Source organism: Pongo abelii, chromosome 6, assembly GCF_028885655.2.
Source record: "Pongo abelii isolate AG06213 chromosome 6, NHGRI_mPonAbe1-v2.0_pri, whole genome shotgun sequence".
Classification (NCBI taxonomy): domain Eukaryota; kingdom Metazoa; phylum Chordata; class Mammalia; order Primates; family Hominidae; genus Pongo; species Pongo abelii.
The window spans coordinates 58788528-58932706 of record NC_071991.2 but is presented as its reverse complement, the minus strand read 5'-3'; the positions used below and the strand labels follow the sequence as shown (position 1 = coordinate 58932706).

The 144179-nt window shown below is 42.7% G+C and overlaps 1 protein-coding gene, 1 long non-coding RNA gene and 1 pseudogene across 6 annotated transcripts; 2 read left to right on the top strand and 1 right to left on the bottom strand.

Annotated features, from left to right (window-relative positions):
* Nucleotides 1-33876: 33876 nt before the first annotated feature.
* Nucleotides 33877-34494, top strand: LOC112134382 (large ribosomal subunit protein uL14-like; annotated as a pseudogene).
* Nucleotides 34495-48903: 14409 nt separating this feature from the next.
* SNX10 (sorting nexin 10) lies at nucleotides 48904-132279 on the top strand. Of its 5 annotated transcripts, XM_054559362.2 has the most exons (8): nucleotides 49009-49125; nucleotides 103875-103991; nucleotides 104511-104557; nucleotides 118969-119055; nucleotides 122462-122562; nucleotides 122973-123071; nucleotides 129768-129980; nucleotides 130439-132279. In XM_054559362.2, the coding sequence occupies exons 3-8, from the start codon at nucleotides 104534-104536 to the stop codon at nucleotides 130518-130520; spliced, it is 606 nt and encodes a 201-aa protein (XP_054415337.1). In that variant the 5' UTR covers nucleotides 49009-49125; nucleotides 103875-103991; nucleotides 104511-104533; the 3' UTR covers nucleotides 130521-132279. The 5 variants fall into 5 exon arrangements, with proteins under 5 accessions (XP_009241210.1, XP_054415338.1, XP_054415337.1 ...); XM_009242935.3 differs by lacking the exon at nucleotides 103875-103991 and having other exon boundaries at nucleotides 48904-49125; XM_054559363.1 differs by lacking the exon at nucleotides 103875-103991 and having other exon boundaries at nucleotides 48938-49172.
* Nucleotides 129727-136469, bottom strand: LOC129060352 (uncharacterized). Its single transcript, XR_008526973.1, has 2 exons — nucleotides 134411-136469; nucleotides 129727-130516 (listed from the first exon to the last, which is right to left on the bottom strand). It is a non-coding gene; the product is annotated as an uncharacterized LOC129060352 (long non-coding RNA).
* Nucleotides 136470-144179: the final 7710 nt, after the last annotated feature.

Sequence of the window (144179 nt, the reverse complement as noted above, 5' to 3'; positions counted from 1 at the left end):
TGAGCCAAGAGCACACCATTGCACTCCAGCCTAGGCAACAAGAGTGAAACTCCATCTCAAAAAAAAAAAAAAAAAAAGCGGTGTATGTGTCTTGAGAGAGAGAATAATAAGACAAATATGATAGAACGTCAATAATTGGGTCATCTGAATGAAAGTTTTATGGGAGTTCTTTGTAGTGTACTTGTAAGTTTTCTATAAGCTGAAATTATTTAAAAATAAAAAATTAAGATAGTGTTTAAAAATAAATCACCATGCCTACAAGAAAATTTTCTAACCTTTCAAGGAACAGATAATTCCAATTTAATACAAGGCTTCCAAAGGATATAAAAAGAAGAAACATTCCTCAATTTAGTCTATGAAGCTAGTGTGATCTTGATAGCTAAACTAGATATGGATAATATAAAACATGAAAATTACAGACTAATCCCACTCATAAACACAGGTGTAAAACTAAACAAAATATTAGTTTTTGTTTAGTTTCAAAACTGAATGCAACAAAATGTAGAAAAGATACTACAACTTAAGTTCACTTTATCCCTGAAATATATTTCATCTAACAGTAAAAATTTTTGTAAATGTAATTTATTACATTAATAGGTTAAAGAAACAAAACACATATTCTCAATAGTTGTAGGAAAAGTATTTATGGAAAAACCCTTAGCAAACCAAGACTAGAGAGCAATTCTTGTTAGCCAAATAAAGACTATCTACAAAAACCTATAGTAAACATCATTATTAGTAAAACATTAGAAACTTTCTCTTTAAAAACCAGGATCAAGAAGAGGATGCTCACTGTTCTCATTTCTAGAGCTTGTAACCAATGCAGTAAGACAAGAAAGGGAGGGAGGAAGGAAAGGAGAGGAAAAAGAGAAGGAAAGAAGGGAGGTGCGTAGGTATTAGGAGTGAAAAGGAAGAAACAAAACTGGTTTTATTCAGAGATGATATAAATGTTTACATGGAAAACTCAAAATCCTTTAGACAAATTATTATAATTAATAAGCTTAGTAAGATAGCTGGATATAAAGTCAATATACAAAATTCAATTACATTTAGATTCATCAGCCTCAAATAAAATATAATATCCCAAATGATACCAGTAACAATAGCAAAATAGAGAACCTACTAATAATAAAAGATGTGCAAGAAATTAAAGGAGACCTAAATAAATGCAGAGTAAGTCATGAGCCAGGTTCCTGGATAGGGAGATATAATCTCTAAAAATATGGTTTAAGAGCATAAACTTGATGGTTGACAAGTTATTTATCTGATTTATCTGCAAAATGGAGGTAATAATAGCACTTACCTCACAGGGATGTTATGAGTATTACAAGAAAAATGCATACAAGAGGGATTAGAACGATGCCTGCCATGTAAGAAAGTTGTCTTGCACCATGCAGTGATCTTGGAATCAGAAGCCACACACAGCAGAGCAAAAAAATCAAAGCCTGGTTCCCTGAACAACACTGCAGTGACCACCTGTCAGTTTTTATGTGAGAGTGAAATACACTTTTTTTTTTTTTAAATGCAGGGTCTTTCTCTGTTGCCCAGACTAGAGCACAGTGGTATGATCACTGCAGTCTCAAACTCCTTGGCTCAAGGGATCCTCCCACCTAAGCCTTCCAAGTAGCTGGGATTACCTGCATGCACCATGCTGCCTGGCTAAATTTTATATTTTCTCATAGTGATGGAGTCTCCTTATGTTGCCTGGTCTTGAGCTCCTGGGCTCCAGTGATCTTCTCGCCTTGGCCTCCCAAAATGCTGGGATTATAGGCATGAGCCACCACGCCCAGCCCGGCCCAAATGCTTTTTTTTTTTTTCTTTCAAGATGGAGTCTTGCTTTGTTGCCCAGGTTGGAGTGCAGTGGCACAATCTTGGACAGAGATTGCAACCTCCACCCCCCGGGTTCAAGCAATTCTCCCACCTCAGCCTCCCCAGTAGCTGGGATTACAGGCACCCACCACCATGCATGGCTAATTTTTGTATTTTTAATAGAGACAGTGTTTCAACATGTTGGCCAGGCTGGTCTTGAACTCCTAACCTCAAGTGATCTGCCTGCCTTGGCCTGCTAAAGTGTTGGGATTACAGGCGTGAGCCAACACACCTGGCCTCCAAATGCATTCTTTTTTTTTTTTTTTTTTTTTTTTTGAGACGGACTCTCACTCTGTCACCCAGGCTGGAGTGCAATGGCGTGGTGTCAGCTCACTGCAAACTCCGCCTCCTGGGTTCAAGCTATTCTCCTGCCTCAGCCTCCCGAGTAGCTGGGGCCACAGGCGTGTGCCACCACACCCAGCTAATTTTTGTATTTTTAGTAGAGATGGGGTTTCACTATGTTGGCCAGGCTGGTCTCAAACTCCTGACTTTGTGATCCTCACACCTTGGCCTCCCAAAGTGCTGGGATTACAGGCATGAGCCACTGTGCCTGGCCCCAAATGCATTCTTAAGGGTCATACTTCCTCTTGATGTTTCACACCTACCTTAATCTCAATGGAGGGTTTTGGAAGCCAAAGCTAGGAGATGCAATATTTCTGATTTTTGCTTGAATGGGAGAAAAAGGAGGGGGAGAAAAAGACAAAGGGGAAGGAAAAAAGAATATGAATTGATCCTTTAAAAAATTATCCTCAATCCACAGTGGTTCATTCTGCCTCAAACTTAGAGTAGGGTGGCAAGTTCCTGCCTCTAAATGAATTCACCAGCCCTAGCTCTCACTTTGGTGTGTGGTCCTTCTCAACGAAAAGAGTCAAACTCTGTAAAATATTTTAAGAGACTTATTCTGAGTCAAATATGAATGACATGGCCTGTGACACAACCCTCAACAGGTCCTGAGAACATGTTCCCAACGTGGTCGGGCACAGCTTGGTTTTATATATTTCAGGGAGGCGTGAGACATCAACCAAATACTCAAGAAATACATTGGTTTCGTTCACAAAGGTGGGACAACTCAAAGCAGGGGGCTTCCAGGCTATAGCTAAATTTAAACATTTTCTGGTTGACAATTGCTTGAGTTTGTCCGAAGACCTGGGATTGATAGAAAGGAATGTTCAGGTTAAGATATTGTGGAGACCAAGTTTTATTGTGCAGAGGAAGCTCTCAGATAGCAGACTTCAGAAAAAGAGCAGGTTGTAAAATGTTTTTTTTTTTTTTTTTCTGAGACGGAGTCTTGCTCTGTCACCCAGGCTGGAGTGCAGTGGTGCCATCTTGGCTCACTGAAACCTCTGCCTCCCAGGTTCAAGTGATTCTCCTGTCTCAGCCTCCCGAGTAGCTGGTATTACAGGCGCACACTGCCATGCCCGGCTAATTTTTTGTATTTTAGTAGAGATGGGGTTTCATCATGTTGCCCAGGTTGATCTCAAACTCTTGAGCTCAGGCAATCTGCCCGCCTCAACCTCCCAAAGTGCTGGGATTACAGGTGGTGCCCAGCCATAAAATGTTTCTTATTGGACTTAAAAGGGTCCCTGGCTCTTAGTTGATTCTCTCCTGGATCTGGGAAGGAAGAAAGGAAAACAAAGGGGAAAGAGGATTCTCTATTGAATATGGATTTTTCCCACAAGAGACTTTGCAAGGCAATTTCAAGGTATGGCAAGGAAATATATTTTGGGGTTAAACATTTTCATTTTCTTCCTTGTCTCATAATGTTATGCCAGAGTCAGATTGGAAAGTAAGCCATGACATATAGGATTAAATAAAACCCATCTGATGGGAATTTATGGTTTGTAGGGCATGACTCCCCAGACCCTTAGATAGGAATTTGGGCAAGATTAAAAGATCAGAGCTTGGGCCTCAGTCCCCGCGCTTGGCCAAAAAGCTTTCCATAGAATGCATGTGCAGGCCAACGAAACAGCAGCAGGTCCCACAGCGCTAGGAAGGTTCATTCCTAGAGTTGTCTGATTTGGCAATCTGGCAGGGACCCACGGTGCTACAAAGGCTTGTTCCTAGAGTTCTCTGACTTGATGGTAATAGTTTTCAATATTAGTGATTTGGATCATGGTGGGAGGATATGGCCTAACCCGATGTAATAGCCAATTGTTTAAGGGGTGAGATGGAGTCAGGCTTAGGGTTTAGTCTAAAAAAATTCTGGATCAGATCTATTTTCTTAGTGATCATGATTCAGGTCTTTAAATTTGCCTTTTCCTTCTGCTGTATCTGCCATAACATTTACAAGAAATGTCTAATGTTAATACAGTAACAAATATCATAAAAATAGTGAAGATTTGGACATTCAAGGTTATAGGTAGAATCAGAGGGCAGTAAACAATCCAGTCAGCCAGAAGAAAACCCCTGTGCATCATCATATTCTTTGATCAGACTCACAATGTGTTTACTGTCCTTATCAAGGGTTATTTAGAACTTGTGATAAATCTTACTTGAAAATTGTGGGACCAAAATTAAATTATAATTTAATAAATTTAATCTCTCTTCCAGCCAATTTATCTCCATAGGTATAGCATCCTAAGAAGGGTATAAATTAAATGCAAAAAATGCCTGGTCCTTGGTGTCTAAATTGTTATAGACTTGTTAACAGTAGACAAATCTCTTTTTCCCACCACTTTTGTATTGCACCATATACTGGTATTTGGGAGAGAAAAGGTTTTGTCATAGGAGAAGTCATATAATTCCACAGTGTCAGTTTTTCCTCTGCAGGATTCCCTATGGCTGAGGGCTTTAAGAGTCAAAAGACTAAAAAAAAAAAAAAAAAAGAGTCGAAAGACTTACAGCCAATTAATTGTTCCAGGCCAGATAGGAATGAATGTGGACAGGCTTTCATTACTTCCTAATATTATTTTAAGTTAAAAAATCCCAGTACTTTGGGAGGCCGAGGTGGCTGGATCACGAGGTCAGGAGTTTGTAGACCAGCCTGGCCAAGATGGTGAAACCCCGTCTCTATTAAAAATACAAAAATCAGGCCGGGTGCGGTGGCTCACGCCTATAATCCCAGCATTTTGGGAGGCCAAGGCGGGCAGATCACAAGGTCAGGAGATCAAGACCATCCTGGCTAACATGGTGAAACCCCGTCTCTACTAAAAATACAAAAAATTAGCCAGGTGTAGTGGTGGGCACCTGTAGTCCCAGCTACTCAGGCAGCTGAGGCAGGAGAATGGCGTGAACCCAGGTGAGCTTGCAGTGAGTCGAGATTGTGCCACTGCACTCCAGCCTGGGCAACAGAGCGAGACTCGGTCTCAAAAAAAAAAAAAAAAAAATTAGCCAGGTGTGATAGCAGGCGCCTGTAATCCCAGCTACTCAGGAGGCCGAGGCAAGAGAATCACTTGAACCCAGGAGGTGGAGGTTGCAGTGAGCCGAGATCGTGCCATTGCACTCCAGCCTGGGTGACAGAACGAGACTCCATCCCCCCCCCAAAAAAAAGCCAGCAATAAAACCAAAATGCAAAGTTAGAAGACTAACTTATTTTTAACTTCTATGTGTTGAGCTACTGTAAGCTTGGTTTCTGTTACAGACTTATAGCAATTAGCAATACAAAATATAAGCATTGTTCTGAAAAATTGTTAAAAATGTGTATATATGTATAGATATATTTATCTTCACAACTTATAATTGGGAGTATTATGACCAGGAGGCTTTGTTAAAAGGTATTTTACCCCATTAATATATTTTTAAAATTTTATAGTAAGCAGAAAATTTTTGTGTGGTAGGGGTGTATGCAAAAGTGACACATAACAGTTTAGAAGGCAACTAAACTTGTTTTACCAGCTGTTTAGACATTTTTTGTACCCCCTTCTTGATTTGGAAGTTTGATCTTCTCCTAATTTTATCCCTCAAAACTGGCTCTTACGATCTTAAGTGCCCACCTCTTCCGCGATAGTCCTGGGCCTGGAGGGAGGCAGCTTGTATAGTTTTAGCAGCGGAGAATTGGGAGCGAAACAGATCAGGGGCCAGTGGGATGACAAATAAGGGAGATTCACATCTCTGGTCTTCAGAATACCATGAGTTTGGTTTCCTTGGAAGTAAAACAAGCAGAGATAAATAACATTTATAGTTTTGATAGTTATGAGAGTAATTCGCATGTTAAAACAGAAAAAGGAACCTATTCCATTAGGGAACCAACTAAAAATGTGAAGAAAAAATTATAATTTGGTACTTTCTAAAGGGTTATTGTATCCAAGAAATAATGATTTAACCTACACTTAAAAAGTTAGGGCTGAAATCTAGTATTAAGTATTACACTTTTCCCTTAAAACAATTATTAACTATTATTGAACTCATGCAGACAGCTATACTGTTATAAAATTACAATCTGAATTTTGGAGAACTCAGAAAGGTAAATTTGCTTACCTAAACATACTTTACCCAAATAACTTAAAAGGAAAAGATGTTCCTGATCCTCCTTTAACTAGAGCATCAGCTTTTAAAACAAGATGTTTGTTTACCTTGGAAATGCCATTTTCAAACGAACACTCACAGGAGCTATTTGGCACTATAGAATTTAGCAGCTTCTCACAATTAGTCCTTAGGACAAAGGCTCTTGGCTTATTAGGTAGCAAAATTTCATGTAAACCATTTTTATCCCCTCTCCCTCTCCCTCTCCCTCTCCCCCTCCCCCTCCCCCTCCCCCTCCCCCTCCCCCTCCCCCTCCCCCTCCCCCTCCCCCTCCCCCTCCCCCTCCCCCTCCCCCTCCCCCTCCCCCTCCCCCTCCCCCTCCCCCTCCCCCTCCCCCTCCCCCTCCCCCTCCCCCTCCCCCTCCCTCTCCCTCTCCCTCTCCCTCTCCCTCTCCTTTTTTCGGTCTCCCTCTCCTTCTTTTTTCGGTCTCCCTCTGTTGCCGAAGCTGGACTGTACTGCCGGGATCTCGGCTTGCTGCAACCTCCCTGCCTCGGGCTCCTGTGACTCTCCTGCCTTGGCCTGCCGAGTGCCTGGGATTGCAGGCGCGCGCCGCCACGCCTGAATGGTTTTTGTATTTTTGGTGGAGACGGGGTTTCGCCGTGTTGACCGGGCTGGTCTCCAGCTCCTGGCCTCGAGTGATCTGCCTGCCTCGGCCTCCCGAGGTGCTGGGATTGCAGACGGAGTCTCGCTAACTCAATGCTCAATGGTGCTCAGGCTGGAGTGCAGTGGTGTGATCTCGGCTCTCTGCAACCTCCACCTACCAGCCTCCTGCCTTGGCCTCTTAAAGTGTTAAGATTACAGCCTCTGCCCCACCGCCACCCCGTCTAGGAAGTGAGGAGCGTCTCTGCCTGGCCGCCCATCGTCTGGGATGTGAGGAGCCCCTCTGCCCGGCCGCCCTATCTGGGAAGTGAGGAGCGCCTCTGCCCGGCCGCCCATCATCTGGGATGTGAGGAGCGCCTCTGCCCGGCTGCCACCCCGTCTGGGAGGAAGTGAGGAGCGCCTCTGCCCGGCTGCCCCGTCTGGGAGATGAGGAGCACCTCTGCCCGGCCGCCCCGTCTGGGAGGAAGTGAGGAGCGCCTCTGCCCTGTTGCCCTATCTGGGAAGTGAGGAGCGCCTCTGCCTGGCCGCCACCCCGTCTGGGAAGTGAGGAGCGCCTCTGCCCGGCTGCCACCCCATATGGGAAGTGAGGAGCGCCTCTGCCCAGCCGCCCCTTCTGGGAGGTGAGGAGCGCCTCTGCCCAGCCGCCCCGTCTGGGAGGTGAGGAGTGCCTCTGCCCGGCCGCCCCGTCTGGGAGGTGAGGAGCGCCTCTGCCTGGCCGCCACCCCGTCTGGGAGGAAGTGAGGAGCACCTCTGCCCAGCTGCCCCATCTGGGAAGTGAGGAGCGCCTCTGCCCGGCTGCCACCCCCTATGGGAAGTGAGGAGCGCCTCTGCCCGGCCGCCCACTCTGGGAAGTGAGGAGCGCCTCTGCCCGGCCGCCCACTCTGGGAGGTGAGGAGTGCCTCTGCCCGGCCGCCCCGTCTGGGAGGTGAGGAGCGCCTCTGCCTGGCCGCCACCCCGTCTGGGAGGAAGTGAGGAGCACCTCTGCCCGGCCGCCCACTCTGGGAGGTGAGGAGCGCCTCTGCCTGGCCACTCCGTCTGGGAAGGGAGGAGCGCCTCTGCCCGGCCACCCCGTCTGGGAGGTGAGGAGCGCCTCTGCCCGGCTGCCACCCCGTCTGGGAGGAAGTGAGGAGCACCTCTGCCCGGCTGCCCCATCTGGGAAGTGAGGAGCGCCTCTGCCCGGCCGCCACCCCATATGGGAAGTGAGGAGCGCCTCTGCCTGACCACTCCGTCTGGGAGGTGAGGAGCGCCTCTGCCCGGCCGCCCCGTCTGGGAGGTGAGGAGTGCCTCTGCCCGGCCGTCACCCCGTCTGGGAGGAAGTGAGGAGCACCTCTGCCCGGCTGCCCCGTCTGGGAGATGAGGAGCACCTCTGCCCGGCCGCCCCGTCTGGGAGATGAGGAGCACCTCTGCCCGGCCGCCCCGTCTGGGAGGTGAGGAGTGCCTCTGCCCGGCTGCCACCCCGTCTGGGAGGAAGTGAGGAGCACCTCTGCCCGGCCGCCCCCTCTGGGAAGTGAGGAGCGCCTCTGCCTGGCTGCCCCATCTGGGAAGGGAGGAGCACCTCTGCCCGGCCGCCACACCGTCTGGGAAGTGAGGAGCGCCTCTGCCTGGCTGCCCCATCTGGGAAGGGAGGAGCACCTCTGCCCAGCCGCCACACCGTCTGGGAAGTGAGGAGCGCCTCTGCCTGGTCGCCCCGTCTAGGAGGTGAGGAGCGCCTCTGCCCGGCCGCCCAGTCTGGGAAGTGAGGAGCGCCTCTGCCCGGCCGCCCTGTCTGGGAGGTGAGGAGCGCCTCTGCCTGGCCGCCACCCCATCTGGGAGGAAGTGAGGAGCGTCTCTGCCCGGCCGCCCCGTCTGGGAAGTGAGGAGCGCCTCTGCCCGGCCGCCCCCTCTGGGAAGTGAGGAGCGCCTCTGCTCGGCCGCCCCCTCTGGGAAGTGAGGAGCGCCTCTGCTCGGCCGCCCCGTCGGGGAAGTGAGGAGCGCCTCTGCCCGGCCGCCCCGTCTGGGAGGTGGGGAGCGCCTCTGCCCGGCTGCCACCCGGTCTGGGAGGAACTGAGGAGCGCCTCTGCCCGGGCGGCCCCGTCTGGGAAGCGAGGAGCGCCTCTGCCCGGGCGGCCCCGTCGGGGAAGTGAGGAGCGCCTCTGCCCGGCCGCCCCGTCTGGGAGGAGAGGAGCGCCTCTGCCCGGGCGGCCCCGTCTGGGAAGCGAGGGGCGCCTCTGCCCAGCCGCCCTGTCTGGGAGGTGAGGAGCGCCTCTGCCCGGCTGCCCTGTCTGGGAGGTGTACCCAACAGCTCCGAAGAGACAGCGACCATCGGGAGCGGGCCATGAGGACGATGGCGGTTTTGTTGAAGAGAAGGGGAGGAAGTGTGGGGAAAGGAAGGAGAGATCAGATTGTTGCTGTGTCTGTGTAGAAAGGGGTGGGCATAGGAGACTCCATTTTGTTCTAACTAGGAGAAATTCTTCTGCCTTGGGATGCTGTTGATCTATGGCCTTTCCCCCAGTCCCCTGCTCTCTGAAACATGTGCTGTGTCAACTCAGGGTTAAATGGATTAAGGGTGGTGCAAGATGTGCTTTGTTAAACAGATGCTTGAAGGCAGCATGCTCTTTAAGAGTCATCACCACTCCCTAATCTCAAGTACTCAGGGGCACAAACACTGCAGAAGGCCGCAGGGTCCTCTGCCTAGGAAAACCAGAGACCTTTGTTCATGTGTTTATCTCCTGACCTTCTCTCCACTATTATCCTATGACCCTGCCATATCCCCCTCTCCGAGAAACACCCAAGAATGATCAATAAATACTTCAGAAATTAAAAAAAAAAAAAGAAAAAAAAAAAAAAAAAGATTAGCAGGAAAGATGCCAAAATGCTAATACTAGTTTTAGCCCCACATGCTAAGATTAAGGGCAAGTTTTATTTTCTTTTGCTTACTAATTCTATTTTCTAAATGTTTGCATTGCAATTATGTATCACTTCTGTAATAATAAAAAAATTAAAATAAAATAAAAAATAAAAAAAAAAAAAGAAAAAAAAAAAAAAAAAAACCATTTTTATTTATCATGGAACTTGTTGGGAAACATTACTTCTATTAGTACAGGGGCAGCTTCAGTTAACATTCCATAGCAAGGCAGCAAATGCCCCATCAAGTAGAACTTCTCCAGCTCAGTTGTTGTTATTGAAAAGTACTCACAGTTTTTGACATGAGTCCTAATAAATGCTCCACACAAAAGCCTATGCAGTGGATAATTTACACAAGCAGATTTACATGTCTTCAGTTTTGTTTTTTTGTTTGTTTTTTGAGATGGATTCTCGCTCTGTCGCCCAGGCTAGAGTGCAGTGATGCAATCTCGGCTCACTGCAACCTCCACCTTCCAGGTTCAAACGATTCTCCTGCCTCAGCCTCTCAGTAGCTGGGATTACAGGTGTGTGCCGCCACGCCTGGCTAATTTTTTGTATTTTTATTAGAGACAGGGTTTCGCTGTGTTAGCCAGGATGGTATCTATCTGCTGACCTTGTGATCTGCCCGCCTCAGCCTCCCAAAGTGCTGGGATTACAGGTGTGAGCCACCGCGCCTGGCTGTCTTCAGTTTTATAATACTAGAAAGGAGAACATCCCTCAGTTACATATAGCACCCACTTTCATAAGACATTTAGGTAAAAGGGGTTACAACTACCTTACATAAAGCTTGTTTAAACATCTTACATCTTACATTTTATAATTCTATTAACCTGTATGTGCTTATGTTCTGGTCCCAGGAAGCCTTTTTTAATCCCCAGACCATTTTACCTTTTCTAGTGAAAAGGGTTTGGTTTCCCAGCAGGGAGTTGCATCTGTAAGACCTGTGAGGGCAGCAGATTTGATAAGGCAAACAGACCTATGATTCTGTGGGAGAGGCACCATGAAAAAGGGCTCCTTAACCTCCAAATTTACCATGACCTGGATAATAGACATATTAGGTGGGAGGATATCCCAGTTATCATAAAGCTAGTCCAACAAAGCTTGCATAAGAAACATATTAGCTGCTTCATCTGGGGTACTTCACTTGGTATTTTATTAGGGAGAGTTATGCAGTCCCCTTCTCAGGGCAAAACAGACCTTATCATGGCATTATCTGGCCCACTAGGCTGATTGCTTTTTCAGGAATAACTCCTGTGCATTTGGATCACAAATACTCAGTGATTGTTCAGCAATGAGCTGTGGGTTCTGCATTAATCCAAACAAGTTCTTAAATTCTGCAGCATTTAAAATTAAGAATTTTGTGGCCTGGCGGGGTGGCTCGCACCTGTAATCCCAGCACTTTGGGAGGCCGAGGTGGGCAGACCATGAGGTCAGGAGTTCCAGACCAGCCTGGCCGACATGGTGAAACCCCATCTCTACTAAAAATACAAAAATTAGCTGGACATGGTGGCGCATGCCTGTAATCCCAGCTACTCCGGAGGCTGAGGCAGTAGACTCGCATGAACCTGGGAGGCAGAGGTTGCAGTGAGCCGAGATTGTGCCATTGCATTCCAGCCTGGGTGACAAAAGCAAGACTCCGTCTCAAAATAAATAAATAACATAACATAACATAAAATTAAGAATTTTGTCCCTAAAGTGTTTTGTTTTTTTTTTAAGATGGAGTCTCCCTCTGTCACCCAGGCTGGAGTGCACTGGCACGATCTCGGCTCACTGCAAGCTCTGCCTCCCGGGTTCACACCATTCTCCTGCCTCAGCCTCCCGAGTAGCTGGGACTACAGGCGCCCACCACCACGCCCAGCTAATTTTTTGTATTTTTAGTAGAGACGGGGTTTCACCGTGTTAGCCAGGACGGTCTCGATCTCTTGACCTTGTGACCCGCCCACCTTGGCCTCCCAAAGTGCTGGGATTACAGGCGTAAGCCACCGTGCCTGGCCCCCTAAAGTGGTTATTTTTACAATCCACTGTAGTAAAGATTTTTTAAAGAAGCTGAATGATACCAATCTACAAAATGGAACAATTCCTTTACATTACACCCTTTGGTTTTAAAGTTTCTGGTTTTGCCCTTCCCCCATATCAACTATTTTCTTGGATAACCATAGAGCTCAGAGTTTTGTTGCCTTGGCTTTTTAAAAAATTTACTTGAATTTATTTAGTTTATCTGTATAATTTTCTTCATTAGAAAGCAACTAAACAACTTTTTTTTTTTCCCCAAGACGGAGTTTCGCTCTTGTTGCCCAGGCTGGAGTGCAATGGCGCAATCTTGGCTCACTGCAACCTCTATTTCCCAGGTTCAAGTGGTTCTCCTGCCTCAGCCTCTCCGAGTAGCTGGAACTACAGGCATGCGCCACCACGCCTGACTAATTTTTTGTATATTTAGCTGAGACAGGGTTTTGCTATGTTGGCCAGGCTGGTCTCAAATTCCTGACCTCAGGTGATCCGCCTGCCTCGGCTTCCCAAAGTGCTGGGATTACAGACGTATAAAGCAACTCTTAAGTAGTTTTCTTTTTCTTCTTTTTTTTTGAGACGGAGTCTCGCTCTGTCACCCAGTCTAGAGAGCAGTGGGGCGATCTCGGCTCACTGCAAGCTCCACCTCCCGGGTTCACGCCATTCTCCTGCCTCAGCCTCCCGAGTAATGGGGACTACAGGCGCCCGCCACAACGCCCAGCTAATTTTTTTTTTTTTTTTTTTTTTTTTAGTAGAGACGGGTTTTCACCGTGTTAGCCAGGATGGTCTCGATCTCCTGACCTTGTGATCCGTTCGCCTCGGCCTCCCAAAGTGCTGAGATTACAGGCGTGAGCCACCGCACCCGGCCTTTAAGTAGTTTTCTTAACCAAAAAGAAACTTACATTTTTTTTTTTGAGAATTAACATCCTTGGGTTTATAAAATTTTAACAAAAGCATATTTTATGCTCCACTACTTTAACTTTTAGTAACCCAAATTTCTAGTAGGGAAAAAAGTCTTAACATGACTTTAAGATGTTAAATGGAGAGTTCTGATATTAAGCTTACCAAATTTATTTTACCAACGATTACCAAGGTTATGTAAATTAAAAGGCATCTGAGCTAGCTTTTACCAATCTGATATGCACTTACATTTTTTAAGTTACTTGATTAGATCTCTTTCATGTAGTTGGGAAGTGAAACATCACTTCCACATGACACATACAAAGATAGAGATAGGCATGCAGAATAAAAGGCATGTTCAAAAGATACTTTATTGCCTGTTTTCAAAGCAATTTTTCTCCCTTACTTTAGATAATTAGTAAAAGTTACAGGAGCCAACAAAAGGTGAAGGAGACAGCAAAAGTGAAAGAGTAGCACTTTAAAAATACCAATCTGAAGAATGTTAAAGAAATAGATTATAGGCTGGGCGCGGTGGCTCACGCCTGTAATCCCAGCACTTTGGGAGGCTGAGGCAGGCGGATCACGAGGTCAGGAGATCGAGACCATCCTGGCTAACACGGTGAAACCCCGTCTCTACTAAAAATACAAAAATTTAGCCAGGCGTGGTGGCGGGCACCTGTAGTCCCAACTACTCAGGAGGCTAAGGCAGGAGAATGGCGTGAACTCGGGAGGCGGAGCTTGCAGTGAGCCGAGATGGTGCCACTGTCCTCCAGCCTGGGCAACAGAGCGAGACTCCGTCTTAAAAAAAAAAAAAAAAACAGAAACAGATTATAGAATTTAAAATTTTAAATACTTCTAGCTTTAAAAATAAGTCAATATTTGTAATAAAAGCTTTTTTTACCAATTATTTATTTTTGTGTTAGTGCATTTTTTAATATTAAAGACCCATTTCTAGAAAGATTATTATGGTTTCTTTTTAATTAAAGCCAACTGAATTATACAACCCCTTTAAAAAATTCATTTTACTAACCTTATTATGACTTACATAGTTCATTCACAACATGTTTAGACTGTTTTGTCATATATAGCCCTCTTTCTTGTCCAACCCCATCATTTTTATTTTAGGACAAAAATTTACCACACAAGATATAAAGTAACTTTCCTTTTTTTTTAATACCAAAAATACGTCTTTATATCTTTAACTTTCTTTATCTCTTATTTCCTGATTCCTTTACCTTGTTTTATACATAACCTTAAACAAGCCTTGAATTAGACAGTTATTTTACCTTTAATAAAAACATTTTTTAAAAGTTTTCCTGTAATTCTTAAATTGGAATTGCCCAGATACTTAATATCAATTAATAACCTTAGATCCTAAATTATGACGAGTTTGTTCCATTACATTTTCCTGATTAGTAATTTAGCTAGATGATTTTCAAAAAACCTTGATAGCAAATATTTAAAGTTATTTTTCTATTAACCATTTTTATAGCTGTGAATTTCAGGCATTTACTTAAGTAATAAAACTTATAATTAGTTTTAAGAGTATTTATACCAATAAGTCAGTATTCAGCTGTTTTCATTTAAGCCAACAATCATAAGCATATACAGGCAAAGATCATTCTGTCTTGGGCTGGGTTTTACAGTTTATAACCCTTATGGCAAATCTTATAGTATTCTGCAGGAATAAACATGAAACTACTTGATCAATAAATGCAAACAAAATGCTAACAATTCTAAAGACATTGCTGATATTATTTTACCAATAATTTTAAAGCCGCCTTATTTGGTAAAGGTTTCACTTATGTCACGTGAACTTGAAAAAGCATTTGACTAGTCTCTTTTTTTGTGTGTCTGATTTAAGAACTTTTTTTTTGAGACGGAGTCTTGTTCTGTCGCCCAGGTTGGAGTGCAATGGCGCAATCTCGGCTCACTGCATTAAGCGCTTTTTTTAAAAGCCAATTAATTAGAGCTCTTTATGTATTTTTAGTAGTGAAAATATTGTGTACACACATAGATACATAGACGTATTAGGCGTGCCAATAGAAGCACATCGTATAGACTCATAAAAACCTCTTTTTTTTCCGTTTTTAAAAATCTTACCCCAGGCAATTGTCAGCTAAGTAGCCTTAGATTTGCATATTAAGGGCAACTCAGGTGAAAACCAGATAGCAACATTTACATCATAAGGTACAAACAGAAAGTCTGGAAAGTCTGGTGCATTACCACCCTATTCGCAGCAATCTGCGCCCTCACACAAAATGACATTAAGAAAATCGTAGCCTTCTCCACCTCAAGCCAGCTAGGACTTATAGTAGTCACAATTGGTATCAACCAACCATACCTAGCATTCCTCCATATCTGCACCCACGCTTTCTTTAAAGCCCTCTTATTTTGGCAGTTAGGCGTACGGCTAAAGCTAATGGTTGAATAAAAAGGCTGATAGTTTCGATAATAATTAGTATAGGGATAAGGGGTGTGGGTGTACCTTGCGGTAAGAGATGGGTTAGGGTGATTTTGGCTTTGAAGCGGAGGCCTATAATTACCGTGCTTGCTCATAAAGGGATCGCTATAGCTAGATTCATAGATAATTGGGTAGTTGGTGTAAATGAGTAGGGGAGGGGTCCCAGGAGGTTGGTTGAGGCAATGAAAATAATTAGGGATGTTAGTATGAGGGATCAGTTTCGTCCTTTAATATTATGGGTAGTTATTATTTGCTTTAAGGTGAGTCGGATTAGTCATTGTTGAATGGTGATTAGTCGGTTGTGCTAGAGGGAAATTGAAACGGATTTAGGCCGGGCGCGGTGGTTCACGCCTGTAATCCCAACACTTTGGGAGGCCGAGGTGGGTGGATCACCTGAGGTCGGGAGTTTGAGACCAGCCTGGCCAATATGGTGAAACTCCATATCGTCTAAAAATACAGAAATTAGCTGGGCGTGGTGGCAGGCGCCTGTAGTCCCAGCTACTAAGGAGGCTGAGGGACAAGAATTGTTTGAACCCAGGAGGTGGAGGTTGCAGTGAGCCAAGATCACACCACTGCACACTCCAGCCTGGGCAGACTTGGTCTCAAAAAAATAAAAACAAAAAACACAACAGGTTCAATTGCCAATTGAACATAAAATTATAGAAGTCTATTATAAAGACCTTTAAATATATACACACACGTACACACGCAAAGTTCCCATAGCTATTACTTCAGTACTTTAGCCATGAGATAAATACAACTTAGCTTGCAAAATACACTGTTAAATCCAAACAGTGGTTTTTATCTCAGTAGAAAATAGCAGATTAAAGCAGGCAGAAAAGAAAATAGAAGAGAACTTAAATACTCTATAGCTTGCAGGCGGACCTTAGGACTCTTTCTCCTTAATGTAAATGTGCACAAAGACCATATTACTTCTATTTTAAATAAACTCTGGCAAGTTGTGGTGCCATAAAATCTACAGAGTGCCCAGAAGGGAGTCATTCTTGTTTTCTCCTTATCCTTAGATATGTTTCCTGATTTTTTTTTCCTTTTTTCTTAAAAGGAGGAACTGAGCAATAGCCTAGGGTTTTTGTGTGGTGGATTGATGCGTCCTGCTTGTGGGCAGGACTCCACAGTGTGTCACCACTGAGTCGTTTCCACCTTCTTAAGGGTCTCAGTTTCTCTCTCCAGTGGTCTATGACCTCTGAGAGGGCTCAAAACGCTGGGTGATCAGCCCTTATATGCATTTCCTGGATGCGCCATTTTAAAATTAATTTTTGGGGGGATTTCCCTGCAGGGTCGCCGAATGTCGCAGGGGTCAATCTCCCAGGCACTCCCACGAGGCCCCCAATCACCCAGGGGATCCTTTTGGCTGGGAGGAGCAAGTGCCCTTTCTCTTCGGAGCTGAAAAACTCAGTCTCTCATTTATCTATGAAAACAACAGTTCAGTTCCTCACAGAAATGTGCATAGGAAAACCGAATCAGGATAAATTTTAGGAGAAAAAGCAATAGAGAATTCCCTTTAGAGTGCATCTCCAAACTAGAATTAGATCCTTAAACAACAACTTCCTAGGAGAAAACCAGCTCAGAATAAATCAAGGACCACCAACCAAAGGGAGGACTCCTGTCTGGGGCTCAGGAGGACTCACCAGTTCCACCGGAGGAGAAGCTCGATCTCAGGGGGGCTTCAATGGACCTCTGCTGGTATATTAGCTCCGGTTTCGGGCAACTCCTTCAGGGTCCTGAGTCTTCTCTGAGGCCCTACGTATTTAGACGCCAAAATACTGTCAACAAAAAGAGTCAAACTCTGTAAAATATTTTAAGAGATTTATTCTGAGCCAAATATGAGTGACCATGGCCCGTGACACAGCCCTCAGGAGGTCCTGAGTACATGTGCCCAAGGTGGTCGGGGCACAGCTTGGTTTTATGTATTTCTGGGAGGCATGAGCCATCAATCAAATACATTTAAGAAATACATTGGTTTTGTTCAGAAAGGTGGGACAACTCAAAGTCGGGGGCTTCCACGCTATAGGTAAATTTAAACATTTTCTGGTTGACAATTGGTTGAGTTTGTCTAAAGACCTGGGATCAATAGAAAGGAATGTTCAGGTTAAGATAAAGAATTGTGGAGACCAAGTTTTATTGTGCAGAAGTTCTCAGATAGCAGACTTCAGAGAGAGAGCAGGTTGTAAACTGTTTCTTATCAGACCTAAAAGGGTGCCTGGCTCTTAGTTGATTATCTCCTGGATCTGGGAAGGGAAGAAGGAAAACAAAGGGGAAAGAAGGTTCTCTATAGAATGTGGATTTTTCCCACAAGAGACTTTGCAGGGCAATTTCAAGGTATGGCAAGGAAATATATTTTGGGGTTAAGTATTTTGATTTTCTTCCTTGTCTCATAATGTTATGCCAGAGTCAGATTGGAAAGTAAGCCATGATATATAGGATTAAATAAAACCCATCTGATGAGAATTTATGGTTTGTAGGACATGACTCCCTAGACCCCTTGGAGAGGAATTTGGGCAAGATTAAAAAATCAGAGTGGCCGGGCGTGGTGGCTCACGCCTGTAATCCCAATACTTTGGCAGGCTGAGGCGGGTAGATCACTTGAGGTCAGGAGTTCGAGACGAGCCTGACCAACATGGTGAAACCCCGTCTCTGCTAAAAATACAGAAATTAGCCAGGTGTGGTGGTGCTCGCCTATAATTCCCAGCTACTTGGGAGGTGGAGGCAGGAGAATCACTTGAACCCGGGAGGCGGAGGTTGCAGTGAGCCAAGATCACCCCACTGCACTCCAGCCTGGGTGACAAGAGCGAAACTCCGTCTCAAAAAAAAAAGAAAAAAAGAATCAGAGCTTAGTCCTCATCCTCTTGGCCCTTGCAGTTCTCCCTCTACCTCCCTGGTAGAGAACTGAGAACCCACCAGAACATCAAAACGAGCCTGAAAACGCCTGAGAACAACTTAAGGATATAATTTTCTTCCCTGAGTACATGTGTTGGGTTTAAACTGCCGTGGAGAAAAACCTGACCAGATGTTGGAATGTGGAAAGAGACACAAAGAGGGACACAAGCAAAGAGTGACACTGGGGGAAAAGACACAGTTGCCCACCTTTCCTTTCTTCCCTAGCCTACTGTCACTCCTGTGTTTCCATGTCAGGATCAACCCCACGTTTACCCTGACTCGGTGCCTACTGCCCTTCCTTTTTCAACAGCTTCTCCTTCTCGGACTAGTAGAAATGAACCTCAGCCTTGAAAGAGTCTGTCAGCTTGGTTCTTAGTGTTCTGTCCCACGATACCATGTCCATGTGGCCACTGTGCTGGGCTTAGAACCAACAGCAGAGTTCTGAGGTTGGAAAGGTTGTTACTTCCTTCTGCCCTTCCAAATGCCATCTTCAGGACATGGTTCTATCTTGAACTTTTTTTCTTTCTGTTTCTCAAATGTATCACCTTTCCAGGATCTTAAGGGAAGGAGGATGACAACGTATCAGACTTTTAGCTAGATTTACTCATGTTATCCTCCCAAGCATCCCCAAAAGAGGGTGTTGTTCTACCCACTGTGAAATCATTAATAGAAACATTTGAGGTGTCCAGGAGGTAGTGAGTGAAGAGGGTGCCTCTGAAAGGACATGTGATGGAAATGAAAGATTCCCTGTGTCAGAGGCCTGTGAACCAGAGCAACTCCATCTTAAACAGGAGCTGGGTAAAATGAGGCTGAAACCTACTGGGCTGCATTCCCAGACTGGTAAGGCATTCTAAGTCACAGGATGAGATAAAAGGTCAGCACAAAATACAGGTCATAAAGACTTTGCTGATAAAACAGTTTGCAGTAAAGGAGCCAGCCAAACCCACCAAAACCAAAATGGCCATGAGAGTGACCTTTGATGGTCCTCACTGCTACACTCCCAGCAGCATCATGACAGTTTACAAATGCCATGGCAGCGTCAGGAAGTTGTTACCCTACATTGTCTAAAAAGGGGAGGCATAAATAATCCACCCTTTGTTTAGCATATAATCAAAAAATTACCAAAAAAATGGGGTTATAGACCAGCAACCCTTGGGGCTGCTCTGTTATAGAGTAGCCATTCTTTTAATATTTCTTTACTTTCTTTTTTTGAGACGGAGTCTTGCTCTGTCGCCCAGGCTGGAGTGCAGTGGCGCGATTTCGGCTCACTGCAACCTCTGCCTCCCGGGTTCAAGTGATTCTCCGGCCTCAGCCTCCCAAGTCGCTGGGATTACAGGCGACTGCCACCACGCCTGGCTAATTTTTTTGTATTTTTTTAGTAGAGACGGGGTTTCACCATGTTGGCTGGGTTGGTCTCGATATCTTGACCTCATTATCCACCTGCCTCAGCCTCCCAAAGTGCTGGGATTACAGGCGTGAGCAACCTCACCTGGCCGTTTTTTTTTTTTTTTTTTTTTGAAATGGAGTCACATTCTTACTGTGTCTATAGAGTAGCCATTCTTTTATTTGTTTACTTTCATTTTTTTTTTTTCTTCTTGAAATGGAGTCTCACTCTGTCACCCAGGCTGGAGTGCAGTGGCACGATCTTGGCTCACTGCAACCTCCGCCTCCCGGGTTCAAGCGATTCTCCTGTCTTAGCCCCTGAGTAGCCGGGATTACAGGCATGCGACACTATACCTGGCTAATTTTTATATTTTTAGTAGAGATGTAGTTTCACCATGTTGGCCAGGCTGGTCTGGAACTCCTGACCTCAAGTGATCCACCCGCCTCAGCCTCCCAAAGTGCTGGGCTTATAGGTGTGAGCCAACACGCTCAGCTAAAAGCTAGTTTGTTGACTTTTTTTAAAGTCAAGATATTTCTTGCACATGTGAGTTTATAGAGTGACATTAACATGGGTTACTTATAAATAAATTAAAGATCAGAGAAGTTAAATAACAAGTCCAAGACTACACAGCTAACAAGGAGCAGAGATGAAAATTGAATATACTTTTGCGTGTACCACCCGGGCTTTTCCCATTCTAACTTGCTACCTCTTATGCATTATGAGAATAATCTCCTTCTTCTCTGAAATTACTGCCAATTCACTATGAGCACCTGATGGAGGAAATAAATAAATAAATAAAATTACTGCCAAGTAAACCACTTACAGGTAACCACAACCATCAATTTTGCCTTCTAAATACTTCTTGAAAGTTTCAGTGTTCTTCATACTCAACGCCAACACCCTAGGCCAATTATGCTCATCTCTCACTCAAATATTTGTTATTGCTCTCTAGTCTCTTTGTATTCATTCTTCTAAATCTTATTCAAGGCTGAGCGCAGTGGCTCAGTGTAATCCCAGCACTTTGGGAGGTAGAGGCAGGAGGATTGATTGAGCCCAGGAGTCAAGACCAGTCTGGGCAATATAGGGAGACCCTGTAACAACTACTCTTCTGAGTGATCTTCTCAAAATGGAAATCTGATCACATTCCTGTTCTATCTAAAACTCCTTACCGGTTTCATAATGTTTTAGGATTTAGTCCAAAATCCCTAACCTGGCTATAAGTCCTTGTGAACATTTTTGCAGCTTCATCTCTTATAACTACCTTTGCAATTTTATCCCCAGTGGTCCTCCTGGGCGCTGTGCTTCAGCCACAGGGCCTCTGAACATGTGATTCCAAATGCCAGAAACATCAGATGTCATGTCAAATTTCTTTTCTCAGTGAAACCTTTCCTGATTCCTCTAGATGAGGTCGGTTCTGTCAGTTTTTACTTTTATAACACTTAGTACTTTTTCTTCATAGCACTTAAAGCAGATTATACTTAATTATTTTTGTGGTTGCTGGATTAAAATTCATCTTTCCTAATAGATTGTTAGCTTCATGAGGACAGGGATAATGTCTATTGAAAAAGCTGGCTTATGGGCTGACACAAAATAGATGCTCAGTAAGTACCTGTTGAATGAATGAACAAAACTTAAGAAGATAAACATAAATGAAAGCAGGGGCTAAGGAGAGATTGTGATGGTCTATGGTTCTGGATTTACTTTTGTGAACCTCAGAAAATCTGAGATAGGTCTCAGTTAATTTAGAAAGTTTATTTTGCCAAGGTTGAGGATGCGCCTGTGACACAGCCTCAGGAGGTCCTGACGACATGTGCCCAGGGTGTTTGGGGTGCAGCTTGTTTTATACATTTTTGGGAGACATGAGTCATCAATCAAGTACATTTAAGAAATACATTGGTTTGGTCCAGAAAGGCGGGACAACTCAAAGTGGGATGGGGGGCTTCCAGGCTATAGGTGAATTTCAACATTTTCTGGTTGACAATTAGTTGAGTTTGTCTAAAGACCTGGGATCAATGGACATTAGACCTGGGATCAATAGAAAGAAATGTTTAGGTTACGACAAGAAGTTGTGGAGACGGAAGTTTTATCATGCAGATGAAGCTTTTAGCTAGCAGGCTTCAGAGAGAACAGGCTATAAAATGCTTCTTATCAGACTGAAAGTCTGTGTTGATGTTAATGGCAGAGAGGTATAATAAGGCACGTTCAACCCCCACTTTCCTTCATGGCCTGAACCAGTCCTTCATGTTACACTTTAACAGCCCTGGCTGAGGAGCAAGTTCGTTTAGATGGTTGGGGGGGCCTTAGAATTTTATTTTTGGTTTATGCTTTGATGGCTTTTCTTACACAGAAATAATTGTGGAGAAAAAATAAGAAGCCATTTCAATATTGATTTAAAAACAAGTAGGTATGGATGCTTTAAAAACAAGTAGGTTTTGTTATGCAGCTGAAGTACATTAATTTCTGTACAGGAAACATACTCCAGGGCAGCTCATGACTGGCTTCTTCGTTTAGTTCACACTAACTTCCAAGAAAACTGAATCACAGACAGTGAGACTGTCCAGATGAGCCACGGGAACAGGACAGACTGTAATTCACTTTGTCTTATTGTTGCCTCACACAATTAAATGCTACTTGGTATTGATTACAAAGGAATGGAATATTTCCTTTTTGTTGTTATTATTGTTGTTTTTGTTTTTGTTTTTGAGACAGGGTCTCCCTTTGTCACCCAGATTGGAATGCAGTGGTGTGAACATGGCTCACTGCAGCCTTGAGCCCCTCCTTGGCCCAAGTGATCCTCCCACCCCTCCCACCTCAGTCTCCTGAGTAGCTGGAATTACAAGCACACGACACCACACCCAACTCATTTTTGTATTTTTTGTAGAGATGGGGTTTTGCCATGTTGCCCAGACTGGTCTCTGCAAGGGTTAAAGAAAGAGGAAAGAAACATGAAAAGCAGCTCAGCAGTCAAAGACAGGTTTATTTTGGAGGATAAACCTGAGAGGGGTTTCTGGCCGATTTTAGTCCAGAGCACTCTCTCTTACAGATTAAGAGTATTTAAGGGTTTTAGGGTGAGAGAGCTTATTACAGGCTTGGAATGTTTCTGTGTGGAGGAGAAGTTTATTGCGGGATTGGAATGTCTCTGGTCGGAGGGGAGGTTTTCTCAGGGCTGGCATGTCTCTGGTTGGGGAGGGGTTTATCTTAGGGTTGGAAGGTTTCTGGTCAGAGATGTCATTTGTGGTTTATGCTCATGCTGATATTAGCTATTCGTTAGGCTGATACCCTCTGGATTTAGGCAGTTTTTGATCAAGGGGAACTTTAAAATGGCGGTGCTTGTCCAAAATGGCAATGCTCCTGCTCTGTCACTCTCAAACTCCTGGGCTCAACTGATCCATCTGCCTCACCCTCCCAAAGTGCTGGGATTGCAGGTGTAAGCCACCACATCTAGCCTAGGAATGGAATGTTTCTATTGTTAATTTCATTGTCAACTAGAAACTGAAACAGTCTCTCTTGATAGTAATATTTAAAAACATTTCAGAATCAAGGTATAATCTCTTTAGGGCTTCACCAAGGTGTACCTGGGGAAGAAAAGAAGAGATACCTCTATCTGAATGCTTGAAGCAAAGTTATGGGCTGTTTTCTTCTTCTAATATTTGTCTTTTTCTTTGCAAGTTTCCTTTTGCTTTATGAAATAGATATTACAGGGGAAATCTACATATCCTCTTTCTCTTCTCCACACAATTTTGTTATTTAGTTGGGGATTTATTTCTACAGAAAAAAAGTTGGAGCTAGGTGTGGTGGCTCACACTTACAATCCCAGCACTTTGGGAGGCTGAGGCAGGCAGATTGCTTGAGCCCAGGAGTTGGAGATCAGCCTGGGCAACATGGTGAAACTCTGTCTCTACAAAAATATGAAAATTAGCTGGATGTGGCGGCATGTACCTGTAGTCCCAGCTACTAGCAAGGCTGAGGTGGGAGAATTGCTTGAGCCCAGGAGGTCAAGGCTTTGATGAGCTGTGATTGGGCCACACTGCACTCCAGCCTAGGCAACAGGGCAAGACCCTGTCTTAAAAAAAAAGAAAGAACAAGAAAAAAAGTTGCCCTTAGGATTAGCCAATAGGTGCATTTTTAGCAAGGTTTTTTTTTTGTTTTTTTTTTGTGTGTGTGACAGAGTCTCACTCTGTTGCCCAGGCTGGAGTGCAGTCGGCTCATTGCAAGCTCTGCCTCCCCGGTTCAGGCCATTCTCCTGCCTCAGCCTCCTGAGTAGCTGGGACTGCAGGCGCCCACCATCACACCCTCTAAGTTTTTGTATTTTTAGTAGAGACAGGGTTTCACCATGTTAGCCAGGATGATCTCGATCTCCTGACCTCATGATCTGCCCGCCTTCGCCTCCCAAAGTGCTGGGATCACAGGCGTGAGCCACCGCACTGGCCGGGTTTTTTCTCAAGAATGTTCTTTTCAGTTTGCTTTCTGCTTGCTTTCCTTCCCCTCCCATCCTTATGACTTTATTCAGGACCTAGAGCCTGTGTTCGGGTCTGTATCTGGAACTTCTGGAGTCTACAGGCAGCACAGTTTCTGCCTTCAGGAAGCCCATAGTCTGATGAGGAAGATGCACATCAGCCTTGCAGTGGTGTTGGGATTTAGGGGATCTTTTCAGACTTGCTTTTCAAAAAGTTTTTCTCTTTCCTTTCTGATATCATGATGCCTACCCTGAACATTTCCTGTCCCCTTCTATTTTATGGGCTATCAGAGAGTCCAGAATTGCAGTAAATAAGAGGAAAAGAGGTCTAACGATGAGTTTTAAGGGTCTTCCTACATATGAAATGTTGGGTTTTAGTAATGGGTTTTAGTGTTGGGTCTTATAATAATCATGACTATGAACTTCGTTGCAGACAGTCATATTGGCCAGAATCCTCTAGGTGAGCAGGAGTGTTATTCTTTTTTTTTTTAATCTTATCTAAAAATGTGTAACATTTTATTCTCCAACAATGTCAAACAAATGGGTTATTGCAGGGGTAAGGTAACGTATAACAAGGAATGCCTATATTTTCCTCTATTAAATATTTTGTACTTTGGCCACTTGCATGGCAGGGGTATTGAAGGATTAAGTAAGATGATAACAAGAGTGCCTGCGACATGGAGCACCGATTCATGGCAGCTATTATCAGAACTGATGCATTTTCTCAGCAACACCTGCTCTCACTGTGGGCCAGACCTGTGGCTACCTGAAGAATCCTCTGAGGCTGGGTGCGGTGGCTCATGCCTGTAATCCCAACACTCTGGGAGGCTGAGGTGGGAGGATTGCTTGAGCCCAGGTTTTTGAGGTCAGTTTGGGCAACATAGTGAGACCCCGTCTCTACCAAAAAAAAAAAAAAAAGATACAAATTTAGCTGGGCATAGTGGCACACACCTGTGGTCCCAGCTACTTGGGAGGCTGAGGTAGGAGGATTGCTTGAGCCCAGGAATTTGAGGCTGCAGTGAGCTATGATTGTGCCACTGCCCTCCAACCTAGGCAAAAAAGCGAGATTCTGTCTCTAAATAATTAAATAAGTAAGTGGAATCCTTTGAGAGGAACTTGTTGCTTCCAGTTTTCAGATTTTTATGGTTCCTGCTTTACCAGATTTCTGGGTTCGTTTGCTTGTCTGTTTGTTTGTAGAGACTGGGTCTGGCTGTGTCCCCAGGCTGGAGTGCAGTGGCCATCAGAGCTTACTTCAGCCTCAAACTCCTGGGCTCAAATGATCCTTCTGTCTCAGCCTCCTGAGTAGCTGGGACTACAGGCACGCAACACCACACTTGGCTAATTTTTAAAATATTTTGTAGGGACAGAGTCTCACTATGGTGCCCACACTGGCAGATTTCTGGTTTTTATCGTTTGAATATACATGCTACACAAATTCAACTAATGTCATTGTGAAAAACATGGGAAGAAAAGCTTTGCACCTGATAATATCTCTATGCATTTGCCTTTTCTAGACATTTTATATAGATGGAATCATATAATATGTGGTCTTTGTGACTGACTTCTTTCATTTAGCATAATGTTTTAAAGGTTTGTTCATGTTTTAACATATTCAGTACTTAATTCTCCTGTATTGTTGAATAATATTCCATTGTATAGATATACCACATATTGTTTATTCGTTCATCAGCTGATGGACATTTGGGTTGTTTTTACTTTTTGGCTATTACAAGTAATGCTGCTGTGAACAAGTTTTTGTGTAGACATATGTTTTTATTTCTCTTTGGTATATACCCAAGGGGTCATGTGGTAACTCTAAGTTTACCCTTTTGAGGAACTGCCAGACTACGCCATTTTACATTCCCACCAGCAGTGTAGGAAACTTCCGGTTTCTTCACCTAACCAATACTTGTTATTATGTGTCATTTTAATTTTAGCCACGCTATTGGGTTTGAAGTGGCTCTTTGTGGCTTTTTGCATTTCCCTAATAACTACTTTTGCATATCTTTTCATACGTTTATTGGCCATTTGTATACAGGCATACGTTGGAGATATTGGAGGTTTGGTTTTAGACCACTGCAATAAAGCTAATATCACAATAAAGTAAGTCACACAATTTTTTTGGTTTCCCAGTACAGATAAAAGTTATGTTTATATAATACTGCAGTCTATTAAGTGTGCAAATGGCATTATATCTAAGAAAACAATGTGTATACCTTAATTTTAAAATGCTTTATTGGCTGGGCATGGTGGCTCATGCCTGTAATCCCAGCACTTTGGGAGGCTGAGGCAGGCAGATCACTTGAGGTCAGGAGTTCGAGACCAGCCTGGCCAACATGGTGAAATCCCGTCTCTACTAAAAATACAAAAAATTAACTGGGCGTAGTGGCACGCGCCTGTAGTCCCAGCTACTCAGGAGGCTGAGGCAGGAGAATCGCTTGAACCCAGGAGGCGGAGGTTGCAGTGAGCCATGATCGTGCCACTGTACTCCAGCCTGGGCGACAGAGCGAGACTCCATCTCAAAAATAAATAAATAAATAAATAAATATTTAAAAAATTAGCCAGGTGTGGTGGCATGTGCCTGTAGTCCTAGCTACTTCAGAGGCTGAGGCAAGAAAATTGCTTGAACCTAGGAGGTAGAGCTTGCAGTGAGCCGAGATCACACCACGGCACTCCAGCCTGGGTGACAGAGTGAGACTCCATCTCAAATAAATAAATAAATAAATACATACATACATACATAAAATGCTTTATGGCCTAAAATGCTAATAATGATCACCTGAGACTTCAGTGATTCTTAATCTTATTGCTGATGGAGGGTCTTGCCTTGATGTTGAAGGCTGTTGACTGATCAGGGTGATGGTTGCTAAAGGCTGGGGTGGCTGTGGAAATTTCTTAAAATAAGACAACAATGAAGTTTACCACATTGACTCTTTTATGGAAGACTTATCTGTAGCATGCAATGCCATGTGTTAGCATATTACCACAATAGAATTTTTTCTTTTTTAACTATATTTTAATAACTTTTTGTTCATATTTTTCTTTTAATTTTTTTTCATACCAGTTCAAAATCCTCAAGAAGGAATAATTTTTTTTTAATTGGCGTCAATTCTTTCAAACCTTGCCACTGCTTTATCACGTTGATGGAATATTCTAAATCCTTTGTTGTCATTTCAGCAATATTCACAGCACCTTCACCAGGAGTACATTCCTGGTTTCTCAAAACACCGCTTTCTTTGCTCATCCATAAGAAGGAACTGCACATCCGTTCAAGTTTGATCATGAGATTGCAGCAATTCAATCACATCTCCAGGCTCCACTTCTAGTTCTAGTTCTCTTGCTATTTGCACCACATCTGCAGTGACTTCCTCACTGAAGTCTTGAGCCCTTCCAAGTCATCCATGAGCATTGGAATCAACTTATTCCAAACTCCTGTGAATGTTGTCATTTTTACTTCCTCCCACAAATGTTCTTAATGGCATCCAGAATGGTGGATCCTTTCCAGAAGGTTTTCAACGTATTTTGCCCAGATCCATCAGAGGAACCATCTACAGCAGCTACAGCTTTACAAAGTGTATTTCTCTTTCTTTTCTTTTTTTTGAGACAGTGTTGCCCTGTTGCCCAGGCTAGAGTGCAGTGGCACGATCTAGGCAAACTGCAACCTCCGCTTCCCAGGTTCAAGCAATTTTCTTGCCTCAGCCTCCCAAGTAGCTGGGATTACAGGTGCGTACCACCATGCCAGGCTAATTTTTTTTTGTATTTTTAATAGAGACGTGGTTGCACCTTGTTGGCCAGGCTGGTTTCAGGCTCCTGACCTCAGGTGATCTGCCCGCCTCGGCCTCCCAAAGTGCTAGGATTATAGGCATGAGCCACTGTGCCCGGCCAGTATTTCTTTTTCTTTTTCTTTTTCTTTTTTTTGAGACAGTTTCACTCTTGTCACCCAGGCTGGGGTGCAATGGCGTGATCTTGGCTCACTGCAACCTCCACCTCCTGGGTTCAAGCAATTCTCCTGCCTCAGCCTTCTGAGCAGCTGGTATTAGAAGCACCCACCACCATGCCCAACCAATTTTTGTATTTTTAGTAGAGATGGGGTTTCACCATGTTGGCCAGGCTGGTCTCGATCTTCTGACCTCAGGTAATCCACCCTCCTCGGCCTCCTAAAGTGCTGGAATTACAGGGGTGAGCCACCACGCCCGGCCAGTATTTCTTAAATAGTAAGACTTGAAAGTCAGAATGACTCCTTGATCCATGGGCTGCAGAATGGGTGTTGGGTTCATAAACATAAGACAACATTAACCTCCTTGTACAGCTCCTGTCAGGCCTCTGAGCCCAAGCTAAGCCATCATATCCCCTGTGACCTGCACATATACATCCAGATCACCGGAAGCAACTGAAGATCCACAAAAGAAGTGAAAATAGCCTTAACTGATGACATTCCACCATTGTAATTTGTTTCTGCCCCACCCTAACTGATCAATGTACTTTGTAATCTCCCCTACCCTTAAGAAGGTTCTTTGTAATTCTCCCCACCCTTGAGAATGTACTTTGTGAGATCCACCCCTGCCGACAAAACATTGCTTCTAGCTCCACCGCCTATCCCAAAACCTATAAGAACTAATGATAGGCCGGGCGCGGTGGCTCATACCTGTAATCCCAGCACTTTGAGAGGCCGAGGCGGGCGGATCACGACCTCAGGAGATCGAGACCATCCTGGCTAACACGGTGAAACCCTGTCTCTACTAAAAATACAAAAAATTAGCTGGGGGAGGTGGCAGGCACCTGTAGTCCCAGCTACTCGGGAGGCTGAGGCAGGAGAACGGCCTGAACCCGGGAGGCGGAGCTTGCGGTGAGCGGAGACCGCGCCACTGCACTCCAGCCTGGGCGACAGAGCGAGACTCTGTCTCAAAAAAAAAAAGAATACAAAAATTAGCTGGACGTGGTGGCAGGCGCCTGTAATCACAGCTACTTGGAAGGCTGAGGCAGGATAATCGCTTGAACCCGGGAAGTGGAGGTTGCAGTGAGCCGAGATCCTGCCACTGCACTCCAGCCTAGGCAAGAGAGTGAGACTCTTTCCAAAACAACAACAACAACAACAAACGTGAATGGGATGTTGAGGCAGAAAATGCCACACACACCCTACAAGGGCATGAAAAGGTTTATTATTTATATAATGAGACTTTCTGTGGAGAGTAGGGTGGCTCCCAAGCAGGTCCAAAAATAGCTTGAGAGAGGAGCAAAAAGAGACTGGCCTGGGAGTATTAGGATATTTGGAGGTAGGGCCAGGTGAGGGTTCCATGTGTGTTTGGACTTCCTGATGGTGCCAAAGGGTGGAGAACTAGCTTTTATCAGCTTGCCCAGGTGTGAGACAGAGGGGAAGAGGAAGGTGTGAGACTTAAAAGCTATCAGCAGCCAAACATGAAAAAAAGACTATACGTGACCTGTTATTATAGTATGTGACCCAAAGATGACAATTTTTTTGATCCCAGCTAGTTGCAGCTGATACTGAGGTTTCAACGTGACATATTTTTATACAGACAAAATATCAAACTATTACATTTGAATTTCCTTTTTTTAAAAAGGACTGAGTCATATACACAAAAGACATTCTCACTATATCCCACCCAATTCCCAAGTCTTGTTACATCCTACATTATTTTCCTTTTGACCAGTTTCAAAAAGGTGCTCCCACTGCTGCCGCTAGTAATAATAAATGAATAATAATGATGATGACTCCATAACCCACAGTAGGGTATCATCAATTGTATCTCTGGATCAGAGGCCAGGGTGGCTTGGCAGGAGCTCAAGAAACTGCATACGAGATGGTGTTCAGTGAGAAAAATGCACTGTGCAGTAATTAACGTAACAGTCGCATCTAGTTGGGATGGCAGAAAATTTGCTCATGAAGGCCATTTGTTCCACTTTGATGGAGTCAGTCAAATAAAATCATTTATTATTGGCTCAAGTATGCTTTACAGGGCTGTAAAGTCAGTTCATGCTGGCCCAAGGAAAAGTCCACCTGCGGTGAATGAAGATCCTCATGGAAGTCATGTTGCTCAAATTTTTGCTGTAGTTCATACTGATGTAAATATTGAGCAGGGAAATCCTTGAAGCTCCATGTGTATTTTCCAGTGATACTTGAGAGGCAGTGAAAAGAAATTTGCCAAACAGTTGCAGGGACCAGCCCCACAGGGTCGGTGGGCTTCTCCCTGTGTGCGGCGACGAGAGAGTGTAGAAATAAAGACACAAGACAAAGAGATAAAAGAAAAGACAGTTGGGCCCAGGGGACCACTACCACCAATGCGCGGAGACCGGTAGTGGCCCCCAATGTCTGGCTGTGCTGTTATTTATTGGATACAAAGCAAAAGGGGCAGGGTAAAGAGTGTGAGTCATCTCCAATGATAGGTAAGGTCACGTGGGTCACGTGTCCACTGGACAGGGGGCCCTTCCCTGCCTGGCAGCCGAGGCAGACAGGGAGAGGAGACAGAGAGAAAGACAGCTTATGCCATTATTTCTGCATATCAGAGACTTTTAGTACTTTCACTAATTTTTTACTGCTATCTAGAAGGCAGAGCCAGGTGTACAGGATGGAACATGAAGGCGGACTAGGAGTGTGACCACTGAAGCACAGCATCACAGGGAGACGGTTAGGCCTCCGGATAACTGCGGGCAAGCCTGACTGATGTCAGGCCCTCCACAAGAGGTGGAGGAGCAGAGTCTTCTCTAAACTCCCCCAGGGAAAGGGAGACTCCATTTCCCGGTCTGCTAAGTAGCGGGTGTTGTTCCTTGACACTTTTCGCTACCACTAGACCACGGTCTGCCTGGCAACGGGCGTCTTCCCAGACTCTGGCATCACCGCTAGACCAAGGAGCCCTTCTGGTGGCCCTGTCTGGGCATAACAGAAGGCTCGCACTCTTTTCTTCTGGTCACGTCTCACTGTGTCCCCTCATCTCCTATCTCTGTATGGCCTGGTTTTTCCTAGGTTATGATTATAGAGCGAGGATTATTATAATATTGGAATAAAGAGTAATTGCTACAAACTAATGGTTAATGATATTAATATATAATCATATCTAAGATCTATATCTTGTATAACTATTCTTGTTTTATGTTTTATTATACTGGAACAGCTCGTGTCCTCGGTCTCTTGCCTCGGCACCTGGGTGGCTTGCCGCCCACAAACAGTGAAGCAATGAAAGCATAATCTCACACGGGGAGGCCAAGACCATCGTCAGGTCCAGCAGAACCACAGACTGAACCTCAGTGGTGATTCTAGGGCATTCTGCCTGTTTTGTATTTTCTATGCTCTTTGGTGTTTGGCTTCTTTCACTAAACATCATGCTTATGAGTCATCCATATTGTTGTGTACAGCAATTGGTGTAAGTTCGCTCCTAGTGTTGTGTGAATATTCCATAGTTTACTTATCTCTCCTGATGTTGATTGTCATTTGCGTCATTGATAGTTTGGGGATATTATGCATATTGTTGCTAGGAACATTCTTATATATGCTATTTAGAAATATATGAGTGCAGGTGCATTTCTCCTGGTTATACATCCAGAAGTGCATTCACTGGCCCATAGGGGATGTGTATGTTCAACTGTAGTAAATAATACCAAATGATTTTCCAAAGTGAATTATGAGGCCGGGCACGGTGGCTCATGCCTGTAATCCCAGCACTTTGGGAGGCCGAGGCAGGTGGATCACCTGAGATCAGGAGTTCAAGACTAGCCTGGCCAACGTGATGAAACCCCATTTCTACTAAAATACAAAAAATTAGCCAGGCGTGGTGGCAGGCAGCTGTAATCCCAGCTACTCAGGAGGCTGAGACAGGAGAATTGCTTGAACCTGGGAGGTGGAGGTTGCAGTGAGCCCGGATCACGCCACTGCACTCCAGCCTGGGCAGAAAGAGCAAAACTCTGTCTCAAAAACAAAACAAAACAAAACAAATAAATAAACAAAAAACCCAAAAGTGCATTATGAGAGTTCTAGTTGCTCCACATCCTCAGCAAAATTTAGTATTACTAGTCTTATTTTGGTCAGTGTTTTTTGTTTGTTTTTTGTTTCTCGAGACAGTTTCTTTGTCACCGTGGCTGGAGTGCAGTGGTGCGAATACAGCTCACTGCTGTCTTGGCCCCTGGGCTCAAACAATCCTCCCACGTCAACTTCTTGAGTAGCTGGGATCATAGGTGTGCACCACCATGCCCAGCTAATTTTTTAACTTTTTTGTAGAGAGGGAGGTCTCTTCATGTTGGCCAGGTTGGTCTCAAAATCCTGGGCTTAAGTAATCTCGCTTCAGCCTCCCGAAGTGCTGAGATTATAGGTGTGAGCCACAGTGCCCGGCTGTGTTAGTGGTTTTAATGTATATTTCACTGATAACTAACAAGACTGAACATTGTTTTATATGTTTATATATTTCTTGTTCATTTGGATATCTTATGGGAAATTCAAGACTTGGCCCGTTTTTCTATTGAGTTTTCTGGCTTTTTAAAAAAATTGATTTTAAGGAGTTGTTTATATGTTCTAGATACAGGTAGTTTGTCAGATGTATATATTGAAAATATTTCTCCTACTCTTAATTTTTTCACTCTCTTAATGTGTCCTGATGAACAGAACTACTTACTTTTAATGTAGTCCTATTTATCAAATTTTCCTGATGTTTAATGCTTTGTATGCCGTTTTAAAAACTTTTTGCCTATATTCAGCAAACAGCATTCTAATTTCTCAACTAAAAGTTTTACCTTTCATATTTAGATCTATGATGTATATTGAAATGATATTTATCATGTGATATTAAAAAATACATATGTATATATTCATAAATGTGCCCCTAACATTTATAGGTCCTGGGCCAAATGTAAAATGGAGAGATGCATTTCTTTTTCTTTTCCTTTTTTTTTTTTGAGATGGAGTCTCGATCTGTCGCCCAGGCTGGAGTGCAGTGGCACCATCTTGGCTTGCTGCAACCTCCGCCTCCCGGGTTCAAGCAATTCTCCTGCTTCAGTCTCCTGAGTAGGTGGGACTACAGGCACATGCCATCACACTGGGCTAATTTTTTGATTTTTCATAGAGACAGGGTTTTGCCATGTTGGCGAGGCTGGTCTCCAACTCCTGGCCTCAAGTGACCCACCTACCTCAGCCTCCCCAAGTGCTGGGATTATAGGCATGAGCCACTACACCTGGCATGAGAGTTGTATTTCAAATGACTAAATATTTACAAGATATAAATCAAACTGACAAACTGTGAAGTGAAATATATTTTATTCCCCTACTTTGACAGATCTACCTTCACAATGTCAAAATTGAAAAATACAATCATAGTCATGTTTTTATGTGATTGACATTTGGAAAAATATCAAAGATTACAGAATTTCTTTATTATTGGACATGTCTGGGTGTTCTGTTGATGGACTGGTGTTTTCACATGAGTGGTAAATTCATTCGTAATTCAAAATTATTATATATTTATTCCATAAAGTTATTTTTCTTAATTTTATCTAAATCATTAATTTTGTTATCATCAAGATTTTGACGTAATTTGTCTTCTATTAACAGTAAATATCTAAAGAAAAATAAGATGTAGCTATAGTCAAATGAACAAAATTTGAATATATTTTAATCAAAAGTTCAATATGTGTTATCCAAGTTATTCATCTTCTAACACATTCAATATCACCTATCAAAATTAAAAAGCTAGGTTGAGCACGGAGTCTCACACCTGTAATCCCAGTGCTTCGGGAAGTCGAAGTGGGAAGATTGCATGAGCCCAGGAGTTTGAGACCAGCCTGGCAACATGGTGATACCTTCATCTCTATAAAAAAAAAAAAAAAAAAAAAAAAATTTAAATTAGTCTGGTGCGGTGGTGCATGTCTGTGGTCCCAGCTACTCAAGAGGCTGAGGTGGAAGGACTGCTTGAGCCCAGGAGGTGAAGGCTGCAGTGAACTGTGTTTGAGCTACTGCATTCCAGCCTGGGCAACAAAGCAAGACCCTGTTTCTAAAAAAATAAGTCAATTGCCTTTTTCCTTCTTTCTGGCGTTCAAGATGTTGAAGCAAGGACGTGGTGAGTCCTCTGGTGCAAAATTCTGGATTTCCTTGGGTCTTCTGGTAGGATCCCTGATCAACTATGCTGACAATACAGGAGCCAAAAATCTGTATATCATCTCCGTGAAGAGGATCAGGGACGGCTGAACAGACTTCCCTGCCAGTGTGGGTGACATGGGGATGGCCACAGTCAAGAAAGACAAACCAGAGCTCAGAAAAAAGGTACCTCCAGCAGTGGTCACTTGACAACGAAAGTTATATGGAGAAAAGATGGTGTGTTTCTTTATTTTGAAGGTAATGCAGGGGTCATAATAAAAAACAAAGACGAGATGAAAGGTTCTGCCATTACAGGACCAGTAGCAAAGGAGTGTGCAGACTCGTGGCCCCGGATTGCGTTCAATACTGGCAGCATTGCATGATTGTCTGGTGTATTTGTAAAAAAAAATCCTAAAACCCATTAAAAAGTATTTGTCCTCTGCCTCCTCAAAAATAAATAAATAAATAAATTTAATTAAAACATTAAGCAGAGGTGTGTTTCTTGAGAAAAAATTAAAAAGCAAAAATAAATCTTATTTTATAGACTTTTTTCCTTTCTGTTTTTTTTTTTTTTTTTTTTTTTTTTTCTTTGTGAGACGGAGTCTTGCTCTGTCGCCTAGGCTGGAGTGCAGTGGTGTGCTCTCGGCTCACTGCAACATCTGCCTCCTGGATTCAAGCGATTCTCCTGCCTCAGCCTCCCGAGTAGCTGGGATTAGAGGCACCCGCCATCATGCCCGGCTAATTTTTGTATTTTTGTAGAGACGGGGTTTCATCATGTTGGTCAGGCTAGTCTTGAACTCCTTACCTCAGGTGATCCACCAGCCTCAGCCTCCCAAAGTGCTGGGATTACAGGAGTGACCCACCACGCCCAGCCAGATTTCTTTTTTCTTTTTTTTTTTTGAGACGAAGTTTTGCTCTTGTAGCCCAGGCTGGAGTGCAGTGGTGAGATCCCGGCTCATTGCAACCTCCGCCTCCCAGGTTCAAGCGATTCTTCTGTCTCAGCCTCCCGAGTAGCTGGAACTACAGGCACGCACCACCAACCCGGCTAATTTTTTGTATTTTTAGTAGAGATGGGGTTTCATCATGTTGGCCAGGCCAGTCTCAAACTACTGACTTCAGGTGATCCGCCCACCTCGGCTTCCCAAAGTGCTGGGATTACAGGCACAAGCCACCAAGCCCAGCCTAAACATGAAATATTGAAAATAAATTATTTAGGGCCGGGCACAGTGGCTCACGCCTTTAACTACTCATACACTGTTGAGTGTTCAAACTGTGTTCACATAAGGCAAACGCCAAGCTGTAACCAATTCAGCTGTTTCTTTTTCTTTTTTTTTGAGGCGGGGTCTCACTCTGTCGCCCAGGCTGGAGTGCAATGGCGCAATCTCGGCTCATTGCAAGCTCCGCCTCCCAGGTTCACGCCATTCTCCTGCCTCAGCCTCCTGAGCCGATGGGACTACAGGCGCCCGCCACCAGGCCCAGCTAATTTTTTTTATATGTTTAGTGGAGACGGGGTTTCACCATGTTAGCCAGGATGGTCTCGATCTCCTGATCTCGTGATCCACCCGCCTTAGCCTCCCAAAGTGCTGGGATTACAGGCGTGAGCCACCACGCCCAGCCAATTCAGCTGTTTCTGTACGATTGCTTGAACCTGGGAGGTGGAGGTTGCAGTGAGCTGAGATCGCACCACTGCACTCCAGCCTGGGTGAGAAGAGCAAAACTCTTGGGTCACTGCTCCAGCTACTCCTACCCTCTCTCAAAAAATTTTTTTGTGTCTCGAAAAAAAAAAAAAAAAAAGAAGTACAGAGTCCTTCTCAGGCCATGTTTAGTTTGCTTTAACAATATAAAAATCAATATCATGTTTCACTGGTGTTATGTCTAAACTCACACATATAGAAATTTAATGGTAATTTGAATTGCTTAATATTGCAAAAATACTGTAAACTGCCAGAAGCAATTGCTGCAACTACTTTACGAATTCTTCCTGCCTCCAAAACATGATTTGAAACATGAAGGGAAGAAAATGGACACCTGGTACTGAGAAATACTTTATTATGCAAGAATATACTGCATTCCTACTATTCGAAAGGAAGGACCTGAGAGGTAACTTGTCTTGTTTAGTACCCAGTTGCTGCTGCTCAAATCCTCCCTGCACTTGGAAGCAGTGAGTCTCTGATTTTGTCAGTGACATAACCCACAGTTTAACCCACGAACCTCACCTCTCCAAAACTTAGGTGCTTTTGTACATAGAAATGTTACAAAATAAATTTTAACACATTGAAAGCTAGTGTTTATCCATGTGGTCAAATTGACTTATTTTGTATAGACCTCAGAATAAAACTTGATCTCAGTCTCAAGGAATGTCCTCTAAGGCCACAGACTATGTGCAAGTTGTGCCATGAGCAACCCTAGGGGTCACTATTCACAGGGTAGTATATGTGACATTTTTAAAAGATAATTTTCCAGCAGATGGCAGTAAATTGTCTGGAAGAAAGGTAATCTTTAAAAAAATTCTCACAAAGGTATTACATAGGCTAGCCGCTATGTTGGATCATTCCTCTCCCCAGAGGTAATCTCTTATAAAAGTTTGAATTTGTCCTTCTAGACCATATATTCACATACATAAATATATGTACATAGAAAAATAGAAGTTTTATTATTTTAAAACTTTTTGAGAGGCTTTGGCAGGAAGATCACGAGGCCAGGAGTTCGAGACCAGCCAGGGCAATGTAGTGAGATGCCACCGTCTCTACCAAAAAAAAAAAAAAAAATTAAAAACAAAATAAAATAATAAGTAAATAAATAAATGAAAAAACTTTTAAAATATAAACAGTAGTGAGGCAGAATAGGGTCTGGAGGCAGGGAACCTAAGGCCGATTCATACTGACTTCCTAGAACTAAATCAAAAGGAAAACCCCAACTTTCAACACCTAAGTATCAAAATTGCCAAACGCTACTCCCTTTGCAAACCGCCCCTGCCCCCCACTTTCTGCTTGGCAGATGGAAAATTGAAAGTACCTCTGATTGGTTGCTTTGAGCAACCAATCAGATGTTTGCACAGGAGTATAACTTTGTAATTTCACTTTAGCCTCTGATTGAATCAGACTGATTGTGGGCCACTACTTTATTTGCATGAGGTATCCACCAAATGGCCAACGGAAAACCTCTAGAGGATATTTGGACCCCAGAAGATCCTGCAATCAGGGCCCTTGAGTCACTGCTCCAGGTACTCCTACCCTGTGGAGTGTACTTTCATTTCCAATAAATCTCTGCTTTCCTTGCTTAATTCTTTCCTTGCTTTGCTGTGCATTTTGTCTAGTTCTCTGTTCAAAACGCCAAGAACCTGACAATTTGCAGTCAAGACCCTGCACCTTTAACAAGTAGCACACTATATTTTCTATCTTGCTTTTCTCAGTATGCCTTAAAGGTCTTTCAATGTAACCACATGTAGCCCTGGAACTAGACCAATCTGGTTCAACTTTGTCAGCAACAAAATGTAACAAAATGATTAGTTGTTTCTCAGCTCCTAAGGACACCCAGGTTGCAAGTCACCTAACCTGAGTATGGCCAGAAGAATCAAGCAGGCCCAGGTCCTGACCTCAGAGCCAGCTGGAGTGAAAAAACCAACCACAGGCAGAATCTAAGTGCTTTGGACCAAGCAACAGAGACCACATTAAAAAGCAAGGGTTGCCCTGTTTTGTTGGAGTATGGACTTTTCTAAAAGCTGAGGACCCAACATGACCTCATTGCATGATCTCATCAGATCACTGCTTCTTTGCATGAACCTAATCAAGTCACACCTTATCTCATCTTCCTATATCCTCCATTGTTCCCCTTTGCCCATAAAACCTGCCCCAGATCCCTGCTTGAGAGACAGATTTGAGAATTGCCTCCTGTCTCCTTGCTAGTCAAGTTGCAATGAAGCTTTTCCTTTTCTCAAAAGTCAATGCCATATCGGCTTCTATGTGTGTTGAGCAGCTAGCCCTTGCTAATTTTAAAATCTGATGTATAATATTCCACACTATGAATATACTATGGATTATTTAAACATTTCTGTATTGGTGAACATTTAACTTGCTTCCAGTTTTTTGCTGTTACCAACCATGCTGCAGTGTCCACCCTTGTACATATCTTCTCAGGCACATGCATGAGGGCTTCTGTAGGAGAGATACTGAGAGGTAGTATTGCCGGGCCATAAGGCATATATGAGTTTAGTTTTGATAGTGAGGTAGGAGGTGGGACTCAACTCTGGAGGAAGGGCTTGGACACCAGACCAAATTGAGGACTAGCTTAAACAGGGCCAGGGTGGAAGCAGCTTTCCATAAGACATGCCCACCAGTGTGCCATTGCAGTTTACCATTGCTATGGCAACACTCAGAAGTTACCATCCCTTTCCATAGCAATGACTCAATGACCTGGAAGTTACCATGCTTTTCCTAGAAGTTTCTGCATCAACTCCCCCTTAATTTGCATGTAATTAAAAGTGGGTATAACTATGACTGCTGAACTACCTCTGAGCTGCTATTCTGTGCACACTGCCTATGGGGTAGCCCTGCTCCACAGTTGCTGTTGTACACTGCTGCTTCTATAAAAGTTGCTGTTTAACACTACCAGCTCACCCTTGAATTCTTTCCTGGGTGAAGCCAAGAACCCTCCCAGGCTAAGCCCCAATTTTGAGGCTTGCCTGTCCTTTCAATAGGACATTGCTAAATTGCTCTCTAAAATTGCTTTTCCAGGCTGGGTACAGTGGCTCACAGCTGAAATCCCAGCACTTTGGGAGGCTGAGGCAGGCAGATCACCTGAGGTCAGGTGTTCAAGACCAGCCTGGCCTACATGGCAAATCCCTGTCTTTACTAAAAATACAAAAATTAGCTGGGCATGGTGGCCCATGTCTGTAATCCCAGCTACTTGGGTGGCTGAGGCAGGAGAATTGCTTGAACCTGGAAGGTGGAGGTTGCAGTGAGCTGAGATCGTGCCACTGCACTCCAGCCTGGGTGACAGAGTGAGACTTTGTCTCAAAAATAAAATAATAATAAATAAATTTTAAAAATTGCTTTTCCAATCTATACTCTCACAAGCAAAGCATGAAACTATCTGTTGTCAATATGTGATATTCTCAATGCAAAAATTTTTTGACTTGGCTGGGTGTGTTGGCTCATGCCTGTAATGCCAGTGCTTTGGGAGGCTGAAGTGGGAGGATTGCTTAAAGCCAGGGGTTCGAGACCAGCCTGGGCAACATAGTGAGACCTTATCTCTATAAAAAAATAAAAAATAAAAGTTAAAAAAATTTTTGGGCTGGAGTCAATGGCTCACACTGTAATACTGGCATTTTGGAAGGCTGAAGTGAGTAGATTGCTTGAGCCCAGGAGTTTGAGATCAGCCTCTGCAACGTGGTAAAACCCCATCTCTATGAAAAATCCAAAAAATTAGCCAAGTGTAGTGGTGTGCACCTGTAGTTCCAGCTACCCAGGAAACACATGGGAGAGTCACCTGAACCTGGGAGGTTGAGGTTGCAGTGAGCCATCATCACACCACTGTGCTACAGCCTGGGCAACAGAGACAGAGTGAGACCCCGTCTCAAATATTTTTTTTACTAAACTATTGAGAAATGGATTCTCCTTTTGTGAGCTGTCTGTTTATATTGAATGGGTTAAGAATATGACACCCCTGGCTGGGCATGGTGGCTCATGAAAATCCAAGCACTTTGGGAGGCTGAGACTGGAGGATCATTTGAACTCAGGAGTTCAAGACCAGCCTGGGCAACATGGCAAGACCCTATCTCTACAAAAAAAAAAAAAAGGCTGGGCGTGGTGGCATACACCTTTAATCCCAGCACTTTGGGAGGCCAAGGCGGCATGATCACCTGAGGTCAGGAGTTCAAGACCAGCCTGGCCAACATGGTGAAACCCCATCTCTACTAAAAATAGAAAAATTAACCAGGTGTGGTGGCGGGAGCCTGTAATCCCAGCTACTCAGGAGGCTGAGCCAGGAGAATCGCTTGAACCTGGGAGGCGGAGGTTGCAGTGAACTGAGATTACACCATTGCACTCCAGCCTGGGCAACAGATCAAGACTCTGTCTCAAAACAAAACAAACAAACAAACAAAAATTATCCAGGCATGGTGGTTTGTTCCTGTAGTCCCAGCAACTTGGGAGGCTAAGGTGGGAGGATCACTTGAGCCTGGGAGGTCAAGGTTGCAGTGAGCCGTAATTCTGCCACTGCACTGTAGTCTGAGTGACAGAGAAAGACCCTGTCTCAAAGAAAAAAAAAAAAAAAGAATATGAACTTCATTCTGTTTCTTAAAAGCAGGAGATGAAATTCTCATGTGAAAGATGCAGCATTTTTTTGGGAGGCTGAGGTGAGAGGATCGTTTGAGTGCAGCCTGGGGAACATAGCAAGATCTTGTCTCTAAACAAACAAACAAACAAACAAACAACCCCCCCTCAAACCCCCACAGCATTCTTTTTTTTTTTGAGACAGTCTCCCTCTGTCACCCAGGCTGGAGTGCAGTGGTGTGATCTCGGCTCACTGCAAGTTCTGCCTCCCAGGTTCACGCCATTCTCCTGCCTCAGCCCCCCAAGCAGCTGGGACTACAGGTGCACGCCACCACGCCTGGCTAATTTTTCTTTGTATTTTTTAGTAGAGATGAGGTTTCACCGTGTTAGCCAGGATGGTCTTGATCTCCTGACCTCATGATCCTCCTGCCTCGGCTGGGACCTCCCAAAGTGCTGGGACCACAGGCATGAGCCACTGTGCCTGGCCACCCCCACAGCATTCTTATCAAGGATGGAAAGTTGAGACTGAGAAACTTCTGTACAGACCTTATTAAAATAACTCTAACTGCTTCTGGGTCTTCATTTCCTTATGGGGGCTCCCATGCCATGTAAAACTTGTATTAAATAAACTTGCATGCTTTTGTCCTGTTAATCTGTCTTATGTCAATTTAATTCTCCAGCCCAACCTAAAAGAGGACAGAGGTGGAGTTTTGCTGCCCCTACAATACCTTCAGTGCTTGTCTCTTTGTGTATCTAGATATATATATTTGTGTATATAAATAAAATATTTATAAATATTTATTTATGCACTATACTCTATTTTCTGTATAAATATATAGAAAATATATAAATATGTCTTATAAATATACACATAAATGTATTTATACATCTTACAAATATACACATAAATGTATTTGTACGTCTTACAAATATACACATAAATGTATTTGTACGTCTTACAAATATACACATAAATGTATTTGTACGTCTTACAAATATACACATAAATGTATTTGTACGTCTTACAAATATACACATAAATGTATTTGTACGTCTTACAAATATACACATAAATGTATTTGTACGTCTTACAAATATACACATAAATGTATTTGTACGTCTTACAAATATACACATAAATGTATTTGTACGTCTTACAAATATACACATAAATGTATTTGTACGTCTTACAAATATACACATAAATGTATTTGTACGTCTTACAAATATACACATAAATGTATTTGTACGTCTTACAAATATACACATAAATGTATTTGTACGTCTTACAAATATACACATAAATGTATTTGTACGTCTTACAAATATACACATAAATGTATTTGTACGTCTTACAAATATACACATAAATGTATTTATATATCTTACAAATATATACATAAATGTATTTATATATAGTGTATATATATAAATATATATACTATATATAAAAATATATATAGTATATATATAAATATATATATAGTGTGTGTGTGTATATATATATATATTTTTTTTTTTGACAGGGTCTTACTCTGTCACCCAGGCTGGAGTTCAGTGGCATGATCACAGCTTACTGCAGCCTCCACCTCCTGGGTTCAAGCAGTCCTCTCAACTCAGCCTCCTGAGAAGCTAGGACCACAGGTGTGCACCACTGTGCTTGGATATTTTTTTTTAAATTTATTTTTTGCAGAGATAAGGTCTCACTATGTTGCCCAAGCTAGTCTTGAATTCCTGGGTTCAGGCCTCTGGCCTTGGCCTCCCAAAATGCTGGGATTACAGGCATGAGTCACCGCTCCTGGCCTGTTTATACATGGTTGAATGCACTCTACATAACATTTGAATGGTTCAAAAGGATATACATTAAAAAGCAATCTTTCCTCTCATGTTTGCCCCTACCTCCTTATTTCTTCTCACCAAAGTTTATCCTTTCAGAGGAATTTCATACATATACATAGGTTGGTTGTTAAAAAAAAACTTAGTCTTGTGTATGTCCATTCACAGAAAATTGTATAAATGAGTATAAGTATACTTTCTTCTGCAAAAGTTGTCATAAAGAGATTTGGATATTATGCGACCATTTATTTAGGAAAGATGAGATGTGCACTAAAAACAACAACATCAAAATCATGTTTATGAAGCTCTTTCCTACTCTGTTGCAGTCCTGGGCTTAGTAATTTATATCTATTATTTCCTAATGACAACCCTGTTGGATAGGTACTATTTCACAGATAAGAAAACTGAGGCTTAGAGACATGAAGTGACTTGCCTAAAGAATTTGGGGATTAGACAGAAGCTTTTCAGCGCTGGAGCCTGAGCCTTAACCACTGTACTCTACTACCTCCACATGGTTATAGACTATAATGCACCCAATATCCAGAACTAGTACCACGTGTACAGGTACTAAAGGCTATAGGCAGAGCACTAAAGAAAACCAAACCCACCCAACCAAAAAAACCTGGCTCCTCCGTGCAAGAAGATGGCTTCTCTACTGGTCTCTTGTTCTTTGGTTGAGTGTTGGTGCCAATTATACCATACTGCAATTTATATCAAAGGCTTAGAAATTAAATGATTGGGAACGGGTTTATGTTTGATATGCTCAGTAATGGCTAAGGTTTGTTTTGTTTTTGTCAGTTTTAATCAACCAATTTATTTTTAGTTTATAATAATAAAATAAAATTCACCATTGAAACCAATGCTTTTAAAATGCAGCCTTTTTTTCTTTTTCTTTTTTCTTTCTTTCTTTTTTTTTTTTTTTGAGACAGAGTCTCACTATGTCATCCAGGCTGGAATGCAGTGGCCGATCTCAGCTCACTGCAACCTCTGCCTCCCAGGTTCAAGTGAGTCTGTTCCCTCAGCTGCCCCAGTAGCTGGGACTACAAGTGTGCGCCACCACACCTGGCTAATTTTTGTATTTTTTAGTAAAGATGGGGTTTCACCATGTTGGCCAGGCTGGTCTTGAACTCCTGACCTCAAGTGATCTGCCTGCCTCGGACTCCCAAAGTGCTGGGATTACAGGCATGAGCCACCATGTCAGGCCTTAAAATGTAGCTTTTGATAATGCAAGGGCTTTTTTGTTTTTGTTTTCTCTTTCCCAGGAATGTAGTTACTTTGGTAGAGCAGAATGAGCAGGCATCACTGCAGAGCATCCCTTGGTGGTCCTGGGGAATATTGGGCAAGGTGCCTACCTCTGCTTGGGTGTGTGCTCCTGTCAGTCGTGTAAAGCCAAATGAACATGTAGCAAGTCGTGTGGTGATAATTCCCATAATAGACACTTTAGCATTTACAGTGAGGATTGGTCTTCTTACTTGCAACTTCTGTAAGTGATAAAATGTGAGGATGTGAGATGCCCTTAGTGCTTCAACTTTGAAACAAAAATTTCAACTACTCCTTTTTCAAATGTCTGAATTGTTACCATTTGCAAATATTTCTCGGAGTAGATTGGAGTTTTGTTAATATTGAGCAATCAAATAGAGGGAAAAAAATGGGATGTTGACACTGATAGGAGATTCCAACAATCTTTCACAAATCCCTGATTTCAAATCTTGGTGTTCAACACAACAGTTTCCAATGGTCATTGATTTCTCTATAATCAGCAAATGCCACAAAATTGAATTCATCAAATAAATGTATAGTAATGGAATTGTGTTTTTCTTTGTTTTATAAATGGGGTTCATTTGAAGAAAGGGTTCTGATGCTAAAGGCGTTTGAAAAACCAGTAAATTGGATCACTGTAGAGAGGCCTCTGTAGGATTCTGAGAGTTGAGAGTGTCTGGAGAATAGAACACAGAAGGTGAGTTCCACCATGATCTGGCCAAGATGAAATGTATGGATCTTGGACCTGAGTGGATCAAAGGAAGGGACTGGGTCAAAGGAAGTGCCAAAGTTAGCGTGTTTGGAGTGTTAACTGGGAGAACAGTAGTCCACTAACAAGAATAACGAGGTGGGTGGATGGATGAGAAGTTAAACCCTTTCGTCTTACCAATAGGTAAGGTCGCTCAAAACGTTTTTCTAGTCTTTTTTGGAGAGGTGTGCATAGGTTAAATATTTTGAAAAACTATATAAGATTGATATTCAAGAGTGGTTATTTTATTCACCATTAATCTATATTTCATTCTTTTGAAAAAACAGTAATTATAATCACAAGATCAGAAATCAAAATCCAAATTGTCATTTGTTTAAATTTTTTCTTACATCCCATTATTAGTTGTTTGATGAAAGATAAAAACTATCTTCCCGACATTGCAAATATTTCCTGTGACAGGTTTCCCAAGAAGGCAGAACCATTCATGTAAATGTAAAGGTAAAGTGTTTTTGAATACAATGTTATGTATATTATCAGTTAATTATAATTTCTGAACATCAAGTCCAGGCAACTTCCATTTTCACTCTCTGTGGATTTTGCAATTTTCCCAAGAGATGGAGGAAGGACAGGGGGTGGAGGTGGCTTTCCCTAATGTATGTAACTAAGTGCACTTAGCTTTGAGACAGGAGAGATTGGAGAAAAGGATCAAGTTATAATAATAGCTAAAATTTACTGAACACTTACTGTTTACCCAGCACAAGAGCTTTACCTGAGTTATTTCATTTAAACTCCACAACAGCCCTATGAAGCTGGTGTAGTAGTACATCTACCACAAATACAAGAAAGTAAAATGTTTCTCAAATGCTCCCATTATAGCCCTAAATACAAAGAACTGAGAAGACAGTCCATGAGATACAGAATAAAATATCTTTCCCCAGCATAAGGACATTATACCAAGAGAGGCAGAAATGGTTATAATTTTTTTTTTTTTTTTGAGATGGAGTCTTGCTCTGTTGCCCAGGCTGGAGTGCAGTGGCGCAATCTCGGCTCACTGCAACATCCCCCTCTAGGTTCAAGCAATTCTCCTGCCTCAGCCTCTCGAGTAGCTGGGATTACAGGTATGTGCCACCATGCCTGGCTAATTTTTTGTATTTGTAGTAGAGATGGGTTTTCACCATGTTGGCCAGGTTGGTCTCGGGACTCCTGACCTCAGGTGATCTGCCCGCCTTGGCCTCCCAAAGTGCTGGGATTACAGGGGTGAGCCACCATGCCTGGCCTGGTCATAATTGTTTATGTGTTTTTGTGTGTGTGTGTGTGCCTCCAAGAGTAGTTCTTGTGCACAGAAAATATTGTTTTGATGCTATTTTTAGAATATTTGATTTGTTAAAGTTACAAGTTTAAGAATATAATTTTTCCTTAGTTTTTAAAGTTTTCCTAACTCTGTGGAAAAAATTTTTCCTCTGCTCTCACTCCACAGTCAACATGGAAGTCTTCTGTGACCAAAGGTGTGGAGGTTTCTCCCCACATACCAAGCAACCAGTTAATTCTGCAGCCGTCACCAGCTGGGTGTTCTCCACCACAGTTCAATTCCTCTTTTTTTTTTTTTTTTTTGAGATGGAGTCTCACTGTCGCCCAGGCTGGAGTGCAGTGGCACAATCTTGGCTCACTGCCACCTCTGCCTCCCGAGTAGCTGAGATTACAGGCATGGGCCACCACACCCAGCTAATTTTTGTATTTTTAGTAGAGACAGGGTTTCACCATGTTGGCCAGATTGGTCTCGAACTCCTGACCTCAAGTGATCCAACCTCCTTGGCCTCCCAAAGTGCTGGGATCACAGGCATGAGCCACTGCGCCCGGCCCCAGTTCAATTCTGGCACCACCTACCTGGAGACAGTGTCAGATCCAACAGGTTGAGGGCTCAATCCCACAAGATTGCCTCCTCCCACTTCTGATGACAATTGCAAGCTCTGCCCAGGCTGTTTTACCTGTATTTCTGACTGATCAGCTATAAATTGGGGATCCCATGACCCCCTCCTTAGGTTCAAATAATTTGCTAGAGTGGCTCACAGAACTGTGGGAAACACATACATTTATCAGAAAGATGGTACAAAGGATACAGATGAAGTGATGCATAGAGCGAGGCATGGGGGAAGGGGCATGGAGCTTCCATGCCCTTCTCAGGTGGACCACCCTCCATACACCTGTACATGTTCAGCTATCCCAAAGCTCTCTGAACCCTGTCCTCTTGTGTGTTTATGGAAGCTTCATTATGTGGGCATGATTGATGAAACCATTGTTCATTGGTGATCAACTCAATCTTCAGCCCTTCCCCACCCCACAGAAATTGGGGAATGGGGCTGGAAGTACTGACCCTCTAATCAGGGTGTGGTCTTTCCAGTGACTAGCCCCTTCCTGAAGCTACCTAGGGGCTGCCAGCCACCAGTCAACTCATTAGCATACAAAAAAAATCACTTTGGAGATTCTAAGGATTTTAAGAGTTTTATACCAGGAAATGGGGATGATGACCAAATATATATTTCACAATATCACACTTGATCTTGTTCCATTTATAACTCTAGCAAACTTTAACAACCAAAAAGGCATTTGATTATGTTTGATCCCATTAACTTAATCACCTCTAAACATTTTAAACTTTATTCATGAATTTAATATATTTGTTTCTCTCGTAAAGGTCTTTAATTTTCTGATTAACAAGTAACTCAACATCTAATAAATTAAATTTATAAATGTGGTAAATCTTAAATTGTAGTGAGTGTTCCAACACTTTATTAAGTTAATAAGACTATCTTCAACTCATTAGTATCCAGCTATTAAATTACACGTTTTAAAACTTAAAGTACAAGGCAAATGGTTACTCTAGTAGGCCAAGTTGTCTTACGCATTAACATGTACATAGAATTCCAAATGTGCCCAGATTCCTTAAAACAAAATATTAATATTTCAGGCTTGAATATTTTACACATCTCATACTCAATTTTCAGTCTTCCCAGGGTTAAAATGCTTATCTATTAAGAATTTTGATGTTTGTTTTTAAAAGCAATGTTTATGGTGATCTTCTCAGTAGGCAGGGTTTCTTTCTTTTTTTGAGAGAGAGAGTCTCACTCTGTCACCCAGGCTGGAGTGCAGTAGCGCGATCCTGGCTCACTGCAACTTCCACCTCCCAGTGCAAGTGATTCTCCTGTCTCAGCCTCCCAAGAAGCTGGGATTACAGGCATGCACCACCATGCCCAGCTAATTTTTGTATTTTAGTAGAGATGGGGGTTTCGCCATGTTGGCCAGGCTGGTCTCAAGCTCCTGATGATCCACCTGCCTCGTCCTCCCAAAGTGCTGGGATTACAGGCATGAGCCACCAGCCCGGCCGGTAGGCAAGGTTTCTTAACCACTGTAGAGTCCCAGTTTTTACCCAATCCCACTGATGGTATAACAAAAATGCCACAACCTAAAAAAGGTGACCATCACTTAAGTTTCCCGGATTCAGGTTGCAAATTACCAGTCTTAATAGGGTCATAATTCTAACAGATATTCAAATGACTTTCAGTAGACTCTCCAAGGGTTTATTGCTGCTTTGTCGACAGCTGTAAAGTCATGCTCTTGACAATAAGTTCAGAAAGATTTTAGTTTTACAGAATCTCTTAGGATCTTAGATACATGCTGCATTTTGTTTTCTACTCAATGTTTTTCTTTGCGGAGCATAGGGACAAGAATATAAAAAATACACTTTGATTTTCTTTCTTTTTTTTTTCGAGACAGAATCTCACTCTGTCGCCCAGGCTGGAGTGCAATGGCATGATCTCGGCTCACTGCAACCTCCGCCTCCCGGGTTCAAGCGATTCTCCTGCCTCAGCCTCCCGAATAGCTGGAATTACAGGTGCGTGCCACCACACCCAGCTAAGTTTTTGTATTTTTAGTAGAGACGGCGTTTCACCATGTCAGCCAGGATGGTCTCCATCTCCTGACCTTGTGATCCACCCGCCTCGGCCTCCCAGAGTGCTGGGATTACAAGTGTGAGCCACCACACCAGCTTAATTTGATTTTCAAAAGTGATCATGGTTGCATTCACTTGTGTGTCATGACTCGGGTGCAATTTTAGGAAATTAAATACCAACGATTGAGGGTTCAGCAATACAACTTCAAGATCCAAGATGTTAAGACACAACATTGTATATTTTTACACGTTTTGTTAGGGAGTTAATGTAGGTATGGTGAACAGATGCATTTTCAGGTGGGCCTGGAATGGTCCCTGGAGGATGATCAGCGACAAGCTTTGTCTAATGGGAAAATTCATGCTTGAAAAATGAAATATTAGGCTATGTTTATTATTCTGTGTCATTCAGTCACTTATTAGCAGTTTAAATGATGATTGTGGTTTCCCATGCAAACAGGTGTGGAGACCCAGCCTCAGGTGCCGTTTGGGAAATGCTTTCCTCAGTCAGGTCCCTTGGCAGATCTCATTAGCTTTCCCCCCAAATGTTTTATTAAGAGACATTTCAAACATAGACAAAAATTGAAATAATTTTATATAAACACCCATAAGCCCACCACCTAGATGCTATGAACATTCTGCCATTCTTGTTTATCACGTTATTTATCCGTCCTCCTCCCCATCGGCAATCCTCCCCATAACTGTGGGGTCGGGGTTAGGAAGCTTAAGGTGACTCAGGTGGCGAATTCCGAAGGGTGCTGCTGGATCACCTCCAGCCTCAGCGTCCGGACTAATGGGGGCATTTCCTCCCTAACTCAATTTCAGGAAGCAGGAGGCTAGCACGGCAGGGTGGGGGCGCACCTGGGCTGGGCTGCGCGGAGGCGGCGGAAGCACTAGGCGTGGCGGCCACAGGCGGACGCCTGGCTCTGAGCGCGGGCGCGGGGCCGCTACGTGCGCGGGGAGCGCGGCGCTGCGTTCGTGTGCGCTCCTGGGCGCTCGCCGCCGCCGCTGCTGCCGCCGCTGCCGCTGCCGCGCGCCTTTGAGTCAGCAAACTCCGCGGTCCGCAAGCCCGGCCCGGCCCGGCCCTGCTCTGCTCTGCCCGGAGGAGCCGCCCGTAAGTGACAAGAGACCCGCTGAGGGGGCCTCCCCTGCACCGCCCAGGTGGGGACGGCGGTCCTTTTTTCCAGAGGCGCGGGCCCTTCCCGCTGTTCCCAGGTGCCCGCACCCTTGCGGGCTGGAAAGAGGTTTGGGTCCCTTGGGCTTGGAGCAGAGGAGCCGCCTCCTTTTCAGCCGAGGTGTGCCGGGCGGGGAGAAATGATCAGCTGGCGCGGTGGAGCGGGGAGATGGAGCGTGTCGATCCAGGGATTCTTGGCTAAAAAGACACCCCGGGGAGAAGGTGGGGCAGAGGTGGATTCTAGATTACGGAAGAAGTGCTGTGGCACCTTACACCAGGCCTGGTAGAAGGGGGTGGGGAGGCGGGTTTTTTTTTTTTTTTTTTTTATTCATTCATTAACGGGTAGCCTTGAGTTGAGGAATTGGGAGGGGTAGGCAGGTTTATTCGTGGGATTGTGGGATTGAGGGAGAAGGCCCAAGGGAAAATCCATATAATTGACTGATTATCAGATTTGGTGACCAGGAAAGCAACAGCCTGTTTTTCAGTTCCGATGCATCATACTTTTCTCAAATTACACGGATTATTGAGGGGGATCGTCACGGAATGGGGAGCAACATGTCCTGCTGAAAGGAAGGGCTTCTATCTCTACAAGACACGTTAAAAATGATGGTATCAGAAAATTAGAACGGGGACGAGGCTTGCACATGATCTCCATCAAACCTTTCATTTTACAGACAGGGAGGCAAAGGCCGAGGGAGGCCGAGTGTTGTGACCAGGATCATTCAGCCAGAGGGGAGCAGAACCAGGCCTACAACTGGCGGGCTTCTGACTTCCACCCCGGAGTTACTCCACCTCTGGGGCCTGGGAACTGGGTTTGGATTGCATAAGCTCCCCCTCCTCTCCCGGGAGGGGGCTGGGCCGGAGGCTGAGGCCTTCACCAGGAAGAAGCAGGGACTGCTTGGATAGTTGACTAGCTTCTGCAGGGGCTCCTCAGTGAGAGAGTGGAGGTGAGATCAGGGACTCCTGCCTTGCCTCTGCCGTCACTTCCAGTGATGCCTATTCCTATACATAGCTGGACCTTCATTATTCTTAATATTATTTACTTTTTTCTTTTTCTTTTGAGACAAGGTCTTATTCTGTCACCCAGGCTGGATTGCAGTGGTGCGATCTTGGCTCACTGCAAACTCCGCCTCCCAGGCTTCAGTGATCTCCCACCTGAGCCTCCCGAGTAGCTGAGACCACAGGTGCGGGCCACCACACCCCTGGCTAACTTCGGTATTTTTTTTGTAGAGGCAGGGTTTTGCCATGTTGCCCCAGGCAGGTCTGGAACTCCTGAGCTCAAGCAATCCACCTACCTCGGCCTCCCAAAGTGCTAGGATTACAGGGGTGAGCCACCGCACTCGGCCTTTTATTACTATTTTTTAAAGGAAGGGTAGACTTGAGATTGACCGATAGGGCAGTTTTTAATAAAAATACAAAAATAAAATACATCTAGAAGAAACTGTGTAAAGATGTGAAATATCAGTGATTAGCATGGACTCAACTGGTCGTCCTGTTTCTGCTGCCAGTTCGTTTCATTCTCACTTTTGATTACCATTTAACTGGGGAGGACATCAGTGTTGACAGTGGGACTTGCTCAGGCTGACACTGTGCCCCACCAGGGAGTCTCCCCTCCAGGCTGGTACACACTTCCTCTTATTTTACTAATGGGAAGGATCCCTGAGTTAGGTAACCTAAAATAATAGAAATAAGCACGTTCATTAAAAAAAATAAAAGTATGTTAATCAAAGAGTAACGTTAGTGTTCTACAGCAATTCTGCTGGGCTTTGGAGCAGTGGATGTCTTTTCTCAGCCCTAGGATCACTACTTTCATTTTAAGGCTTCATTTTGCTCGTTAAGTTACTGGGGAAAATGACTTCTTTTTTCCGTTTTTAGTGACAGGGCTGTGGTTTCACAACCACTTGGTTGAGAACAGGCACCAGTCTATGCAGATTTTCATTTCCTAGCATGGCGGAGAAGGGCTTTTGGCCAAGCTCGTGGCTGACTCTGTGGGGAATCCCCCAAATTTGGCATTGTTATCTCCAAACATCTTTTTCTTAGTAATCTAGTAGGTATGAATTAGCTCTTCTGTTCTCTAAGCCCTGTTCAAAGAGGAAGGTATATAGTGTAGTGGTTAGAACTTGTGATTCCAGACCCATCTGAGTTGAAATCTTGGTATAATAATTTTCTAAGTATAGTTTTGTTGGCAGGGCACTTAACACTCTCTGAGTTGTCTATTATTCAGAAATAAAAAAGGGCGTTTGTAATCTTTGCCTCCCAGAACTGTTAATACAACAGCTGACATTTATCGAGCACTTATTATATTCCAGGCATCGTGACATTATCGAGCACTTAATTATGGGCCAGGCATTGTGAAAGAGTTTTTATGTGGCAGTCTCATTAAGCATCACAACAGACTTATAAAGCAGATTCTGTTATTGTCTTCAGTTTACCTCTGGGGAAACTAAGGCATCAAAGTATTTATGATTTCTCTAAACTCAGCTTACAGTTTTAACTACCCAACCAATGTGTGTCAGATTTCTTATTTCTGTTATAAGCTAATAGTTATCTAGGGCTTACTGTGTGGCAGGCCCCATTACAAGTGTCCTAAGTACGTTAACAACCCTTGAGATAGGTATTTTTCTCCCCTTCTTCTTTCTTTTTACAGATGTGGAAACTGAGGCACAAAGCCCAAGGTCAAACAACTAGTAATGTGAGAGCCAAAATTTGAACTAGGAGCCTGGGTCTGGAATCAGTAGTAACTCTCAGCCACCCACTTGCGAATGTAAAGGGCTTAGCCAGGCTTCAATCAAGGGCAACTCCTATTGGTACTTATATTTATTTTTCCCTAAGTAACTACTCCTTGCTCCCAGTTTCTGCAGAAGAGATGCTTTTAGTTCTATAAGTGATTCAACTTTACTCAAGGCTTTGTGATTCTGTATATATTTCTATTGTAGTCTCTGTTACTTTTAAAAGCTTGTGCTAGGCCTCAGTGATCTTGCCTCTGGGGATAGGGAAATAGTGTTTATCAGATCTGTGAACCCCTTTCAAATATATGATTTCATTTTTACTTTTTTTTTTGATACTTTTGTAGAGATGGGGTTTTGCCATGTTGCCCAGGCTGGTTTTGAACTCCTGAGCTCAAGTGATCCACCCACCTCAGCCTCCCAAAGTGCTGGGATTACAGGTGTGAGCTACTGTGGCTAGCCTGATTTCATATTCATTTGCAAAAGTGCGTTATTCTGGGGGAGAGAATCTGTAGCTTTCTTCAGATTCTTACGTGGTCATCCATGGTGGAAAGAAAATCATTACTCACCATTGTATTCTAATAATCTCATTTTACAAATGAGGCTACCAAGGCCCAATGGAGAGGCAGAATAACTTAATCTGAACTACACAGCTAATTAGAGGTAAAAAGGGGACTCAAACTCAGGTGCCTGAACTTCCAGTCTCATATTCTTTCCATTATAGCCTGATAGTTCCCTGTGGATTAAGTGGTGCCAGATCAATAAATTATGATTTGCTAGAGACCCCCAGCTCTCTCACCAAGCTGTCCGATGCATGAGGCCAGCAAAGCTGCCTGGAAGTGCCTGTCAAAATATGACATCGTTTAGCATGTGATCCTGTTAGCTGAGCCACTTTACTCTGATTTGGTATGGGAATCTACAACTCGGAGAGATGTGAGCCAGGAAAAGAAAAGCTGTTTGGGGAGAAGAAGAGGAATGTTGCAGACATGCATTGGTTGAGGCACAGGCAGCCATTCAGACCTCTTGGTAGAATTGTCGTATTGGAAAGTTTTTGCTAAGAGATTTAGAAATTCAAACAAAATTCCCTGGGCCGGGTGTGGTGGCACATGCCTGTAGTCTCAGCTACTTAAGAAGCTGAGGTGGGAGGATCGCTTGAGCCCAGGAGGTTGAGCCTGCAGTGAGCTGTGATTGCACCATTGTACTGCAGCTTGCACAACAGAATTAGACTGTCTCATAAATCAATCAATCAATCAATAAATAAATAAATACAAATAACCCCCAAATTCCCTAAAGTCTGAGATTTTTGCATAGTATGTGGCTCACTGGAAAGTAAGCCATCTCCTGGCTGAAGGTTGATGCTCCAATGACAAAAGAAGACTAAAAGAGTTGGGTTGTGGTGGCTCACACCTGTAATCTCAGTGACTGAGGAGGCTGAGGTGGGAGGATTGCTTGAGGTCAGGACTTCGAGACCAGCTTGGGCAAAAGCTGGGTGTGGTGGCACACCTGTAGTCCTAGCTTCTTGGGAGGTCGAGGTAGGAGGATCACTTGGGCCTAGGAGCTGGAGGCTGCAGTGAGCCATGATCTCACCACTATACTCCAGCCTGGGTGACAGAGTGAGACCCCAACTCTAAAAAGAAATAATAATGATAAGAAAAATAAGAAAAGCCTAAGAGGTAATGAGACCTTTAATAGTTTAGGCCAGACTTTTAACACGACTTAAATTTTACAAACTGATAATAATAAAGCTTACCTGGAAAATAGATTTGTACTAGTAGGCAATACATTTTTGAAAAAGAATATTGAGGAGAGGCTTGTTCAGCCAGCTATCAAAATATATCACCTGGAGGTAGGACGAGGTGGCTCACGCCTGTAATCTTAGTGCTTTGGGAGGCTGAAGCCGAGGATTGCTTGAGGCCAGGAGTTCAAGACAAGCCTGGGCAACATAGACCCCATGTCTAAAAAAAATTTTAAAAAGTATATATCATCTGGGACTACAAATAGAAAGTCGAGAAATGGTTCCATTGTAAAGACAGGAATTGAGTGTATGATAAAATGGACTGTTATTAAGTCTGTTGGGAAAATTGCCTCTCAATTTGGAAAAGATTAGATCCCTGATTCATACCATTCACAAAAGTAAATTCCATTTAAAGATTAAATGTCAAAACCAAAATTATAAATATTAAAATATATGTAAATATAGAAGATGGTTTTAAAGAGCTGTTTGTTGTTTTGAGACAGAGTCTCGCTCTGTAGCCCAAGCTGGAGTGCAGTGGCACAATCTCAGATCACTGCAACGTCTGCCTCCTGGGTTCAGGAAGTTCTCTGCATCAGCCTCCCAAGTAGCTGGGGTTATAGGCACCCACCACCACACCTGGCTAGTTTTTTTACTTTTAGTAGAGACAGGGTTTCATCATCTTGGCCAGGCTGGTCTTGAACTCCTGACCTCGTGATCCGCCCGTCTCGGCCTCCCAAAGTGCTGGGATTACAGGAATAAGGCACCGCGGCTGGCCAGGAGATGGTTTCTAGAAATAACTTTGACATAGGAAAGACCTCAAGTTTAATAAAATTCAGAAACCATAAAGGAAAATATTGATAGACTTAATTTCATGAAAGATTATACTTCTTGTCTAGTAGTTTATTTGAACATGACCTTTGGCTACATTTCCCATCTTCACAGCTCAGGCACCCCCAATCTGTCCTTCCCCACTGCAGACTGGCAGGTGGGATTTCCCCCAGGTCACCCTCCTTCCTTCTTTCCTCACATCTTTCTTCCTCTGCAGGAAACAGATTTTTCAGGGCCTTCCATACCTGCCCCTTCGTTTGTCTCTCCTTAGTTATAAGTAATTTTTTAGAAATACATGTAAAATATCAAGAAATAATGGCTGCACCTCTGCCACCTCTCTCTCACCTCTTATTTCATAAAGCTGGCTCTATATGTTGCTTTACATGCCTTAGTATATGTTTATGGATATTATACATATTATAGCTATATATGTAACACATTTTTTAAAAAGGAAGAATATATTAATACCATAAACAAAGTTAAAAGGCAGATGACAGGGCTGGGCGCGGTGGCTCATGCCTGTGATCCCAGCACTTTGGGAGGCTGAGGCAGGTGGATACTTGAGGTCAGGAGTTCGAGACCAGCCTGGCCAACATAGTGAAAGCCCATCTCTACTGAAAATACAAAAATTAGCCGGGCATGGTGGCAGGTGCCTGTAATCCGAGTTACTGAGGCAGGAGAATCACTTGAACTCGGGAGGTGGAGGTTGCAGTGAGCCGAGATCGTGCCATTGCACTCCAGCTTGGGCAACAGAGCAAGACTCAGTCTCAAAAAAAAAAAAAAAAAAAAAAGGCAGATGACAAAGGAGTAAAGCAAATAGTTGCAATATCTATAACAGGCATGAACTCTTAGAAATCAATAGGAAAAACAATCCAGTAGGAATATGGGCAAAGGCTATTAATAGATAATTCACATATATATGTAAAAATGCTTAATCTCATTAATAATCAGATAAGTGTGGATTAAAAACCATGAAACCATTTTTGCTTAGGTTTGTAACATCCAGTGTTGATGAAGGTGTGGGAAAATAGATTGTCACTATATCTGGCGGAGAGTGTAAATTGGTACCATCTCTTGGAAAGGCACGTTAGCAGTATCCATACCATTTTAAAGTTTGCATACTTTCTGATGAGTACTTCCACTTCTAGGACCTTATCCCTCTGAAATACTTGCCTACTTGAAAAAAGGAAGTTGCTCCAAATGAGCCAAAATGGAAAATGTTCATTATGCATTATATTAGTCAGTTTGGGCTGCCATAACAAAATGCCATAGGCTGGGTGGCTTAAACAACAGAAGTTTATTTCTTAGGGTTTTGGAGGCTGGGAAATGCAGGCTGATTTGTTTCCTACTGAGAGTTCTCTCCCTGGCTTGCAGACAGCCGCCTTCCTGCTACGTCCTCACATGGTGGAAAAGGAGAGAAAGAGAACAAGCTCTTGGTGTCTCTGCTTGGTGTCTCACCAGTCCCATCACGAGGGCCCCACCCTTTTAACCTCATCTAAACCTAATCACCCCTCAGAGGCCCTGTTTCCAAATACCAACACACTGGGGGCTAGGGCTTTACTATATGCATTTTGGCAGGACACAATTCAACCTATACTGTATATTAAGTAATGAAAGCAAAGTGGAAGAACAGTGGGAGAAATATAATCTTATTTTTTGAAAAAATCTGGAAGGATGATATGTCCCTAATTGTAGATAGTCATTACCTATGGAGAGTGAGATTAGAAAGGGAAAGGGAATGGCATTATGGAGGATTTCAGCAATTTTTTTTTTTTTTTGAGATGGAGTCTCGCTCTGTTGCCCAGGCTGGAGTGCGGTGGTGCGATCTCGGCTCACTGCAACTTCTGCCTCCCGGGTTCAAGCGATTCTTCTGCCTCAGCCTCCTGAGTAGCTGGCATTACAGGCATGCACCACCACACTCAGCTAATTTTTGTATTTTTAGTAGAGACGGGGTTTCACCATGTTGGTCAGGCTGGTGGACCTTGTGATCCACCTGCTTCGGCCTCCCAAAGTGCTGGGATTACAGGTGTGAGCCACTGTGCCTGGCCTCCAGTTTTTTTTTCCAGCTTACTACAACCTCTGCCTCCCAAGTTCAAGCAGTTCTTCTGCCTTAGCCTCCCCAGTAGCTGGGATTACAGGTGAGCACCACCATACCCAGATAATTTTTGTATTTTTAGTAGAGACAGGGTTTCACCGTGTTGGCTGGTCTCGAACTCCTGACCTCGTGATCTGCCTGACTTGGCCTCCCAAACTGCTGGGATTACAGGTATGAGCCACCACATCTGGCCTATATTTCTATTTTTTTCCCCCAAACTTTGAAATAATTTTAATGTATAAAAAGTGCAGGCTGTGTGCAGTGGCTCACACCTGTAATCCCAGCCCTTTGGGAGGCTGAGGTGGGAGGATTGCTTGAGCCCGGGAATTTGAGATCAGCCTGGGCAACATAGTGAGACCCTGTCTCTGTTTTCAAAAAAACTTTTAAGAATAGAAAAGCTGGGCATGGTGGCTCACGCCTGTAATCCCAGCACTTTGGGAGGCTGAGGCGAGTGGATCTCCTGAGGTCAGGAGTTCAAGACCAGGCTGGCCGACATGGTGAAACCCTATCTCTACTAAAAATACAAAAATTAGCTGGGCATGGTGGTGCATGTCTGTAATCCCAGCCACTCGGGAGGCTGAGGCAGGAGAATTGCTTAAACCCAGGAGGTGGAGGTTGCAGCGAGCAGGGATTATGCCACTGCACTCCAGCCTGGGCAACAGAGCGAGACTCTGTCTCAAAAATAAATAAATAAAAATAAAACAAAGTGCCAAAATAATATATATTTATATTTTTTGGCTCAGGGGAGTAGAGACTGTGTCTTGCTGTGTTGCCCAGGCTTGGTCTCAAATTCCTGGCCTCAAGTGATCCTCCTGCCTTGGCTCCCAAAGGATTTAGGATTACAGGCATGAGCCACTATATCTAGCCCTAAATCTCTTATTTTTAAAGATAATAAGTCTGTTATCCTGAAATAAAATAATACTTAAAACCTGTGGAAAAAAATAACAAAATGATTTGAAGTATTAACAGGGCCCTCCTGCCTAGAGCCTCCCAGCTGAACTGCCTGGGGAGGGGTTGGTCTCTGCTAGAGTGGAAGACCTGGTCCTCTGAATTTCCAGGTGAGTGTTCCCAGTTGCCTTTTCTGCTACTTATTTTAAAAGGTTTATCCCAGCCTCCACCTCTGAAGGCAGGAGTTGTGTGCAGCAAGAGTATCGCTTAATTCAGAAGGGTGATTTACCCTGGATTTTGTGGTCTTTAAGTGCTTTAGAAGAATTAGGCTGAGCGCCGTGTCTCTCACTGTAATCTCAGCACTTTGGGGTGCTAAGGTGGGTGAATCACTTGAGCTCAGGAGTTCGAGACCAGCCTGGCCAACATGGCGAAACCCCATCTCTACTAAAAATACAAAAATTAGCCAGGTGTGGTGGTGAGCACCTGTAGTCCCAGCTACTCGGGAGGCTGCGATGGGAGAATCACTTGAGCCTGGGAGGTGGAGGTGGCAGTGAGCCGAGATTGTACCACTGTACTCTAGCCTGGGTGACAGAGTGATACTCTGTCTCAAAAAAAAAAAAAAAAAAAAAAAAAAAAAAGCCGTCATCTCTCAGTTTAGTTGTGTTTTCTGAGTATAGCTTAAAACTAGTTATGTTACTTTGTTACTTCATCATTGGTATTCATTGGTGTTTTCTCAGCATCACTATCCCTTCCCAGATCCCCCCAAAAACCACACACAGAGTGTATGTCTAACCAGGCTTTCTGGCATTAACAAGGCCAGATCTTATGTTATTCATTTATATAGTTAAATGTGTATATTCTCTTGTGCTCAAGAAAGCTGGCTGGTAAGGCAGAATTTATAATGAACTACAAATGTCATGTCCTTGATTTTTTCTTTTCCCTATGCGGTCTGAATCCCTTAGGAAGATACGAAAGGGAAGTCTTGAGCCCGTTTTTAGATTCAGGATGGAAAGGCCTAATAAATTCCTAATATCTTCCAAGGTGCTGTGCCTTAAGAAGCTTTGGATTCCTGGGGATGGGAGAACAAAAAAGAGGGTGAGGGGGAACCAAAGGGGGCACCAAAGGCCAAAGACAGATTTCACCCAGGACAAGTCCTGTGTCCAAGGAATGTGACAAGGCTTTCTGACATGCTTCCAGGAACATTTTGTGTTTATTTGGCATGGCATGTTTTAGGAAGGAGATGGAAACATTTATTCAATACTCACCATGTACCACACACTGTCCTGGGTACTTCAGTTTACATTATCTCATTATTCCTGTGATATAGGAGATACTACAGCCATTTTCGACAATTCAGAGATATTTCATGACTTGAACAAGTGGAGGAGACAGGATTTGAGCCAACAGCTGTTCCCATACCCATTTTTTTTCCAGTACTTTATTTTAAGAGTCCCACCATTGGGTTTGCTTTTAGAGCCAAGATGCTCTCTCTCTGATTTAAAAGTTTTTTATTAAGGGAAAAATTTAAAAGTCATACTGGGTACATCATTAGGCACAGGACTGAGGTTTCCACTTCTGATCCTCAAACATAATCCATGTAGATTATAAAAGGCTGTAACTTGGGGACTGGGTCATACATTTTTTCCCTTATACCATAGACAACCAGGGCTTTGTAAAATACCTCAGAGCATTTTAACTTTGACATCAGTGGTGTGAGGTTATTTTCATCTCCTTTTTTTCCAATCTCCTTTCCCATTTTCCATCTCAGGTGTGCATTTTCCTTCTTTGTGCCTTTTTATGCTTCCTTGATTCTGCAAAGGTCCCTTTAGCATGTGGCCAAAGTTCTCTGGGTATCAGAGAAACAGAAAGACCCATCTCAAGCTGTGTAGGCCCAGAATCTTATACAGCTCTCATCAGTGTAGGGCACTTGCCCTGATGTGACCTTGAGAGCCAACTCCTTTGCAGGCAGGAGATGGACTCTACCCAGGCTGGCACCAGCAGTGACAATGGGGGCCACCTCTGCAGCCCCAAGACAACCCCACCTCAGCACTGTGTTTCCATTCACATGGTCTCCTTCTGTGTGCAGCAAGCCTCCTCTTTCACATTTTTGTACAGCTTCTCTCTTAAGCACAGTACGCCTCAGCCTGGCCTACGTATAGCCCAGGACCCTTGGGTAATACCTTACTCGTCTTGTGTGTTGTGCACTCTTATCCTTTGTTTTCACCAGCATGGCTGCTTTCTGCAGGGTGCACCCTCGGTTTCTGTTACTCCCTGCTCCCTGGTGACCACTTTTGCTGCATACCCACAAAGGCTGGGCTTGGAGTTCTGACCCCAGTTTTGCCATCTCTAGGCAAAATCTATTTCTGGCCTGGCAGGGTGGTTCCCAGCACTTTGGGAGGCCGAGGCGGGTGGATCACCTGAGGCCAGGAGTTTGAGACCAGCATGGCCAACATGGTGGGAGGGCGACGGAGGTTGCAGTGAGCCGAAATCACACTGCACTCCAGCCTGGGTGACAGAGTGAGACTCCGTCTCAAAAAAAAAAAAAAAAAAAATCCCAAAAAACCTGTTTCTGATAGTCTCAGAAATGAGAGAGAGAGAGAGAGGACCCTAAAGGAAGGGAGATCAGAGGTAACACATTGATTAAGAATCCTCCTCAGCTAAAATCAGCTACTAAGAATTAGAATGCATTAGCTTCAACTCTGTTGGTGGCAGATCCCCTAAAGTCTTTGAAAGGCTTTGTCATGATTCTTTCAAGCTTTACAGTATTCTTGCAAATTCATCCCTTTGTGCTTCAGCTGTTGCTGGTTTTAAAGAAGAGAAACTTTCCTAAGTTAGCATTGGAGTTGGGGGCTTAATGTGAGGATACTACAGACAACTCAAAGGCAACTGCTTGGAACTGCTTTGCACTTTCATTCCTCTCCCAAGGCCCAAGGCCTCTAACTCCCCCTCGCTGTTTCTCTGGCTGGGGCTTCTCTACTTGCACATGGTTCAGTGTGGCCTGCCTGGCCCTGCCTGCACATGGCTTCCCATCCAAGGGCTCGTTGCCCTCTGATGCAGTCTTTCAGGCTCCCCCGACCCTCTTGGTACATTTTTGTCTTCATCATGCCGAACTCCTCAGCTTTCCTCTACTCATCTGGCCACTCTGCTCCATTCCCTTACTTGTTCCTCTGGTTTCTCTGATTCCTCCAATTGACAGCTCCTTGGGGCCTGTTCTGAGCCCTCTTCTTTTCTGTATGTTTTCTCCCTAGATCTGTGGTTTTCCAACATTTTTGTGCATAGGAATTATCTGGAAAACTTGTTAAGGCAGATTTCTGGGTCTCAGTATTCCAATTCAGTAGTTCTAGGATGAGACCTAGGAACTTGTATCTTATTCCTGGGTGATCCAGAGGCTATGACACACTCAGGACAAGCTGGTTTCATTCTATGACTTTAGGTGTTGTTAATAAACTACTAATTCCCTGGTGGGGATATCTAGCTCTCTTGAGAGCTCCAGGTTTAGATATTTAACATTGAATTTGACTGTGGCTTCTTGGGTTTGTCACAGACATTTCATATTAACTTGCCCAGTACTTGATCCTCTCCCCAGTTTTGTAAGGGCCTAACACTTACATAGTTTCGGGTCCTCTGTAAGAAAAGGAACATAGAATTGAGAATACAAAGCGAGATGTGAGAACGTGGTGGTGCACTGTGCAGATTAGGGCTTGGAAACTTGGCTTCTGTAGCCTTGGGTCATTCCTCCTCGGCTTGCCTACTCATCCCAACACCGTCTTCTCCAGCCTTCCCCATCTGAATGAAGGCCTATGCCTTCCATTTGTTTGTTTAGACCAGAAACCTAGGAGCCATTTCTCATCTTCAGCCCACTTCTGAGCCCTCTGAAGGTCTTGCTTGATTCTCCAATTCAGTACCCCCTTGCCCCGAATCTCAGATTGCCATTGTTACTTTCCTATTAGCTTCTGATCGAGTCTCTCTGGTTCCACTTTGTTCCCCTCCAATCTAATTTCCAGAGGCAGACAGAGCAATCTTTTAAAGTACATCAGAACCTGTCACTCCCGTCCTGCCATGTGTCCATAGAAATGGCTGAGCCTGGTGGCAGGGCCAGGGGTGTGGGCAGATGGGAGAGGGTCAGGGTTGGGATTACACCGCACAAGCTTGACCGTCCTGGAACCTTGAAAGAAGTGGGGGTGTGCCTGGGGAGGTATACAAGAATTATCAACTGCACTTGTTTGTTTCAGTCCCACTTTACCACATTTCATTGGAAGAACTTGAGCTGTGTAAGGCTTGTGAACACAAATGGGGATGGGTACTCCCTAATTCTTTGCTTTTCAGTGCATTCCTGTGGCATTTGATGCTAAATAGTGCAATCAAACTGTTTAATTACTTTTGGGGAAGAATCACACATTCTCTTTTAACCCCGGTGTCATCTTTTAACGCCGGGTTCCTTAATCTCCTTAGAGAGCTGATTAAGCTTGGTGAGAACCCACAGGTCCATGGCCCAGGGAAATCCAAAGCCCTGCCCAGGTTTTCTGCGAATTCTCTGGAGGAGGGGGTGGATGGGGGAGGCCTCATGTGCTTTCTTTTTTACCTTGGTGTCTGCCCCGACACAAACTCAGCCCCTTCCCTCATGGATGCAGAAATCCACCACCACTACTACCATGTGTTTTGTTAGTTGAGTGGACTTCACTGGGTTAGTGGAGAAGTCACCCTGTGGGGCTCCTGACCTTGCATAGTCTCCTGGGTCCCTCTTTCCTCCTCTCATCCCTACCCCTCACTCCATCCCCCTCACTTGTCCATGAGCTCCAGTCTTCTTCCTCTGTAACTATGGATACTCCCCAGTTCCCTCTTCAACTTACAAACCCAAGTCAAAGTACAGGGCAGAACAAAGGGCTTTATATGTAGGGAACCAACACTCCTTAGAAGTTATAAATACAAACACACACAAAAGAGTTTTCTATCACACTGTAATTATCTTCCCCTTTCTCACTGATGTAGCAGCTCTTACTGTAGAGTGGCGTTTGGAAGAGCTGGGGAGAAGATGTGCTCTTCCTGCTGCCCCCGAAGGTCACTGTCTGGGTTAGGGGGCAGGCAGTGTTACTGTAGCTCTGGGCTCTGGAATCTCACAGCAAACAACTTGGGGTCTCTTCATCAGCTTGTCTGCAGATGATCAGACCCTGAGAAACTGAGCTCTTTCTGTCTAAACACACAGGAAACTTCCTATGTTGGGAAATCAGCTTAAAGATTTACAACCAGGCGCAGACCGGATGCTGCGATTTGCTAGTCACCTTGCTTTGCTAGTGGTTGGGAAACCTTGAAAAATGGTGGCGTCTATTTTGAGGACTTTGCCAAACTGAGTCTGTAGACAGACACATGTCAAATGCCCTTGGATTACAGTCATTATTGCCAGCAAGTAAGAGTTTAAGAATAATAACTTTGGCATTTCACCCACTTCTGTTATTTTAAAAATTATTTATTTATTTTAGACAGTCTCTCTCTGTCGCCCAGGCTGGAGTGCAGTGGCGCAATCGTGGGTCACTGCAGCCTCTGCCTCCCAAGGTTAAACGATTCTCGTGTCTCAGCCTCCTGAGTAGTTGGGACTACAGGCATGAGCCACCACACCTGGCTAATTTTTTTGTATTTTTTTTTTTTGTAGAGACGGGGTTTCGCCAGGTTGGCCAGGCTGGTCTCGAACTCCTGAGCTGAAGCGATCCGCCTACCTTGGCCTCCCAAAGTGCTGGGATTGCAGACGTGACCCACTGCACCCGGCCACATTTCACCCACTTTTTAAAAGGACTTTCTTGTGTTACTTATCTTAGGCTTCTTAGATCAAGGCCAGGCATTGGACATCCGTGAGTAAATGATCCAACTCTTGCAGGGAATGGCCACAGTGTGGCTGAGTTTCAGAACATTTAGATTTAAAATATTCTGCTCCCTAAATATTATTATCCTATCTGACAAAAAAGATGCTTGAAGAGAATTTTTTTTTTTTTTTTTTTTTTGAAACAGGGTCTTGTTTTGTCACTCAGGCTGGAGTGTAGTGATATGATCATGGCTCACTGCAGCTTCCTGAGCTCAGGTGATCTCCTACCTCAGCCTCCTGAGTGGCTGAGACTACAGGCACGCACCACCACGCCTGGCTAATGTTTTTGTATTTTTGTAGAAATGGGTTTCGTCATGTTACCCAGGTCTTGAACTCTTGGGCTCAAGTGATCCACCCACCTCAGCCTCCCAAAGCACTGGGATTACAGGCATGAGCCAGCGTGCCCAGACAGAAAATTTTTGTAAAGGAACAAATGCTCTGTGATCATGAGGAAGGCACCTCAGCGTTTTTCATGTTGGGGGTCCTGGGAAAGTCTGACAATGAACAGTGACTGCAGCTGGCACAGTCGGAGCCAGGCACAGGCCTCCATGCTTGCTCATTTGATCTTTACAGCAGATCATGAAGCAGGCAGTTATCTCCTCTTACAAATGAGAACACTGAAGCACAGAGATGAAGTAATTTGGGAAAGGGCAGAATGTGAATTCACAACCAGGTGGTCTGGAGTCAAATGCCTCACACTACTTTTACCACTCACTGTGCTCATCCTGCTCACTTTAGGGGGGCATTCCCCTCTAAACTGCTCCTCAGCAGTGGATCTTCATGACAGAGGCACCGTGAAGGAAAGAGGGTTATTTCCAGTGAGTTGCAATGCTTTTCCTTTAGAAAAGAGAATTTCTCTCTCTGTTTAAAAGCAGAACATTAAATGTTGAATTTTTTTCTCTCATCTGTATCCCTGTATCCTTTCCTTATCTCAGCCCCAAGCTGCTCTCCAGATGCCTAAAGACTGTCTCTCCCGTCTGGATGTCCCCAACACCCTAACATGTTCCAGTTTCTTTCTTACCTCTCAAAACAGCCCCCCTTTTCCAACTTCCCCATTCTGGGAACACCAGTCTTCTTCCAGTCACCCGGCCTGTGAGTCATCCTTGACTCCCTTTTCTCCATCATGCCCTGTGTCCAAGTTTTTCTTGTTGTTTATTCATTTATTTGTATTCTTTGAGATAGGATCTCACTCTGTCACCCAGACTGGAGTGCAGTGGCACGATCTCAGCTCGCTGCAACCTCTGCCTCCCAGGCTCAAGCCATCCTCCAACCTCAGCCTCCTGAGTAGCTGGGACTATGGGTGCGTGCCATGAAACCCAGCTAATTTTTGCATTTTTTTTTGTTTTTGTTCCAGAGATGGGGTTTTGCCATGTTGCCCAGGCTAGCATTCTTTTTTTTTTTTAATAGTCTTTATTTTTTAGAGCAGTTTTAGGTTCACAGCAAAAATGAAAGTACAGAGCTTCCCTGCTCCCCATAACCCACCTCTCCCATTACCAACATCAGCACCGCGGGGGTACGTTGGTAACAGTTGATGAACCTGCACTGATACATTATCATCACCCAAAGTGGACAGTCTGTAGTTTACCTTAGGCTTCGTTCTTGGTGTTGTATGTTCTATGGGTTTTGACAAATGTGCAATGCCATGTATCCACCATTATAGTATCACATCGAATTACTTCACTGCCCAGAAAACCTCGGCTCTGCTTCTTGTTGTTTTCCAGTGAGCTTCTCCATTTTTCCTGCCCACCTGAGTCCATGAGCTCTTCCTCTGGCTGGCGCATTCCATCAGTCTTTTGATGAAGCTCATGGCTTGTAATTTCTCTCCCTGGCAATCCTTCCAACACCCATCCCAGATGAATCACTGCCATCATGTCAAGCTTCCACTTCATCCCTGCCTTCCAACAGGATAGAAGTCCAAATTCCTCCTTTTGTTCTTCAGGGACTTCCCAATCCTAAAATGCTTACCACAGCCTGTGATATTATGATATATATGTTGGTTTTGCCCACAGTTCTTGGCCCATAAATCCCATAGCCCTTGTTACAGTGTTTGGGTGTTTTAGGCCTCAGAAGCAGGCCTCAGAAAACAGTACCTCTCCTGACTTTCTCCTGTTGTCCCTTCAACCTGCTCCTTTTTCTCCCCAAGGCTAATCTTCCCCTGTGTTTCCATAAAGAAATTCTCAGACTTACCTTGTCTGATTGTAGATCATAAGACCCTCATTTCAGGAGGGGTCCTGCCCTTTACCCTGGAGGAAGCAATGTTGCACCAAGTGGCCCAGAAGAATCTGAACAGACAGGACTTTCTGGGTTCCCCACTCAGTCTGTTAGTATTGGGTCATGCCCTTTTTGTCCAATCACATTTCTGCGTGGTTGCCTCTGCTTCAGTCATCCCTGTTCAATGAAGTCTGTGTAAAAGGCCCAAGAGGACAGGGTTTGGAGGGCTTCTGGAACGCTGAACACGTGGAGGTTCCTGGGGGGTGGTGCACCCGGGGAGGTATGGGAGCTCCATACCCATACCTTGTCCTGTGCGTCTCCATCTGTGTCCTTTGTACTATCCTTTATAATAAACCAGTAGTGAGTTTTGTGAGCCGCTCTAGCAAATTAATCAAACCCAAGGAGGAGGTCATGGGATCCCCACTTTATAGCCAGTGAGTCAGAAGCACAAGCGAAACAGCCTGGGGCTTGAGATGGGCACTTTAAGTGGGGGCAGTCATTTGGGTCTGAGCCTCAACCTCTGGGATCTGATAACGTCCCCAGGTAGGTAGGGTCAGAATTGAACTGGGTTGGAGGACACCCAGCTGGTATCTACTGCAGAGTTGATTGCTTGCTTGTTGGTGGGAAGAAGTCCCCACACACTTGGTCACAGCAATCTTCTATGTTGATTGATTGTCTTTGAGTAAGAGAATTAAAAAAAATGCTTTGAGTTTGAGTTTCTCAGACAGCTCTTCAGACAAACCTCCTTGTGATATTCTGCCAGCACAGCCCTCCATTCATGCGGGACTGGGCCCCTCACTTCTCCCAAACTCATTACTGCCTCTTAATCACCACAGGCTGGTTCTGTTTTCTCTGCCTGTCCTAATGCGAGCATCAAGACCTAGTCAAGCCCTGCCTTCTCCATGAAGCCTCCCCCTCCATTCTTCCCGTTAGCCCTGCTATCAGTGCAGTTCTTCTGGCACATCACAGTGAGCATTGCGTTAGAAGTGGCCTGTTTCATATCTGAGTCTTGACATCTTTAGGTATTAGAACTCAAGGAGTGTTACTTAATCATCCAAAAAAAAAAAAAAATCCCTCCCCAGGACCAAACCTTTCACGCTCACCCAGTCGGTTCTCAGTGATTATGTATTGGACTGACTTGCCACTGTCCTCTGCTTAGCCTTAGGTGGCCCTTCATAGCTAGTGACCCTAACCAGGTCTGCCGAGTGAATGCACTGCACTTTTCTCAGTATTACCTCTTTTCGGAAGATAAGTATTACGTCTTTTCAGGTATCCGGCTGTTGGCTTCTCCCAGGTTCATGTGTATGGGAAGAACTCTACCCCCAACCTTCATCCCTAAAGCATTTGAGCTGTTAATAACTCAGTTTGGGTTGGTATTTTTCACTCACTGCTGTCTTTTAAGCATTTATTTCTAAGGGGGATGCTTGGGTGCCCTGTTGGATGTAGGGGTACCTTGTGGTGAGGGTGAGGGCTCCTCTGAGTCTGGCTGCCTGGGCTGCGATCCTGGCTTCTTCACTTGATCAGCTGCACAGCCTTAGGTGCCTTTTCCTTATTTGCAAAATTGAAGTAGTAATGATACCTAGCTTCTGGGGCCCTTACCAGGATTAGATGAGATAATTCATGTTGCAAGCTTTGCATGGTGTCTGGGACATAGTAAACAATTTTTTTTGGTCTTGTTGCTGTTTTGGATTTTTAATGGCATAATTTTAACATTATTCCCCAGTCTCATCCTCCACAGTCCAGTGGAGTTAGTTTAGGAGGAAAGATAGAAAACAGAGGCCACTTCACTCTGAGCTGTTGCTGGCTAAATGCTTTCTTTCCTTACAAGACGAATGATTAACCATGAGTGGGCTCACAGGTGGCCTGGCGGGAGAGGCGGGCGGCTGTCAACCCATCTTCCCTTCCCAGGTGGTTGGGCTGCTTAGAAACTTGATGGAGATGCAGAAATGGAGAAAACCAGCTGGAACTCGTTCAATCAAATTTAATTTACTGCATATTTTCTGGGCACTGACAATATGCCAGGCACTGTGCTAAGTGCTAAAGTTATAAAGCGTAAATAATTTGGGCAAGGTCCCTGCCCTCAAGGGACTTCTCAGAGGACATATAATCCTCAAGAAAATAGATTAATAGATAAATAATAAATTAATATGGACTGCGACAAAGTCCGAGGAGAAAATGAAAGGATAGAGTTCCTAAGGGAGTCTGCTTTAGTGGGTGGTTAGGGAACCCTCTTTGGGGAGGTGGCCTTTAAACCAAGATCTGAAGCTGGGAAGAAGCCACCTTGGTGAGTTGGGGGTCGGGAGGTGGAAAGGGAAGAATGTGGAGAGAGCAGCAGCACGAGGGGCCTGAGGAAGGATCTGGCGAGGAACATTTTTTTTTTTTTTTTTTTTTTTTTTTGAGACAGAGTCTCGCTCTGTCGCCCAGGCTGGAGTGCAGTGGCACTATCTCGGCTCACTGCAAGCTCCGCCTCCTGGGGTTCATGCCATTCTCCTGTGTCAGCCTCCCGAGTAGCTGGAACTGCAGGCGCCCGCCACCACTCCTGGCTAATTTTTTGTATTTTTAGTAGAAATGGGGTTTCACCGTGTTAGCCAGGATGGTCTTGATCTCCGGACCTCGTGATCCGCCCACCTTGGCCTCCCAAAGTGCTGGGATTACAGGCGTGAGCCACCGCGCCCGGCCAAGCCGAGGAACTATTAATAGTCTGGTCACTGTGAAAAGACACTTGGAGTGTGCAGAAGAGCTTGGCTGAGGGGGTGTCCAGGGAACCGAAGGGGCGAGGCTTATAGGGATTGTGTAAGTGCATACCCCGTTATCTGGAACAGTGGTTAACATTTTTAAATTAAATTATTTTTCTTTATATTTTTGAGACAGGGTCTCGCTCTGTCGCCCAGGCTGGAATGCAATGGCACGATCTCAGCTCAGTACAACCTCCGCCTCTCGGGTTCAAGGATTCTCATGCCTCAGCCTCCCAAGTAGATGGGACTACAGGCATGCGCCACTAGGCCTGGCTAATTGTTATATTTTTAGTAGAGAGGGGTTTCACTGTATTGCCCAGGCTGGTCTGGAACCCCTGGGCTCAAGCGATTCTCCCACCTCGGCCTCCAAAAGTGCCTCTGCACCTGGCCAGTGGCTTAAAATTTTTTTCTATCATTGACATACTTGAGAAGGCATAAGATACTCTTGTAGTGTGGGGCTGTTGCACTGGGGGGAGGGAATTGTCAGGGTGAGTAGGGTTGAAAAGAGCCCCTGGTGATTTGGACATACCTTGCCTTCCATCTCTTCAAATTGAGAAACACAGCTCTTCACAGAATCCTTGGGCATCTGGGAACATTTACATATCTTACTTTTCAATTAAATTTTGAAGGGTTATAGAGGCACACTATAGGAACATGGAATTCTGTCAATTGATGAGAACATTGGCTCAGACCTCTGAGGCTGAGTCACTGTTTAATTGGATTACTGTGTGGCCCACTTAAATAAATACTGTCTTTGAATAGAAAAGTAATTTTATTTTGAAATTGTATGAACAAGACTTTGGAGACATCCTTTAAGATTTTCACGTATGTGGATGTTGCCCTTTTGTTGAGAGAGGCAGTGTCGAGGAGATAAGAGAACAGCTGGCATTGCGTTTGTGTCTGCACCAGGCTCTGTGGCTTTGGGCAGTGATTTAACTTCTCTGGTAAAATAGGACAAATAAGTCTTGCACTGCCTGCCTCATCAGCTGTCATGGAACAGTGCTTTATAAATTACACAATATCAGAAAACAAAAGTTACTTCAAAAAAATTAAATTTAGTTTCTGTACATTATGGCCCATAGCACATTACAGCCATAAATTACACAATATCAGAAGACAAAGGTTACTTCAAAAAATTAAATTTAGTTTCTGTACATTATGGCCCATAGCACATTATGGCAAGGATGTAATTCATGACCATGGAACAGAACTTTTCACTGTTCACAGATGACTGGTCTCTAGAAAAATCTAAAGGAGAATATTTTTATAACTTTGGAGTAGGAGTGGTCTTTGTAAGGATGGTGCAAAGCCTGGAAGCCATAAGGAAAACCTTCATGAAATTCATTATCTAATAAAAAGTATTGGCATAGCAACCACCATAAGCAAAACAAACAGATTACAAACCAGAAAAATATACTTGAACTTTATGTTACGTATTAAGGATTAAATACGAAAAGAACTCCTATGAACCAATAAGGAAAAGAACAGGAACTCTGTAAGAAAATGATTGAAAGACATAAACAATTTGTATAAAAGAAAATAGTGGCGCCGGGCGCGGTGGCTCAAGCCTGTAATCCCAGCACTTTGGGAGGCCGAGGCTGGCGGATCACAAGGTCGGGCGTTTGAGACCAGCCTGGCCAACATGGTGAAACCCCGTCTCTACTAAAAATACAAAAGTTAGCTGGGCATGGTGGCGCTTGCCTGTAATCCCAGCTACTCAAGAAGCTGAGGCAAGAGAATCGCTTGAACCTGGGAGGCGGAGGTTGCAGTGAGCCGAGATCATGCCACTGCACTCCAGCCTGGGCGACAGAGTGAGACTCCATCTCAAAAAAAAGAAAACAGTGGCACCTAAACACATGAAAAATGCTTGCTCTTATGCATAATTGAAAAAATACTAATTAAATCACATTGAAATAAGCCATTTTTTGCCTATCTAGGATTGACAAAGATAAAACATTTTGCAAACGGATCATGTTAGGGAAGATACAGGAAAACAACCCACTCACTTGTAAATACATTGCTTTGCCAATATGTTAATGATTCAGATGATCTGGCTTGATCCAGCAATTCCACTTACAGAAATTTATCCTTAGCTGTACTCACGCAGGTATTCACTGTGTACTGTTCATAGCAGCATGAGAATGTCTTATCAGTGGGTGCTGGTGAAATGAAGTGTGTTGCATTCACATCATGGAATAGTACACAGCCACAAAAAGAGAACGAGGCTAACTAAAAACCTTTAGCAGATACCTGCCCCCGCTTTTTTAAAAAAGAACATTTTATTGCGATTAGAATACTCACCAGGAGACCTACCCTCTTAACAAACTTTCCAGTGTATAATACAGTATTGTTAGCCATAGGTGCAATGTTGTACAGCAGATCTTTAGAGCTGCTTAATTAATCTAGTGGACTCCTGATCTTGTTAGAACCTGTAAACTGAAGTCTTTCTTCCCAATGCTATTGCTTCACTACCTGATGCACCTTTTTTGGCTGAGTTTGCTTAACTGAGCTTTTTGTGATTGTTTTGCCAGCATGGGAGGACCTGCTATATCTGGGACTCTATGCAAAGAATATTCAGAGGAATTATATGCCTTTAAAGGCTGCCTGTTAACAAAGGGTTAAATAATTTAGGCATTAGACGAATTGGAGGCCCTGCCAAACGAGTGTGGCTAAAGTCTGTCCTTTTCCTGAACATTCATGTAAGAAAACCCCACCCCCTGTTTGTCCCCACATTCTCTCTCCTCCTAAGGATCATTGTTCCCTTGTGGCATAATAATTTAAAAAAAAATGTGAAATTGAGCCGTCATCAGACTGGTAATGAAATCCTGAGTGCTGAAGAACCTGAATTTCTTTTTTCTTTTTCTTTTTTTTTCTGAGACGGAGCCTCACTCTATTGCCAGGCTGGAGTGCAGTGGAGGCACGATCTCGGCTCACTGCAACCTCCGCCTCCTGGGTTCAAGTGATTCTCCTGTCTCAGCCTCCCGAGTAGCTGGGGAGGCTACAGGCACATGCCACCACCCCACCTAATTTTTGTATTTTTAGTAGAGACGGGGTTTCCCCATGTTGGCCAGGCTGATCTCGAACTCCTGACCTCAGGTGATCCTCCCACCTCGGTCTCCTTTCAAAGTGCTGGGATTGCAGGTGTGAGCTGCCACGCCTGGCCCAAGAACCTGAATTTCTGACAGGTAACAAATACCATTTTCTTTTTTAAAAAGTTATTCCTTTTTAATTTTGTTAGACTGAAATGGCTTGTCTGTCAATATATTTTCAAAGGGTAGTCCATTCTTGTAAAGGACATAATGTGTCTACTGTTCATTTTTTTTTTTGAGATGGAGTCTCACTCTGTCGCCCCGGCTGGAGTGCAGTGGTGGTATCTCAGCTCACTGCAACCTCCGCCTCTGTTCAAACGATTCTCCTGCCTCAGCCTCCCGAGTAGCTGGGATTACAGGCATGTGTCACCATGCCTGGCTAATTTTTTGTATTTTTAGTAGATGGAGTTTTACCATGTTAGCCAGGCTGGCGATATTTTTATATTATGACTAAGTATAATATGGGTCCTGTGTGGCTTGTTTAAAATACATTGCTCTGAAACCCTTGGGCTTTTAATTGTTATATTGACTTGTGAATTTGCTGAGATTTAGCAACTATTTCCGTAGTATATGCAGTTCCCTTTTTTTCTAGTGGCTTTCAGTTTCATAGTTGAGTATCAAGAACATAGCCTGTGAACTGCATGGGATTCTGCATAAAGTATTTTAAGAAAAAAGAACAGGCCAGGCGTGGTGGCTCGTGCCTGTAATCCCAGCACTTTGGGAGGCTGAGGCGGGCCGATCACTTGAGGTCAGAGTTTGAGACCAGCCTGGCCAACAGGTGAAACCCTGTCTTTACTGAAAATACAAAGATTAGCTGTGTGTAGTGGCACACTCCTGTAGTCCCAGCTACTCAGGAGGCTGAGGCATAAGAATCACTTGAACCCGAAAGGCGGAGGTTGCAGTGAACTGAGATTGCGCCACTGTACTCCAGCCTGGGTGACCAAGTGAGACTCTGTCTCAAAAAAAAAAAAAAAACAAAAAACAACCAAGAAAGGGACTAGAAAGCAGATTAAAATAGCAGGAAAAAGAATCAAAATAGAAGCCATATGTAGTGAAAAGAGTCCACCAAAATGAATCAGAAAAGCAATTTAAACAAAATGTATTAATTGGATTGGTCAGGAGTAAATAATGAATTTGTATGTTTGGGTGCACAGAAAACCCTATAGATGTGATCATAGGAATATTTGTTTACAAGAGTTGAACCTAGGAACAAAGGCATTTTTCTAGATAACTATAATGCCATTATCATACTCTGGAAATTTAACTTTATACAATACATTATCTAATAAACAGGGTCACATTAATCTATGCCCATTTGTCCCAAAAGTGTCATAGCTTTTTAAAAATCACAAAATATGGCTGGGTGCGGTGGCTCATGCCTGTAATCCCAGCACTTTGGAAGGCTGAGGTGCGCAGATCACGAGGTCAGGAGATCGAGACCATCCTGGCTAACATGGTGAAACCCCGTCTCTACTAAAAATACAAAAAATTAGTCGGGCGTGGTGGCGGGTGCCTATAATCCCAGCTACTCGGGAGGCTGAGGCAGGAGAATGGCACGAACCCGGGAGGCGGAGGTTGCAGTGAGCTGAGGTTGCACCACTGCACTTCCAGCCTGGGCGACAGAGTGAGACTCCATCTCAAAAAAAAAAAAAAAAAAATTGCAAAATATTTGATAGGGTTTTAAAACTGCAAGATAGCTAATATAATACAAAATGAAGAGAATTTATATTTTCTATTAGAAAAGCAGTTTTAAAGGGGGTGCTTTCTTTTATGTAAATAAAATTGAAGCTGACAAATTTGAGATTTTATATTTTTATCAAATTTATATTTAGAAAGTATCTTTTGCAACTTATTTGCTTAAAATTATACCTAGAGTTGGCTGGGCGCGATGGCTCACTCCTGTAATCCCAGTACTTTGGGAGGCTGAGGCGGGTGGATCACAAGGTCAGGAGATCGAGACCATCCTGGCTAACAGGGTGAAACCCCGTCTCTACTAAACAAAATACAAAAACTAGCCAGGCGTGGTGGCAGGCACCTGTAGTCCCAGCTACTTTAGAGGCCGAGGCAGGAGAATGGCGTGAACCCTGGAGGCGGAGCTTGCAGTGAGCCGAGATCGCGCCACTGCCCTCGAGCCTGGGAGACAGAGCGAGACTCTGTCTCAAAAAAAAAAAAAAACAAAACCCTAGAGTAAAAAAAATGGGATCTCATTTCATTGCAGCAGATGACAACTTTGGATTCTTGGTCTAGCTTAATTAGTAAATTGGCTTAGAATCACATGATTTCAGACCTGACAGCAACCCAGGATTTTCCAGAAACCCAAGGTTATGGATGGGAACAATGAATCATTGGTGTGATTACATTATCCTTTAACCGTAATGGGTTTGCCTTGCATTAAGGGACCAGAGGGAAAGAAAGCATCTGTTCCTTAACTCTTGTGGCATTTCCACACTCAACTTCACTGGGCTTGTGCTAGTGGGGAAAAGAAATGACAAACTGTAGTTCTGTTTTTTGGTTTTAAGCCTAATAATAATAATTAATGGCAGCAATTACTATGTGCTTGTTATGAGCCAGGCTTTAGGCCAGGTGTTTTATACACATTAACTTCTTTGTACCTTGTAATAATTATATAGAATTAGGTTCTGTTGTTGATCACTGTTTTATAGATGAGGATACCGAGGCGCACAGAGGGTAAGCAGGTGGAGCAGGGTCACTTAGCCAGATTTGAGCCCAGAGTGGATGAACACTGGGCAGCCCATGCTTCATCAGTGCAGTGCCCTAAGCTGCTGAGTATTTCTGGGCGCTTCTTTTCTCCATTTATTCATGATGTCTGTGCGAATGTTTATGGAAAACCGATTACATACCTGATACTACTAAGATCAAGGCCGGAGATGCTAAATAAACAAGAATAGTGAGGAGCCATGCCATTTGTAATTTACGGTTTGGTGGGGCACAGACATTAATTCGGCATTTACCTGAATAAGGGTAATGATATTTTTATTCTCAGAATAATCTTTTATTCTTATGATAAGAGTTACAGAGGAAGATGATGGTACAAGGGAAGCTACTTAGGGAGAGCTGACCTTGTCGGAGGGAGTGAGAGCAACCGCCCTGGGTAGTGAGATTGTAACCAAGATTTGAAAAGTGAGTAGGGTTAACTAGTGACAGATGGATTTGAATTCCAGCATTGCCCTTGAGCACATTGGTCACTTTGTGGTGATGACCTTGAACAAGTTACTTTACCTCTCTAAGCCTTAGTATCTTCATCTGTGAAATGGGTGATTGTGAGAATTAACAACATACAACATACTCAGCACAAGGCCGATACATAGTCATCAGTAGTGGCAGTTTTTATTACTGTTGGCGTTTTCTGTTCGTTTTACTGGGAACTTAGAAGAGACACTTATTTAAGTCTCTTACTCTGTAGCAAGGACCACTAAATACCTGGGAATAATTAACTTGGAAAAATGGAAGCCTGAATGAATATTTAATGGTGATCTTCTTTGATCTTCTTTTTTTTTTTTTGAGACAGAGTCTCACTCTGTTGCCCAGGCTGGAGTGCAGTGGCACAATCTCGGCTCACTGGAACCTCTGCCTCTCGGGTTCAAGCGATTCTCCTGCCTCAGCCTCCTGCATAGCTGAGATTAAAGGTGCACACTACCACACCCAGCTAATTTTTGTGTTTATAGTAGAGACGGGGTTTCACCATATTGGCCAGACTGGTCTTGAACTCCTGACTTCATAATCTGCCTGCCTCGGCCTCTCAAAGTGCTGGGATTACAGGCGTGAGCCACCACGCCCGGCTTTCATGGTGATCTTCTAATAGGCCAAATGTCCTCGGCATCTAGGATATGGGAAAGGCCTTTATGGGACTGTTGGTTTGAAGACACATTCAGAGTGGAGCTTCCTTGAAAGCAATTGGAGTATGCCCAGAATATACTAGAATTTTAAGACGCAAATGTTAGATCACATCGCCTACATTTCTGATGGTAGTCAATCTTGAATAGCCAGGCTAACGCATATTTCCTGTACCAATAGCCGTACACTATTTGCCCAGTGATTTTTTTTTTCCACAATGTTTGCAGGTATATGTGGTTATTTCTTATAGCTAAGTGTGCAGGGATCCTTGTGCATCCTTTGAGAAAGGCGAGTCTTGCTTTTGTCTCTCTGGTCTGTGAAGATGTACGTGTATATGCAGATATCCAGTCCAGCTTTTTTATTGGAATAATATCGTTTTTTACTCCTTCCATTGTTCTTATATTTTGAAGAAAAAAGTACCAATGATTCAGCCAGTGGTCATACTTATTTATTATTGTTATTATTATTATTTGAGACAGGGTTTCATTCTGTTGCCCAGGTTGGAGTGCAATGGCGAGATCATGGCTCACTGCAATCTCTGCCTCCTGGGCTCAAGCAGTCTTCCCATCTTAGCCTACCGGGTAGCTGGGACTACAGGTGCCTGCCAAAAAAATGCTTGGCTAATTTTTGTGTTTTTTGTAGACATGGGGTTTTGCCATGTTGCCCAGGCTGGTTTCGAACTTCAGACTCAAGTGATCTGTTCGCCTTGGCCTCCCAAAGTGCTGGGATTACAGGCATGAGCCACTACACCCAGCCCATACTTAATTTTTCTTGTATACTTCCTAAGTGCTTTAAGTACATTATCTGATTTAATCCTTCTAGTAGCCATATGAAAGAGGCACTTTTTCTCCACATGAGATCCCTTTTTCTCCAAGAGAATATTGAGGCTTTCTTAGAGAGGTTAAGTAACTTGTTCAAGTTCACACAGCCATGAGTGGCATAGTTGGGGGTTCGAACCCAGATATGAATGACTTCAAACCTGAACTCTAAACTTTGATGCTGCCTTTCAAGCTAGTTATTGAAGATGATCAAACCCCTGTGTCAGTGGAGGAAGGGAGGTCTGTGTCAAGAGATTTATTATACTTCTGTGGTCATAAGAGTGGCTTATGAACAATGTCATGTCTGAAAAGCATTGGGAAGCTTGTTGAATTTAGATTTATTCACTGAATCAGTAGACGTAGATATTGTAGCAGTATCTTTCTAGGCTATTATCTCCTCCTTGAGGAACTCTGGTATATAACAACTGAAAATTAAATATACTTATGAAATGTTAGGAGTTTATGTTTAAAATAGCATTTTTACTTCTTCCTCATTCTTGCCATTTCTGTTCTTCAGTTTCTATGTTAACTGCTTTGCCATTTTCAGGTCAACTACTGTTTGTTGCCTTAAATCTATCTGGGAGCTGCTTCAAATCCATTTGGAAGCAAGGGGAGGATACATTATAAGTAAAAGATATGTTCAGAGATGGGTGGAGTTGGAAAGACATATCAGTGAGACCGAAGGCCAGTAAAGCTTTTGTCTGTCAGCATCTGATATCACTACAAACATATTGGTCTGGGCTTAGCTTGCTTCTAGACCATCTGGATTTATCTTCAGCTGAGCTAAACCTAGGAAAAAAGAAAAAAAAAACTCATTTGGATTTGCTCTGCAGTTCTTATTTTGTTTTCCTTCTAATGCAAACCCTGCTTCAAAAATTAAGTGTTGATTTTGACTGATGATAACAAAACAAAAATACAACCTGATGTGCTAGCTAAGGCAGGGGGAAATGACAAAAGCCTCAGAGAGCAGGAGCCAAGTGTTCACTTCTCCAGGACGTTTCCTTCCCTAGTACTGGTTTTTCCTAATTCAGCAAAAGAGGAAGAAAGAAGTGTGGGGCTCTTCTTTATTTTATATATCTATATGTATATATATGTTACTTGTATTTATATATTTGTTTATATTTTTAATACATTAATTAATTTATTTTGAGACAGAGTCTCACTCTGTTGCCCAGGCCAGAGTGCAGTGGCGCAATCTCGGCTCACTGCAACCTCCACCTCCCAGGTTCAAGCGATTGTTCTGCCTCAGCCTCTCCAGTAGCTGGGTTTACAGGTGCCCACCAGCACAACGGCTAGTTTTCATATTTTTAGTAGAGACAGGGTTTCACCTTGTTGGCCAGGCTGGTCCCCAACTCTTGACCTCAAGTGATCTGCCTGCCTCGCCCTCCCAAAGTATTGAGATTACAGGTGTGAGCCCCTGCTCCCGGCCTGTATTTTTAAATCACAAAAATAATATATACAAAAAAGTTGTTAATCCTGGAATGTACAAAGTAAAAAAATGAAAGCCCCCTCCCCCATCCCACTTCTGTTTACCTTGGCATATATTTTCTGGAATCTTCTTCTTTTTTTAATTTATTTTATTTTATTTTTATTTTTTGAGATGGAGTCTCACTCTGTTGCCTGGGCTGGAGTGCAGTGGTGCGATCTTGGCTCACTGCAATCTCTGCTTCCCGAGTCCAAGTGATTTCTCCTGCCTCAGCCTCCCGAGTAGCTGGGACTACAGGTGCCCGCCACCACGCCTAGCTAATTTTTGTATTTTTACTAGAGATGGGGATTTCATCATATTGGCCAGACTGGTCTTGAACTCCTGACCTTTTGATCCGCCTGTCTAGGCCTCCCAAAGTGCTGGGATTACAGGCATGAGCCACCGCGCCCAGCCTGGAATCATCTTCTATGCATACAAGCATGTATACACATATGTATACACTTAATGGAATCATGCTGCATATTCAGCCATTTGCTGTTTCCTGTTTGTGCAGCATGGACATTTCTCTATCCCAGGATTTACAGATTCACCTCTTTCCTTTGAATTACAAGGTATTCCATGACTACATCCTGCTTTATTTAATCGTTTCCTTACCAAGGGACATTTGGGTTATCTTAACTCTTCCAGTTATAAACATGGCTCAATGAGCAGCTGACGCATGTGGCTTTACCTCTGGGTGCTGATCTTTCTGAAGGATACCTGCCTAGAGGTAGGGATGCTGAGCCAAAGGTTCTGTGAACTCTGGACTTGTCAGTAGCCCTGCGTTCGGATCAGGGTGAAAGTGTGAACATTGGCCTGTTTCAGATAGAGCCATTTCTTCTTGTGGCCATTTTCTGTTTTCACAAGGCAGGCAGAGTAGCATGGAGCTCACAGCTCCGTGTGTAGGCAGAGTTATTTGATGGGGATGACAATTTCTGCCTATTTCATCCTTTTGAAATTTAGGAAGGTAAAAGCTTTTTCCTCTTGAATCTTGCTTCATTCCAGATGTACTCACAGAGAACTCTAATATGTTAAGTCTGCTTCTGGAATAAAGCCAGTCTTGGTTTTCTTTCCCACTCCCCAAGTGCATTTGTTTTCCTTCTGGATATTTTGTTCATCTTTGGACTTTGATTTACTGACAGGATCACAAGATTAGCTTTCTTTGAAGAAGACTCCGCTGGCTTAGTTTAATTTGGTCAGTGTTGAGCCCTTCACACTGAGCTCTTTACTGGCCTGCCTGCCTTGGCCACGTGTTCCTTTCTGGGTCAGGTGCACTGCAGACTCTGGATGTAATGGCTTGAGTACTGACAGCTTCCCAAGGTTTTGTTCAGGTAGGAAATGAATCACATACCAGGAGGGAGTGAGTGAACCCTGCTGAGTGCTGGACACCCTCCTTACTTCATTATCTTCTCTATCAGGGGCTGAGCAAATCATTAAATTTTTTCACTTTACCAGTTTTTTTTTTTTTTTCCCTAAGAGATGGGGTCTTGCTGTGTTGCCCAGGGTGGCCTCGAACTCCTGGCCTCAAGATATCTCAGCATCCTGAGTAGCTGGAACTACAGGCACATGCCACTGTGCCTGGCTCCCAAATGGTTTTAATATTGAGCTATGATACATATTAGGCCACAGCTTACCTTTGTCAGCTGCATTGCTCATGCCACTCTCCCATGCCTTTATTCCCCAAGTCCTTATTATCCTCCTTCCCATGATGGCAGACATCACTAATTGATCCTGTTCTTTTGAACATGATCCAGTGAGCCAGACAAGCCCTTGGGATCTTTCTTGATACCCCAGGTTGCCCGTCCTACCAGACTGGAGTTGGTACAACTAAGGGCCCGGGAAAACCCTTCCAGGATTCATACTTGAGAGGGGTTTTGGGGAATGCTGAGTGGTACCCAGATTTGTGGAATTCTTGGATTACTAAAATGTAAAAAAGAACACTGGGAATCTTGCACAGGATTGCTAACTTTTTGCTCTTTGTATGAAAGGCATTAACACCTCCCAAAACCTATCAGATCTACTCTCTGCCATTTTATAAAAGTAAGAATATTTTGTCACCCTCCCAAAATAAGAAAGACATAATCTCAAAATAAAGGGGAGTCCTTTAAATTGAGAGATTCTAGCTACATAAAAAGTCCAGTGCATTGTCTTTCTTTTCTCCAATTTGTTATTAAAAACTTGGTCATAGACGTAAGTACTGTTTAGGAACCCATGTTGTAAGTTTCAGACTGCCAGAGATTTTTTTCTTTATATTTTTACAAAGCCAAAATTTAATTCCTTGAATCCAGGTGATACTGCTTGTTGGTGTTGATGTTGTGTACTCAGATGAACATTTTATTTTATTATTTCCACTTAATAGTACAAAATGGTCATTTTGCAGAATAAACAAAAAAGGTTTTGTATTCTTGGAGGATGGAATAAAGATCTGTTCTCTTAGTGGCTCTCTTGTCCAGTGTTGACTCATTCATTCTGCAGTTATTTATTGCCCACCTGCGATTATGTGCAGAGCACTGGGGCACTGCAGTGAAAAGCAAATGTCTCTACCCTCTTGGAGCTCACAATACAGGAAAAATAATTAAAAACAAATAAATAGTATAGATTCAGGTTGTGTTAAGTGCTGCTAAGAAGATAAAATAGTGGACTGGGTACGGTGGCTCATGACTGTAATCTCAGCACTTTGGGAGTTCGAGGCAGAAGGATCACTTGGGCCCAGGAGTTCAAGACTAGCCTGGGCAACATAGTGAGATATTGTCTCTACAAAAAAATAACAAAAATTAGCCAAGTGTGGTGGTGTGAGCCTGTAGTCCCAGCTACTTGGGAGGCTGAGGTTGGAGGATCACTTGAGCCTGGGAGGTGGAGGTTGCAGTGAGCCAGGATCACGCCACTGCACTCCAGCCTGGGTGACAGAGTGAGATCCTGTCTCAAAACCAAACCAAACAAAACAAAAATAAATAAAATAGTGTAATTGGAAAGAGAGTGACTTAGGGGAAAAACGAGTTATGGTATTGCAGCAAACATGAGCTTTGGAAACATGAGCTGAGGACACAGCCAAAAAAACAGTCTAGGGAAAAAGCATTCCAAGAAGAGGGCATAGTAGATGCGAAGGCCCTGGGATGAGATGCACTTGGCGTGTGGGACAGCTTTTTACTCTTTATATAAAAAGGGACAGAGAGGAGAGGAAGAGAGTGGGAGGAGGTGCCCAGGAGGCAGCAGGGGTGGCTGGGGAAGAGGGGCCTTGTTAGTCATGGCAAGGGATTTACCGTTTATTTCTTTTGCAGTGGGAAGCCATTGGAGGGCTTTACGTAGAAAAGGGGTTTGATCTGAATTTTACCTTGAGAAGATCACTCTGAGTGCATGGAGAATGGATTGTGTGGGGCAAGACTGCAGAGTCATTAGGAGACTATCTTAGCAGTCTGGCTGATGGATGGTGGTAACCATGAGTAGGGTTTCAGCAATAAAGTTGGCGATGAGATTTAGCATACATTTGGAAGTAGTGCCAACAGGACATGTATCTCCAGATAGCACCTGCCATAGTGCCTGAAGCAAATGAGTGCTCCATAAATAAGGGCTGAATGAGGGAATCCAGTTGGTTTAGAATGCAACAGAGGACTGCCGTGTTCATGGAAGGAATTTGTAAAATTTCCTCCTAATAGTAATTATATTTTTGTCACACCCTCACTTAGGTTGAAATTTCTCTTGAAGTTTATATACTGGTCGTGTACGTACCTCACAAATACACTTTCTTTAAAATGATCCTGAAGCAACCTGAATGCTCAGCAATACAGGTAACATCCACTCAGTTGAATAAGATAACCCCTTATCCAGAAACATGGATATTTTTGTTGTAATGCGATTGAAGAAGAGAAAATGTAGGCTTGTGAAAACACTTATGATTATATCAATAAAAAAAATATGTGTGTGAGAAAAAAACTGTAAGGAAGTAAAATTGTCATAATGATTGTTTATTGTGGTGGTTTATGGTTAAGGTTACCAGGAATAATTTATTATGGAAATAATGACACTTTGTTTGTTTCTGAGGCAGGGTCTTGCACTGTCACCCAGGCTGGAATGCAGTGGTGTGATCATGGCTCACTGTAGCCTCAATCATTCTGTCTCATGTGATCTTCCCACCTCAGCCTCCCAAGTAACTGGGACTACAGGTGCACATACCACACCTGGATAATTTTTAAATTGTTTTTGTAGAGATGAGGCCTCACTATGTTGCCCAGGCTGGTCTTGAACTCCTGGCCTCAAGTAATCCTCCTGTCTCGGCCTCCCAACATCCTGGGATTACAGGTGTGAGCCACCGTGCCTGGCTTCAATCATAGCACTTCCGAGCATAGTTCAAATGACTGAGTGGGGAATGAAGGTGCTATGAATAATTATACATACTGTGATGACAAGAGAAAACCAAGACTGTCCTGAACAACACGGGCCATGTGGTCACCCTAGTTATGGGCAATATTTTACTTCTCTGTTTTTCAAATTTCCTGAATTATATTATTTAAACATTAATTTAAATTTAAAAATACGTAAAAAGAATGATCTTGCTTTAGAATATTTGCTTTCAGAGGTCACAGAACATTTCTTTGGCTCTTTCACCAAGCACTTAAAGTGCTCTTTGGCTCTTTCACCAAGCCTTTTAAAGTGGTAGGGATACCGTGGAGACATTGGTCTCAGAGGATGGGTGGTCTCAGAGGATGGGGATAATCCAGCTGGGAGGCTTTGAAGCTGTGATCATTCCCCTCTGCCCTCCACCATTCTCATGAAAGAAGGGACTAGCATAGCACCTACAGACTCCAAGATGACTAATAAGATTAGGATCCTAGTAGGTTCAAAATATCCTAAGGATTTGCTTAGATCACTTGACAGCCCTGTTCTCCTTTGCCTTTCCCAAAGCAATGTTACAGTTAAAGGTTAGTTTGTGGGATCTGGATTTGAATTTTTTTCCACTGAAGTTTGCCAAATATAATTTTTTTTTTTTTGAGATGGAGTCTCACTGTGTTGCCCAGGCTGGAGTGCAGTGGTACGATCTCAGCTCACTGCAACCTCCGCCTCCCGGGTTCAAGCAATTCTCCTGTCTCAGCCTACTGAGTAGCTGGGACTACAGGTGCACACCACCACACCCGCTAATTTTTTATGTTTTTGGTAGAGACGGGGTTTCACCATGTTGGCCAGACTGGTCTCGAACTCCTGACTTCAAGTGATTCGTCTGCCTCGGCCTTCCAAAGTGCTGGGATTATAGGCGTGAGCCACTGCGCCCAGCCATCAAATATAAATTTATGTTTGACGGATTTGTGTGTAGCTTCATGGTAATGGGGCATATAAGTAACAGTTTCATCGGCTCACATTTGAAGTATACGAAACAAAATTAGAGATTTTTTTTTTTTTTTTGAGATGGAGTCTCACTCTGTTGCCCAGGCTGGAGTGCAGTGGTGCAATCTCAGCTCACTGCAACCTCTGCCTCCTGGGTTCCAGCGATTCTCCTGCCTCAGCCTCCCGAGTAGCTGGTACTACAGGTGTGCACCACCACACCTGGCTAATTTTTGTATTTTTAGTAGAGACAGGGTTTTGCCATGTTGGCCAGGCTGGTCTCGAACTCCTGACATCAGGTGATCCGCCAGCCCTGGTGCTCCAAAGTGATGAGATTGCAGGCATGAGCCACCGTGCCTGGCCAAAATTAGAGATTTTAAAAATATGTTATGAATAGTCTTTTACAACTAAAACTGTATTAAAAGTAAATACCAAGGGGTCAGGGTGCCGATATTTATCTCCATGGACTGTGGGGGAGGTTATGCCATTTTGTTAATGATAAAACATTGAACAAATTAGTTCTTCCCTTGCTTTTTTAGTTTTTCTACCTACAAAAAGGAGATAACTAAATACCTTGGCTAAGAAAACAGCGAACACTTCCTTTTAACTGTTCACTACGTTGTGAAAGATAGAGGCACTTTAAATCTCAAATAAGACAATCATGTGGTCTTGGACTAGGTGTAGGAAGCCTCATGTCTGAGTCTATCGTTTCTCTGCAGCCTCATTTTCCTCTACCCTCCCCATCTGAGTCCAGTGAATCACTTCCTGATCCCACACATGGCTTGCACCTTCTTGCCTCCCTACATGGATCATATTGTACTCTGCACCTGGAACCCATGCCTCCCATATTACCTCCTTCATTAATGCAATGAAAGGTTTTAGTGATGGCCAACTGGGACACCAGAGCAAGACTGCCTGGGTTCAAGTCCCAATTCTGTCGCTTAAAGCTATATGACCTTTGACACATTACCTGTTAACTTTTCCATTTCTCTGTTTGCTTCACTGTGAAATGGGGATAATATTAGTACCTATCATTTTTTATTTTTGTTTTTTAAATTTAATTTTATTTTTGCATATTTTTTGAAAGAGATGGGGTCTCGCTATGTTACCCAGGCTGGTCTTGAACTCTTTGGTTTAAGTGATCCTCCTGCCTCAGCCTCCCAAAGTTCTGGGATTACAGGTGTGAGCCACTGCGCCAAGATGAACTGACCATTTTTATGAGGATATATGTAAAGTGCTTAGAACAGCGATTATCCTTTAGAAGCACTGTCTGTGTGTTAATTATCTTTTTTTTTTTTTTTTTTTTTTTAAGACGGAGTCTCGCTCTGTCACCCAGGCTGGGGTGCAAAGGTGTGATCTCAGCTCACTGCAACCTCTGCCTCCTGGGTTCAAGTGGTTCTTGTGCCTCAACCTCCAGAGCAGCTGGGATTACAGGTATGCGCCACTATCCCTGGCTAATTTTTGTATTTTTAGTAGAGATGGGGTTTTACCATGTTGGCTAGGCTTGTCTCAAACTCCTTACCTCAGATGATCCACCTGCCTTAGCTTCCCAAAGTGCTGGGATTACGGGTGTGAATCACCGCGCCTGGCTCCTGTTAATTATCTTTTGAAGTACAGCCCTTCCAGTAAGCATATGTCCACTAGCCAACACAGGATTTGTGGCCTACTGACCTAGGTTTGAGTCTGAACCCTGCTACTTTGTGTTGGATGACGTGGGACAGTTATTCAACTTCTTTGAATGTTAGTGTCTTCATCTGGAGTGCAATATATCACCTGGTTGCTGGGCATGTCATTTGTGATACTGTGTGAAGTGCACTGTTTATGAGGTGCCTGGTTTAGCACTTGACAACTGGTAGATGCTCAGCAAATGTTAGTTTCTTTGGTTTGCATTTGCCTCCCTTTGTAACACTGTGTTTGTTGCCTGATGCTTGTACCTGCTTGGTTGCATCTCCTCTATTAGGCTGAATATGTTTTAATTTTCTTTGTCTCTGCACATAAAAATTTTTTTCGTTTATTCATTGATTTCATCACTCATTTGTTCATTGTATTAATTCATGCATTCTTTTTTTTTTTTTGAGATGGAGTCTCGCTCTATCCCCCAGGCTGGAGTACAGTGGTGCAATCTCTGCTCACTGCAAGCTCCGCCTCCCGGGTTCACGCCATTCTCCTGCCTCAGCCTCCTGAGTAGCTGGGACTACAGGCACCTGCCATTACACCCAGCTAATTTTTTGTGTTTTTAGTAGAGACGGGGTTTCACTGTGTTAGCCAGGATGGTTTAGATCTCTTGACTTTCATGATCCACCCACCTCGGCCTCCCAAAGTGCTGGGATTACAGGCGTGAAGCACCCGGCCACGTTCTTTTTCTTGTTTATTCAGAAATCATTTACTGAGCCACTTGCTAAGTATGTTGGGCCCTACCAATGGCATGTACCCTTCTTCCAGCTAGAGTCAAGGGTAGAACTGATGAGAGCTTGAACTAGGCCAGTGACACTGGAGGCTGAGAGACAGGAATGGACTTAGGAGGTGTTTAGAGAGAGGACTGTAAGGGCTGGCTGACCAGTTGGGTTTGGAAAGGAATCAATGACAGTTTCCAGGATTCTCGCTTGAGCCTCTGTGTGGATGCTGACATCATTAATTAAAGTGGGCAACATAGAAGATGGTAGAATTGTCTAGGGTGTGGAAGGGCAGGGAGAAGGTATCATGTGTCCACCAGCCTGGTTTGGACACAGTAAGTTTGAGGTGTGTGCAGAATGTCCGCATGAAGAGACCACTAGGAGGTGGCCAGTTGACCCTCAAAGGCAGTTCTGATTCTGGACACCTTTGCACGTGATATGGGAGTGGAAGTAGCCAAACCAGAGACTGAGTGTAGAGTGGAAGGGAAGAGGGCTGCCAGTGGCCCACTGGGGAAGTGCCCTGATTAAAGTGGAAGGCGACAGGGAGTCTGTGGCTTCTGCTAGGAAGCATAGTGTGATGCCTCACCACTGAAACTGCCCATGTGCCCCACCAAGAATATGCCACTGTCTGTGCACTTGAAGGCCAGCCCTTGGGTAGGCAGTACAGAAGTGAGGAGAATGCCTTCTTTCCCATCATGGGCCTCGCTGCAGGCCCCAGGCTGCATGGAATGTCTGTCTCCTTCTCCTGCAACATGTCTCACAAAGAATTCTTCTTGAATGCATGCTATGGTTCCTCTCTCCTTGTAGCTGCCCATCCTCATTTTTCTTCCCTCCACTGGATAAGCATAAGTAAGGAAACACGCCAATACCTCCCTCCCCTTGTACACACCTCCACTGCTGCTTCTCTGTCTGGACCACCATCACCTCTGGCCTGCACCATTAGTCATCTCCAAACAGGTCTCCCTGCTTCTGCTTTGGCCCCCTACAGTCTGTTCCACACCCAGCAGCCAGAGGGATCCTGTTAAAACATTAAGTCAGGTTAGGTCATGCACCTGCTGAAAGTGCCCCAGTGGCTTCCAGATTCCTCACTGTGGTCCACAGGCCCAGCGTGACCAGGCCCACATCTGTCTCTCTGAGATCCTCTCCCTCATCCCCCACACTCCAGCACACTGGCTTCCTTCTGTTTCCAGATATGCCAGGCTCTTTTGGCCTTGGCTTTGGCACACGCTGCCCACTCTTCCTGCAGTGTTCCTTTCCCAGACTGTTTTGTCCCTGGTTTCCTTTCTTCTGTCAGGTTTCAGCTCATATGTCACCTCCTCTGAGAAGCCTTTCCTGACCACCCACATATGAAGTAGTCCTCACCAAGTCCTGGTAGTCACTCTCAAAAACATCACCCAGTTTTGTTTTTCTCATTAAGCTTGTTCATTATCTTGTTCATTTATTGGCTTACATGTTTACTTTGTGTTCTCTCACTATTATGTAAATGATGAGTCTGCTGGGATCTTATCTCCTGAACCCTGGATTCCCACTCAACAAGTGTTAGTTTGCTTAGTTTGCATCCTCCTCCCTTTGTAACGTGGTGTTTGTTGCCGATACCTTGTACCTGCTTGAGGAACCTGCTTGAAGGAACAAGGCATCAGGCAATAATCACAGCATTACAAAGGGAGGAGGATGCAAACTAGAAACCTGGTCATGGAGCCAGTCACAGATGTGGCGGGATTTTTCTTCAGTGGTGGGCGGCACAGGAGACAAAATAGGGGAGATAAATGTTAGGTTGATCCAGGTTCAGGGCCCTGAGATACAAGTGGCCGGTGTGGCAGTGGGACAGGGAGCTGAGGGTGCAGAGGGAGGGCGTGTGACACAGTGGAAGGACGGGAGGTCCACAGGGAGATGGGAAGGGTCGGTCAGGGCTCTAGTGGTTTCATTCACGTGGAACAGCAGATTGGGTGAGAATGAGGAAGTGCAATCAGGAAGGGCGGGCCCTGGTGGTCAGAGGGAACTTTTAGCCTTACATTTCATGGCCAGGGCTGTGGCCACATGGGGGTTGGTAAGCAGAGGGTTAGGTAACAGGAATGAATGAGGTAGGCTAAGGCAAGAGCCCGGAATGTTAGGGCTTTACTCATGATCAAGGCCCTCCTTGTAGGAGGTTAGGAAAAAGTGGGGAAGTCAGTGTGGAGGGGTCGGCAAAGCCACAGGCATGAGGAGCAGGAAGCTGGAGAGAAGCAGGTCTTGCTAGGAAATGAGGGGGAGGAGGTTGGTCACATTCCTAGGTTCTGGGTACTTCTTGGTAGGTTATTGTCTGGAGATAACAGTGACCAGGACAATTTGGGTTCTCCTGATCCTGGGATAGAGGGGAGCACATGAGGATTGAGCAGCCGGTACTTGGGAGAGTTACCAGGGAGGGGCGGGTGGAGAAGCCGGGGTGCAGCTAAGATGAAGTTGCTGAGATGGGTGTGAATTGGGGCATTTGCAGCCCTGGCAAGAGTTCCCGAGGCATATTGGAAGGAAGGGTTAGAAGAGGAGAGGGCGGAGGAAGGACGGAGTCAGATCCAGGTAGAGATGAGAGAACCCCAGAGGATGGATGTTGCTTGGAGGCCCTTCAGCTTGGGCAGACATTGTGGCTCATAGGAGGAGGGTGTTTTGGCCATGAGGGTTGTGAATGAAATGGGTTAGGCCAGGCATAGTGGCATGCACCTGTAGTTGCAACTACTTGGGAGGCTGAGGCAGGAGAATCGCTCGAGCCCTGGAGTTCGAGACCAGGCTGGGCAACATAGCAAGACCTTTCTCTAAAAAACAGAACTAAGCTGAGCGCGGTAGCTCACGCCTATAATCCCGATACTTTGGTAGGTCAAGGCAGGAGGATCACTTGAGCCCTGGAATTCAAGATCAGCCTGGACAACATGGCAAAACCTCATCTCTACAAAAAAACTTAAGAATTATCTGGTCATGGTGGCATGCACTTGTAGTCCCAGCTACTTGGAAGGCTGAGGTGGGAGGATTGCTTGAGCCTGGGAGGTTGAGGCTGCAGTGAGCTGTGATCACACCACTGCACTCCAGCCTGGGTGGCAGAGTAAGACCTGTCTCTAATAAAAAAAGAGAACTAAAAAAAAAAAAAAAAAAGTAGATGTATTAACATAAAGAAATGGGTTAGGCTTCGGGTTTCAGGTAGCATGTTTTTAAAACAGCTTTATTGATATATGATCCACATATAGTACATTCACCCATTTAAAATGTGCATACAGGCCGGGTGCAGTGGCTCAGTCCTGTAATCCCAGCTCTTCACGAGGCCAAGGCAGATGCATCAGTTAAGCCCAGGAGTTCCAGACCAGTGTGGGCAACATGGTGAAACCCTGTCTCTACAAAAAATATAAAAATTAGCTGGGCATGGTGGCCCATGCCTGTAGTCCCTGCAACTTGAGGGGCTGTGGTAAGTGGATCACTTGGGCCTGGGAGGTCGAGGCTGCTGTGAGCTGTGTTCGTGTCACTGCACTCTAGCCTGGGTGACAAAGCTAGACCCTGTCTCAAAAAAATAAATAAATAAATAAATAAAATATAAATAAAATGCATACAACTCACTGGTGTTTGGTATATTCACAGATACGTGCACTTATCACCACAGTCACTTTTAGAGTATTTTCATGACCTCAAAAAGCAACAACTTTGTGCTTTTTGGCTGTCTCTCCCCTACCCACTAAGTTCTTCTCCCAGTCCCAGTCCCAGTCCCAGCTGCAAGCAACCAGTAGTCTATGTTCCATCTCTGTAGAAGTTTCTATTCTGGACTTTCATGTGAATGGAGTCATATGATATGTAGACTCTTGTGACTGGTTTCTTTCACTTATTGTAATGTTTTCAGGGTTTATCCAAGTTGTAACATGTATCAGAACTTCATTCCTTTATATTGTTGAATAATACTCCATTGAGTAGATATACCACATTTTGTTTGCCTGTTGATAGGCATTTAGATTGTTTCTACTTTTCACTGTTATTAATTATGCTGCTGTGAATAGTCATGTACAAGTTTTTATTTCTCTTGGATATATATACCCCAGAGTAGAATTGCCAAGTCAAATGGTGACTGTATATTTAATTGTTTGAGAAGCTGCCAGACTTTTCCCAAGGGGCTGCACAATTTTTTATTTCCACCAGTAGTGTATGAAGGTTCTGATTTCTTTACCTCCTTGCCAGCATTTGTTACTATTTGACTTTTTAATTCTAACCAGACTAGTAGGAGTAGAGTGGTATCTTACCATGGTTTAGATTTGCATTTCTCTGGTAACTAATGATATCAAGCATCTTTTCATTTGCTTATTCACCATTTGTATATCTTCCTTGGAGAAATTGTTCAGGATCCTTTGCTTGTTATTGAGTGGGGTAATTTGTGTTTTTCTTATTAAGTTGTAAGAGTTCTTGATATAGTTTAGACACAGTCCCTTAGATATATGATATGCAAATATTTTCTCATTCTGTGGGTTGTCTCTGATTGGTGGCATTTGAAGCACAAAAGTTTTACATTTTTATGAAGTCTAATTTACCTATTTTTTTGTTGTTGTTGCTCATGCTTTTGGTGCCATATCAAAGAATCCTTTGCCAAATCCAAGGCCATGGAGACTAACTGCTGTGTTTTCTTCTATGAGTTTTATAGTTTTTTGCTCTTACAAAATGGTATTTGATCCATTTTCAGTCAATTTTTGTATGTGGTATAAGGTAGGAGCTCAACTTCATTCTTTTGCGTGTGGCTATCTACTTGTCCCAGCACCATTTGTTGAAAGGATGATTCTTTCCCCATTGAGTGGTTTCGGTGCCCTTGTTGGGGAAATCAATTGACTAGACAGAAATAAACCTATGGGTTTATTTCTCAGTTCTGTTCCTTTGATCTATTTGTTTGTACTTGTGCCAATACCACAATGCAGTGAGTGCTGTTGCTTTGTAGTAAGTCGAAATTGGGAAGTGGGAATCCTCCTACTTTATTCTTCTTTTTCAGGATTGTTTTGGCTATTTGGAGTCTCTTGCAATTCCTATGAATTTTAAAGTCAGCTTGTCAGTTTGTACAAAGAAGACATCTGGGATTCTGATAGTGATCATGCTTGAATCCATAGATCACTTTGGGCAGTATTGCCATTTTAAGATGTTAAATTGTCTTCCAGTTCATGAACATGGTATGTTTTTCCATTTATTTTGATCTCTTAATTTTTCCCAACAATGTTTTGTGGTTTTCAGAGTATACATTTTGTACTTCTTTTGTTAAATGTAATCCTAGGTATTTTATTCTTTTTTTTTTTTTTTTTTTGAGACGGAGTCTCGCTCTGTCACCCAGGCTGGAGTGCAGTGGCGCGATCTCCACTCACTGCAAGCTCCACCTCCCGGGTTCACACCATTCTCCTGCCTCAGCCTCCCGAGTAGCTGGGACTACAGGGGCCCGCCACCGCGCCCAGCTAATTTTTTTGTATTTTTAGTAGAGACGGGCTTTCACCTTGTTAGCCAGGATGGTCTCGATCTCCTGACCTTGTGATCCGCCCGTCTCAGCCTCCCAAAGTGCTGGGATTACAGACGTGAGCCACCACGCCTGACTATTTTATTCTTTTGATGCTATATTTAGGTAGTACTTTGATGGGAAGTTGTGATAGTACTTCTTACTCTTACCAGGTGAAGGGGTAGAGTGAGTAGAATTGAAAAAATGTTTTGTTGGCAGGAGAGAGGGCAGGGCATTTTCTGCTGTTCTTCAGGAGGTTGTGTTCTCAGGTTTTTCACAATCCTGGGGCAAGGCATCGAGGAATACATCAGCCTTCAAAGAATTTCATGCACCCAGCTACCAATGATTTCCCCCTTTTCCCATCCTAATCAAAACCCTGTGTGGTGGGAAGGGATGACTGATGAGTGAGTAGCTGAAGATAGCTCTTGGTTAATACAAAGGCAATCTGATTGGACTAATTAACACTAATATTTAAATCACTAATACCACTCCCCCAGCTTCTGAGATTTATCCGCTGTTCCAAAAGATGAAAATTATTAGCACAAACAAATCACTAATTAAAAGAACCTTGGTAGCATAAGCAAAGTGGGAGGTGGGAAAAATGCTTTTGGATTTGGCCTGGGAGGTCAAGGTAGTTTTTTGTTTTTTGTCTTTTTAAACTTGCTATATCATAGTTATATGTATTTTTGAGGTACATGTGACATTTTGATACGTATGTACAATGTGTAATGATCAGATCAGGGCAACTGGGATATCCATCACCTCAAACATTTAAGGACAGTTTTTGAAGAGAGAGAATGTCACAATACGAGTTAGGAAGCACCTGTGCCAGTGGTCATTTCCCCTCTCTCATATGTAATTTTTCACAGCTGCTTTCCTTTTGTTCTGTTTAGTAACTGGGTTGCTTCTTAGTGTAAGTGAGTACAAAGGGAGGTGGAGGTCAGGGCCAACATGCACATACAGGTATGTTCTCAGTGTCTGCATCTCAGGTAGCACTTTTTCAAAATGACATTCAAATAATTGTGAGGTTAAAATTCTATAATTTTTTTTGTTTCTTGGATTTTAAACCCTAAATTTGGCCTACTATCAAGTTCATGACCATAAATGGAACTTGTATGTCGTAGAGATTAGCAAGTTAGTGGTTTCTTTGATTTATGTCCTATGAACCAGTATTTTTTTAGATTGCTAATAAACTTTAAAAAAAGATGTGCTGTCATATCCTCTTTTTTTCTTTTGTGATGAATGGTGGAAAAACTTAAATGCAATTTTATTTGTGTTTCTAACTTTAACTGAATATCAGAGTTCTGCTGTTTTTCCATCTTGGTTTGCCTTTTCTAGTTCTAATCTGGGACTGAGGGAGACAATTTGGGCCTGGTTTGCAGATGGTTCTGCTTGCACTGCGGGCCCTCCGCAAAAGTGTATGGCTGCCTGCCTTCAGCCCAGCTTTCGTGTTTTGGTGCAGCTCTAATTTCTTTTTCTTTTTGTTTGAGTTCCTTTGATTGCCCAAACTGGGGTCACCTCCAAGCCACCTTGAGTAAAGGGGTGCTTATGTTAAGGACACTGTGCACAGGGAACCTCAGAGATGCTGGACACTGAAGCCACTCGGAAAGTGGCCCCAGGCAGGCCTGCACACTTCAGCAGCCAAAGCTGGCTCCTGTGATTCAGCTTGTCTGGTGGCCAATTTCTGTGGCCTTTAGTATCTTTTATCTACATCATGGCTCATACATACTTGTGTTATACGAGTATAACACAAGAACCTCTGGTCCCTCAGAACCCCAGCTGTGATGTCATTATCTCTCCAGTTTCTCTTTCATCACTTTCCAGCCTCCATTCTTAAAGAACCACCAAATGTAGTAATATTTCCTAGGTTCAAGTACCAGGAGGGAGCCATTGCCCAGCCCTTTCTTCTTTTTGTGCCAGGCTGTGCCCTAGGTACCCTCTAGCCTGTGGACTGACTTCTTTCGAGTCAGACGTCCATCCCTGATCCCTCCCTACTGTGTCTGGGGAGGCTCATGAGAGCCAGCTGCCTGTAGATCTGCTCTAGGAGCAGGACCTTGGTAGGCTCTTCCCCAGCGAATCTGGAAGGGCCCTGGCACCACCACAGATGTGTCCAGTGCAGAGCCAAGGGCATAGGTAGTACTGACAGCAGATATGGGAAAACTTGGCACAGAACTAAACATTGAATTTAAAATAACCTCGCAGATGGAATATTCTTAAGAGATGAAAGTAAGGAGTCAGTGATTTTTTTATTTAAATAGAAAAATAGCTGAACATTGTGGGAGGAAATGAAACACAGAGTGAAATTAACTTGATTGCTGTTTGTTTTTTTGTGGGGAGGGAATAATAAAAGTAATTGAGCACATTAGGTTTTACTTTCTTTTAAAAAACATGTTTTGTTCTTAAACTTTAAAAGTAACAAATGCACTGTAATCTTTTGGGGAAATACAGAAAAAAAGGAAGTAAAAATCAGTCATAATCCTACCACTCAGAAATGACTACTGTTAATTTTTAACTTTGTTGTGCATAAGCTCCAGTTCTTAAATAAATAAGTAAAAAAAAAAATAATGTGCTTTTAAAAAATCACTTAATAATACTATTTGAGGCCAGGCATAGTGGCTCACACCTGTAATCCCAGCACTTTGAGAGGCTAAAGTGGGTGGATGACTTGAGGTCAGAAGTTCAAGACCAGCCTGGCCAACATGGTGAAACCCTGTCTCTACTAAAAATACAAAAATATTAGCCGGGCTTGGTGTGCACGCCTGTAGTCCCACCTACCGGGGAGGCTGAGGCACGAAAATCCCTTGAACCCAGGAGGCGGAGGTTGCAGTGAGCTGAGATTGTGCCACTGCACTCCAGCCTGGGTGACAGAGCAAGACTGTCTCAAAAAATAACAACAAAAAATCAACAATACTGTTTGAACAGCCCTGATCATTTAATATTCTTTTATAACAATTTATAATGGCTATGAGGTAGTCTGTTATGCAAATGGAACATAATTCATTTTTTTTCTACTCTGCTTATGGACGTTTAGGTTTCCATTTTCTTTGATTGTTTCTTAAAAACACTACATTTTGAACATTCTTTCCTGTACAAATATTTTGCACATGTAGCACTGATATTATTTTAGATTGAGTTCCCAGAGGTCAAATTATTGAGTTAAAGAATATAAACAATTTATATTGTTGCTTTTGAAATATATGGCCAAATTATCTTTCAGAAACACTGAAACAGCTCACATTCCTACCAACAGTATTTAGTTCCCGTTTCTCATGATCCTTGCCAGCAGTGGATATTATTACAGAAATTTCTAATTTTAAAGAAAAAAATATGGTACTTGTTTTTATTTGCATTTCTGTTAATAGCAAGATTAAACATTTAAGTAGATTATTGACCTTCTTTCAAAAACTTTATTTTTATTTGTGGTAAGAAACACATGAAATTTGCAATCTTACCCATTTTTATTATTTTTTTCACATGGTACTAGTGTATAGATCTTACCACTTTTTAAATATACACTTCAGTAGTGTTGTGTATTCACATTGTTGTACAATAGATCTCTAGATCTTTTTCATTCACAAAGCTGAAACTCTGTATCAGTAAACAAGAATTTCCATTTCCCCCTTAAATGCTCCATTTACCCTTTCCTCTAGCCCTTGGCAACCACCATTCTACTTTGTGTCTATGAATTTAATTTCCTTGAAAACCTCATGTAAGTGGAATAATAAAGGATTTGTCTTTTTATTATTGGATTATTTCATTTAGCATAATGTCCTTAAGGTTCATCCTCCTTTGTAGCATGTGGCAGAATTTCCTTCCTTTTTAAGGTTGAATGGTACCCATTGTATGGAGAGACCACATTTTGCTCATCCATTACATTTCATTGATGGACACTTAGGTTACTTCCACCTCTTGGCTATTGTGAATAATACTGCTGTGGATGTGGACCCACAAATAGCTCTTTGAGAGCCTGCTTTCACCTCTTTTGGATGGATATCTGGAAGTGGGATTCCTGGATCATGTGGTAGTTTTCTGTAATTTTTTGAGGAACTGCTATACTGTTTTCTATAGCAGCTGCACCATTTTACATTGCTGCCAACAGAAGGGTTCCGACTTCTCCATATCCTCATCAATGCTTTTTTGTTTTTGTGTTTCTTGGATCTATCCTAATGTAGCTATCCTAATGGGTGTGAGTTGATTTCTCATTGTGGATTAGTGATGTTGAGCATGTTTTCATATGTTTATTGGCCATTTGCACGTCATCTTTGGAGAAATGTCTATCAATTCCTTTGTACTTTTTTTTTTTTTTTTTTTTTGTGAAACAGAGTCTCACTCTGTCACCCAGGCTGGAGTGCAGTGGCATGATCTTGGCTCACTGCAACCTCTGCATCCTTGGCTCAAGCAGCCCTACCACACCAGCCTCCCGAGTGGCCGGGACTTCAGGCATGTGCCACCATGTCTGGCTAATTTTTGTGTATTTCGTAGAGGTGGGATAGTAACTTCCCAATGAGTTCACCTTGCCCACTGCCTAGACAGAGCCAATTTATAAAGATGGGAATTGCAATGGCGAAAGAGTAATTTACGCAGACCCCGCTGTGTGGGAGACCAGAGTTGTTGTTGTTGTTGTTGTTGTTTTTTTTTTTTTTGAGACAGCATCTCGCTCTGTTGCCCAGGCCTGGAGTGCAGTGGCGTGATCTTGGTTCATGCCATTCTCCTGCCTCAGCCTCCCGAGTAGCTGGGACTACAGGCGCCTGCCACCACACCTGGCTAATTTTTTGTATTTTCAGTAGAGACGGGGTTTCACCGTGTTAGCCAGGATGGTCTCGATCTCCTGACCTCGTGATCCGCCCGCCTCGGCTTCCCAAAGTGCTGAGATTACAGGTGTGAGCCACTGGGCCCGGCCGGTTCAGAGTTTTTAAAGACAATTTGGTGGGTAGAGCTTAGGAAGTAGGGAGTGCTTTTGCTGTGCAGAAGCTCTTTAGTTTAGTTAGATCCCATTTGTCAATTTTGGCTTTTGTTGCCATTGCTTTTGGTGTTTTAGACATGAAGTCCTTGCCCATGCCTATGTCCTGAATGGTAATGCCTAGGTTTTCTTCTAGGGTTTTTATGGTTTTAGGTCTAACGTTTAAGTCTTTAATCCATCTTGAATTAATTTTTGTAAATAGGAGAAAATTTTCGCAACCTACTCATCTGACAAAGGGCTAATATCCAGAATCTACAATGAACTCAAACAAATTTACAAGAAAAAAACAAACAACCCCATCAAAAAATGGGTAAAGGATATGAACAGACACTTCTCAAAAGAAGACATTTATGCAGCCAAAAGACACATGAAAAAATGCTCATCATCACTGGCCATCAGAGAAATGCAAATCAAAACCACAATGAGATACCATCTCACACCAGTTAGAATGGCGATCATTAAAAAGTCAGGAAACAACAGGTGCTGGAGAGGATGTGGAGAAATAGGAACACTTTTACACTGTTGGTGGGAGTGTAAACTCGTTCAACCATTGTGGAAGTCAGTGTGGCGATTCTTCAGGGATCTAGAACTAGAAATACCATTTGACCCAGCCATCCCATTACTGGGTATATACCCAAAGGACTATAAATCATGCTGCTATAAAGACACATGCACACGTATGTTCATTGCGGCACTATTCACAATAGCAAAGACTTGGAACCAACCCAAATGTCCAACAATGATAGACTGGATTTAGACTGGATTAAGAAAATGTGGCACATATACACCATGGAATACTATGCAGCCATAAAAAATGATGAGTTCATGTCCTTTGTAGGGACATGGATGAAATTGGAAATCATCATTCTCAGTAAACTATTGCAAGGACAAAAAACCAAACACTGCATGTTCCACTTATAGATAGGAATTGAACAATGAGAACACATGGACACAGGAAGGGGAACATCACACTCTGGGGACTGTTGTAGGGTGGGGGGAGGGGGGAGGGATAGCATTAGGAGATATACCTAATGCTAAATGGCGAGTTAATGGGTGCAACACACCAGCATGGCACATGTATACATATGTAACTAACCTGCACATTGTGCACATGTACCCTAAACCTTAAAGTATAATAATAATAAAATAAAATACTGTAAAAAAAAAAAAAAGAAAGTAGGGAGTGCTGATTGGTCAGGTTGGAGATGGAATCATAGCGGGGTCAAAATGAGGTTTTCTTGCTGTCTTCTGTGCCTGGGTGGGATGGCAGAACTGGTTGAGCCAGATTACCACTCTGGATGATATCAGCTGATCCTTCCAGTGCAGTTGCAGGGTCTGCAAAATATCTAAAGCATGGATCTTGGGTTTTACAATAACGATGTTATCCCCAGGAGCAATTTAGGAAGGTTCAGACCCTTGGAGCCAGAGACGACATGGCCCCTAAATTGTAATTTCTAATCTTGTAGCTAATTTGTTAGTCCTGCAAAGGCAGACTGGACCCCAGGCAAGAAAGGGGTCTTTTCGGGAAAGGGCTGTTATCAGTTTTGTTTCAGAGTCAAACCATGAACTGAATTCTTTCCCAAAGTTAGTTCGGCTCATACCCAGGAATGAATAAGGACATCTTAAGGGTTAGAAGCAAGATGGAGTCGGTTAGGTCTGATTTCTTTTACTGTCATAATTTTCTCAGTTATAATTTTGCAAAGGTGGTTTCAGAATTTCGCCATGCTGCCCAGACTGGTCTCAAACTTTGAGCTCAAGTGATCCTCCCACCTCAGCATCCCAAAGTGCTGGGATTACAGGCATGTGCCCGGTCTTGCATATTTTTTAAATCGGATTTTTTATTTGTATAAATTTATGGGGTTCAATTTTCTTACATGCCAGGTTGCACAGTGGTGAAATCAGGCATTTAGGGTAAAGGTAGTTTTCTTTGTTGTTGAGTTTGATCTTTTTTTTTTTTTTGACAGAGTCTCACCCTGTCACCCAGGTTGGAGTGCAGTGGCACAATCTCGGCTCACTGTAACCTCTGCCCCCCAGGTTTAAGCGATTCTCCTGCCTCAGCCTCCCGAGTAGCTGGGATTACAGGGTAGCTGGGATTACAGGTGCCTGCCACCACGCCTGGCTAATTTTTCTATTTTTAGTAGAGATGGGGTTTCACCATATTGGCCAGGCTGGGGTCTCGAACTCCTGACCTTGTGATCCACCTGCCTTGGCCTCCCAAAGTGCTGGGATTACAGGCATGAGCCACCCCACCTGGCCGATCTTTTTTTTTTTTTTTTTTTTTTTAATAGTTGGTTCTGAGACTTTGATCTTGTCAAAAGAAAAAGTTACAAAAAATTTTGTTTAAAAATTAAATTGGCTTTTATTAGTGATTCATGAATCAGGGAGCACCTGACCTAAAGATTTAGAAAAAGTCTTTGCCGTTTTTATTTTAAATAATTGTATAAACCGTACTTGTTATTCCTTATTTCATCATTTGAAAAAATATGTGATCCTTTCTCACTCCTCGCATATATCGTCCACAAACTTTTGGTCAGTAGTTTACTTGTCAGTGAGATCTCACATAGGCATATAGACCAAGCCTTGCATTGCAAATGTTTTGGCCTGTTGACCTCAGAAAGGTATTATTAAGGTATAGTATATAAGTATTGAAGGCACAGTAATGGCTTGCTCTGTAGTAGGGGTCTGCAAACTACTGCCACCAGTTTTTGTAGATAAAGTTTAACTGGAACCCAACCATGTTCATTCAGTTAGGCATCGGTGAGTGCCTTTTCACTATGCACTGCAGACTTGAGTAGGAGGTGCAGAGACCCTGTGGCCTACAAAACCTCAAATATTTACTATCTGACCCTCTACAGAAAAAGAGGGTGCTTTATAGAATTATTTATATTGCTTTATATTGCCGAGTGGTGCTTTATAGAATTTTATCTTTGCTTCATAGATATTTTGCATTTTATAGAAAAAGTATTCCAAGGTAGAAAATAGAGGAAGCTTTCTCCTCGAGTTTTTGGTTTGGGCAGATCTGTGTACCATGCTCTCAGGGCAGTGGGGTTGTGAAGAGATACACGAGTCTCTCAGATGAGTCTTCAGGACTGCCACGTTTCCCAGGAAGGGGATAACCCATGTGTCTGCTGCCTGTGTGTATCCAGCTGTAATGTCGCCAGCAGGTTTGAGAAATCATTCCTGTTGTTTGATATGGTTGTGAGATTTTATCTTTTTTCGTTTGTTTATTTTAGAGACAGTCTCGCTCTGTTGTCTAGAATGGAGTGTAGTGGTGCAAATAGCTCACTGCAGCCTAACCCCCTGGGCTGAAGGGATCCTCCCACCTCAGCCTCCTGAATAGTTAGGACTACAGGTGTGCACCACCATCCCTGGCTGATTTTTTGTTTTAAAATGAAAAATTCAAACAATGTGGAAACCAAGCCACGCCCAGCTTGATTGTGAGATTTAATAATTCTTGGAATGGGCTGGGTGCAATGACTCACACCTGTTATCGAGCACTTTGGGAGGCTGAGGCAGGAGGATGGCTTGAGGTCAGGAGTTTGAGACCAGGCTGGGCAACATAGGGATATCCCATCTCTACAAAAATTTAAAAAATTAGTCAGGCATGGTGGCTTGTTCCTGTAGTCTTGGCTGCTAGGGAGGCTGAGGTGGGAGGATCACTTGAGCCTAGGAATCTGAGGCAACAGTGAGCTATAATTGTGCCACTGCATTCTAGCCTGGGTGACAATGAGACCCTGTCTCTAAAAAAATGAAATAAAATAAAAATAATAATTCTTACAATGAAGGTAAGAGAGAAGGAGAATGGGTAGCCATCCAGGTGTGATGGGGGTTCTTCATTGGTGGAAGAGAGAGAGAATACTCTAGAGACAGCCTAGCAGAGGTCACTGGGAGGCAGATATCCATACTTGGCATAACAATCTTTCAGTGAGACAAGAATTCTCTATGTGCATTTTTTTTTTTTGAGATGGAGTCTCGCTCTGTTGTCCAGGCTGGAGTGCAGTGGTGTGATCTTGGCTCACTGCAACCTTGGCTTCCCGGGTTCAAGCATTTCTCCTGTCTCAGCCTCCCAAGTAGCTGTGTATGCCACCATGCCCGGCTAATTTTTGTATTTTCAGTAGAGACAGGGTTTCACCATATTGGTCAGGCTGGTCTTGAACTCCTGACCTCAAATGATCTACCTGCTTCAGCCTCCCAAAGTGATTGGATTACAGGCGTGAGCCACCACACCCAGCCCTCTATGTGCATTATTATGACAGACACATAAGGTGGCCTGGAGAGTTTGGAAATCATACAAATCTAAACTTTTCCAACTCACCTAAAGGGCATAGATTTGTCAGGGAGCAATTCCTTTTTCTCTTTCTCCCTTCTTTCCTTCCTTCCTTCCTTCCTTCCTTCCTTCCTTCCTTCCTTCCTTCCTTCCTTTCCTCTCTTTCTCTGTTTCTCTTCTTTCTTTCCTTCTTTCCTTTCTTCTTTTTTTTTTTTTAGATGCAGTCTTGCTCTTGTTGCCCAGGCTGGAGTGCAGTGGCACGATCTTGGCTCACTGCAACCTGCACCTCCCAAGTTCAAGTGATTCTCCTGCCTCAGCCTCCCAAGTAGCCGGGATTACAGGCATGTGCCACCATACCCGGCTGATTTTTGTATTTTTAGTAGAGACAGGGTTTCACCATGTTTGCCAGGCTGGTCTCAAACTCCTGACCTCAGGTGATCTGGCTGCCTAGGCCTCCCAAAGTGTTCGGATTACAGGCGTGAGCCACTGTGCCTGGCCTCAGGGAGCAATTTCTGATTGGCAGCTTTGGTTTACTAAATTATAGACAGTTGACCTTTTATCTCAAACCATACAATTGTGCTGTCATTGAATTTCCTTCTCTCCACCAGTAAATGCCATGGCAAGGTCTAGTACCAAATGATACTTTCTCTTGTGTAATAAAGGTAGCATCTCTTAATACATTTGAATTTGCTATTTATTTTACATGAAATAAAAATAATTTATGTTAAAATTACTATTTATTCTGAGAGCATTATGCTATTTACTGTATTTAAAATAATTATTACTTTAAAAAGTTTAAAATTAACGTGTTACTAGAAAAATTCAGACAATATGGAAGTGTATAGAGCTTAGAAAATGAAATGATCGCCCTCTGCCCACCACCATCGTCACTGTACAGATTTACAGTATTAGAGGTTGACCATGATAGTTCACTGTGATGTTTTGGAACAACTGGTTGAAACTGCTTTCGACTTTCCCAAGTTTCCTATTTTCTTTTTTATTTTCTTTTACTTTTATATTTTGAGACAGGGTCTCACTGTAACCGAGGCTGGAGTGCAGTGGCATGATCATGGCTCACTGCAGCCTTGACCTCCCAGGCTCAAGCTGTCCTCCCACCTCAGCCTCCCAAGTAGCTGGGACCATGCTACTGGCGCATGCTAATGGCGCATGCTACCATGCCCAGCTAATTTTTGTATTTTTTGTAGAGATGGGATTTCGCCATGTTATCCAGGCTGGTCTTGAACTCCTAAGTGATCTGCCCACCTCAGCCTCCCAAAGTGCTGAGATTACAGGTGTGAGCCCCCGGGGCCAGTTTCCTACTTCATAGTTGGACTTGGTCTGTAGCATCTTAAGGTGGCCAATTATCAGACTCCTGTTAGATAGAAGTGCAGAGTTCTGCCTGGCTGGGAAAAGCTCAAGCCCTTTGGGGAAAATGAAGATCCCAACTTTGAACCATTTGTTCACATTACAGAGTCATGGAGGCAGCCTGTGGCATTGGAAGGCCACCCTAGGGAAGCAGACTGGCTTTGGTTGCAATGGAACTTGAGCTCTTGCACTCTTTCGTAGTGTGACCTTGGGCCACTTAACCCCTCTGACCTTCCGCTTTCTTACTTGTGAAGTGGGGATATTCAAATCCTCACAGGACAGTTGTGAAGTTTAATTACACAAGGAAACACAGCTATGCCCTGTTGGAGAAATTCAGTCAAATGGGAGAGACAGAGGGTATCTAAACATCATGATGCAAGCGAGGTTAATGGCACCAGGGGACTGCACAGCACGCGGTTGTGTAATGGGGCAGAGAGCCCTAGAAGTGATTTCTGTGCAGAATCCTGGCAGAGTTTGCTGGCGCCTGGAAAGGGTGAAAGTATGAGGTAGAGGTTCAGCCGTGTGGAGCACGTGATGTGTGCGGGGAGCATGGCCAGATCCTGAGATGGTGGAACCCACCGGCTAACTTGGCTGTGGTGCAGGAATCCCATGATAACTGGACTTGAGCCGCTCCTCCTCCTGGCCTCCTCCTCTTGGCATGACCCAGGCCTTCTGTGTAGAGGGCCTTTTTCCTTTTGCTTTCCTGGCTATCTCACACCATCCTTTAGGCCTCAGCGGAAGTGCCATTTTCTCAGTAAACCCTCTCCACCCCCACTTAGTCCCTCCGTTCTTTAAAATTTTGTTTTAAATTGTAAAAAACACACAACCTAAAATGTACCATCTGATCCATTTCTAGGTGTACAGTTCAGTGGTGTGAAGGATGTTCACACTGTTGTGCCGTTGATCTCCTGAACTCTTTTCATCTTGCACAACTGAAACTCTGTACCCACTCAGCTGCCCCCCACCCCGTCTCCCTCCCATGCTTGGCAGCCACCATTCTACTTTCTGTCTCTGAATTTTTTGTTTTTTTTTTTTTGAGATGGGGTCTCTCACTCAAGCTGGAGTGCAGTAGCACAATCTCAGCTCACTGCAACTTTTGCTTCCTAGGCTCAAATGATCCTCCTACCTCAGCCTCCTGAGTAGCTGGGACCACGGGCATGCCACCCGGATAAGTTTTTGTTTTTGGTAGAGATGGGGTTTTGCCCTGTTGGCCAGGCTGGTCTCGAACTCCTGACCTCAGGTGATCTGCTTGCCTTGGCCTTCCAAAGTGCTGGGATTACAGGCGTGAGCCACCACACCCGGCCTCTGCCTCTGAATGTGACTGCTCTGGGTACTTCATACAAGTGGAATCATACGGTGTCTGTCTTTTTGTGACTGGCTTATTTCATTTGGCCTATGTCCTCCAGGTTTATCCCTGTTGTGTGTTTTTCCATTCCTATCACACGGTGTCCTTTCCTATCATTTCCACGTTATAATTAGGAAGTCGCCTCCAAAGCTCTGAGCCTGCTGTGTACTCCACCGTGTATCCTGCTTCCACCTCAGCCCATGGCACGTAGCAGGAGCTCCACGAAGAGTGACTGAACGGAATCTCCAGTTCCAACCCCAGTCTGTCTTTCCAACCTAATCTGGACTGGTCCCCTCTTGACTAGCTTCTTATAGCTGCGGCAATAAATTACCACAAGCTTGATATTTAGAACAGCAGAAATTTATTCTGTTACAATTTGGGATGCTGGAAGTCCAAAATTCAGGTGGCAGCAGAGCCGTGCTCCCCTGCAGAGGCCCTAGGGGAGAATCCCGCCTTGCTTCTTCCAGCCCCAGGGGCTCCATGGCTGGGGCCTGCATCCCTCCCCCTCCTCCGTCTTTGTCTTCACATGTTCTTCTCTGTGTTCTCCTCTCTTTCTCTTATATGGGCACTTGCCATCAGATTTAGGGTTCACTCCAGTCATCCAGGATGATCTTATCTTGAGATTCTTAATTATATCTCCAAAGACCCCTTTTTTCAAATAAAGTCACATTCACAGGTTCTGTGGATCAGGACATGGACATATCTTTATGGCAGCCACAATTCCACCCCACTACACCCTCTGTGAACCCTGTCCCCCAGCTGATCTGGCCTGGTCATGATCTCTGGACCATAGGGCACGCTTTTCACCAGTCTCTGTGGGTGTTGTTGTTGCTCCTCCGCTCCCCTGGAGGTCCTGCTTTTTTTCCTTGAACACTGAGATCCCCTGCTCTCCCTTTCCCTCTCCATGGGTCCTCTGACTGCTCCAGGGGAGAGGGACGCCCTTCCTTTTGGAAAGCTTCCTTCTGCTGCCCGGGTGTGGCTCGCTCGCCCCTTCCAGAGGCCCTGTGGGGTCTCTCGTCTGCACCTCCACACGGCCCTGGAGGCGGAGCTTGTGTTCCTGCTTCCCTGTGTTCCCTATGGTGCCAGTGACATGAGTATAGAGACTCTGGGAATACGTGTGAGGGATAATATGGACTTGGAAATTGGGCTGAGACACATACTGATATTATCAAAGTGAAAGCAAATAGTAGACCTGCAGTCATAGTCATCCTCAGTTGTAAGAATACATATGTGTGGATACAGGCAGGGAATTTAAATTTGCTTTTTGTTTTTGGCAGGGAGCAGGTGTTAAATCTAATGAGCTTACGTACCAAGTTGGTTTAAAGAACAATTGACAACCCCAGAGACATTCAGGGCCTGGAATCAAACAACAGGCTGGCTGCACTGCTCAGAAGGTCAGAGTCAAGGTCCTGACTTTCCCCCGCTGAGGGCCACACCATCTCTTAATGTGACCTCTGGAGTAATTTAAATGTCACAGGAAGGGCCTGATCCCAGAAAGTTTGAGTTTCCGGTAAAAGCATCAGGGCTGCCTCTGGTGGTGGATCTCTCTGCGCGTCTTTTCCAGCCAGCATCCCCCCGCACATGGCTTCTGCTCCCCGGCATCTCCAGCTTCCTCCCCAATTCACTAAGGCTCCAGCCCCAGCCTGACTGGCTGGCCTTGCAGTTTGAAGGTCTGTCATCATCCAGCTGCCTTGGACTTGTTGGGGTCCAGACTCCTCACCCCTGGTGTGGACTGATGTTCACCTTGGTCCTGCCAGCAGGAGAGGGCAGCGTAGGAGGAGCAGAGGCTCACATGTCAGGGACTGTGGGGCGGCAGGGGCTCTGTCAGGGGATTTGGGTGGGAGGCCGTGAGTGGCGTATCCACTCCAGTTTGGAGGTTCCAAATCACCCAGTGTGGATATCTTATTTTTCAGATTGATCGTGTCCTGTGCTGAAGATGTTTCCGGAACAACAGAAAGAGGTATGTCATCACAAATCCAAAAATAAATAACCCACATATTTTGCTTCACACAAGTTAGTTCTTCATTCGCGAACCATAAACCCATGGGTTGCTTGAGGAGGTTTCCTGAAAGACCAAAGGCCCACCCTCCTGTACTTGTTCCTCCACTCCCACCATTGGTGCCTGCATGGCCTCCATTTTGGGTTCCAGTGACTCAGCTGTGGAGCACATTCCCACCCACAGCTCGTGACTCAGAATTCTCCCAGGCTCTGCCTCCCACCCCTTGGCTTGGAGCAGTATCCATCCAGTCTGCCTTCCTGCTTTTTTACTCCATTGACTCATCCCTGAATTCTCCTTCCTTCAGGTAGCAGCCCAGGGGAATTTCTGCCATTAGTTTCAGGTTTGCCCCACTTATTGCCTGGGCTTGGTTTCATACAACACAGGCAAAACTGGCCCTTCTGCCTGCAGCCTGGCTTCCCAGGCCTCTATGCCCGCCCCCTGAGCCTCTCCCTGACTGGGAGGAGCATAGGACAGCCCTCATGCCAGCCCCGGCTGAGTGTCCCTCCTTTGGCAGTACCCATTGCCCTGCCTGCTGTGGTGCAGTGCACATCATCACTTGGTGAGGCTGATGAAGTGGAGAAGCAGCACAGGGGCCTGTCTAGGGAGTGTGCACACACACACATGTGCACACACATGCACACGAGTCACACATTCACACAGCTCACCCTGCCCAAGTTGAAAGCACGAAACCATTTATTTCAGAGAATCTTTCCAGAAAGTCCTTTGCTAGCTCTCACATCTTTAATTTCAGCCCTATCTTTGGCTTCAGGTTCTTCTCAGCAGTCCAGCCTTGCTTGCATCCCTTAACTCTAGGCTGGGCTTCCCCATTTTCAAAGGCAGTGTTTTTTAACTTTTAAAAATTGGGCTAGATGGGCATGGTGGCCTGTGCCTGTGGCCCTACGTACTCGGGAGGCTGAGGTGGGAGGATTGCTTGAGCCTGGGAGCCAGAGGTTGCAGTAAGCCAAGATTACACCACTGCACTTCAGCCCCTGCAACAGAGCAAGACCCTGTCTCAAACCAAAAACCAAAAACCAAAATACTTGGCTGGGCATCATGACTCACGCCTGTAATCCCAGCACTTTGGGAGAACGAGGTGGTTGGATTACTTGAGGTCAGGAGTTCGAGACCAGCCTGTCCAACATGGGGAAACACCATTTCTACTAAAAATACCAAAATTAGCTGGGCGTAGTGGCACGCATCTGTAGTTCCAGCTACTTGGGAGGCTGAGGCACAAGAATCTCTTGAACCTGGGAGGTGGAGGTTGCAGTGGGCTGAGATCATGCCACTGCACTCCAGCCTGGGTGACAAAGTGAGACTCTGTCTCAGAAAAAACCCACAAAAAACAAAAAAATTGGGCTATAATATGTATAGTAAAATGCATAAAGTGTTCCAGTCTTATGTATGTAGCTCAGTGGATTTTTGTCTTTTTGTTTTAATAGAGACAGGGTCTCTCTTTGTTGCCTAGATTGGTCTCGAACTTCTGGCTTCAAGCAATCCTCCTGCCTCAGCCTCCCAAAGGGCTGGGATTGCAGACATGAGCCACTGATCATGGCCTAAATGGATTTTTATATACCCGTGTAACTACCACTCAGATCAAAGTATAGATGTTTCTGGCTCCCCAGAAGGTACCGTGTGCCCCTTTCCAGTCAGTCCCCCTCACTTCCACCCCTAGAGGTGACCTTACACAATACCTATACCAGGCATGCTTTTTTCCATCTCATTTTAAGTAATACTGAGACCAAGCTGCTTGTTCCGGGAAATACCCGCCCATGAAGTTAATGAAACTGCAAGGTTAAGGGCATAGTTCCCACAAGACTGCCCTCGTCTCCAACACCAATTGCAAGTTTGGGGCTTTCCTGAACCACCTTCAAGTTTAATAATTCACAAGGAAAACTCACAGAACTCAGAGCTGTTATCCTCACAGATGCTGCTTGTTATAGAGAAAGAACACAAACGAGAACCAGCCAAAGCAAGAGCTGGACGCATGGGCAGTCAGGTGGGGTCCAAGGGCAGAGCTTCTGGTCATCCTCCCAAAGGAGCCGTGGGTGGAGTTATCCTCCCAGCACCCATGTGTGACAGTGTGCAGAGTCACTTGGTGTAGCTAGAATGATTGCCTGGCTTCAAATCCATTGCTCTTAGAACAAAGTCAAAACACCTGCACGTGGTCTGTAGCACTCTGCAGGATCCAAACCTCCTTCTTTCTCCAGACTTCTTTCCTGTGCCCCACCTGCCACTCCAGTGCACTTCTTGTTCCTTGTTTCAGAGCTTATTTTAGAGCCTTGAATGCTCCATGCACTCTGACCCCCATGGACTTTTACAGATGTTTTCTTCCACTGCCTGGAATAATCTCTTCCCCTGGCCTTTATGCTATGTTGACTGGCTAACTTCTACTTATCCTTCAGGCATCAGCTTAGAAGTCAAGAAGAAGCTTTCTAAACCTTTAACTATAAAAGAGATTTTTATCTAATCAGCTCCTCAGCAGCACCCTGTAGTCAATGCCAGTTAGAAATAGAGAAGGTTTAGGTCAAGCCTTTCAGTATCCTATTGTCTGGTTGTTTAGTGGAAAGTAATTCAGGTCCACCTAATCGAATATGTAAGGACCAAATGCAGTATGACTGATTGTTTTGGAATCTAGACCAAGGGTACACTGAGTATGGAAGCACTTTTCTCTCAGTACCCACAGCAAACATTACTAATTAATCATGAGGTTGGCACGTGAATTGAGATTTATTTACCATCCTTGTAACAAGATTCATACAGCCTGGGAGTGACATCTTGGTTCTATCTAAATGGTAGTACTGACCTTAAAATTTAGTAATTTTTTTTTTTTTTTTTTTTTACATCTTGGGGGTGAGGAATCAAATGTAGTCTCTCTTGTTAAAACAGCTTTATGACTGTAATAAATCTAGAAAGAGGAGAAAAGGGAGTGAGAATCTCCCTTGTTAGTTAAGCATGTTCCATTTGCACATTGGTTTGAATTCCCAGGAGAGCAGTATCCGAGCTGATGGATCTTTTCCATAAAAAGGCCTTGGCATTGGGCCATTGTGAAATTAAAATGAATTCAGATTCATTCATGCATGCAACTTTAATTTACAATTAAAATATTATGGTTACATATTTTAATAAGAATAATTAGATGGACCCAACTGAATCAACTCTTCTGTTTAATGAGACAGAACCCAGACTCCAAATGGAAAGGCAGGTGGCTGTGACAGGAAGCGCATTTCAGACAGTGTCTTTTGTGGAGCTAGGCATTTTTATTCTTTTTATATTCGAATGTCCAGAGTGAACTGTTTGATTTTTCTGCACTACTCAGGATGCTTGCCTCAGCCTTGCTGAACTCATCTTGTGGGGTGTATGAGTGAGCATTTGCTCCAGCTGCACACAGTCCCTTTCATGGAGTCGGACATTCTTGCGCAAGCGCCTGCTCCCTCCTCCATAAGGGCACTGGGCTCTTTCCTTGGCACAGGGCTCACTTGGTGTAACTAGACTGTTCCTCCCTGTGTGATGTGACCTGAAGTGTGGGCTGAAACCCCTTTTGAATGTATGTGTGCATGCATGCATATCTCCCCTGCTCTCCTGGATCATGATGGCTGCATTCTACTTTTAGAGATTCATCCCTTTAGGGTAAGTGCTTTTCCCCTTCCCAAATGCACATACTTCATACTAGGTATAACAGCAGCTTCTAGGCAACTACCAGTTATTGACACCTTAGCAATGATACATCCATCACTTCTTTGGCAGGGAATATCCTGAGTAGGACAGGCTGAAGCAGGCCCCAGAGAATTGCACAAACCATGAGGACCCCACCACTGAGGGAGGAGATAGGGCACTATGGGGAGAGCCGGCAGGGAGGGATGTGTTGCCATTTTGGATGAGCAGCCCCTAAGGTTAATATTAATATGTCTAAGATATGCTTATGCTGACCCATGGTAATATTTTGGACTTGCTTTAGGAAAGCATGCTTTTGATATTGGGAAACTGACTGGAAACTGACTGGGCTGGAACTGATGAATATCATTAACAGATAAATAATATTATCTAGGATCCTGTGATGCTGGGTAGTTTGATGGGAAGCAACAAGACAAAACGTTTTCTCACTCCCCAAAACCTAAATTTGTTGTTCCTGTCTCCCTCCTTTCTTCTTCCTCCCTTTTTCCCTTCCCCACCCTCCCTCCCTCCATTTTTCTCAGTCTCTGTTATACTCAGTTATTAAGTGTTCCTGTTTGAAAAAATAGTTAAGTTTCCGTAAGAGGCAATTTACAGTCTTCTGTAAGTAAAGAAAGGCAGCTGGGAATATTGTCTTCACACATACACACCAGGTTTCAGGGAAGGCTGTTATCATTCTGAGCACTACGTTTGTGTTACAGTTACTGTGAGGACTCTGATATTTTTTTTCTGAGCTTGTCCCAGAGAAAGATCTTCCTTCTTTTTTTTCTTAACCCTTCTTCCAGATTTTAAAATAATTGTTCACTGCAGAACATTTTTGGAAAAGTATACAGGAAAAAATAAAACTTTGAGCTATTTCTTTCTAGTCTTTTTCTATACATATGTATATGTCATTTTTAGAAAATTGAGATCATACAGAATTTATAGTTTAATATCTCACTCTTCCAGCTTAGTGTTCTAACACATTTCAAGAAATACTTCACCAACTCTGATTAAATTAGAAGTGGCTTAGAAAAAGAAAGAATTAGTAAACATAAATTCATCTTCGAATTGTTAAGAAATGAAAAAAGAATAACTCTACAGTGGAGAAATCTGACAAACACTTCCTCAGCCAGGTGATCACTGTTAACACCCACAGTGATGTTATGTTGCTAGCATGTGGAAATGATATCACCTGGAAGTGATAAAAATGGCACTTTACCCTCTGAAATAGATAGCCTTCCTTCCAAAAACCTATAACACGAATGTAATCATGAGACAAACATCAGACAAATCTGCAAAATACCTACCAGGGCTCCTCAAATTGTCAAGGTCATGAAAAACAAGGAACGCCTGAGAAGCTGTCACAGCCAAGAGGAGCCCAAGGAAACACAATGACTAAATATAATGTATCTCGGGTGGGATCCTGGAACAACAGATTAATGACATTAGGTGAAAACTAAAGCAATCTTTTTTTTTTTTTTTTGAGACTGAGTCTCGCTCTGTTGCCCAGGCTGGAGTGCAGTGGCACGATCTCAGCTCACTGCAAGCTCCACCTCCCGGGTTCACACCATTCTTCTGCCTCAGCCTCCCGAGTAGCTGGGACTACAGGTGCCTGCCACCACGCCAGGCTAATTTTTTGTATTTTTAGTAGAGGCGGGGTTTCACTATGTTAGCCAGGATGGTCTAGATCTCCTGACCTCGTGATCCACCCGCCTCGGCCTCCCAAAGTGCTGGGATTACAGGTGTGAACCACTGTGCCCGACCGGCAATCTTAATGAAGTATGGACTTCAGTTAATAATAACATGTCAGTATTGATTAATGAATTGTTACAAATGCAGCATGCTAATATGAAATGTTAATAATAGGGGAAGCTGGGTGTGGGATATGTAGGACCACTCTGTACTATCTTCATAATTTCTCTATATCTAAAACTGTTTAAAATAAAAGGTTTATTTTAAAACAAATATCATTGACATATATATGCTCACATAAAAAGATTCTGAAAGATTGTACAGTGAATAAACCAGTAAACAAAATAGTATTTATAAATGTAGGTTATGCTCCTGTTTGTTAAAAAATTGCATAAAGCTGGGTGTGTTGGTGCATGCATGTAATTCCAGCTACTTGGCCAAGGTGAGATCACTTGAGCCCAGGAGTTCGAGGCTGCAGTGAGTGATCATCAATAGCCACTGCATTCCACCCTATGCAACGGAGTGAGACCTTGCCTCTTCAACCCCCAAAACAAAAAAAATACACAAGTTAGAGATGATAATATAATGAACCCCCGTGTATGTACCTACCAACCAGCTTCAACAATTTACTAACTCGTTATTAACTCATAGCTGAGCTATATCCCCACCCCACCTATTTCCTCCTGCTACCACAGTCAATTATTTGGAAACAAATTCTAGATATTATATAATTTCATCTGTAAATATTTCAGTATGCATTTCTAACAAAAGACCTTTTTAAAAAATGAACCACATTATCACATGTTAAATAATTAAACAATTCCTTCATATCATTAAATATTCAATGTGCAAATTACCTTGATTATTTTGAAAAAAATTATATACTTGGTTGTTCTAATTCTCTATTTAATTAGGATTCAGATAAGGACCACACATTGCATTTGGTTGATACATTGTTTAAAGTCTTTAATTCTCTTTTCCCCCTTTTGCAATTTATTTGTGGAAGAAATTGCATCTTTTGCCTTATGGAGGTTTTCATATTCTAGATTTTGCTGATTGCATCCTTGTGGATGCCAATTATTTCTTATTGCAGAAGAGGAGATTTTTTTTTCCGCACTTTTCCTAATGTGTTACAAGATATGAAAAGGTAACTCGCTGATTTGGGATACTACTTGTGTAAAGAAACTTGCAACATTGTGAGCTATTATAAGTCATGTAAAAGGCAGGTCTAGCTAAATCTCATTCACAGTTGTTTATCCTGAAGTAATAAAAGCTTTTCAAAAAATCATCATTCAATACCACCAGAGGATGGTATTTAAACATACTCCATGCTGTAGAGTGGCAAGTAATATCCCTTGTCATATGTCTCTTAAGTTATTTGTTACAGCTGTTATTAGGAAATAAAGGACGGTTGCTTGATATATTCCTTTTGCCCTTCTATTTTGTTATTTATAAAGAACATAGTATAGAAATGTGCTAGATTTTAGTTGTGAGATTGTTATATGGGGGTCCTGAATAGCACTCTGGTGATTAACACACTGGTAAATGCTTTTTTTTTTTTTGGAGACTGGTCTGTCAGCCAGGCTGGAGTGCATTGGCATGATCTCGGCTCACTGCAACCTCCGCCTCCCAGACTCAAGCAATTCTCCTGCCTCACCCTCCCAAGTAGCTGGGATTATAAGTGTGTGCCACCACACCTGGCTAATTTTTGTATTTTTAGCACAGATGGGGTTTCACCATGTTGGCCAGGCTGGTCTCAAACTCCTGACCTCAGGTAATCCGCCTGCCTTGGCCTCCCAAAGTGCTGGGATTACAGGCATGAGCCACCACGCCCAGCCCACACTGGTAAATTCTATAATCATTAGTTGTATGGAAAAGCACCTAGCGCATTGTTGTTGCACAATGTATTTTAAGTGAATGAATGAGTCTCCAGTGTAAATACATGAACATGTAAAACACTACTTTGAAATAGGAAAAAAAAAGTCCAAAGAAAGAAGAACAAACTGAGACAAGTTTACATTTTTATGATAGAAAATTCTCATCAAAGCTATGAAAAATTAGTATTCACTTAACACCTAGACATTCTGCTTTATTAGCTTTCGTCTTTTGTGATCTTTCTGTAATCTAAGTAAATATTTTTACAGTTAACACCTACTCATCTTTACTGTGCTACAAAGATTCAAACTAAGCTATGATGGAAAATTTTAAAAAACACACCTATCACAATGGCTAAAATAAAATATAGTGGTAATCCCCCTGGAAACTGTAATAGGTATGTATGATATATCATTGTGGGGTTAATTGTATTTCCCTAGTGGTTAATGATGTCGAACATCTTTCTACGTGCTTGTTTGCCATCTGTATGCCCTATTTGGGTGAAATGTCTCTTCATATCTTTTGCCTGTTTTCTAATTGAATTCTATTTTTTAAATATTGAGTTTTTAGAGTGAGTGAATGAGTGTTTTGAGACAGGGTCTCTCTTGTTGAGGCTGGAGTGCAGTGGTGTGATCTCAGCTCACTGCAACCTCCCACCCACCTGCCAGGCTCAAGCAATCCTCCCACCTCAGCTTCCTGAGTAGCTGGGACTACAAGTGTGAGCCAGTACACTCAGCTAATTTTTAATTAGTTTTTAAATGTTTTGTAGAGACAGGGTTTCACCATGTTGCCCAGGCTGGTCTTGAACTCCTGAGCTCAAGTGATCCTCCCATCTTGGCCTCCCAAAGTGCTGGGATTACAGGAGAGAGCCACCTCACCCGTCTGATAATTTTTTTTTTTTAAATATATTCTAGATGCAAGTCCTTTATGGGATGTGTAGTTTGCAAATATTTCTTCAATCTTTTATTTGCCCTTTTAACCTTATTCACGGCATCTTTTGCAAAGCAAATATTTTTAGTTTGGTGAAGCCTAATTGATCACTTTTTCCTTATGCGGATTGCCCTTTTGAGATAACTTAAAGAACTCTTCTCCTAGTCCTAGGCCGAACGATTTTCTTTGATTTTTTTTTTTCTAAAAGTTTTTCTAAAAGTTTTCTCTGATGTTTTGTGTTTGACATTTACATCTGTGGTTTGGTTAGTGTTGATTTTTGTATAAGGTGCACGCTTTAGGTTGAGGTTCATCTCTTGGCCTGTGGATGTCCAGTTGTTCCATAATCATTTGTTGAGAGGCTTTTCCTTCTCCTTTGAATTGTTTTTGCACCTTTGTCAAAAATCAGGTAGGCATATTTGTGTAGGTCTCTCTCTGGGTTTTCTGTTCTCTTTCATTGATCTACTGTGTCTGTCCTTCTCTAGGACTCCATTGTCTTGCTGCTGTAGCCTTAACATTGGGAAGAAGGCTTCCTCCCACTTTATTCTTTTTCAAACATTTTTTGGCTATTCTAAGACATTTCCCTTTACATATAAATTTTAGAATAAGCCCATCTATGTCTTCAAAAAAATCTTGCTGAGATTTTTTATAGGAATTGTGTTAAACCTACAGATCAATTTGGGGAGAATTTCTCTCTATGTTGGGTCTTCCAATTTATGAACATAGTGTGTCTCTGCTTTGATTCCTTTCGATAGCATTTTAGATTTTCAGCATAGAGGACCTCTGCCTTTTAAAAAATCTTGTCAATCTGTTGATTAATTCTGAAACATTTAATATGCACTTACTATGTGCTAGTACCATGTTTGGTGCTAGAAATACAAAAATGAAATACAAAGCTTTAAGAAGCCAGAAGGACAGAGTTTGAGAAGAGCATGTTGTCTGAACTGGCATTTTAGCTAATAAAAGCAGAAAAAACTTCCCCCTCCAAAACAATACAATTACAGTGAAATTGGAAATTGCCTAATATTTACTATTAGTAAAAGAATCACTAGATAGAACATGTTTGAGAGTACAGTCTTTGGAACAAGGCAGATCTGAGTTTGAAACTTAGCTCAGACTGGTCATTTAACTTTGGGCCAGTTGCTTATTTAGAAGCCTCATTTAAACAGTCTGTAAAGTAGGATGAGAATATACTGAGCTCTGAGGGTTGTTGTAAAGATTGAAGAAAACATTTGTGAAACAGTACAATGCCTGCCACATGTCAAGTGCCCTGGTATAATACAATACAGTTATTTTTATTATTAGTTTCATCTCACTTAAGGGCTAAGGAAAGGAAAGACAGGGTAGAAGTGGATAATGGTCAAACCTGGGGTATGGGGATGGGGGAAAAACAGGGAACATTGAAATCAAAGGCTGATTATTATAGGATAACACAGGAATTAGGTCTTCAAAGAGTCTAGGAGTCTTTCTTTAGAAGTCTGTTTTCACATGGAGAACAGCAGGGACAGTTAGTCTGAATTTTTAATTCCACTCTGCCTGGCTTTTTCATACTACATATAGTCATTAGGCCCAAGAAGTCATTAAAGTGTTTAATAAGGTTATTAAATTGACTAACTGCAGCTGCTGAAGCAATTTTCCTAGGAAATCCATATGATTCTAGGAAAGGGGCTGTGGAACTGTCCTCTGTGGCTGACAGCCTGTCAACATTCCTTTGAAGGATGGCGGGCAGTGTCGTGAGGGATGCGTCTAATTAAGAGATTAGAGGTGAACCTTGGCTTCCTGGGTGTGCTATTTGTAGCTGAAAGTGTGGGGAAACTTCACTAATTCCTACTAATTGCAGAATGGGGGAGGAGGAGACCCATGTGAATTATAGAATATTTTAAAATAAATGTACTTTTATTACTTTCAAGTACATATTTTAACTCCAACTAGGCTAACAAATTGTTGCCTGGTACAAGTCTTAGGGGACTAAGTTACTGAAGCTATCAGAAGGATTTTCAATTATTTCTATGTAAATAGGTGCTTCTGGAGTTCTTTAGGGTGCTAGAAAACAGTTTGTTCTCCCAGATCTTAAACATTGCTCTTGTATCCTTATGCTGTTAATTGGCACATCCTTAGAGGAAAGGGTTTGTTAAATTAAGATAAACTTTAGACCAGCTGCTAAATAACTTATCATTAATTCATGGAGCCCAGGAACCCAAGTAGATGAGGTTTTAATTTCAAATGAAGTTTGATTTTCCTTTCTTGAAGGCAGTTTGTTTATTCCTGCAGGCATTTATTTATTCATTAAATGATACTAATGGAAGGCATTGGATGTATGAGGCATTCAAGTCTTACAAGACAGCCTAAGCTGCCCTACAGGAGCTTAGCGTCTGCTAGAGGAGGCCTACAGGTAATTACAATACAGCACAGTAGGACGTGCTGAGTAGGGACTATGCCCAAGGCAATCCAGAGACATTAGGGGCTCAGAGGAGGGTCAAATAAGTCATACAGGGTGAATCTGAGAAGGGTTCCCAGAAAAAGTGGTGACCGAGTTGCATTTGAAAAATGAATTGGAGTTGGCAAAAAATAGTAGAAGAAAAGAGAAGATTAAAAAAAAAAGGCAGTAGGGTGGCCTAGCAATCCAGGCAGAGGGAACAGCTTAGTTAAAGGCATGGAAGTGTGAAGTGGCATGTTGCTTATGAGGACCTACGCTTAGCCTTTGAAGATAAGCAGAATGGAAATCATGAAAGGCTGTATTGTGCTAGCTGAGGAGTTTGAACTTGAAGGTTATGGGGCAGCCTTTGAAGGATTTTCAGCAGGAAAGCAACATCATCAGAAACGTGTTTTGGAGCCATTCTTGTCTTCATGTGGGGAATGCACTGGATATGGGCCCAGAGATAAATGAGCAGTTCTTGCATTAATGTTGGGCAAGAGGTCCTTGAACCAAGGCAATAGCAGAAGGAATAGTTGTCAGTGGTTCCAAGAAGAATGACTATGAAGGACTTGGTCTGTGTGGATTTAGGGAATGAGTCAAACAGATGGGTCTGGGAGAACTGGGTTTCTAGCTGGGGTTAGTGGGAGATGCTCTTCACTGAGAAGGGGAGCAGGATGCTGTGGGAAGGGTATGGACACAGCGTGCTCAAGGGACTTCTAGGTGGATCAGGCTAGAGGCTGGATCCATGGGAGAGGTGCCTGCACTGGGATGGAGCTTTGAGTGGGGACCATCAGCTCATGTGAGGGGGTTGAATGTGTTTGGATGAGGTCACCCTAGAATTGCAATAGTGTGCAAAGAACAACAGCCTGGGATGGCTCTCAGGCACAGAAACGTTTCAGGATGCAGAGAGGGAAGAAGTTTGCCATCCACAAGAGAATAGTGATAATTAGCACTCCAACCAAATTAAAGATTTTCAGGATTGAAACAATATGTGGAGTCTTAGTGCTGCAATGAATTTTGAGTGTGCGTTTAAAAGTTTAAGAGACACACACACATACACAGTGACAAGAGATGGAGGTGAAAAGCATAGACCAAGAGCAGAGTACCTGGATTTTTGCTTCTGTTTCCATCCTTGGGCAGAATCTGCTTTATCACACTGTGATAGGGGATATTATGGGTATTTGGTTTAAAAATGGTTTTTTAATCCCTCTTATAATTTAGAATGTGCTTTTAAGAAATGATGGTTTTCTCAATGCGCATGAAAAAAAATAAAGAAATAGAGAAGAAGAAATAATGGCCAGGGCACAGTGGCTCATGCCTATAATCCCAGCACTTTGGGAGGCTGAGGCAGGAGTGTTGCTTGAGCCTAGGAGTTCAGAATCAGACTGGGCAACATAACAAGACCCCGTCTCTACAGAAAATTAAAAAATTAGCTGGGCATGGTGGCACCCGCCTGTAGTCCAGCTACTGGGGGCGGGGTTGGCTAAGGTAGGAGTATCATTTTAGCCCTGGAGTTTGAGGCTGCAGTGAGCCAAGATCGTACCACTGCACTCCAGTCTGGGTGACAGAGTGAGACCATATCTCAAAAAACAGAAAAAAGAAAAGAAATAATGGCCAAAGAGCATCACTGTAGTGTTATCTTGTGTTTTTTTTTTTTTGACCAAGTCTTGCTGTTGTTGGCCCGGGCTGGAGTGCAATGGCGTGATCTTGCTGCAACCTCCGCCTCCTGGGTTCCAGCAATTCTCCTGCCTCAGCCTCCTGAGTAGCTGAGATTACAGGCGCCCACCACCATGCCCAGCTAATTTTTGTATTTTTAGTAGAGACGGGGTTTCACTATGTTGGCCAGGCTGGTCTTGAACACCTGACCTCAGGTGATCCACCTGCTTTGGCCTCCCAAAGTGCTAGGATTACAGGTGTGAGCCTTGCCTATCTTGTTCTTATTCTGTCCCCTAAATGATTTTAAAAATACAGAACAAAAATATTTTAAAATAAGACTTTTTGGAACAGTAATTCATAATCCCTGTCTACTGAAGACAAGCAGTGGGACAGAAGTCCCCAGTGCAAGGACAAAGTGTTGCCCTAGAAGGTGAAACTTGATAGGGGCAAAACTTATTTTCAGAGTGTGGTGTATTTTTTTGATTAAAGAAAAATCCTCTGTGATGAAGAGTCTCATTTAATTATCTGCATGACTCAATGGAGGTGCTTTGTCCAGAAAGCCCCCGATCTCTTTTTTTCTTCTGCTCTCAAGCATTCATAGCCTGCCTCTCAGATGTGCCCCAACAAGCAATAAAAAAATGCCTGAATTCCAGCCTTGAACTCCCAATCTTATCAAAAAGCTATAATATTTAAAATCAAACTCAGTTAGCAAGTTTATGATCACTGAGTAAATAAGTTATACTTAAAAACTTACGTGAAACATGATACTTTTTTGCTGTACATTTTCAAATTTTTAAACTAAACCTATTTAGTAAAGAGCATTTGTTAAAAAGTATTGTTTTAATTTTTTTTTTTTTTTGAGATGGAGACTTGCTCTGTTGCCAGGCTGGAGTGCAGTGATGTGATCTCGGCTCACTGCAACCACTGCTTCCTGAGTTCAAGCGATTCTCCTGCCTCAGCCTCACAAGTAGCTGGGACTACAGGCACACGCCACCATGCCCAGCTAATTTTTGTAGTTTTAGTAGAGACGGTGTTTCACCATGTTGGCCAGGATAGGCTCAATCTCTTGACCTTGTGATCTGCCCGCCTCGGCCTCCCAAAGTGCTGGGATTACAGGCGTAAGCCACTGCGCCCGGCCTGTTGTTTTAAATTTTACCCCATGTTTTCTATTCTTATTATCGTTATAAAAGAACAAAATTATCTACTGTATATGATTTTTAATATCCCTAACTTCTATGTATAACACAAAGATATTATGAAGATGAAATGATTTAACGTAGGGGAAATGTATTTTAAAAATAGAAAAGTATTATGTAAAAGAAGGTGTTCCTTTTTCTATTAATAAGTTATTATTGCTTATTCTCACGTGGCTGGGATGCAGACACAAAGTCAACTTCAACCTTCTTTGCTTACTTTTCCCATGAGCTTTGGTATCCTTTCTTTTTCTTCTTTTGAGACAGGGTCTCGCTCTTTTGCCCAGGCTGGAGTGCAGTGGCACAATCAAGGCTCACTGTAGCCTTGACCTCCTGGGCTCAAGTGATCCACCCTCCTCAGCCTCCTGAGTAGCTGGGACTATACAGGCATGCACCACCGCGCCTGGCTAATTTTGTATTTTTTGTAGAGATGGGGTTTCGCCACATTGCCTAGGCTGGTCTCAAACTCCTGGGCTCAAGAGATCCTTCCAAAGTGCTGGGATTACAGGTGTGAGCCACCATGCTTGGCCTGGTGCCTTTCTTATTTGTGTCCTAGGAAGCAACTTACCCAGAAGGGCCCATTGTTTCAGTTTAGAGAGATGAAGAAAGTAAGAAATGATCACTTTTTATATTTGAAAAAACCTGAACCAATTATTTAAGATTAAAAATTAAAAATCAGTTTTACAGTATACTTTGTCTTCAGATAACCAGTAAAACTATCCAGAAGTGCTCCCACCTCAGTTTTGCATTATTTAAAAAATTCCATTATGTGGCAAAAGTGTTTTCTAGATTTGCTTGTGGTGCCTGATTCATTAACTTTACTTCTTGTTTTTTAAAGGATTACAAGTACCACACTGGTTAAAGCTCATTCCAGTTTTGTTTTAGTGCAGTCGTTTCCTCAGTTCTTTCCAGTCCTACTTGCAGTTCTGAAGAATATTTCTTTGTTTATGATGCCATTACAGGAATTTGTAAGTGTCTGGGTTCGAGATCCTAGGATTCAGAAGGAGGACTTCTGGCATTCTTACATTGACTATGAGATATGTATTCATGTAAGTATATAGTCAGTAGAAATAGTAATTTTGAGGGACTTTTATGGGATACATTTTATGGGATAAAGTTGACACTTGTAAAAGTTTTTCTCATTCAAAGAACTGAATTTGAATGATTACAACTAATGCTTTTATCTTACATGAACTGGTAAGATGGTTCCTAAAGTTGAAAAATTACTTATTTGAATCCCTTATTATTCCTTTGTTAATATTAATATTTTAATGTTTATTGCCTTCACATGTGAAGATGTGCATGCATCTAAAATGCATGGGTAAAGAGTACTTATAGCTCATTAACGGATTTCTTATGATCTGCTATAGCATATTTCTGGATAATATAATGCCTGATAACTTTCAAGTTTGAGAGGATATAGAGTTCTTTGGAAAAGAGATGTGTGGTGTTTTATATATAGAATCAGAAGGTGGGAAATGGATATGTGCAATTATTGCGATTAATTTGTCTAGAATCTGAGTAATTAATGTAATGAGTAAGTAACTAGAAATGATGTGCCTTGCGTGGATCCTACTGTATCACAATCTCTTGAAAATGTTGTGTGGTGTGTGGCCTTCTGTGACCATCTTAAACAAGGGTAAGCAAACTTCTCTGTAAAGGTAGTAAATATCTTCAGTTTGTGGGCCATACAGTTTCTGTCGAGACTACTCATTTCTGCTGTTGCAGGTGAAAAGCAGCCACAGACAGTGCATAAATGAATGAGCATAATTATATTCCAATAAAACTTTATGTGCAAAGACAGGTGTCAGAAGAGATTTGGCCCTCAGGCTATAGTTTATTGGCCCTGATTTTGAGGATAATACTTTTTGCATCTAAATCAGATGCATATCAGATGCAAACTAAATTAGTTCAACTGGGGAGCATAGAAATTGACCCAGATTGTATCCGTGACTTCATAGCACAAGTGAAGTGAAATTTAGCCATTATTTAATCTTCCCATTGTAAATAGCTAACTTGGTATATTGGACACCCAAATACCAGCTGTAGAACTTTTCTTTTTTTAAATTCTCCTTTCTTCTTTTTTTTCTTTGAAGTTTCCCCAACTTCAAAAATAAAAGAAAAACTCAGAACTGCTTTTTTGAGTGTGTTGTAAATCCATTCCAGGATATGCCATGTATTTTGATTCTGTTTTGGTTTTACTTATAAGCTCACATTAGAGTTGCATTCTGTGTGGAAAATTATGACTATATAAGAATAAGCATTTGAAGTAAAATGAAATATTTTTAGTTGCCTTCTAACTTTCTCTAAAAAAATTGTGCGTCCTTATCATGCATTTCATGATAGGCATGAAATTTAATTATTCCCAGGAGTTAATGAAAGTATAGATTCTGCTCTGCTCTATAAATAGCCTGATGTAAATTCAGAAATCTCCATCTGGAGCCAGAAATGATGGGTTCCACAAATACTATTTGATAGTGTCCTGGCACTTTTCTGAAATGCTAATAAATTGACAATGGATAAGCCTTGGCTTGGTGGACAGCAAAAACAAGCAAATAGATTTAGAGGAACTTAATCAGTTAGTGATCTCAGTATCCTCTAATCTTGAAGAGACTTCTACCTGTCATACAATTAAAAGTGGATGGCAGAGCTAGGGAGTTCTGGTTGGCTTCTCTTAGTTGTTAACTCATAGAGCTTTGGAGGTAGAGAAGCTGGTCTTTAACTTGTTTAAATTAACCTCAAGGGAGATGATGTCACACAACTCTGGGATCTTAACGTTTACTTAGAATTTTAAACTAGTAGACCCTAGAGCTGGGTAGCCATCATAAATACTCCCCTGAACCTGCCCTGCAAATGAAGGACTTATGGATGGACCTTAGTCTGGTATAGGTACCAGGTGGATTTTTAGTTATTGACAACCATGGTGGTTGTGAGCAGAGAAATTAAAGGGAATTTAAATGGACCCAGCCTGTGTCTGAGATGTCAGGAATCCCTGTAGTGGTCTGGGATTCTTTAGGGAGAGGGTACTGGGAAGATACCTGCTCAAGCCTTGTTAGGGGACTAGTTCTGGTATAACATGGTCTGCAAACCTAGTCCCCAAGGAGCACATTAGAGTGAGGCCCTGGTGTGTTATAAGTCCACCCACAGGATGTTATTTGCCACAAACTCCTTCCAGCGGGTTTTGCTGCCGTATCATTAAAGATAATGGGATTTAGACCAGTGGCTACCTTGGGGATGAGCCTTTTAACCTCTCTACATTCTGAAGTTTTCTGAACTTTACAAAGCATAAGCATACCAGGAACCATGTCATATATTTCATGAGAACAGTTTGAGAGCTAATGCACATAATTACTTAGATTTCCCAAGGAAGACGATCGCTGGGCATATTAAGTGGTAGAATAATAATTTTTGAAATAGTACTGATCTTGGGGGTAAAAAATTGTTTCTTATTTAGATTAGAAAATCAGATTTTGAAATACAGAGAATAGAGATACTCATATTTTCAAAAATCAGGAGAAACAAATATTTTGCTAGTCGCTTGTTTTACTCAAAGGAGAATATTTACTCTTGTCTTATGTTTACCCAAAGGAGAAGCATTACAGCTGAGCTTAGCATGGGGACACCATCGGTGGCTTTTTCCAACTCTGCCTTAGGGTAGCTGGAAGGAAACCAACACTTAGTAACTAACTATTATTAATAGATAACATTGGCCAAGTGCTTATTATCAATCCTCACAACCACCCTGTGAATTAGATATATACTAGTTCATCCCATTTTAGCACTGAGGAAATTGAAGTTTGAGTGACTTGCCCTGTAGCAGAACCAGGACTGGAATTCCGGTCGGCCTGTCCTCTATGCCAGATGCTTATCCCCATGTACCACGGTCATTCTCTGGCTCGGACGGACATGCTCCCTCTCACATACAGTAGAGAAGGGAATGCTGTTCTCTAGGATTTCTGGTGATTTGTATGATTTGCAGGGTGGCCATGTCAAGGAGATGAAGATTTCTGCAATGTCTCATAAAGGGTCGTGAGGAGGTGTCTCTAAGCCCCAAAGGCTCCTCCAGCTTACATGGATGGTGGTAAAATGCAATGGATGAACCTGAGCTCCTACCTGTCATTTATGTTAGGATTTATTTTTTATGATTTATTCTTGAAAGCAGTGCTCACGGGTGAGTAGGAGGCTCCTTCAGGACACAGGGAGTGGCCAGGTCATACCTCACCTTGGGGCAACACTGCTTATTTCCATCATCCTGGCTGTCTTCAGGGCTGTTATGTTCCTGGGTTATGTGCAAGATTTCAGAGTACTGGCATAAATATAAATATAAATATAAATATATGTTTGGTGGTTTAAATCCTATTTAGAATGAATATTGAGATCATATTATGAATTACAGATACAAGAAATGCTTTTTTTTCCTCAGGTAAGACTCATTTTTCTACTTTTTCTGTACAGACTAATAGCATGTGTTTTACAATGAAAACATCCTGTGTACGAAGAAGATATAGAGAATTCGTGTGGCTGAGGCAGAGACTCCAAAGTAATGCGTTGCTGGTGTAAGTGATTTAGAGTATACTGAGGAGACTTTGTCATTATATTCAATATTTAAAATTGATGTTCATTAAAATATGTAAGATATGAAGGATTTTTATAGGCTTTTGCCTTGATTACAATATGTAGCTTTAGTTTTTTAGCTACTGCATCTGAATTTAAAATTTATCACTTGAATTTCACCAACTTTGATGGGTATAGGCCATGAAAGGCCTCAGAAATGTTTAAAGATGGGTTTTTCTTTAAGCTGACTTCCTCATACCCTTATTATATAACTATATAATGTATAATCATAACTATGGAATAACTGTGTGATAATAATCATCATACATAATTTGCCTTCACTTTGAGGGATTTCTATAACAGAAGCACCTTGAATTAATCATTTAAAAACATTTTTTTTCTTTCTTCTAAGACAACTGCCAGAACTTCCATCTAAAAACCTATTTTTCAACATGAACAATCGCCAGCATGTGGATCAGCGTCGCCAGGGTCTGGAAGATTTCCTCAGAAAGTGAGTGTCCAGAAACTTTTGTGGCCAGACAAGGGGTGTGAGCAAGTGCTTTGCAAGAGCTGCATGATGGTGTGGGGAAGAATGTTCCTGTTTCTGAAATGCAAATAATCTGCACTAGAGCAAAACCCAGTGGTCCATTTCCTATATTAGAGCACCATCTTGTGGCTCATGTCATCTCGTACATATTTGGGACCAAGTCTTCTAGAAAGAAAACAATGAACAAATTGAATTAAATAACAAATATATGGTCCTTTAAGCTGTCAAGCAGATCCAAATTACATGGGCGTTTAGCTGACAAAAGTAAAAATTTGCCAGGAAGCAAATATGCCTAATTATCAAAAGGCGCTTCTTAAAAACTGTCTTTGTTTACAATGCTTAGAATTTACAGACCAAAATCAGCTCAATAATGGGCTGCTAATATCCTTCTGGGTTCCTCTAATGGTTTAACACTGATCTTTGAAGGGAGTGTTTATAAAGGAGTATTTGGTGGCGTGTGAACAGTTTCAGTGAGTTATTAACTCTGGATTACTCTGTGATGGTGGGTATTGCAGTTAAAGCTGCCTGAGTTCACACTACCAGTGATTTCCCTCCCCTGCTCCACTCTTTGGAATGCTGGAATACCCAGAATGCTAGAGGCCATATAGCACACTGATTTACACCTAGACTCCGAGGCCAGGCTACCTGGGTTCAGATCCTCGCTCTGCCACTTACTAGCTGGGGGCTTGGGCAGATCATTTACCTCCTCTGCCTGTGTCTTCCCATCTATAAAATGGGGTAATCATAGTACTTACCTCATAGGGTTGTTGAGAAGATTAGACAAGTTAGTGACTGTAAAGCACTCATGACAGTGTCTGGCATGCAATGTGTGCTGTCTTCGTGTTGGCTGTTATTATCTTAATGCACTTAGACATGAGACAGCTTTTGCTTTTCTAATTTCCAATTTTGTAGATAAGGAAATAGGCTGAGTCATGTGACTACTAGTTACTGACAGGACCCAGTCTCCCGAACTGTTTCTTTTTCTAGTAGTTTCAGGATCTGAAGTCATCTCCTTTGGGGTTCACTAAATAGGACCTTAGAGCTAGCCTGAAATAATATACTGCCTCCTCCCCATTTGGCTCTCTCATAAAGGGTTTGGATATTAAGTATGCACATTAATATTAATATTTATTTCTATTAGATTGACTTAGTGCCTTTTCTTTGAAGCTGTCCTAGAAGCATACAGAAAGATCCAAAATTGTAAATTGAGGGAGAGTGGGCCAATGAAGAGAAGCCAGAGGAATAAACATGGCAAGAGACCAGAAGAACAGATCAGCAGAGCCAAGTCCTCCAAAAACATTTCATTGTATGTTTGGGGGGTATCACAGGCATGGCAGGACAGAGACCTGGCCAAGTTTTTCCTGCCCTTTCCCCTAGAGGAGGCCTCTGATTTTAATTGTCTCTATGAGGCCCAGGTGGCTGATGGCCTCTCCCTTGAGATGTGGTCCCTGCCACACAATTCTACAGAATTGCCTGTCACTCTAGTGTAGAACATGTTGTCCTCGGGGAGCTGTGGCAGCTTGTCTTCTGTAGGGAAGTCTTATTTCAGGTCAGAAGACAGCATGTACCTCTGAATTATATTGCTAGTTAAGTGCAGGGTATGTGTTTTTGACCAGGAATTACTTCGTTGTTTTGAACACAACCTTTCTGTCCACAGTTGATCTACCCAAATTAATGACCCCGTGAGTGTCATTCAGCCATAGTGGGGTTATGCTTGTGCCAGGTTATTTTTGCATAGTGCATGGTTTGACGGTTTGCTGGTTGTATTTGATGCAGATGTCATAGTAGAAAGTGTCCTCGTTCAGGAACTCAAGGAGCCGGGTTCTAGGTCTCCCATAATCATGGTTCCTGGTTTTTTTTCTAGCTGCATGTGAGCCTTGGAACAGTCACTTCATTCCTTTTAAGGCTTTGTTTGCTATAGAGTGGGATAATATTACTTACACATAGCCAACCTCACTGGGTGGTTGTGTCCTACAGATGAAAAGGACTGGAAAAAAACTCTAAAAACCATGCAGCAATCCTTCATTCAACAGATGTTTATTAAGTGAATGCTTTGGGCCAGGCTGCGTGCCACGGACATAGGACTGCACAGAATGAACAAGTCCTTGTCCTTCTGACACTTCCATTCTAGGGGGAGCACTGTGTACACATCCAGGGCTACGGCTAGATTCATTAACACTGAATCTGGATTGTCATCCGATTGGATTGTCAAATCATGGAATTGGCAGGGGGTTCTCTTGTGATATCACTTGTTCCACTGTGGTGTGTGAACATTTGTCTACAAGTTAATATTTCACTTTAAAAATGAAAGCTGGTGCTTCCACACAGCCTAAACCTGAAGGAAGTAAGGAGTCAAATACCACAGGGCTGGCTTCAGGCCTGACCTGAGCTCTGTGGCCCCTGCTGACCCTCCCCAACCTCCCTTCTGTGTCCTTCAGATCTGTGCTTGCCCGGGTCGTGTTAAGGTAGCACCCTCCATGTCTTTGCCCCTGGTGCCCCCTCCCCTCACCCAACCTGGGTCCACTTTAGGGAACTGGATGTGATGTGTACCTTGGCACTGTGTCTTGGCCCCAGTTTGACATCCTCTGAGCCCCCATTGGTTACCTGTTAAGTAGGGCCAGCCATCAATAGCCTGTACCTTGTTTGTAGAGGAATTTTAGGAACCACAGCATTAAAACATGGAAACATGCTTGTATTGTAGGTTTTTAGCATGTATTTTTAAAGCCTGGCTTTCATGTGAGTTTTGAAGTTATGAACCAGAAGCACTAAGTATGTTCGAACCTTTTGAAACCACAATGTCTTTGTATATGTGTATATATACCTATTTTTCTTTAAGGTCATTTGTGAAATGATACATATGTAATAAGAAAGTACTGATCTTTGTAGAGGAATTAGAAAATTGTTTCTTTGACTAGGTGCCAAATAAGAATAATTTCTACCATTTATCGAACCACTTTCTGCGTGTTTGGCATTTTACATGTTTTAGTCTCAGTACTAAAAATCTTAGGAGTTGGGTATTATCTCAGTTTTATAGAGAAAGAAATTATAGGAAAGGTGGACATACTATATGAATCCCAGGACCTGGCAAATTTAAAATTAGCAGTACTCTTAAATGCTGGCTAAATTTGGTATGATTGTGACATTTTTCAAATATATTCATTTTTCTTCACTCTTAACTATAATCTCCCTTTTGTATTCTTGCCCCTGAGTAATTATAAACTTAAAGTCCCTTCTAATAGTTACGAAAAGAAAGTTATAGGCTAAAAAATATAAACTCAGTAAGTCTCTAACTATGAAAAATGGAATTCCTACTAATTTTTAAGTTTGAATGGGATTTTCAATTTAGGTTTGAACAGATTTGTTCATGACTGGGAGCCGCTTCCCTTCTTTACTGAATTCATCCCATTAATACAACTACATTTACCCTACAGTTTAGACTTTAGTATCATGGTTTTGTATTTCTTCAAATATTAAGGAATATTAAAGTTTTTTTACAAAAGGCTAGTGTTGAACCATGACAGCTAGTTTTACACACACACGATTTTTATGTCTTTGTGTTCAATAGAGGGCACCACAGCATAGATCATGAATGTCTTCAATGAAGATTTGTAGGTTTTATTTTTTCTTATAGTAAGAGCTAAACAGGCTGAGTTAATTTTTTTTTTCTACATCAAACTGCTAACCTTCCATGTACTATGCAGATGTGTATATGTATCATTGTATTGGGTTCAGCAGACCCAGGACATCCTTAGTTAGGATGAAATGATTTTGCATAGCTATATATTGTTCTCAGCTAAACCAGCATATAATACATCTAATAAAATCATGTTCAGGAAAACTGCTTCTCAACTGTGTCCAGTTTAGGGAAAAAAAACAGATTTTGCTTTGTTTAGTCTAAAATTGTTATGGGGAAAGGAATAACTTCTGATTTGCACTATAAATATCTTTCTAGAAATTCTTTTAAAATCCTAGAGGCTAGTTTTTATTCCTTTTATAAAGGTTTGAAAATCATATACTTTTTAAATGGAGGTTTCTACAAATGACATTTTATTGACTGTTTTACAAAGTACTCTTTATATTAGGTTTGAAATTGATTTTGGGCTATTAGATTTGTTTGTGGAAAATATGGCACAAACATGACTAAGGAAAAAATAGGATTTAATATTATGATGGTGGCAGTCACAGCCCTCTCTGATAGTAAGCCAAATAGTACTCAAAATTAATTAATTATGCTCACCTAACCAGATGGGAAAACACTCTCAAAAATTTTCATTTTAAATTTCAGAATGAACTATCTGACTAAAATAAGAAGCATATAAATACATTTAAAAATTATTTTTGCTTATTTAAAACTCATGGAGTATGGTGGCATGAATTTAGCCAGAGAAACAGAGGAGATTCCAAAAACCAAAACTGTGCCTAGCCGACTCACTGGTTTGAACTCTAGGCCTGGCGGAGTGTTCAGATGTCCCTTCCCCAGCCACATCTTTCTCGCCCTTTGGAGTTGTGAGCCGGATGAGCCTGGCTCCTTCTCTTTTCATCTGTGTGTCCTCCAGATGGCAGTATTGAGCAGAAAAAGAAAACGCTGGGAAATAATGAGTCTAATGTACAGTAAAATTGGAAATTGAATTATAGCTCAAGAAAAAGGACAGTAGCCTTGAGGTCCCGATCAACCTGGACTCTGATCACTTTTGTTTGCTGTACCCATGTGTTAAGTTACTAGCAAGTTAATAACAACACGTGAGCGGTTCAAGGCTCAGTAGAATTGCTTCAGACATGAAATAAAGCTAAAATGAATTTGTGTCCAATATCATTGGCATTAGTGCTCATTACTTTTGTGGTGTAATGCCTCAAACCATCTAAAATCAATTTTAAAGATTACCCATTATTTTATAAAGAAAATAAAACACATTTCCAACAGAAACAAAGCCACGAGTACAATCCCATGAACAGTTCCTTGTACTTATGGCAGGCAGGAAACCGCGGACAGAGGCCACAGGAAACACTCTGCTCAGACTTCACAGACTTCACGATCCAAGTTCATATTAATGGATTGTTGCTCTATAACTCTTCTCTTAATCTGAAGTATTTAAAACAAGAATGGTAAATATTTGTAAATGTAGAAAATAAATCTTAAAGAGTAGTAAGAGGGATTTACTACTTAGCTACTTGTACTTGGTAAATTAATCATTATCATGTGACATGGTCATCTTTTGGGAGGACCCAGGGCCGAGGACACAGAGGGAAAAAGAAGGATTTAGCTGCTTTGCTTGAGGTTTTGCCTTTTAAAAAGCACAAAGGTTTTACTTTTCCTTCTAATAGACCAGTAAAGAATATTTTGTCAAACTGTAAACCTGCTGAAGCAAAGGGGACAGCTAGATTTTGGTTTTAATACTGTGAATTTTTAGGCATTTTTGCCTTTGTTAAGAAATGATTGTTCTATTTTATAGAAAAGGACTTGGTATTATAATGACCTTGGATTTTCACTAAATTGATATTAATGGCCAAAAGAGATTTACTTCCCTTATTACTTGTTTAAACAAGCAGAATATAAGGTAAGGTTCATTTGGTCTGAAATACATGATCTATTTTTCACAGATCGTTGTATCGGAAAAATCTTATGTTGGACAAAATTCTACTTGGGTTTTAGTTTGTTAGTTTTGTCCCCTCTATCTGGTCTTAGTGTCTCCTCTTACATAATTATTGAACTATTAGTAGAGACTAAATTATCATATGTCAACATCTTTGCTAAAAGATAAACCAGTTTTTATTTAAATATAAAGGTATACTTTGATTTGATTTCATATTCTAAGATGTGCATTTCAGAGAAAACACATTCACTAATATGAATTTGAGCATCTATAGATTTTGCTACAGGATAGTTTTTAATCTTCCATGTAGTTCTGATGCCCTGGTTGAAATCTGTTCTGTCTTTGTAAACTTTGATCTTGAATGTGGGAAGAACAGTATGTACTCATCACAGAATTATCATATTTTAATTATATATATGGTAAAGTTGGCTGGGATCAATTTTATTTGGTTGCTCATTTTGACAACACAGAGATTCAGTGCTCCTAAAGGTTTTGGAGAAATTTACAGTTAACCTTAAGTATTAAAAAAAGCCATCTCTCTCATGAGCTGTCGTAAACATGCCCTTAAGTATATAACTATATTTGTAAAGTTTTAAAATGTAAAATATGCTGAGAATTGTATTGACTTCTTCATATAATTTTTAATAGTAGTTGAAAGTTTTGATGTTTCATGACAACCTATCCCATAAAGATCACTGAATTGACATGCTGTTGGCAGTAAATTTTTTAAAGTAGAATAACTTTCTATGACATATAAGTAAAATATTTCCATAATTAATCCACATGGTAATAACAGACGGGTAAATTGAAGAAATGTCCTTGAAGTTATTCTTTTAACAGATGTTCTTAACTATTAGCTTCATGTTTTTACCCACCTAAATTTCCAAATAATTGAATAAAAGTTAACATATGCTTTCCTCCCCTTAATGGGCAGAGCCCATAATTGATACAAAGTTTACCACAGTAGAGAAATTACCTTCAGTGGTACATTTCTAATGTTTTTCTTTCTTCTACCCTATCACTGACCATCCTGTTCACCAATTATTTTTCCTTTTTTTTTTAAATATAGAGTCCTACAGAATGCACTTTTGCTTTCAGATAGCAGCCTTCACCTCTTCTTACAGAGCCATCTGAATTCAGAAGACATTGAGGCATGTGTTTCTGGGCAGACTAAGTACTCTGTGGAAGAAGCAATTCACAAGTTTGCCTTAATGAATAGACGTTTCCCTGAAGAAGATGAAGAAGGAAAAAAAGAAAATGATATAGATTATGATTCAGAAAGGTATTTCCTTGCATTTTGATTTAATGTATATGTATTTATATAACACATAGTATGCACATATGCATGTGTATAGATATATATACACACTTCACTTTTTTGTTGATGTAATACTAAGATAATGAAAAAATTAATTGACTGAGATTTTATTGAGCTGTGACAGCTCATCATAGTAGTCTTCACACACACCTCCACACTGAATTAATGAATGCAGTAGAAATTCAATTATTTGCATTCTGATTATGTGATTTTCATTTAGTCAGACTTGAATTATTCGCGTTTAAATTATCTAGCTAAAAAAATATCCAACTGCACTCCAAATGGCTAATTAAAAGTCCAAATTTCCTGTCTCTCTTTGTGACTGGAGATAATTAAAGTTCTCCTCTGTTACTCAGGCTTTGAGTGTGTTGTGAAAACCAATTTCCTCTTTTTATTATTTTCCCCCCTCTCTTCTTTTCCAGTTCATCCTCTGGGCTTGGACACAGTAGTGATGACAGCAGTTCACATGGATGTAAAGTAAATACAGCTCTGCAGGAATCCTGAAAAATAATTCTAATGTTACTAACTTAGGAATAGCAAATTATGTCCAGTTATAGAGAAGAAAGCTTCATAATAATACATTCTTATCTAAAGCTCACTGTCATGATGTTAGGTATTTAAATTCTTAAAGATGTTAGGTTGTTTATTAGTGGTATTTTTATGTTGTCTTATTTTAGGTAAGCTTCTGTGTAAAGCTAAAAATCCTGTGAATGCAATACTATCCTTTACAGGCAGACATTATTGGTAAACAAGATCTTGCCCTCCAATGAAATGACTTACATGTTTTAAAAAACCTAGCTGGTTTTATTGAATTTAAAAAGATAGGTAACTAAGTAGCATTTAAAATCAAGATAGAGTATTCCTTCTCGTATCAGTGGGGCAGTGTTACCGTAAACACGGTGTATATGTTGTTAAACCCTATGAAGAGTAACAGTGTAGACCAGACTGCCTCTCTCAGACATGTGGCTGATATTTTGTGGATACCTCCCGTGCACTGGCAAAACACTATGCTTTTGGGTGTTAGACTGAAATATTTTGAGTATTTAATCTTTCCAGTATTCTGTTTCACGCTTAGATGGAAATGTATCTTATGAATAGAGACATATTAAAATAATGTTTACATCTTAGAAAAAACATAGATAGTGCTAGTAATATGACTTATAATTGCAATATATAGATTCAGAAATACATTTTCATTGTCCAAAATCAGCTTCAACAAATGGTTTCTGGAGACAAATAATTTGTTTTCATTATCATTGTATAATCAGGTTAATGATTTATTTTTTGACTAAATGTGAAATTTCTTATCACTAGATAACTTTCAGTATCAGTGGTGGTTACTTATTACTTAAATCAGAGGAAGGATCTTATAAAGATTAATAAATTTAATTTTACCAATAAATATTCCCATAATTTAGAAAAGGATGTTGACTTGCTAATTTCAGAAATAATTATTCATTTTTAAAAAGCCCCTTCTTTTAAAGTATCTACTTGAAGATTGGTATAATTTTCATAAAATGTCTTTTTTTTTAGTGTCCCAAAGATATCTTAGATAAACTATTTTGAAGTTCAGATTTCAGATGAGACAACATTTTCTTGAGATAATTACCCAAGTTTCATCCATGTTGAATGGTACAAAATATTTCTGTGAAACTAACAGGAAGATATTTTCAGATAACTAGGATAACTTGTTGCTTTGTTAAACCCAGCCTAATTGAAGAGTGGCAGAGGCTACTACAAAAAGCAACCTTTTCATTTTCACTAGGAGTTTAAAGCTATTGTATTATTAAAAAGTCTTTACAATGCTTGTTTCAAAGAACCAACAGAAAAAAAAGCTAAGAAAACTAAGAACTAACATTTAAAAAATTAAATTTAGAATAAGAATGAGTTCTTTAATTTGTCCTTTTTTTCTTTGGTCTAAAACATTATTAAATTTTTGTAAATATTTTGATTTAATGTGTCTTAGATCCTCATTATTTTAATACAGGAAAAGAAAAGATTTAATAATTTCTTACCATTCTAATATGTAAAGTTTATGCCATCCAGGCATTTAAGAGCGATCCTCATCCCTTCAGCAATATGTATTTGAGTTTACACTATTTCTGTTTTACAGCAGTTTTGAAAAACAGATACTATGCCACCAATTGTCATATTATTTTTAGATGATGTAACATAGCCATCAAAATTAATATTAAGTAATGCCTAATACTTAGTATGTAAATGTCATGAGATCATTTTTACATTAAACGTGAAAAAAAATCAACTTTGCCGGATCACTTATTTTATACAAGAGAATATATTCTGCCTTAGACCGAAACTCAGTGTTTTTTATTTTTTATGAGGAAATTTGGTAAAACATGGTTTAATATTAGCTAGAGTTGTACATATTTGAGGCTTTTAGCCTTGGTTTAGTTGTTTCAATGTCCACACACTGGCTTCTTAAAACTGATTTCTTGCAGCTGAGATATTTAGATGAACTTCAGTTCCCAGTGGTTTTCTTGCTTTGTCTCTTATTTTTCTCTGGCATATTTTTTATAAAGCTTTCTTTAGGAAAAAGAAAGTAATTACTGATGTAACTAACTTGAATAGATGTTTATTTAACACTATTTTTAATGTGACTTAAATGTAAAGAATTCTAATCCTGGATTCTTTATGATTACAGTACAGCAAAACTGCATTTTCCCTGGCTAATTCTGAAAGGGTAAACTATTCACCTATAAAGCCAACTTACGTGTTTTGTTGTAGAGCTAGATTTATATATAACCCAAAGGTGTCAACAGCACTGAACATCAACAACCTGTTACTTCGGCTTCTTATAAAGTCTCACTTAGAAGAAAGTTACTTAATTCTAATTAAAATTTCAAGTTTTAAAAATTACTAGGGACAAGCAAGTATTTATTTTTAAGCAGATACTATTCCTTAAGATATTAAGTATCTTGCCAGTTTTTCAAACCTAGTCCACATTTTATTGAATAATTAAATACAAACAAGTGACATGCAGTATAAAGTAAAAGAACAAATTTTTTTATGACAAGAAGTTAAACAAATTCATTTAGCCTGGCCACAATCACCGTTATATCCAACAGTAGACTGGACTTTGTTTTGAATTTGGTTTGTATTTTTTGGATGCCTTAAGGATTCATTATTATTGAACTACTGTGGTACAAATAGGGTTTTCAGTATTTGAGCTATAAAAGACGACCCCTTTTCATTAGAGGCCTCTTAACATTTTAAAACAAAAATAACAAAGCTTATTCTGTTTCTAAATAGTCTTCCTCTTAATATTTAAATTACTTAGCTGGTATCCTATGAATACAAGGCAACATCTTTTCAATGAAGGAAACAATTTATTTCAATACAATTTTGTGTTTTTGTTTGGAATATAGACCTTTTCTTAGTTTATTATATATAAATACATTTTCAAATACAAAATACTGTCTGAAATTAGTTACTGCAATTTGACATTCAAAGCATAGAATTTTCTTTGCAAATAAAGGTCATAAGAAATTAATAATTTTAATAGAGTGGAGTTCAAAAATTTCAGAAGGATGTAAATAAGCATTTAACATTTGCTTATTTAAATGTTAAAATTTCTTTAACATTTGCTATATATACAAAGGACTTTGGTTCTATTCTTTGCCATATGCATCTTACAAACGAGTCAACCATTGTCCCTTTTTAGCAGACACAATTGCGCCTCACTCCTACTGGAAACTTTTCTAGATCATGAGCAGTGCATTGGACACTATTTTAGCTGCGCAAACTCTGGTAGTTAATGACCCTTTCTCTTTCTCCAAAATTCCAAAGACTTCTTTTCAAAATATATAGAGGAAAAGAGAAAAAAAAACCCATTAAGCTACAATTTCCTGCTGAATTTAAACTCCGGTCTAAAGACACTATGTAAATGGCTTATGCTAAAAAGGAAAATACCCTTTCTCCCCCGACGAGAAGTGTAGATTCATCCAACCCCACACCGCTTGTCTTTGCTGCTAGAGGCACAGCACGGGCATAACTTGTGGTTGTGTTTTTGCTAGTTTCTTACCTCTGGGCCTTCTTTATAGCTTTGCCCCCCACCCCACTGGCGGTGGCGCTCCCGCGGCTGCACTCTCGGCCGCCTGTTGGCTGCGGCGCCTCCGCGGTCCGCGCGCATCCCCCGCGCTGCGTCCCGCACACGCGCGCTCCCGCCGCCTCCCGCCCGGGCCGCTCCGCCGGCGGCGGCGACTGGGCGGCAGGTAGCCAGCCAGCCGGCCTCGGTCCGGTAACCCATGGCAACCGCCCTGGTAACCCATGGCAACCGCGCGGCGGAAAGAAAAAAAAAAGAACCCTGGTTGGGGGGGGTGGGGGTGCGGCGGGCGGTGAGTGGGAACAACGACCGCAAAGAGACAGCGATTTACCGCGCGGGCCTGCGGCTCCCCGCCGCACCTGCTGCAGACCGGCCCGTGAGGCCCCTTCCCGCGCTACCGTGGCGACTCTGGCTGCTGGGGAAAAGAGCAATAAGCAGAAGGCGCTCGTGCAGAGGGGCTCCGGGCGGTGCGCTTGGTGTGGGAGGCTGCCTTAAACGCCGATGACCCTCCGGGCCTCCGCGTGTCCCGGCTTCCAGGGCCCTGCCAGGCTGGAAAGCGCGCGTGGAGCGGGCCCTGCCTCCTGGGGGTTGGTTGAGGGGCGGCCGCGCTGGGGCTGGGGCTGGACTCCAGCCTTTGTTCTGCAGACGCTCGCGCCCGGCCGGAGGAGGGGCTACACCGTGCTGCCCCGGCCCAGTGGGGCCCGGCCCCCGAGGGTCCCAGCGAGCGGACGCAGTGGGGCCGGGCAAACTCTACGTGCCCAAAATTTTGTCATCTGCACACGCATCGCACACATTAGTTAACCCCTTTCCCTTCTAGGCCCCCGAGAACCTAACCTGCCCGGCGGGCGCCCGGCTGCGTTAACCTGCCCCCTCCCGTCTGGAGAGGGAGGGGACGGTCGCGCCTGGTGGTAGGACTGGGCCACTGCGGAAGAAGTGCGTGTCTCCAGGTCCAGAAACGGGCCTGCATCAGGGTGCTCTGTGTGTGTGTGTGTGTGGTCAGGGTGCTGTGTGTGTGTGTGTGTGTGTAGGGGGGTGATATAAGTTTTCCACCAGCTTTAGGCTGAGGCCCGGTAAGCGGGACTATGTTCTAGTCCCCGGAAAAAGCGCGCGGCCTGTGACACATTCAGGTGCCAGGCCGCCGGAGGACAGAAGGGGGCGCTGCCGGGCCAGTGCGGAGGCTGCAGCCGCCCTCTGCAGAACGCGCCCTTGGTTGGGTCTGGCGAGCTGCCCGCACAGTGGAGTGGTGTTAGGGCTCCCAAGTAGAAAGAACCTGTTCCCTACGTAGGTGTCGGTTGTACTTAAGAGCATCATTTGGTCGCTCGTGTATTCGCAGAACCCCTAGCCTGCAATAAGATGGTTCAGGAAACACAACCAGAACCGGTCCCATTCGGTACCCAGCAGCTACGCGCATACAAGTCCACAGAGACATGTAGTGGGGTGGAGGGACCAGGCTAGGAATCTGGAGGTCACACACATCCAGGTCGAGTTTTAACTAGCTGTGATTCCAGGCACATTGTGATGTTATAAAAAGGAAAAGATTTGGCCTGGATGATTATGAGGTCCTCAATTAGACCACTCTCTGTAGGTGTGTTACAGTGACAAATCCAAATAGCAAAGCCATCTGGAATATCTTTTTTTTTTTTTTTAAGGCAAAGGCCTATGCAAATATAATATGCACACGCTTCTGAAAGATGATTAGATCAACAGTGTTTAAGATATCCCATATTTTTACTGGTAGACAAGGGAAGCTGGCTATGTAGAGAATCCTATTTTAATCCTTTCATAAAGACAAGAATCTTAGATCTTAGGGAAACTTGGCTTATTTTCACAAATATGCACGTTCTGGGTTCCACTGCTTATAGAGGACCCGGTACTGGGGAGCATGTGCTGTTAGAGGTAAAACACAGGTGCTGACCTGCCCTGAGATCTGTGAAGTACAATCCCAGCTCTCTGCATAGCGGTGTACTGGGAGCCCTGTGCTTTCGTTTAAATTTTTTTTAAACAAAAGCAATTACAGAAAAGTGCAAATTTAACGTGTGACATTTAACATTTTGCCGTGGCAGGCAGCCTCCACTTAAATGGGGCCTTTCTGCGGAACAACAGGAGCCAAAAGGCCTTGTGTCATGGAGTAATGTAAGACACAATCTGGGTTGCAAACACACAATGAATCGGGAAGGATTTATGTAATTAATTGACCAGTCTTAACCTGTTATCGTGATGTAAGGAATTTGGAACTCATTAATTTGGGCTCTGACAGATTTCATATTAGAGCTGGCAAATATGGATTGAGCCTCTTATTCTTGTAGCAGCTGGAATTTCCATGACAGTGAGGCTTAGTGAAGAAGACCTATTGCTGGAGTCAAACTGCCTCTTGCTAATCAGTAGCCCTGTCTGTATTAAAGGGATAACGAAAGAAAGAAAAAAAAGGAAAAAAGCATATTACCTAGTTGGGGGAGTGGAAGGGGCTTGTGTTCATTCTGCTGGTATGTGGGTTGAGCTCAAGCATTTGTAGCTGAACCAAACATTAATTGCAATCATAGAGTTAGGTGATTTCTCAACACCTTGAGAGAAGAGAAGGTAGAATGGTGTCAGGGTCAGGTTTGATATTTTCCGAGTTAAAGAGGGATTAAAAGACAGAGCCTCTGAACTTCATCTGTGTGCACATAGAGACTGTATGAAGAAAGAGATAGAAGTCTTACGAGGGGCAAATGGGAGTTTTTTTTGGTAATGTCATATTCATAAATGAGCAGTTCAGAGCCCTGAAGGAGAGACTGCCTTTCTCAGGAGCCACTTCCTGACTCCTGGTGGGAGCTCCCTAGTGGACCCTATGAAACCCAGAACTCACATAATGAGCATTTAGTTGATAATTTAATCTGTGTCCTCTTCAAATTTTATGATGTTTACTGAATCACTCATTTGGAAATGTCCAGTTTCTTCTTTGAGATTGTAAATAAACTCAGTAAAAGTTTAACTTTCATTTTTTTTTCCACCCTTGACAATCAGAAAATTGCTAGGTTCAAAAAAGGTCCCAGAGATTAAACAAAATGGTTTTTTTTCTTCCTTCACAATAGTTTTCCCTTATTGCTGTACTATGTGGTAAGGTTAATATAACAGCTGCCATAAAGATCATTAATACAGGGAGATAAGCAAAGTTGTATGCTGGAAACATTTGCAGGGTATCATTTGCCGCCTTCTGCTGATAAAGAAGCCTTAGGTAACAAATACAGATCACAGGCACTGAATATTTAACTTTTTAGACAGAAATTCCAATTGATCTTGCCTAATATGTTATTATTCTTCATAAATACTCTTTAAAGTTGGGTACTGACTGCTCTCAAAATATGATTTTTTAAAAAAATTTCTATGTTACCTACCTTTTCAAGTTTACAGTCAAACATAATTTACTTTTTAATATGACAAATAGTTACAACTCTTGCAAAAACAAAGCTTTCCATGCCCCTCTCTTCATTCTTATTTTTCTTTTTTGAAAATTGTCTTAAATTCAACCAAATTCCAAAGTAAAGAATTTTCCTTTTAGTTAGTGATAATGGGATTTGATCTATCAATGAAGTGCTCAGTATAAGGACTTGTTTCTGATTATCTTGTTAACAAGTGATTTCTTTAGTTTTGGCTCCATTTAGTTGAATGCATAAAGATAAATGCTAGAAATTTGCATCAATATATTAATGTTATCCTTCACAATGAGAGCAAAGAGGGAGCTAGTATTTGTTATTGGTAGTATTATTTCAGTGAGAAGGCAATGAGGATAAACAATTGATACCAGCAAGACTTGGATAACTAGTATAAACCATGACAAGGGCGATTAATAGTGTATATAAACACACTTCAAGTTTGTATACATGATCTCAGCTCTCACCTAGTGATTTCTTTGTATTTTTTTAAAGGGTGATTTGTGAGTTGGCAGTTACAAGGCTATCAACTCATGTGCTGTGTGTACTGTTTATATATTAGAGGTATGGAATAGACATACTGAAGTGTGATTTACCGGAGAGAGTGTTGATTTGGAAGGATGTCTGATGAATCAGGTTCTGGCTCTGTGGCTGGCACATACCCAAAGGCAGTTCCCAACCTCTCTGGACCTCAATTTCCTCATCAGTACAATAAAAAGACTGGATACAGAACGTCCTAAAGGTGTTCCCTACAGCGCTAGTTCTGAGGAATGCTAATAAGTTTACTAAATGCTAATAAGTTAAAAAAAAAAAAACAGAATGGAGGTTTCCATGGCAAGTTACATTTTGGACACATTGGGCTAAATAAATTTTAATGTTAATTTTTCTGCAGGACTTCTCAGTGACTTTCATATGGTAATATTCACTGTGAGGCCAGCACGGTGGCTCACACCTGTAATCCTAGCACTCTGGGAGGCCGAGGCAGGTGGATTGCTGGAGGCTAGGAGTTTGAGACCAGCCTGGGCAAGGTGGCAAAAAAACCATCTCTACAAAAAAAAAAAAAATACAAAAATTAGCCGGGTGTGGTGGCTCATGCCTAAGGTCCCAGCTACTTGGAGGGCTGAGGTGGGAGGATTGCCCGAGCCTGGGAGGTCGAGGCTGCAGTGAGCTGTGATCATGGCACTGCACTCCAGTCCGGGCAACACAGCAAGACCCTCAAGAAAAAAAAATTCACTGTGAATCTCTAAGTGTGTGTGTGTGTGTGTGTGTGTGTGTGTGTATGCATCTGTGTGTAGGGGTACTGTGCACAGTTTTCCTAAACTGATTCGAAAAAGAAAGGGTGAACAGTGATCCCTTGAATCTATAGTACTTTGGAGTCCTTCTGAAAATGATTAAGGGGCACTTGCATTCACCCTAGGTGTTCTTGAGGCCAGGGTGCAAGGAAGATGGGATATCATTAAATGAGAACGATTCCCCTTCAGAGAACAGGTTCTACAGAGAGGCAGGGAGTATAGTACTAAGTTTGTTTGTTTGTTTGTTTATTTATTTATTTATTTATTTATTTATTTTTGAGACAGGGTCTTGCTCTGTTGCCCAGGCTGGAGTGCAGTGGCACAGTCATGGTTCACTGCAGCCTCAACCTCCTAGTCTCAAGCCATCCTCCCACCTCAGCCTCCCGAGTGGCTGGGACTGCAGGTGTACACCACCACGCCTGGCTAATTTTTTAATATTTTTGGTAGAGACAGGTTTTTGCCATGTTGCCAAGGCTGGTCTCAAACTCCTGAGCTCAGGCGATCGTGCTGGGATTACAGGCATGAGCCACTTTGCCTGGCCTCTCAAACTTAAAAGCCTCTGTTTCTTTCACTCTCTCTTCTCACCCTACCAGATGCTCCTTGACTTATGATGGGGCTATGTTCCAATACACCTATGGTAAGTTGAAAATATTGTAAATCAAAAATGCACTCAATATATCTAACCTACTGAACATCCTAGCTTAGCTTACCTTAAACATATTCAGAACATTTACTTTAGCCTACAGTTGGGCGAGAACATCTAACACAAAGTGTGTTTTATAATCTAGTGTTGAATACCTCATGTAATTTATTGAATACGATACTGAAAGTGAGAAACAGCATGGCTGTATGTGAACTTGACGTACAATTTCTACTGAATGTATATTGCTATCATGTCATTGTAAGTCAAAAAGTCATGAGTCAAACCACCCTAAGTTGGGGACCATATACAGTCATGCATTGCTTAACAATGGGGACATGTTCTGAGAAATGTGTCGTTAAGCAGTTTTGTTGTGTGAACATCACAGAGTTTACTTACACAAACCTAGATGGCATAGCCTACTAAACACTCTGGCTACAGCCTAGTGTTCCTAGGCTAAAAACCTGTATAGCATGTTACTGTACTGAACACTGTAGGCAGTTGTAACACAATGGTGAATATATGTGATCTAAACATGGAAAAGGTACAGTTAAAATACTGTATAAAAGATAAAAAATGGTACACCTGTAGAGGGCAGCTCCACGATACTCATGGGACAACAGTCGCACATGCAGTCTGTTGTTGACTGAGATGTTACTATGCAGCACATAACAACATCTCTCTCTCTATCCCATTCCTCTTCAGCTTCTTCTCAAACTCCTGACAACTTTAGCCTCTTTCTGATTTTCCAGACCCAGCCCACACTGGCTCTTGTCTTTCTCCCCCTTTTCTTTAACCCTCCAGATCTATTCCTCACTGTTCTCCCGGTAGCTCTCAGAGTACATCTGACACGGCAGTCCCTGGCCCTCTCGGCTCCTCCCCACTTGAATTCCAACCTTTGCAGCCATAGCTTAGGAACTAGTCTGACAAAGATGGGATTCTCCTGAGGAGTCTGGGGTGGGGGGCATTGGGGCAGAGGGGGTGGAGGTAGGGGGAGGGAGAGGTAGGGGAGTGGAGGAGGGGAGGGAGAGTGGAGGGTGGGAGCAGGTGGGCACACCAGCTGTCACAGTGGTGATCAGAGACAAGCCTGCAGTCTAACCCTGTAAAAGGTTTTCCTGAAACTCCTAATTTTGTTTAGTAGTAATGAACACCAGCTTGCATGCAATTTTTGTTTTCCTCTTTGTTGGTCTACCTACCAAGTTTATCCCCTGACCTTCAGGGGACCTCACCCCAAAGCCACTGTGTGAAAACCAACCTTATTTCTAAGAATATTTCTAAGGTCTATGACCTTCTTTGGTAATCCATGACGAGGATTAACCACTCTTTTTAGAAAACCATTTTGTCTACATGCCTCATGCTCCCACCAAGTCCAATCTATGGGCAGATCACAGGCCTCAGGATAAATGTGTAAGGAGGACTTGTGCAAGGCCTCCAGGGAGGGAGGAGGCAGTGGTGCCCTCTAAGCACATTGACATTCAAAACTCCTGAAATGCTGTGTAGAACTGTGCCACATTTGGAGAGGGGAAGATAAAACGTGTCTGTGGGTTGGAGTCAGCTTGCAGGGTTTATAACACAACTGTATTTTATATTTTTTTAAAAAATATTAAGTTTTCCTGAACCTTTTATTTTCTAGTCGAATTAGTATTTCATCCTAAGTTTTGCTTTAATTTATGGTTCTTTTCTGAATCAAAGGTTTGTACATAGCTATGTTAAATAATGACCTCCAAACTCAAATGTGAAATTGGTGTAAAGGTTTTGACAGTGAGTCATATTGTGAGCAGTTTAATTAAAGTTGTCTTAGTGGAGTCTAGTTGTTTCTGTAGTTGGCGGTTCAGCCTGACCTCAAAACAACAAAAAATGTAACCATAGTAAACATTTCTTGAGCTCTAACATTGTGCTGACCTATAAGAGAGCCAGAAATAAGTAAAGGTTTGGTGAAGCCAGGTAAGATTATACCGTCTGTTAGAGTAAGGGAGATGGTTTGAAATAAAATGGAAATAAATAAGGAGCTAGAGTCACCTGGACAACACTGTAGCTGTAACAAAGACACCCCAGATGGCAATGGCTCCAATGAGGGAGAAATCAATTTCTCTTTCAGGTAACTCTCCAAAGCAAGTAAGCAAGCCCTGCTCCAGGAGGCCGCCCAGGGACCTGGACTGGAGGAGTGGCTCTGCCATCCTCAATACGTGCTTTCCCGGATTGCTCCAGTCAGCCCTCTTTCTAACCAGGATAGGAAAGGAGAGAACATTAACTGGGGAAAGCACTTTCTAATTTTTTTTTTTTTAGACAAGGTCTCACTTTGTAACCTAGGAGTGCAGTGGTGCAATATCGGCTCATTGCAGCCTCGACCTCCTGGGCTCAAGCAATCCTCCCACCTTAGCCTCCCAAGTACCTGGGACTACAGGTGCGCACCACCATGCCTAGCTAATTTTATCTGTTGTAGAGATGGGGGTCTTGCTATGTTTCCCAGGGTGGTCTCAAACTGCAGGGCTCAAGCATTCTTCCTCCCACCTTAGCCTCTCAAAGCGCTGGGATTACAGGTGTGAGCAATCATGCCTGGCATAATTTATTTTTCTTTTTTCTTTTCTTTTTTGTTTTTGAGACGGAGTCTCGCTCTGTCGCCCAGGCTGGAGTGCAGTGGTGCATGTTGGCTCACTGCAACCTCTGCCTCCCGGGTTCACACTATTCTCCTGCTTCAGCCTCCCGAATAGCTGGGACTACAGGCACCTGCCACCACGCCCGGCTAATTTTTTGTATTTTCAGTAGAGGCGAGGTTTCACCATGTTAGCCAGGATGATCTCGATCTCCTGACCTTGTGATCGGCCCACCTTGGCCTCCCAAAGTGCTGGGATTATAGGTGTGAGCCACCGTGCCCGGCAGCATAATTTATTTTTCCATAGAAATTTTCAAACATACACAAATGTAGGGATAATGCAGTATAAGATATTCCCATGCACCTATCACTGAGCTTAAACAGTTACCTTTGTACGGTCAAACTTGTATCATTTATATCCCCCAAATATGTCCCCCACCGCTTCGCTGCATTATTTAAAAGCAAATCTTAGACATCTTTAAGAAGATGATCTGGAAGTTGTACACATCACCACATCACTTGGTGAGAACTCAGTTACATGATCACACCAGACACAAGCAAGGTTGGGACATGTCTCTAGCTGGGCAGCCGTGTACCCAGGAAGAAGGAGAGAATACCACACTTGGGATTACAGGATTTGAGGAGGTAGCCTTGAAAAAGGCCCTAGAGGTTGAAATCATGTGGCTCAGAGGAAGATCAAGGACATTTCTACACTGTAGTCAAATCCAACTGATGCCCAGTGCATACTGACACCTTGTGAGGGCTGCAGTGCAAGTCTTGAAAATCTTATGCGCTCGCATTTTCAGCAAATTCAGCATTTGCCAAACAAAAACAGAATAGCAAGATGAAGTGGCTTAGAAAGGCACTACCGCTCTTGCTCTTTTTCTCACCTGTGTAAACTTAGCTGAGTTAATGATTTTAGAGGAGAGAAAGTCAATATATGTGTAAATTATGAAGATGGTTTATGTGCTTCTGCTGTTGGAAACCTGCCTTTTAAGGTGCTATAAGGTGTATGTGTATTTTAGACTTTATGTATTTTCCTGTAATAAGAAGAGAACAAGACACCACAGAGTTTAAAATATGCAAAAGAAGAAATAGTTTACACTAGTGTAATGAATCAATTCATGTTAAAAACATTTATTGAGCATGTACTATATTCAGAAGATTTGAGCTGGGTACTCCAGCAGATAGATGATAACAAACCTTCAGCCCCTGTTCTTGGAAGCTCTCAATCTGAGGGCAGACAACAATGCAGGACAGAATGAATCAGGTGCCATAGTTGGGGGTAGTCACATCCATTATCTTACCTGCCCAGTATCCATTCTCTTCCTGCAAGACCCTTGATATTTCTCAGGGACCACCCCTCTCCACTCTCAGTCCCTGTGATTTGAGTGGAGCTGAGTCAGCCTTCATCCCCACAGGGGGGTGTAACCCAAGTCTAGTCTATCAGAGCAATTGTATTTTCCTGGCCCAAGTGATGAGTGGTTCATAAGTGGTCACATGCCCAGTCAAAACCAATGACCTTTGTGCTACTGTTGAGAAAAGAAACTCTTTTCTCCTCTGGGATGGCTGGATAGGATGAAAGCCTGGAACTCTGGGTAGCTCATATTGCTACTGCCTGAAAATGGAGCCCACACCAAAAGTAATTGAGCTGAGAGATGAATTGAGTGGGTCCTGATGACATCTTTTAAAACTGTCGGATATTTCCCATGTCAAGCACTGCAGTAAGCATATCATTCACTGTTTTATTCATTCATTTGCTCACTTGCTGACTTTACCTGTGCAGTTGCATTTAATCCCTATACAGTATTTCCCCCAGTGCTTTCTGAGGTCTCAGTTACTGGCCATCCACTGCGGTCCAAAAATCGGTGAGTACGGTACAATAAAATATTTTGAGAAAGAGACCACATTCACATAACTTTTATTATAGTATATCGTTATAACCACTCTATTTTATTATTATTGTTATTAATTTCTTAGTGTGCCTAATTTATAAGTTAAATGTTATTATAGGTATGCACATATAGGAAAAAACATAGTGTATACTTGGTTCAGACTATCTGAGGTTTCAGGCATCCACTGAGGGTCTTGGAATATACCCCACTGGATGAGCGGGGACTATTTTAACATTAACAGAAAGTGGGTACCATTATTCTCATTGTATA

Coding starts and splice junctions, on each gene's coding strand:
- SNX10 (XM_054559365.2), top strand. CDS start 115,032: ATGATACTAATGGAAGGCATTGGATGTATGAGGCATTCAAGTCTTACA. Junction 123,072..129,767: donor CTGGAAGATTTCCTCAGAAA/GTGAGTGTCCAG, acceptor TTTTAAATATAG/AGTCCTACAGAATGCACTTT. Junction 129,981..130,438: donor ATAGATTATGATTCAGAAAG/GTATTTCCTTGC, acceptor CTTCTTTTCCAG/TTCATCCTCTGGGCTTGGAC.